The sequence below is a fragment of the Taurulus bubalis genome (assembly GCF_910589615.1).
Source record: "Taurulus bubalis genome assembly, chromosome: 15".
Taxonomy (NCBI): domain Eukaryota; kingdom Metazoa; phylum Chordata; class Actinopteri; order Perciformes; family Cottidae; genus Taurulus; species Taurulus bubalis.
The window spans coordinates 21,913,793-22,057,971 of record NC_136603.1 but is presented as its reverse complement, the minus strand read 5'-3'; the positions used below and the strand labels follow the sequence as shown (position 1 = coordinate 22,057,971).

At 46.1% G+C, this 144,179-nt stretch overlaps 4 protein-coding genes across 4 annotated transcripts; 2 read left to right on the top strand and 2 right to left on the bottom strand.

Annotated features, from left to right (window-relative positions):
* Window positions 1-27,895: 27,895 nt before the first annotated feature.
* lmo7a (LIM domain 7a) lies at window positions 27,896-76,867 on the bottom strand (the record flags this gene model as incomplete). Its single annotated transcript, XM_079230972.1, has 32 exons — window positions 27,896-28,582; window positions 28,665-28,767; window positions 29,247-29,355; window positions 30,153-30,509; window positions 30,757-30,943; window positions 31,583-31,638; window positions 33,755-34,170; window positions 34,577-34,663; window positions 36,423-36,530; window positions 36,903-36,928; window positions 38,007-38,063; window positions 38,341-38,404; window positions 38,847-39,013; window positions 40,045-40,206; window positions 41,073-41,187; window positions 41,543-41,890; window positions 42,294-42,978; window positions 43,407-43,540; window positions 44,385-44,499; window positions 45,239-45,268; window positions 46,715-47,485; window positions 47,910-48,056; window positions 48,405-48,695; window positions 49,148-49,441; window positions 49,674-49,923; window positions 50,594-50,819; window positions 51,683-51,796; window positions 53,035-53,065; window positions 61,253-61,359; window positions 66,935-67,004; window positions 71,945-72,015; window positions 76,799-76,867. The coding sequence occupies 32 exons, from the start codon at window positions 76,865-76,867 to the stop codon at window positions 28,560-28,562; spliced, it is 5,790 nt and encodes a 1,929-aa protein (XP_079087098.1). The 3' UTR covers window positions 27,896-28,559.
* Window positions 76,868-78,191: 1,324 nt separating this feature from the next.
* Window positions 78,192-82,200, bottom strand: uchl3 (ubiquitin carboxyl-terminal esterase L3 (ubiquitin thiolesterase)). Its single transcript, XM_079230892.1, has 8 exons — window positions 82,193-82,200; window positions 81,438-81,566; window positions 81,108-81,264; window positions 80,301-80,386; window positions 79,205-79,252; window positions 79,024-79,099; window positions 78,865-78,923; window positions 78,192-78,773 (listed from the first exon to the last, which is right to left on the bottom strand). Exons 2-8 carry the CDS (start codon window positions 81,546-81,548, stop codon window positions 78,684-78,686), a joined length of 627 nt encoding a protein of 208 aa, XP_079087018.1. The 5' UTR covers window positions 81,549-81,566; window positions 82,193-82,200; the 3' UTR covers window positions 78,192-78,683.
* Window positions 82,201-84,437: 2,237 nt separating this feature from the next.
* commd6 (COMM domain containing 6) lies at window positions 84,438-87,739 on the top strand. The gene is made up of 7 exons (XM_079230893.1): window positions 84,438-84,557; window positions 86,140-86,198; window positions 86,578-86,643; window positions 86,750-86,826; window positions 87,129-87,297; window positions 87,392-87,544; window positions 87,641-87,739. The coding sequence occupies exons 1-7, from the start codon at window positions 84,533-84,535 to the stop codon at window positions 87,689-87,691; spliced, it is 600 nt and encodes a 199-aa protein (XP_079087019.1). The 5' UTR covers window positions 84,438-84,532; the 3' UTR covers window positions 87,692-87,739.
* A 2,447-nt stretch (window positions 87,740-90,186) lies between these two features.
* On the top strand, window positions 90,187-116,284 carry tbc1d4 (TBC1 domain family, member 4; the record flags this gene model as incomplete). Its single annotated transcript, XM_079230887.1, has 23 exons — window positions 90,187-90,585; window positions 96,580-96,708; window positions 96,798-97,023; window positions 98,086-98,330; window positions 99,442-99,531; window positions 99,988-100,092; window positions 100,181-100,313; window positions 100,447-100,538; window positions 100,727-100,837; window positions 101,710-101,832; window positions 103,017-103,076; window positions 104,954-105,186; window positions 105,598-105,750; window positions 107,805-107,962; window positions 108,275-108,478; window positions 110,015-110,176; window positions 111,008-111,166; window positions 111,250-111,350; window positions 111,441-111,584; window positions 113,549-113,708; window positions 113,846-114,015; window positions 115,330-115,506; window positions 116,054-116,284. The coding sequence occupies 23 exons, from the start codon at window positions 90,187-90,189 to the stop codon at window positions 116,282-116,284; spliced, it is 3,765 nt and encodes a 1,254-aa protein (XP_079087013.1).
* Between the last annotated feature and the right edge of the window lie 27,895 nt (window positions 116,285-144,179).

Sequence of the window (144,179 nt, the reverse complement as noted above, 5' to 3'; positions counted from 1 at the left end):
ATATGTTCCAAAAAACTAACAAATCCCATTTTGGATTCATTTAGTTTGCATGGTCCAATTCTCTCCAGAAGTTGATACTATTAAAATTAGGAAAGTAGGCCCAAAAGCTTATAAAAGTTTCATTTAAAAAAACTAAACAGGATTAATTTGCTCTGGACCAAATGCAGGGAAACACCCTGGAGACCACAGATATCCCAACAAACGACACCCACATGTCCGCACCGGGCAGCAGCGTCTCCCTCTGCACTGGAGGAAGCCACTGGAACATGTGCAGCCGAGGGTGTCATTCTTCGCTGAGCAAAAACATTCAAGCTGTGCAGATGTGGTGCTGCTGTGCACTCCAAGAAATGAGTACATTTCAGCTAGCTTAGAGAGAGCAGGGTTTTCAACATCCCTTCAAATTACAGATAATAAGCGTCACGCGTATTATCTGTAATTTGAATTAAATGATAGGAAGCCACAAATGAGAGACATTTTGGTCTATAATTGTATTTATATGAATCTTTACATCCTGCTTCTTTCAGGCTGGGCTCCTCCAGTTGTCTTTTCCATGTTCAGAAGCAGATATTTATATACCAGTCACGGTATCTGACTGTAATTTGAATGTAATTACTTATTGACTTGCCATTTGTTTTGAGAAGCACTGTGGAAAAAACGGAAAGAAAACCAGGGAACAGAACAACCATTAGGATTCTGGTTGGTATTGATGATAATAACTACACAGCAATCCACAGTAAACACACATGAGTTACTGGCAATTGCCTAAAATTCCCATGATTGTGCTTCCTTTCAGTAAAATGGAAATGCAACAAATGCGTCGTCAGGCTTTTCAGTGCGAGTGATGGAGTGATGATGGGATAACAGAGAACAAAGTGAGTGGAGGACCGGAGGAGAATAGCACTGATGAGAGAAAGAAAAAATACTTTTGAATGTCGCACATTGTTACTGTCCTCATATGCTTATCTCTGTTTGTAATATTTCTCGTCCTCCTGATGTGCGCATGCTGCAGGCTGAGCTCCCCGACATGAACCCTCGGCAGAGCGGGAATGTTTGAGCTCCATGCACGTGTCCAGGATGCGTCTCAGCTTCCAGAGTTATTTTAGATCAAAGTCGCCTTCATTAGCACATCACAACAGTAACTCCGGACCAAAGGCGTCATTATTCTAATGAAATTCTGAGTCAGAAATACATTCTGCTCGGGAGAGGGTCGTTCCCGTTTTCACGCAATTAGAGGATCCATCAAAACATATCTCCTGTCTAATTTTAGTTTGGCCCACAGTCTGCTTTCACAGTAAAATGTACAGCAGCAAGAACACTTGAATCCTTATCGCTCTCTGTACCTTTATGGGGAACATTTTGCACCCAAACGATTCGGCTACATAACCGACGGCATGCAGTGAAGAAAAGGGAACTGACTTCTGACAATATATGACTGAAGATGCAATGTATGCTCATTTTAGTTTACCTTAAAGAAGGCTACAGTAGCCTAAGTGAAAGGGTTTTTTCTATCTTTATTGAGGGAGTTTTTCCTGATCCGATATGAGGTCCCGGGACAGAGATGTCATGTGTACAGATTGTAAAGCCCTCCGAGGCAAACTTGTATTTGTGATGTTGGGCTATATAAAATAAACTGAATTGAATTGAATTAAGTTAAGCAAAAATATGAATAAGATGTAATGGTGGTATATGGCTTCAGCAATGTGTTGGATGTTCAGCGCCATTATTGTGGTGTCATGTAAAGAGGGCGGTAACATTATCTGCAGTCACCTGATCACTGTTTGAGGAAAATGAATGTAGTCTAATGGAAATGATGATAAATAATGTATAAGACTGATGCTCAGCTTGACAGACTTTCTATTTGGACCATATAGCAAAAGTATGGTAAAGTAAAGTATGGTTTACTATATGGTAATATAGTAAAGAACCCAGTGAGAAAGAAGCCATGCTTCAGTTGAACGTACAATATCAGAGAGAGAGGGATCCAGAGAGACGACGAAGACGAACACGGTTCTGACTCAACTCTCTGCAGGAACAATGCCGTGCTTGCTTGTTATAATCACAGCTCGGCACGATTAGGCGCTTTCTCGCTATTCGGAGAATGACATCAGCAATGATAATATCACCAGGAATATTATATCAGTGATAGTAATGATTGGGCTTTTTAAAATGTGGTCCAGAGGACGAAGATCGACTAACTGTGTCCTCTGTGTGTTGTCTGTGTGTGTGTGCGCCTGCATGGAAATGAAAGACCGAAATTACAGAAATCAAAATATTAGACGGGACAAGCAAGAAAACCACTGTGTCCTGCTGAGCCCTCGGTGTGATGGTCCCGCTGATTTTGTTATAACGGCAGTAACTTCAGACTGAGCACATTTTAAATGATGTTGCTGTGAGTGCATTCGACTTCTTCTGAGTTTCTAATGTGCATTATTTGAGACTCCCTGTTATTTCAGACTCATGTCATAATTTGTGATCAGCAGCATCCAGGTAATGTGCATTAATGTGCTCAGATCACCTGAGCTGAGATGCTGCTCCATCCACTCACATGGCCATTAAACCTCCCACCTTTCATGCCCGCTTTTGAAAATTACAGTCATCAAATAGCAAATGTTCTTTCCCAGCTGCATGGTGCACTGAGGCCACTCTTCTCTCATGGAGGCCTTTCATTTGAATGGTCTTTGCAATCCTGTGTTGTTGCAAATCAGATGTCCTTTGAAGCAAGCGACAGATTTGTTATCAGTTTTAATTGCTTTACGTGATTGAAAATACCCTTTATGCCTTTTTAGATTTGATCCCTGCATCTGAAAAACTGAATTTGAGAACTATTTTTGCCTTTGCATAGTTGTGTTTCCAAGTTTGAACAACACAAGTCTTTATTTGCTGCACAACATACTTCGTGTCATAAGAAACAGTGTTTCTGTTTCCTCGCTGACTGGGAGGCTGTTGAGTTGTCTGAGTCACCCGGGGAGAGTCGACTCAGTCCTCAATGACAGGGCTACATCTGCACGGATGTGGTTCCTGTTCGAGCGCTATTCACATCAATTTAGAGGATTTGGGTTTGGTAGCCATCAATGTAGTCTCAGGTTTTCCACATCTGGCTCGGTTTAGAGAATAACCCTGTCTGTGTTTAGGAGACAGAATTACAGGGTGCAGGAGGATGAATAATAAAGGGCAAAGTCTCAATCTGACTTCTGACTGTGGAGACATGTATAAATATTATATATATATATATATATATATATATATATGTATATATATATATATATATATATATATATATATATATATATATATATATATATGTATTACTCTGGACAGATGTGTGAAGCATGATCAGGTGGAGTTCTGGGGGTAACTACATCAACTGCTCTATATGTATACTGGTACTCTACAGTACATGGTGATCTATGTACTAGTACTCTACAGTACATAATGATCAATGTACTGGTACTCTACAGTACATGGTGATCTATGTACTAGTACTCTACAGTACATGGTGATCTATGTACTAGTACTCTACAGTACATGGTGATCTATGTACTAGTACTCTACAGTACATGGTGATCTATGTACTAGTACTCTACAGTACATAATGATCAATGTACTGGTACTCTACAGTACATGGTGATCTATGTACTAGTACTCTACAGTACATAATGATCAATGTACTAGTACTCTACAGTACATGGTGATCTATGTACTAGTACTCTACAGTACATAATGATCAATGTACTAGTACTCTACAGTACATAATGATCAATGTACTGGTACTCTACAGTACATGGTGATCTATGTACTGGTACTCTACAGTACATGGTGATCTATGTACTAGTACTCTACAGTACATAATGATCAATGTACTGGTACTCTACAGTACATAATGATCAATGTACTGGTACTCTACAGTACATGGTGATCAATGTACTAGTACTCTACAGTACATGGTGATCTATGTACTAGTACTCTACTGTACATGGTGATCTATGTACTAGTACTCTCCACTACATGGTGATCTATGTACTAGTACTCTACAGTACATAATGATCAATGTACTAGTACTCTACAGTACATGGTGATCTATGTACTAGTACTCTACAGTACATGGTGATATATGTACTAGTACTCTACAGTACATGGTGATCTATGTACTAGTCCTCTACAGTACATGGTGATCTATGTACTAGTACTCTACAGTACATGGTGATCTATGTACTAGTACTCTACAGTACATAATGATCAATGTACTAGTACTCTACAGTACATGGTGATCTATGTACTAGTACTCTACAGTACATAATGATCAATGTACTGGTACTCTACAGTACATAATGATCAATGTACTAGTACTCTACAGTACATGGTGATCTATGTACTGGTACTCTACAGTACATGGTGATCTATGTACTAGTACTCTACAGTACATGGTGATCTATGTACTAGTACTCTACAGTACATGGTGATCTATGTACTAGTACTCTACAGTACATGGTGATCTATGTACTAGTACTCTACAGTACATGGTGATCTATGTACTAGTACTCTACAGTACATAATGATCAATGTACTGGTACTCTACAGTACATGGTGATCTATGTACTAGTACTCTACAGTACATGGTGATCTATGTACTAGTACTCTACAGTACATGGTGATCTATGTACTAGTACTCTACAGTACATGGTGATCTATGTACTAGTACTCTACAGTACATGGTGATCTATGTACTGGTACTCTACAGTACATGGTGATCTATGTACTAGTACTCTACAGTACATGGTGATCTATGTACTAGTACTCTACAGTACATGGTGATCTATGTACTAGTACTCTACAGTACATGGTGATCAATGTACTAGTACTCTACAGTACATGGTGATCTATGTACTAGTACTCTACTGTACATGGTGATCTATGTACTAGTACTCTCCACTACATGGTGATCTATGTACTAGTACTCTACAGTACATAATGATCAATGTACTAGTACTCTACAGTACATGGTGATCTATGTACTAGTACTCTACAGTACATGGTGATATATGTACTAGTACTCTACAGTACATGGTGATCTATGTACTAGTCCTCTACAGTACATGGTGATCTATGTACTAGTACTCTACAGTACATGGTGATCTATGTACTAGTACTCTACAGTACATAATGATCAATGTACTAGTACTCTACAGTACATGGTGATCTATGTACTAGTACTCTACTGTACATAATGATCAATGTACTAGTACTCTACAGTACATGGTGATCTATGTACTAGTACTCTACAGTACATGGTGATCTATGTACTAGTACTCCACAATACATGGTGATCTATGTACTAGTACTCCACAGTACATGGTGATCTATGTACTAGTACTCTACAGTACATGGTGATCTATGTACTAGTACTCTACAGTACATGGTGATCTATGTACTAGTACTCCACAGTACATGGTGATCTATGTACTAGTACTCCACAGTACATGGTGATCTATGTACTAGTACTCCACAGTACATGGTGATCTATGTACTAGTACTCTACAGTACATGGTGATCTATGTACTAGTACTCTACAGTACATGGTGATCTATGTACTAGTGAAAAGCCCATCAGCTCCTGATGGCTAATCTTTGTCCTTTAGAAAATCTAACCTCTCACGGCCTTTCTCAAATTTCTACAATACTTTGGAGCCCAATTAAAGAATCACAATGGGGCAGCAATAATGTAAATTATAGGCTTGCACATGAATCACCGCAGCTCGTGCTTCCTTTACAGTTCAATTCAATTCAATTCCAGTCTCCTCTTTACTCAATTCAAGTTGACTTGGCAAACAGCATTCACAGTGCACCACGGTCTCACGTACACGTGCGCTCTAAATTAGTGATTTAACTAGTGGGCTATAGAGATGCTGGTAGGGGCTTTTAGTTACCGTTGGACTAAGGTTGTTCCCGTGCCAAATGCCTCAGATACAGCCTGAAACCCTGGATCGGTTATAAGTCTGCGCACCGATCCAATATCATGTTATCATATCATATAGCAGCTCATTTACGCTACACAGGAACGACAACAGCACGGGTCGCTCGGTACCAGACCTGAAGTCTCAACAGAAGTAATAAAGAAGTGAACTAGCTCCCTTTACTTCTGTTGTCGCTGCACATGCACAGTAACGATAGCGCAGGTGCTAGCGCAGAGTAACGTTAGCTAGAGCTAGCAAAATGTCAGCCATATTTTACACCGGAAAATCCCACCAATACCACCAATTTATTAAAGGATTTCTTTTGTTATTTATTCAAAGATTACTTTAGTTTGAAGTTATTGTTTGCACTACTGTGTTAAACTCACTGTATGTCCTATTTTACTAAATTGAGGCTGCACGTTGACATTTTACTGGGAGATCAGTACTCAGATCAGGTGTGTGTGGGAACCTCTCTACTTTGCACAGAGCCAGGAGAGCTGTATTCCTCTCTTTGCTTTTAAACCAACTCATTGGAAGGAATTAGGTTTACTGAAGCTAAATTCGATCCACGTTGAGCTCACACTCTCACACTGCAAAGTCTTTTACAATGACTCGGATCAAAGGATACACAAGGACATTTAGAGGAGATTTTATGCTAGAAGTGTTTCACCCACTGCTGCAATGTTGGGAGATCTCAAACGATTACAAATACTTGTTGTCATGTTATGCTGTCAAAGTCTTACTAATTCCTCCGAATGTCCAACTGACTTTCAAACACTGGTTTGGTTTTCATGCAAAGGGTGCACTCTGAAGCACGCTATCATTAAGTGATGAAGGGCTACCATTTGCCTGATTTTGTTTGAGTTTGCACATTTCTTTCAGGCAAAATGCTGAGGATGGAAATTCCCTAAAAAACCAACGGATTGAAACAGATTATTTGCGGCCTGAGATAAATGCGTATAGTTTAGTCTCACATACCCAGATGACGTTAGTTGTATTTGCACATGTAATGTCCACCCTGTGAAGGAAAGCAGAAAGAGAGTACATGAGGATAAAGTAACATGTGACTGCTGGGATCAGTGACCTCTCCGATAAAAACACTCAAACCACATAGCCGCAAGAGAGTTGTCATTCATGACATTCAAAACAGCATTGTTGAGTCACATCGAAAACCCAGTGAACAATTTGTAACTGTCAGAAAGGGACAATTTGTCTCACTTTTCCCTTTTATGTCTGCCCAGAGCTTTGTGCTCTCCTCTCTTGTTTGCCATTGATTGTCCTCGTGATTCTGGAGGAAAACAAGAACAATATAAAACCCATAGCTGAAGGGGTAGACCAATTAGAACATCTTATCTGTTTCTTATGTCGCTCTAACGTCGTCTAGGATTTGCATTCGTGAAGACTTAAAGACAGAACACATAATGCTTTTGCGTGTTCTGCCAACAATAATAGATAAACATGAGGAAACAGTGAGAGGATATGAGGCTTTCAGCCCTCTCAGAGGCTGATACAAGCACCACAGAGACAGCTGTGGTGTTCAGATAAAAAGGAATACATATCTGTATCTGTCATATCAGATTCAAAGCAAGAACTGGTGGAGAAAAAAATAAAAAACATCTGTACAAAGCATTTCACAGGTGATTTCATCCAGCTTGAGCTTTGCTGCACGGCTCATCTGCACACTGGCTGCCTGACAATCCTCTATTTGTAGCAGGAGAATAAAAAAGAAAAAACACCGGAGGAGTTGATGGAAGCGCCTGCAGATATTATGTAACAGGCGCTGAATCAATACCGGCCGACAGGGACGCCATACAGGTGCATTGTGTCTCTTTTGGATGGATTTTCAGTCCATTAGACGTTCAGTTTTGCGCTTATATGACGAGACAAAGAACAGTTTGCTCTGAGGAGCTACAATCTGACTGTTCGGGAATGAGCACAGTGAAGCGATGATGGAGCTGTGGAGATACTGGCTTAATCACGGGATATCTAACATCTGCTTGATTCCTTTCCGACAGATGTCCGCCTCTTCTGCGGGACATGTTTACAGGTTACAGCTTGATTGGATAACTAGGTCGAATAAACCTCCTTCACCCCAGACAGCTTTTAACTCGTTCACATGGCACACGGGAGTCTCCTTTTGTTTGGACAATTAACATATATGTCACGGCTTACATTGGTAACCAAGGATACGGATGAAGATGTAAAAGCACATCTTGTGCCTATAAATTGTTGTAATAGACACATTCGAGCAGAAATGCAAATCGGTGAACTCATCAGCGCGTGGTTGTCGATGCAGATGCAGAAGAATTTCCCGCCATCGGAGCTGCAACCTTCAGGCAGAGCTCAGGCTGCATGTTCTGGCAAGCGTCAGTGGAGTTATTTTGATGCAAGAAAGGCATCGTACCAGTGGGCAACTCTTTAAAAATTCATTTCAGAGGCATGTAACATGAAACTGCTGCCACAATCCTGCAGAAGGCAGTATCTCGTGTATCTCCACCTCTTGCATTGCGTGTGGTACAGCACAGGGAAAGACATGCGCCCGGGCCTGTGCGAGGTACTGTGACCAGGAACACAATACCTGAAAAGAGATTCCAGGTGGGCTTTATGCGATAATTCCATCTGGGATGCGTACAGCGGAGGAGTCTGATAAAAAAATGCAATCTTCTTGCCACTTCCTTCGAGGACATCACCAGATCAATGAGGAGTCTCACACGGATTTATGTAATGTTTCTATTATTTAAACACAACATTGACTTGGCATGTCAATGCATGTATTTTACCATGGACGAGTGCATCAAAACCTGATTGTGCATATATATGTATATGTACTGTATATTTATTCCTGATACAGCTTTCTTATAGTAGAGAGCTCCATTGCGGTCCAATGGAGCTCTCTGCTATTAAAAACACATCAATGTTGCAAATGTTTGTACTGGGTAGCATTATCTTTCATTATAAGCACTTTTTGGTGTCTGCCCTCTTGCTGCAAATACTCATTAACGCACAACATGTGCACGTGTGTTTATGTGTAAATGTTTGAGAGCATTTGCTTGAAAACTACAGCTGTTTTAGGAAATGACTGAACTATTCAAATTGGCACTTTAGAACTAAATGTTATATTTTGATTTTATGTTAGGTATATTTATATAATATGTATATATACATATACTATATGAGGCTTGGTCTTCTTAGTTACATGTTTTGTTTTTAGTTGGATATTTATTTGATTTGATCTGTCCAGATTGGTTACTATTTATGTTGTCTTGTCTCATTTTTGTTGAAAATATTGATAAAAACAAAACAAAAAATCTTAATAGAATAAAAGTGGACAAATTCTTTTGATTGATTTTAATTAAAGGAATTGTAAATATTTAATTTGAACCTTTCCTGCTTGTACTCTTATAAATTATACTGAATACAAATCTCTCCATTTGGAAAAATAATTAGATGGTCAAGTCATATGAATGAATGAATGAATGAATATATACTTTATGAATCCCCAAGGGGAAATTGTCAGAGTAGCAGCAATTTACAGACTAAAATTAACATATTAAAAACAACAACAGAGATAAGAGATGCATACAAAATAAAAAATAAAAACTTAAACAATAGAGAAGTGCAAAAATGCAAAGTATGTATGTCTATGAAGAGTGTGAAGTCTAGGTAAACATAAACGTGTTTATGTGATACTGTAACAAAGCAGACCCACTTGTGTATTGACTCTGCTTCTTTATTTGTTCCTGTTTACAAAAGTCTCCTGTAGTTTTGTAGTTTATAAAAGCAGCGTGGCCCGGTCAGCTGGTGGAGAGAGACCTCTTCTACGACTAAAGCCTGACTGAAGTCCTCACTAATGCACGGTGGGTTTTACAGCCAAAACTGTAGCGCTACAACTTTAATCTCTGCTAAGATGCTCATTATCATGTGAAGTGGGAGCAGGCAGGAAATCTTCTCTGAGACTGCAAAGAGCAAACGCCTCTGCGGAGAGGCCAGTGGGTTGAGAGGGCGGAGTGAGATGCGGCAGCATCTCCTTCATCATTTCAGCTGGATCAAATTCAAGTGGTGGATTAGATGAAATGGTGGGTTGTGAAAGATTTAAAAGCACTGAGAGTACGTTTGCCAATGTGGATTTCACTCTTTCGTTGAGGGGCTGCTGTGCGGAGAGCCGTGCTAAATGCAGTTATTTATTAATGTGCTTGTTGACTCTTGTTTAGTGCATAATTTTGGTCGCTCAGTGCACTAATTATCTTGAGTCCAGGTTTAATGGCATGAGCGGGAGACGACCCGTGAAGACGTTGCCTAGCTGTAGATATTGGTCTCTCCCGCTGTGGCTGATGACGACAGTGCGACAGGTGGTCTGAGGAGGCGCTCTCAGTGCATTCCTTTTCTTCCGCGAAGCACAGATCACACTGAGACAGGTGACATTTAATCTGACACCGCAGTCGGTCAGGGGCACGCTTCAGGAGATGTAAAGGTCACACCATGCCAGGGTGGCAGCATATACCAACAATATGCCAGCTGCTTGTTTATTCAGGGGGATGGATAGTGATAACCTGACTTGGTGTCTTGATTGTTTGAATTGATTTTGAGTTTAAGTTACTGTGGTTTCACTGTCGAACATCCTACTAATCAAATGTACTGGATATGATCTTTAGACCAGTGATTAAAAAAGGTGGATAGGTCCAACAAACAGAACTCTCAACCGGTGTTCGTCACCACGTTGTGGTTTTATCGAACCCCAGGGGTTCGGTGAGTCACTCCCAGGGGTTCGGCAGGGGTCAAGACACACACAGTATAGCCCGGTTCACACTAGCAATGTCGGGCCGCAACGCACCATTTTTCTTCTTTTCGTCACATTGATTTGCAGTAAATATTCATTGAGTTATGTTTTTGTGTGAAATTCATGTTTTGTTGATTTTGTTCTTTGAACACAGTGATTTTGTGTGCAACTGATGCATGGTTCATTTTGTGCACTAACAAAATATATACCTATGTTTTGAAGAAATCCTATTTTATTTTTCCAATTACGAAGGGTTCAGTGAATGCACTGATGAAGCTTGCAGGGTTCAGTACCTCCAATAAGGTTAGGAACCACTGCTGTACGTATTATCTGAAGCCCAAACACGAGGGGTTTCCCTCTCCTAACTCAGTGGTTTCGTTGTCTAAACTTGACCTTTATTTACTTGTCCCGAAAAAAAAGGATTGTTCCGATCGATACGAAAAAAGGTGTTCCTGTCCACGAAACCAATAGATTGCACTTTGTGACTATTTCACAAACTGCTCTGAATTTTTTTTTTGTTTTTTTTTTGTTGAAAAAATGTATTTCCCCCAGTAAATCCACACTGATACAAGTGTATTTAACACCATAAGTCATATGAAAGTATAATATAAGGTTTGCGACATGAAAAAATTCAAATGTCACAGATGCGCGAAAATATGCGCAAATGTGCCGAAATGCAAATTTTGTTTCCAAAAATTGACTTTGTTCTGCTTCACTTTTTCAAGTGAAAACATTGCAGAGAGACTGTTCACATATTGTGCTATGATTTGGAGAGCCTCAGGGCTTCTTCTTCTTCTTCTTCTTCTTCTTCTTCTTCTTCTTCTTCTTCTTCTTCTTCTTCTTCTTCTTCTTCTTCTTCTTCTTCTTCTTCTTCTTCTTCTTCTTCTTCTTCTTCTTCTTCTTCTTCTTCTTCTTCTTCTTCTTCTTCTTCTTCTTCTTCTTCTTCTTCTTCTTCTTCTTCTTCTTCTTCTTCTTCTTCTTCTTCTTCTTCTTCTTCTTCTTCTTCTTCGTGAAGCATCATTTCAAGGAGATAATCATCCTGAAAGTGCTTTTTTCTATAGGCGGACCTGGAACTTCTATTTGTTCTGTGTTTCAATCTTTATTTACTCTTAGCCAGCAACATATATACTAATATTTACACATCTGACCAAAAGCTCACAAGGGTTGCCTTTATTATAACACCAAAATGATTCAAATAGCCCTTGTGGTTGCAGAGATACACCCTTTTTAGTTTGGGTATGCTATTTCGAGCTAAATCCTAAAAAATGCCTTGGGGCTTAACGGGGCTTATAAGGTTAAATGTGTGCCCAGACCCCAACAATAGCAAAACGAATGAGCTGAAAAATAATACGAGCAAGTAAAAGATAGATTATTTATTTTATCAACTGATTGTGAGGTAAAGTAAAGGAGTACAGCCTTGTGTTTCTTTGGTTATGCTCCCGTTTAACTATTTCATCAACTGTTGTGATAACTTTCTGTTGCCGTTTGTGAGCTTTGATGCAACCTGTGGCCCTTAGGGGCCCTAAGTAGACACGCACATCTTGGATGAATAAGATTGGCATTTCCTGTCCTAGATGTGTCGCCTCTTCAACCTCAACTGCAGGGTTATTCTATTCAAACTCAACGAGGTTCAGTTAGAGAGAATTTCCTCATGGAAAGGTCCGGAACATCACAATAATGTCTAATTTGTGTGATGATTTAGTTCGTAGTTGCTAACAGTTGTATTAAAGTCTGTATGTAGTCAACTACTGTCATTTAAAATGAAGAAAGTTCAATTGAATAATATCTCAATAATATTTGTTGTCAGATTTCATATTAGACTGGATGAATTATAAATAATATATAATCTAATAATACATCAACATTCTTCTCACGTTTCAAAAACAATAAGGGATTAATTTAAGAATAAATTGCAAAACAGAAAGCTTTTGAAATATGTTTATCTTAAATTATAGTACTTCATTAAAGAAAAATGCAATTAACTGACTTAACTGAAGCCCTGCAGCTTGAAATTCATTTTATTCAGGTGGTAGGTGAAAAGCCACGATGTTATAATCTTCTCATCTTCAAATGAGAGAATTGTGTGGCTACGCTGGCTCAAAAGAGTTGTGCTTTGTCTCGTAGCGGCGCTTCACATCGCTGCTTTTAATAATGCCCACGGTCTCTGAACATATGAGGAAGGGAAGAATGAACATTTAGCAGTCTGTCCATCGGTTAAAGGCTCTGGTTAAGATGACCACCTTTCTCTGCCACTTCATTAAAGGCTCAAACCTACTGGACCAGGTTTGTATATTTCTACACCAGTCCAAGACTGTGGGCCTCCCTAAGACACATCTTTCTGTGTGTTCTTTTCTTCATTATTCCACTTATCTGGCCTTGACTCCTGCCTTTGATGTCCTGCACTCCCCCAGGGTGAGATTTCACCTGCGCTCTGATCAGAAGCAGCAGTCAACCTGACGGACAGAGAGGTAAACCCACTGCTCACAGAGAAAAGCATCACGTAGTCCGTTCACTGACACAGGTGCATGTTATTCCTGGTGATGGACAGGCCACTCTGAGGTTAGGGCAGCGTGGGGTGGAGGAGACAGGTGTATGCAAGGTGAGCTATTGTACTGTGAACAGCTGGTCAGCAATTATGAGGCAAATGAGGCAATTAGAGTCGGATTTCCACAATTTGCATTAAAGTCATATTCCTTCTCGCATTCATTACTCATTCAAATCTGAACACACAGACAGGGTACACCATTTGTTTTTGTTTCAGGGTGACTTACACTCTCCAGTGGTGTCATTATCTTACACCCCGTTGTTCATACAGAGGTAAATAAATCATAGAGAAAAAAAAGAAGCTTGTGAATCCAAAAGAATCACCATGTTTCTTTTGACTTTTCTTCAGGACTGAATAGTGTGATAGCAGTCTGTGCATCCATAGATACACTGCAAACAGGAACGGCTTATATCTAATTTGGCCTACTTTTAATGGTGCCAATTTACCATATTTAACAAATACAGGCTACTTCCTGTTTACCCCACTGAAAAACACTGCCCAACTGAGGTTATAAGTGCTAGTTATAGAAAAAGATTAGACAATGTAAAAACAATGTGAGTGACCTGTCAAATTGACTTAAAAACTTGACTAATATTAGCTAGCCTGGCCCTTTATGAGTTAAGAAGAAATTGCCCACCAGACCCTCTAAAGATCACCAGTTATTATATTTAATCCTGTTTAATGCACACAAACCACAGTGTAAAAATTACACCTTATTGGAAAAAAAAACTTTTGGACATTCGGACAAAGCCATGCTAGTTTCCCCCTGCTACAGTCTTTATGCTAAGCTAAGCTAACCTGTCTCCTGGCTGTAGCGCCACAGTTAATGGGAACGCCACCGAACAAGGGGAAAGGTGAACTGATACTTTAAATAATGTTTTCACGTGTGACTCTCCACATGCTTCGAGGTAAACTCCCACCAGTATAGTACCACCAGGTTAGTATTAATATTGTGATGTGACTTTCAGCAACATGTATTGTTTTACATGTATGCCTTTTCATTTTGGTGCATATGTTTATGCGTGTGTGTGCGTGTGTGTGTGTGTGTGTGTGTGTGTGTGTGTGTGTGTGTGTGTGTGTGCCAGCACATGATGCTGAGCGCTCTCTGGTCAACCCTGTGTGTCATTGTGTGTCCGTCTGGCACTGGAATGTGTTGCGGCTCCTGGAGGATGATGCTCTGGCACTGTTTAAATGCTGACAACAGCTTAACCAGAGGAGACAGTCGGTCTTTCAACTTAATTAATATCTACTAACGGACTGACCCATGTGCGACACAGTTCAAACCTCACTGTTCAATTAATTCTTGTATATAATTGGTGAGCAAGTCAATTGAATTGAGATGGACCTAATTACCGGTCTCTGTTTCTGAGTGTTGTTTCATTTCCTCTTTTTCTTTTACAAATTGCTATATTCAGGTCATATTTCAGACCTAAAATATTACTGTTAACAGCCATGTTGTGTTCGCATTGTTGCTATTATTCAAAGTCGGTTTAGCAGTCCTGCATTTGCCTATTTTTCTATAACTCATCTTATGAAACTCAGCAAGTTTCTTATGCAAGAGCTCTTGTATTATGGAAGGGAAAAGCACTTTTCTTCATTTGAACTCCTTTGAACTCAGAGGATATCCTTTGGCTGGTTGCAGGGAATCTTTCAACCGGAGAAAGTCTTGATCCTTCATATTCAGCCATGAAACATTGATTAAAAAACGGCAGTGATAAGTCACAGATATGACTTTGAAATGATGAAGTGATTCATTGTCCCGCTGCAGCCTCATGATTATCAGCCATGGTGCCATGTGCGCCACAGAAACCCCTCTCATTGGATCATGATTTAAATCACAGGTACAATGAGAGCCGACTGGTACTTGGCAGCTCTGCTCCCTCTCCTGTGAGGCTATTAGGGAACAAGAACATGTATATAATAAAGAAATGATGTAATGGTGTAGTGGCAGTGCCATGCAGAAGCAATTGCCACTCTCATCAGAGCTTTAAATATAGTTCGATGGATTTACATATCCTCTTTTGAACATGACCGAAGGACTGATGGACTTCATTGAGGGGGAAAAACCTTTTTGAAGAGGAAGAATTATTTTTTGCTGGTGCAGCAGAATGAAAGAAACCCCACTTGTAGGTAAAAGTGGATCTGTTCAGTCTGCCATTTAATTCCCTCTTTCCCACTCAGGTGTGTCTGTGCACTCAAACCCGGCTCCAAGGGTAGAAGGAGCAACCAACATCACCCAGGGATGATCTTCTGCTTCATCCTGCCCACTTAGCCGGCTAATCTCCCCCTACCTGGGCAGCCATTGACCCAATGCAAGACATTCTGTGTGCAGGATGAGGCCAGCTGGGGAAGCATATAAGTGCTATTGATTAGCTATTGGATTGGAGAGGGTTTGTTGGGAAGACAGCAGGTGGTGTTTCAGAGGAAATGCAGCCTAGAGCAGCAAAGCTGCATGGCCTCCTGTGAATACAAAAAAAACTCAAATCTGCCGCCGTAGCAGAGGTCAACAGCTGCCACTCCTCTGTCAGGAAATCAGGCTGCCTGGGAGAGATTACAGAAGGGCACAGGAGGATTAATGAGCTGAAAAAAGATGTACATACAAACACAACAATGCTACTTGAATGTTCCCTGTGCTGCTTAATTCTTGGCTCATAGTCACTGTAAATACAACGAAACTGTCAAGTATGTGACGTTTACAGCTTTGCATTAATTTTTGTCTCATATTTTTGGGGAAACGACTTCTTGCGGAGAGTTAAATGAAATTGTTTGCTTTCATAAATCCATTCAGATGCTCTACACATAAAGAAGAATGCTGAATTAACCAACTAAGTTCCAATGGATGAAGAAGGAAAAACTTCTATTTTACTATTTAATATAAAACAAAATGGTGCCTATTGCGCAAAAGCTTGTTGACAGTGAAGGATATGCCGCTTGAACAATATGCCCATCAAAAATAAGTTAGAAGACGATGGCATGGCTAATGAAAGAAGAAGGTGATTCAGCTTTTTGGTGATTTAAGGTTAAACTGACTACTTGTCGAATCCGGTCGCACACATCGTCCCTCAACTCCAACTCCAGGCAGCAGCTGGCTAGCTTAGCTTAGCATAAAGACTGGAAACAGGAGGAAACAGTTGGCTTGTTAGCTCTGTTCTAACAAAGTCTGCCTACCAGCCCCTCTAAAGCTCGCTAAAAAAAAAAAGTTAACACCTTTATCTTGTATCAAAGAAAATCAAAGTCGAAAGTGTTTTTTCACACAGGAAGTGGCTTTGCACGACGCAGCGAAAAACTGTCGTGGCGCCGAACAAGCTAATGGTGATGAAGGGTTTCAGAGCACATCGCTGAGTGAAAGGCCCTTAAAAGCAGCAGCTTTGAGATTCACAGGGTGATTATGTTCTTGATTGAGTTCTTGATTGAGTTCTGCCAGACAACCACCGATGAATTCATGACGTCGCTGTACCCAGCCAAGAAGTTGTCTGCGAGCCAAAGCCCTTGGAAATGCGTTGAGAGAAACTCAGAGATGCTCAGTCTGACGTCCTCAAGTGGCTTGCATTTCAATGAGAAGCGGCTGTTTATCAAAAAACTGCCGGCTTAGTGGCGTTGTTAATTAAGAAAAGGGATTATTTTCCAAAATAATTTAAACAGTGGGGTGGGGGTGGGCTCTGTCAATATCTGACAAAAGATAGAAAATCAAAGAGGCTTCCGAGACTGGAACGTTGTATCTATGGTAACCTTGGCAATAGTGTGGGGAAATGAGTTATGTTAATGACCTGTCAGCCAGATCATGCCAGAGGTGTAAAGTGTACTCTTACTTGGCACCCTTTGCTCGGACCTCACCCATCTTCACACTCTGCCTTTATCTGGATCTTACCTCCACACCTGAACACTTTTGTGACGGCTGTGACGCAATTGCGTGGACAGAATCCACCCACAGAAACAAATTAAGAAATAAGGACTAAAATATGTATTCAAAACCTCTTCCTGCTACAGTAGGTGCCTCCAGGTCTGCATTTAGCCACAATGACTCACCACGGGGACTGAAAGCGATGTCTGGTGCTGCTGCCACGGCCGGTAATGAGGAATGTGTCGCCTATGAGGCGAACGTGTGATATGTAACCTAATGTGGTTACGATCAATGCAGAAGGTGAAGAGGTGAATCCAATGCATTCATCTATCTTTAAATGTCAGTATAATGTTTGCAAATTATATGCATTTGTTCCAAAACGCAAGCAGGTATAGAGTCACATGACTGTGTAATAATTACTCTATCCGGGCCTTTATGGGGAGACAAGCTCATGAAATCAACAAACAGTGTAATGAAAAGAGAGTTTACAAATCAATACAAAATTAACATAAAATATGTAGCATGTCACTGAAGTTAATTTCTATTGATCTCCACTTAAACTCCCATTCCTGTAATTGGGCAAGAGAGAGTTAGAGCAGTGCACAGCTCTGCATCTTTTCTAAATATAGCCGGCCGCCTCACTATATTCACTTCAAACTGGCAACGATACAAGTGGAAGGAGTGGAATCTGTCCTAAAACCGGACAGTGACATTTCCATCTAGATCTTTCTCCACGAATTGTTTCCTCCCCCACAACACAGCATAGGCACATGTGCGTGACACATGATGATCCGCTCTGCTCGAACCGCTTCGCATCTTCTCCTCCAGGACATAAACTATCAGCGCAGGAGAGCATGAAATTGAGTTTAAAGACGAAGGGGCGTAAGCGATGTTTTTCATGATAACCTAGAGCAAACACCCAGGCCATTAGCAAGTTAACAAGCCAAACACTCTAATAAGCTCAGCTTTTTCTCTTTGCCTTGTGTAGGTCTCCGTAGCACTCACATGGTTTAATGATGAACTGAGGTAATGGCTGGATTGCAAACAGACAAGGATACGCCAAGGCAGGACTGGTAGTCTGAGTAGATCACTCGCTCTCCCAACGGTGGAATTTGTGTCTATCAACAGGGACGCATACTGAGGGAACCTGGAAGAGGTTTGTACGTTAATCAATGTCTGCAGCAGTGTTTAATCAAGACCACATCATCTCAGGGGCATCACTTGATTAGAGAGTCTTCTTAGAGTATGCACAGGCCACTGAAAAATAAAGAAAGAAGTGGAAGGTCTTATATTTAGCTTTGTGGTCAGTGGTACAATTTATTTAAAAAGAAAATTAAGAGTGTTGGTTTCCTATCTCCACAGAGAGCCTCCGGGACGTGAATCCATATGAATGGTGAGCATTCATCCTCAAACAAACAAATTGTTGAACAGTGATTTAGGCGCGGGGGTCTGGATGGATCCCAGAGGGCCGCCCTGCTCCAGCCTCAGCTCCAGCCCCGCGGACCTGCAGTCAAGTATGAAGAAGATAGCAGCTGGCGTATCGACGTCTCGTACGCCTGGGACTTCAGGGCACAAGCCTTTAGGAAGTTTAACTTAAAATCCTGAGCCTTAAAATCCAAATGAAATTACTGAGAGTCTGACGTTAATGAATCTGAGGAGTAAGTTGTTTCAAATAAAGCAAGGGTTAGCAAGGCTTACCCATGGGTGCCTCACCGTCTGCTCTCCACAATGTCAATTCTTCAACATGTCAGACACTGTCCGGACTATTTCATCCCCGAAGCTCTTATTGATTTCCATTTTCCTTCTTTGTATACATGTGGCACAGGGACAAAAGCGCCTGCAGCGTTGCTGTCATGAAAATGGTTAATATCAATATAGCGACAATAGCTCGGCTCCTCTGTTGTAGCGCGAACAAAACAAGAAGCTTACAGTGCAGGAAATGATGGGTTCTGGAAAAGCTATTCAGCGTACAGTAATTACAGCTCTGCAAGGGAGATAATGATGTTGAATGGACCACAAACAAAAGACTGGACTTACAGCTTCACGTTCTAGCAGTGCTTTTCAGATGAAATATTGCTCGCTTGCTGCAGTGGCGACAACAAAGTCCCATTTCGACTGGCCTGTCTGTTCAGTCCACAGTCTCACGGAGACACAGCCCAGGGCATCGGCTCCCCATTTTCCCTCCACTACGGCCTTTTTTACCGAATTTGCTAAATGTCAATACAACTTGTTTTCATCACAGGACGACAAGGGAGGTTATGCTCAAACTTCAAACTGCACATATTGCAGCAATTCTTCATGTCAAGATCAGAAATCACTGATTCCCATGCTCTGAGACTGTGCAGGCCAGTCACTAATTGGGTGTTTCCTGTTTTTGGTGGTTGGCTCTTCCCACAAGAGAGACAGCCACCATGAGCAAGAAAACACTTTGACCTAGGAGGGAATCAACAGAGGCAGCTTCAAAAAGCCCAAAAATGACACGGCGTGTGACGGGTCATGGGTCAAAAGATGCACTTTAAAACATCGATGTGCGTTTTGAATGTCTGAGACGAAAGGGCAGATGTCTGAACTCTGTGTTGCACTCAAGTGTGGGGGAGAAAAGCTTTCTTTATTCCCGTCTAAAAACGTACACACACACACACACACACACACACACACACACACACACACACACACACACACACACACACACACACACACAGTGACAACAACTGGTCTGTGTCAGGAAGCAGAGACACCGCCAGGCACATAAAGTGGCGCTTTGTGTAAGTGACGTCTACAGCGGTGAAAAAGATGCTGTGACAAAAATGTGCCTCACGCTGATGTATTCGAGGAGTTTGGTCTCTGCACATCATCAAAGGGACGTCTCACACAAACCCGAAGCTTTCAAAAAAATGTAAAAAAAACTTCCTTCCGATTCTGACGTGGGACAACTTGATCCCACGGAGAGAACCGCGTTACTCTGCTGTACGCCAGAGAAAGGAAGAAACACAATCTGATCTATTTGCAGCTTCAGCAGCAAATCCCAAAATATATAAAATAAAGCCCTGTATTTTGATTTATGTCATCCGGTGTACTGCATTATCTTTTACTGAGTGTAGCTGGAGGGATAATCCTAAGAGCAGGTCTTACTGAGCTGTTGAAAAAAGGCATCAGCCTCATGATTTAGGCTTTTCTTTTCTTTTTAGAGTGGGCAGCCACCTGCATTCAACATCTTTTTATTGAGGCAGTAAAAGAAAACAGAGAGGCACATTCAGGAGACTAGGTTGGTTGTGTGACTGAATGGCAACACGTCGAACCCACGATAACAGATTTATCTTGGGCCACTTGGGGTCAGTGGAAACCATCTGTGAACGTAACATTGACGTAGTTGTGTTTCCGGTGACCCACTGAGGCAGTTGTTTATATTAATTCAATTAGAATGACAGTGATGGTTGCGGAGGTGTCTCTTTTGGTCCCTGCTAACTCCTGAGGGGAATATCTGACTCTTTAGTTAAATCAGCTCGTCGCTAACTGTGTCCGTCGGCTTTTTCGGGGGCTGAGTGTACAAAAAGATCAGATTTTAGGAATGATTTTGCACCAAAGAGAAGAACGGATTAACAAATGAACTGTTCAGGAAAGATGTACAACTTGTTTTCTGTGCTGCAGTTAATAAACCTCTTGAGCCCAGAGAAAAAATATATATGTTTGTTCATAAACCGTGATCAACAAGCAACAATCCATACTGAATATGATGTTACCTCAGAATAAACAGTATCAACAACTGACTGTCAAATTAAATAAAGTTAAATTGAATAATATCCAAACAATATGTAATATTAAAGATTTCCAATGGAACTGGATTGATTATGAATAATACATACTCTAATAGTAAATTCATTAAAAGTTCCTGACACAGCAAAATGTTGACCTTCAGGCTGAACCTTCAGGAGCTCTCCCAAAAAAAAGAGAAGGAGTTACTGAAAACACAGAAAAAGGAGAGGGAAGAAAAGGTGAAGAGCGACAACAAGGAACAAAAAAGACAAAAGAAAGAAAGGAAGTTGAGGGAGAAGAGAGGTGAGGCAAGTGAGTAGGAGAGAGAGAACTAATAGTATTTATCGTCCCATCTCCCATCCTCCTTCCTAACAAACACCCTCTCACCCTCCACCCCCAGACTCCTCCTCCTCCAATCAGCCATACATCCACTCTTCCACTCCCTCACCTGCACCCCTCACTCTCAACCCAGAGGCAGCGATGAAAGGATGAAACCAAAATGACGGACGTGATGTCCTGACTCTTTCCTCACATTACCTTCTCCCTGTAAGATTGTGACACATTTTCTGTTTGCATGTTCTCCACCTGTTTGAAGGGTTTTTAATCCGGGTGATCCGGTTATCCCCCAAATTCAAAGACATGCAGGTCCAAATTAAATCAAAATTCTAATTTGAAATCTAATTCCATGATTGAATGTTTAAAAATGATTTCAGCGACGCCCACAATAAAAAGTACTCAAGGGCACAGATTCATCAAGGCTGTAAAATACTCTTGTCATTGTAATAGGTCACAAAAAGTACGTATCAGTATCCTATATCACATTCTAAATGAGCAACACACCATTTATACGCTTCAGTCGATGTCATGACTCATAGTCATTGGAAACAAAGAGTAAATGGTTTTGCTGTCAGAGTGTGAGTGTGTGTGTGTGTGTGTGTGTGTGTGTGTATGTTAATCGGGCTGTTTCGGCCTCAGGTTGGCTTCAGGCTATCCAGAGGATTACTGAGTAGCCCATATGGCTTCTCAGAGAGAGAGAGAAAGAGAGAGAGAGAGAGAGAAAGAGAGAGAGAGAGAGAGAGAGGAGCAAAGCTGTGTCCTGGCATCACTACATCCAGTGGTGAGTGAGCAGCACTCATGCAGTCACAAGCGCTCTCCACAGCTCCCTACGGCACATCGAGTGCAACACAGTCCTGCCAGGGATTTATTTAACAGCTCAAATTCTCTTTTGTCTGCTCCTCTGCATAACCACACACACACACACACACACACACACACACACACACACACACACACACACACACACACACACACACACACACACACACACACAGTTCTCCATGTCTATAAACTAATTGACCAAAAAGTGTAAAAAAACAAAAACAATTTGATAACATATACATCCCTGACTGGATTCCAAGCAGAGAACATTTTGATTGGTCCTTGCTGTTTCTCTTTGTTTACAGCGGCCCTCCACTCTGCAGCAGCATTGTAGTCATTGTTAAAGTATTTAATTCATAATATCCCAAGGTCTCTCCGAGAGCCTCTTTCTCATTTATTCATCAAACCAATTTCCTCTTGCAACTTTTTTGAAGCTTTGAAAGAACAAAAATACAGCGTCTGTTTCCATTTCTCTATTAATTGTGAAGAGGCGGGAAACAATACCTCAGAATTGGCTCAGAACCGAAATTATCAGTGGATCATCTTCCAAATTTGGACACGATGATGTGCAGCTTTACCCACATGTTCATCCACTCATGCTGATTAGACCTCTTCTCAGGACTGTGTGGGCGTGTAAACATGGCATGATTGACAGCTCGCTGGTCAATAGAATTCATGATAGAAAGTTCAAATAGGAGGCAAAAAGATGTCAAGCTCACCCGTTGATGAGCAATGGAGAAATAAAGGAGCAGCATTGTTCTGGTGTTGAAGAGCAGGGCCAGTGAGCCCTTCTATTATATCCACACTGTCCATCCTGAATGAGGCTGTTTCTAACCAAACCTGGGACAGAAACACAACATTGTCGCTAGAATTTAAAGTAAATGCCAGTTTTGGCTTTGGAAGTAGACACTATTTAGCATTAGTGAATAAACACTGCATTCATCATTTATAAAGCATTACTCCAACATGAACACTCATTAGTAACTCATTAGTATGCAATTCATAAACACAGTTATAAATGTTTGATACTTGATAAACAAGCTTTGGTTTTCATACTTTATAAATGATGGATTCCCCATTTGTAAATGGAGTATTTAGGACATAGATGATTAATAGATCATTTGTGAAGTGTTAGTAAATGATGAAAAATGCTGCAATTCATGATTAATTCAGGTAGTTACTACTTGTTAGTTAAGTATGTTCTGTGACCTAATCTAAAGTAAAGACTATTTATGCCTTACAAAGCATTAAAAAAATGTAAGAAATGTAGAAAAATATAGCCCAACATCACAAATACAAGTTTGCCTCGGAGGGCTTTACAATCTGTACACATGACATCCTGTCCCAGGACCTCACATCGGATCAGGAAAAACTCCCCCAAATAAAGATAGTAAAAACCCTTTCACAGGGAGATGTTGTTCTGTGATCTAAAGTGAAGACTATCTAACGAGTAGGAACTACTGAATTAATCATGAATTGCAGCTTTTTTTCATTAATTTACTAAGTCTTTACAAATGATCTCATTAATCATCTATACATCCTTAATACTTCATCTAAAAATGGGGAATCCATCATTTATCAAGTATGAAAACCCAAGCTAATAATCAAGAATCAAACATTTATAACTGTGTTCATGAATTGCATACTAATGAGTTACTAATGAGTGTTCATGTTGGAGTAATGCTTTATAAATGATGAATTCAGCGTTGATTCATGCTAAATAGTGTATACTTATAAAGTGCTACCCAATTATGCGTCATTGAGCATTTGGAAAAGCGCTATATAAATTAAAAGTATTATTATTATTAATTATCATTACTGCTACTATTACTGCTTTTATTATAATTGTATTGCTGCTGTTATTAGTAGTAACCATTTTTATTGTAGTAGTTCAGCTATTGCTGCCACTGCTCATGATATGCATCATTTCTGTCATATGGATTGACAGTCATTTTATTATTATATTGTTCATTCCCCCGTAAAACTTTTTTTGGGGGAAAGTTTTTCCTTTTCTGATTTGAGGGTCTAAAGCAGAGGATGTCATATGCTTTATAGGATGTAAAGCCCCCGAGGCAAATTTGTGATGAATGATATAGGCTGATATAAGGCTAGTGGACATTGGTATTAGTAAGTCGTCAGTGCACCTGTGTGTAAATGTTGTAAAGCCTCTGATCACAACTTTATTAAGTAGCAAAAGTGAGTTAGACGATGCAGACTACAAACAGGACCTGCATCCCACCCTGTCTGTCTGTAATGCGGTTCAAACGGAACCTACTGACTTCAAATGAAGGGCAGATTTGAGAGTGTGTGTGTGTGTGTGTGTGTGTGTGTGTGTGTGTGTGTGTGTGTGTGTGTGTGTGTGTGTGTGTGTGTGTGAGTCTGTCACCTTCTCTTTTAAGTTTCCCTCTGATAACATTCTAATTAACTTCAATCCCATCCCGGGCAAGGCGTGAGGACGCGGGGTTGGGCGCAGAAGAGGGGGGGGCAATGGGGGTAAAAGATGAGGTGAGGACCTTCAAGATGACGTCTCTGTCAGTCGGTGACAGGAGAGCGTTGCGGTTCCCACCTGTGGACTCTGTACACTTTTCGGAGTCGACCAGCGGGCCCGCTGCTGCGAATCCCAGATCTAAGCCTTCTCTGGACTGCAAGTGACATGCATCCAAATGTACGGCATCCGCTTCTGTCACACATCTGTCTCCCTGCCGGGATAAAGTTGGAAACAGATGCTGCAGACTGTGAGGAAGTGCTGCTTTAATGAATTAATGAAAATGGGAGTTTATGATATCTGGCACGTGGATGAATCTGATAGCAGACCGCTGTCCTCCGTTCATCTCCCTCCCTGTTTGGAACACACAGCAGCACCAGATAAAGGGTGGGGAATGCTTAACTGAGCATCAGTATTCCAGCTCATGCCCGGCTATGCAACTGAAGCAGGGTGAATTAATATGAGGACAGAACGCGTGGTCCCATGTCACCCCGGGTATAATGCGGTCTCAAGCATATCAGGGTGCCCCAGCTGTGACCATGTAGTCTTATCATTCCTGAGCCATGTAACACTTTCCACACTCCTTTGCTCTTCCCCGCCGACTGGAAAAGAAACTCCATCTCCATCTCGTTTCCGGTGATACTTTTCCTTTCCTCAGACACTAAGCAGAGGAAGAAAAATAAATCGGAGTGCTCTAAGGTCACGGAGAGGAATCACAGGTTTTCTCCTTCGTGATTGGAACATGAGTCCCTGCACAGGAAGACAGATAAAGAAAAGCTTTTCTTAGTTTCCCTTTTTTTTTTTCCTTTCTTGCATGTGGATGAATTATTCTCTTGGTTGTTGGATTGTTTCCCTGCAGACACAGTTCTCTTGAAAACATGGGGAGGAAAATGTATAACAACTGTAACATTTGTGGAGAAGAAACTCACATCCAGTCCTCAGTCATCCAGTGGATATGGTCTTATTTTAAATTTGAAAACAACATATCTCTAAAAGTTGAATCCCCTCAGCTCTGCCCTTTTGTGAGGAAAGGATTAGCATCAGCATTCATAATGAGGACAAGTAGGGATCTGGCCTCATCATTTCCTCATTGAACAAAGAGTCACGGATCAATATCTTTACAAGTTTGAAAAATAAAAAGATTTCATGTCTGCGCATGAGAGGGTTACCTGTTGATAATCAACAATCAATATCCACCTGTGCCCCAAGTAAAGGTAACCGGCATGCAACCGGTTTGTATTTAAGATATTCACTGCAGGTAGCACCACCAGAAAGAAACAGACGACCCTGATAACCACAGTGCATCCACTGAAATACAAAGGAGTGCAAAATAAACAAGGACCTGAGAGACGCAATATGTTTTAATGGAAAACCTTTTAGGTAGAGGTTCGACCAAATATACAGAATTAAAATAAATGGCTGAACCGTGATTTGAATTACTGCAGAGCAAAAATCTATCCACCTCCTAATAGCACTATACACTAGTGAATACACAATATATTGCATTTACTAGAATACAATTTACTGTACCTTCACAACATATTCAACTTCAATACTTTTGTTATGTTTTCCATTATTTGCAGATTTGCAGAGATTAAATCCAGCTCCGTCCTCATTGAGCCTTGAGAGCTTTAATTGCCAAAGTTCTCACAGCATCACAACAACTGTCTTGTTGAATGTCTGAATCCGCTCCCTGTTCATATTTCCAGTGATTTATTACGTGCTTCAGGTTAAAAGGTTCTCCGCTGACGGACTGTCTCAGTCCGCTGTGTTTCATCCCTGTGGTCGCTTGATCTCTCGGCATCTCTTACACAAACAAACCATGGCAACAGGTCTGGTGAGCCGGCGGCTGCAATCACACCACTAATTATAGCATCAGTTCAAGCTGCAGGTGAATTAGAGCCTGATTGCTTAAGTGTGAAAATGATTCCCTCCTCGTGGTGTGTGTGTGTGTGTGTGTGTGTGTGTGTGTGTGTGTGTGTGTGTGTGTGTGTGTGTTCTTTAAAACAAAAACAACATCTACTTGGTCAAAACTGAGTTAAAATATGTGTTTTCTATTCTAAATAAAGAAAGCAGAGGTTGTACCAATGTGACTACAGAGCTACCGACAATGCTCACACAAACATCTGTGTCATTTATTCATTTCCAGATTAAACCACACAATCTTATGACTCTTTTCCATAAGGCATTATGCCTGTGAGTTACTGTGGCTGCATTCAAAACGGACAAATAGTTGTGCAAACAGCAGCAGTCAACATCCAGCTGCAGCTGAAGGATGCTTTCAGTCTTAAACAATAAATCTTATATCACAGTGCCCCCTTCTGGCGAGTCCAGGCTACAGCTAAGCTTTAAGCCTCCGGTGAGGAAATGGAGCACGATTACTGGACTCACTCTTGTGTGTTGATTGTGGGGCGAAGAATCCTCCACGACTGGAAATCTCCTGTGAAAATCTGTGTGAACTCTTGTGTGAAATTTCGGCAGAAGGGCAATAAAGAAAATAAAGAGTTGTTTGAGTTGGGAATTAGTTTTTGATGGAGAGGGAAGAGCGAGCACATCTGAGCTCTTCCATCTGTGTATCCGTATTCTTCTGAGCATGTGCCTCCCTGTAAGCCTCAGCAATCACACCACTGGGTGCAGGAAAAAGATGGGATACTGGTCCTGAAGGATGTTATATTTCTCATGCATTAGATTCTGCTCTGCACCATTCAGGCCCTGCTTGTTTTCTAAGCACAAGGATTAAAAATATCTCTCTCCACGGAGAGAAGCCAAGAAACATACAAAAAAGAAGAAAGAATTTGAGATGTCTGCCTCCAGGGGCTGTTCTTGCCGTCCTGAAGAACACAGAGGCAATTCATGCTCGGCCCCAACTTATTTCCATACAGCGTACCGCTTCAAGTGAGCTTATTTACATGTGTTGAAATGAGGACAGCTCCGTACCTCGCTGCTGAAATGCATCTCGGGGAAGCCGTGGACTGCGTCCCCTCTCCGCTCGTATGAATATTCAATGTGTTGATGCAGATATGATACCACAAAACAGGCAAAATGTCAGAATACATTGAGAGAATATCAAAGTGTAATCTAATATAATGCATGTGCACCAAATTAAATATGCATGACAAATTGGCTTCAGAGAGCACAGAGCAGGCAGGTCCTCTGAACCCTTTGCACAAAAAGGCTCATTGAAATTCCCTTCATATGACCGTGGCACTACAGAGAGAGACGGAGAATGAGAGGGACGGACGGAGAAAGAGGAGCGTAATGGTTTCTGATTACGGAGGCAGGGAAAAGCCTTGCATCATGGACTGGGATATAATTACAAGGAATTATGCAATTTCATCGCTGGGGGTGAGGAGAAAATAAGTCAACAGAAGCACACCAGATGAGCGTTTAGTCATTTTATTTACAAATGTTACTGTTTGCCTCGATGCCATGTAGTGCGATATATATTCTTCACATGGGAACCCGCTTAGCGTGTACAATTCCTCCGTCCATCAGTGAAAACTCCAGATAAGTGCTATCCAAGCAGACGGTTTTAAATATGCTTTGAAAGGATCCTAATAATCTTATAATAATTCCTAATCCCACCAATGAAAAAGGCACATAGACGCGATGAGAATACATGTTCATACCACAAGACTCAGCGGGGAAAAAAGAAGAAGAAGAGTGAGAAGACACTGAAACCTCCAAATATCTCTCAAGATCTCCAAAAATCTGCCTCAATTATATTATCGACAATTTAAAGCTTTGACTAGTTTTGTGGTTAAAACATTAAAAAAAAACTTGCGGATGCATGCAGAACCCTTACATTTTGTACAGCTGTAATACTTAATACGATACAAACACGTTAAAGCAGATAACTTCTTCGCTTACCCTCTCAATCACACACTGAAAAATAAAAAATTAAATGGAATATAATTCTCAACAGCGAGTCGACCGGGAATTTCTGTCGCCGTAGATGGAAGCGTGCGTCTCCCCCTCGGTGTTTACGTCAACGCTCACGGGTTGTTGTCACAAGTAGTCTCTTCGTCAATCTGCTGCAGCGCAGTCACGTCACATAGTGGTTGGCTGGCCGGCTGGGAGACAACAGACAGCGGCGTTAGACAGCAGGAAACCAGCACGGCGTCATCGTGCTCGCCACGCCGGCCGCGCGCTCACCTTTGAATCGCGTGTAGCAGGTGTTGCAGTAGAGCTGCTTGCTTCGTATTCTGACCTCGGCGCCGGCTGCCGACCCTCCGAGGTCAGACTTGCAGTCGATGCACTGGGGGGGGAAAGGGAAGAGTTAGAGGGCTACTCAACCGGTGGTGAAAAGATGGAGATTACAGTGTCCGGAGGCGGAGGGATGAGGACAGACAAGAGGCCCCTTGATTGTGTGAACGGAGAGACAGAGAGAGAGAAATGGAGGAGGAAAAAAGGACAAACGAGAGTGGAAGATTGGCAGGATGGACCACTGTTCAGATGCAGGAGACCAAGCTCGAGTGAAGACCAGAGTTCCAGGGAAGGATCGACAATGAAGCGTAACAACAACAAAAAGAGACAAAGTGAGGGAGGGGTCGATTAGTTTGTCTTGCAGGGATTTTTGGCACAGGAAATACTACTTTGCTCAAGCTGTGAAAGAGATCAGGACCTCGAGATTCCCCAGGATTCACCGGGTTAGTCGGGAAAGAAAGGCGGCGGCTGGAGGCGGGGCCGAGGCGTGTTGGCGGCGTGCTGCGGGGCGACACGTGGCCCGGCGCTCACCTTAAAGCAGCTCAAATGATAACAGAGCCCGAGGGACTCGATGATCATGGCCGCTCCCTTCCCCAGAGGGGTGTCGCAGAACGTACAGACTTTCCTGCCACTCACTGACCTGGATCACAGAACGCACAGCTGTGATTCAGAGATGTTCACACGGTACACAACTGTTCACCCTCCTACATGTGTACTGATGACAGTCCGCCTGGTCCTTTTTGTCTTATTTATCAATAAATATGTCAAAATTACTTTTCTCCTTTTTTTTCCAGGAGAAATGTATCTTTCAAAATCTGGCAAGTAGTTGTGATTATTATATGTTATACATGCTTAAACTGATAGCCAGCTTGTTTGCTAATGACCAATATTGGCCTTTTTTGTTAAATATTAATTTTGGATGAGGGCCAATCACGGCCTCTGCCAAAATGGAGCAGGAGCATCTCCATGACCACAGCGCCACAACGTTCTGCCAAATATTGAATCGTGTTTTCGCCATTTTTCATTAATTGAATTGTTCAGCCGCCTAGACAAATCACAGGGCAAACAATTATCATTTATACATTTGACCCGAAAAAAAGATAATGTTGAGAAATGTGTTCCTAACTCTGAGAATATCAGTGCCACGAACACATGGACAACGACTAACAATTAAACAAGAAATCTGTAAAAAAAGGAAACAATTAGTGTACAGAATAGTCAGACTTGTCAGCTGTGAAAACAGAGGGTGAACGACACATCAAACAATATCATATACAAATACATAACAACATATTTTCAACAGTGAAATCAGTTGAGTTCAGTTGCCCTTTGCCACCACTCCCCCTGGTTAACACCACCACCTGGAACATGACCCAGTCTACCAGCGAGGGTTAGTAGTTGTGGGTGTTAAGAGAAAGCAGCGCTGTTGATCTTTACCTGCTCCGCAGCTGCGGGGGGCCTCCCTCAGACGTGGGCTCTGGGGAGGTGGTGGGCGACGGAGAGGACGGCGACGGCGACTGCCGGGACCAAGGGGACGAGGGGGTTCCCGCCCCGGCCCACAGGGAGCCCGTGGAGTAGGAGGAGGGCAGGGCCGAGGAGGCGGGCCGCTGGGCCGAGAAGGCGGGCCGCAGGGCGCCCGACGACCCGCCGCCGTAGAGGGCAGCGCTGCCGGAGAGCGCCGAGTTAGGCCGAGCGTAGCTCTGGCCGTAGCTCTGGGCGAGGGAGTTGCTTCTGGGCGTCCACGACGAGCGCCAGGAGTTGTAGGAGGCGTCCAAGTTGTCGAGAGACTCGCCTCTGCAAAAGCCACACCCAAAGCCACACCCACATTAGCCCGGCTAGAGGCATTTAAAGAGTCTGGCTGCTAACTGAACTTGTGTGTTTTCGGGAATATTTGATCCGATCACATGTTCCAAGATAGATTCAGAGTAGCCAGACCAGTAAATGTTTGAATATTTCCGCCGGCAACACAGGATGTTAGTAGGGCAAAAAGCCAGCCGCCACCGCCATCACACAACAGAGATGAGCTCGTTTCACGGCGTACCTGCGCATGGGCGGCACGTCGGCCTCCTTGTTGAGGGCGGAGGTGGTGGCGGCGCGCTGGCGGATCCAGCTTTTGTCCATCAGCAGCGGGGTCTTCTTCTTCATCTCGTTCAGGATCTGCTGGCGCTCCTGCTCCGCATGCGACGCCGACTGCGGACCCTTCTTCTCAGCCGCCACGACGCCCGTCACTGCACCCAGAGAGGAGAGGGCAACGCCGCATTAGGGAGGTGAAAAGAAAACGCTTTCCGGGAGGTCAAGCGGAGAGAATGAGGCTCTGAGGAAGTCTGGTTGGATTACAGTTGCTTGGAAGTGCAATTGAATTACACACAAGAGAAATCGCCCTGCAATCAATGAGTTGATTGTTCTTTTTTCGTTTTTGCTCCATACAATTTTTCCGGTTGGCTGACGTTTGATTGGTCAGCTGTTTGATTGACAGCTGTAGGTTTTAGATTTTTTTTTGCCGATCACCACAAAAAGTGAGCGGATCGGGTCGGCGGGCCGAGCCCACCTCTCTCTGGCTCTCTGTATCTCATGGCGTTGAGGATGTTCCTCCTCTCCATCTCCAGCTCGGACGCCGCCCACTGACGCCGGGCCTCCTTGTCGCGGGCGCTCCTCGCCTGCTCCTCCAGCAGCCGGTGAACCACGCCCCCCGGCTGCACAAACACGCCTACAGCAGTGCATGGCCCACATGCACGTGCAGCGTTTAATGAAACAACCAGCATGAAGGGAAACACACTCGTTGAATGTCCCTGATCTCATCGCTGTTGCATCCACAGGTAAACCACAACAACAAAGAATACCTTCATTTAATAGACCTTAAAACTGACCTTTTCTCTGAGGTTTCTCCTCTTCATCAAGCTGGGGAGATGATTGAGATTTTGTCCTGTCAAATAAAAGAAAATAACTTAATTTAACTTATTTAATTAAAAGAGAAAAAGAAAAGGCTCTATTTATGGAAGCCACAGGTTTTATAACCTTTTTGTTCACGCTATAAAGTACCAGTTCAACTATTTTGACAAAATCATGGGTGACCACGGGAGGAGTTGAAATAATAATAATACATTTTATTTGTATAGCGCTTTAAAAAAGGTACTAAGTTATTAGGGTTCAAAACGTATTTGCCTGCAACTATATTGTCTAACAACTATTTATTCATTATTCGTATACTGTAATAAACCTTCATTGGGGGACATTAAATAAAGTGCTGCCCATTCAACCTATTATCCTAAGACACCATAGTTAAACTGTAATCATTGTGAGGCACTTAAACCATTATACATAGTATTATTACTTATGAAGCAAGATGGTGTTATTGGAGCCAAAAAGCTGATCAGCGTCAGACAGAAAGAAGCATTATCTTGTGACTGCAGCAAACACTGGACTGACCTGTCTGTGAAGGACAGGGACGGCGGGACATTGGCAAAGCCGGTGGCCCTTTAGGTGCAGGGGAGCGTGTGGGGAGAGGAGGTGAGGGGAGGTGGGGAGAGGTGATGATGGGAGGTGGGGAGAGGAGGTGAGGGGAGGTGGGGAGAGGAGGTGAGGAGAGGTGGGGAGAGGAGGTGGGGAGAGGAGGTGAGGGGAGGTGGGGAGAGGAGATGAGGGGAGGTGGGGAGAGGAGGTGAGGGGAGGAGGTGGGGAGAGGAGGTGAGGAGAGGTGGGGAGAGGAGATGAGGGGAGGAGGTGGGGAAAGGAGGTGAGGGGAGGTGGGGAGAGGAGATGAGGGGAGGTGGGGAGAGGAGATGAGGGGAGGTGGGGAGAGGAGATGAGGGGAGGTGGGGAGAGGAGATGAGGGGAGGTGGGGAGAGGAGGTGAGGGGAGGTGGGGAGAGGAGATGAGGGGAGGTGGGGAGAGGAGGTGAGGGGAGGTGGGGAGAGGTGATGAGGGGAGGTGGGGAGAGGAGGTGAGGGGAGGTGGGGAGAGGAGGTGAGGGGAGGAGGTGGGGAGAGGAGGTGAGGAGAGGTGGGGAGAGGAGATGAGGGGAGGAGGTGGGGAAAGGAGGTGAGGGGAGGTGGGGAGAGGAGATGAGGGGAGGTGGGGAGAGGAGATGAGGGGAGGTGGGGAGAGGAGATGAGGGGAGGTGGGGAGAGGAGGTGAGGAGAGGTGGGGAGAGGAGGTGAGGGGAGGTGAGGAGGAGGGGAGAGGAGGGGAGGTGAGGAGGAGAGGTGAGGAGGTGAAGAGAGGTGAGGAGAGGTGGGGAGAGGAGGTGAGAGGAGGTGAGGAGGAGGGGAGAGGAGGGGAGGTGAGGAGGAGAGGTGAGGAGGTGAAGAGAGGTGAGGAGAGGTGGGGAGGGGTGAGGGGAGGAGGAGAGGTGAGGAGGCAGGGAGAGGAGGTGAGGAGAGGTGGGGAGAGGTGGAGGAGGAGAGAAGGCAGGGAGAGGAGTTGAGAGGAGATGGAGAGAGGTGGGGGAGGAGAGGAGGCGGGGAGAGGAGTTGAGGAGAGTTGAGGAGAGGAGGTGAGGGGAGGAGGTGAGGGGAGGAGGTGAGGGGAGGAGGTGAGGAGAGGTGGGGAGATGTGGGGAGAGGTGGGGAAAGGGTAACAGCACAAAGGTGGAGGACAAAGCACATGCAGACACGTTAGTTGCACTGGTGTTAATGCGCTGGTGTTAATGCGCTGGTGTTAATGCGCTGGTGTTAATGCACTGGTGTTAATGCGCTGGTGTTACATTGACGTTATCCATTTGTCTAAGCACTTTATCTTATACTTGATTTAATACCATTGCACTGTTGTTGTCGTTGATTGTTGTTTGTCTCGTCTAACGTCTCATGTCTAATGTTTGCACCTTCCGCCTAGAAAAATTACTCGTTTGTGTAAACATTCCTGGCAAATGAACGGTTTCTGATTCAGATTCTGATTAATGCACTGGTGTTAATGCACTGGTATTAATGCACTAGTGTTAATAGACAGACAATAAAGCAGGTTATGGTAACTGTGTTATTGACCACATGTTGCCGTATGAGGAAGGCAAAGTGAGGAGTAGAAGGAGCAGCGGCTCCACTGACCACTGCTGCTGCTGCTGCTGCTGCTGCTGCTGGGCAGAGGCTCTCTCTCGCTCCCTGCGCTGGAGCTCTGCAGCTTCCTGCCGCCTCCTCTCCTCCTCCCTCCTCTCCTCCTCCTTCCTCCTCTGCCACCTCAGCTCCTCCTCCTCCCTCCTCTTCATCTCCTCCTCCTGCCGCTGCTGCCTGTCTCTCGTCTCCCTCTCCTCCTGGAGCCGCCGCAGCTCGCGCTCCTCCTCCTCCCTCTTCCTCCTCTCCTCCGCCTGCCGTTGGCGCTCCTGCTCCTCCTTCTGTTTCATCTCCTGCTCCTCCTTCCGTTTCCTCTCCTGCTCCTCCTTCCGTTTCCTCTCCTGCTCCTCCTTCCGTTTCCTCTCCTGCTCCTCCCACGGAGGCGTGGAGGGCTGGCCGACGGGAGACAGGCTCTGCAAGAGAGAAGGGAGGACGGGAAAAGAGGAAGCGGTCAGCGCAGGGTGGCATTGGTCTGACCTTTATTGACCTTCAGGAGGAACTCGTGTCATCCCCACAAGAGTTTTGAAATTCCAATCAAAGGGGAGTTTTTATTGCAAAACTAGGAGCCGGAGAGACTTCCATCATTACATAACCACACATGTTGTGTGTCTTGTGTGAATATCCACTTGACAAGTCACATGGTTCTGCTCTCACTTTACCCGTCATTTATGGGAAAAGAACCAGCGTTTAGAAATACCAGCCCCCAGTCACGCAACTGCTGAATAATGAATGCAATTCTCATCAACAAACCCTTGTAATACCCTGGGGGCCGTTTCATGTTTTAAACTTTAATGTATACAAATTAAATCCCTTTGTCACCTCTTGTTGGCCCGCGCTCTTGGCGACCTCCTCCTGATCCTTGAGCCACTCCTCCTGCAACTTCTCCTGGTCACGCTTATATTTCTCCTGGAAGAAGAAGAAAAAGCATGGAGAGACGTCAACGGCCATCCAAATGTTGTATACTGAACATTATAATACGGGTAGATGAAATCAAGCATTCTGATTGGTTGAGAGCGAGTCACGGGGTGTACTTTATTGAGCCATAATGTACTCTACGCCTGTTTACATTTACCAGAGCGTAGATTTTGCGCGACCGTTAGTTGTCATTTCAAACAAACATGTTTCGTGTAAACTTTGATATTTTGGGGGGATGATGAGAATGGCAGCGGTGAATAATGGGGGCGAGGGGAGAGGAGAGCAGATAACGCTCTGAGAGCAGACTCATTATCGGGGAGCGAGTGCGTAAAACCGGAAACAGTTCAAGGGTTTAATAACAACACACTTGAACTGTATATTATTGACGATACAGTACTGCCTCTTGTACCTTATTGCTTATATATCTATATATATATATATATCTATATATATATATCTATATATATATATATATCTATATATATATATATCTATATATATATATATATATCTATATATATATATATCTATATATATATATATCTATATATATATATATATATATATATATATATATATATATATATATATATATATATATATATATATAGAAGCTTGCCCAGGGTGGGAGGTCTCTCTGGCACATCATGAAATCAGGCCGTGTATCCAACAGGGAACAACACTGGAGGAGCAACAAGCCTTCGCTGCTACAGCGGCTCTGCTTGGACACCATTGATCCAGAAATAGACCCACGGAAAGAACATCTTTCCACAGGATTCCACTACATTTAAGGCGGGTTCTCCACAGATGCCTTACTTTGAGCTGCCAGAGCGTTTTCTGTCTTGAGCCCATTAGGAGCAGTCTGCTTTGATTGTTAAAACTTCCTGGTCTGCAGACGGGCCGCACGGACGGATTCCCAGAAGGGAAGAGTATTTTAGATCAAATGGATTGTGAGGCTGGTGTTTTCAGTTGTATTAATGGACAAGGCACACACAGCTGCCCTGCAGTAAATCCCACCTTCGTGAAGGTTATAGTGTTCAGTGATTCAACTTCATGGTCCTTCTGGCGGGGGCAGGTTTGGGCGCTGTTGAATTGTAATGAGTTTTACGGAGAGGTGCCGACCAAATACTAGAATGTTGTGTATTTTTAATTAAAATTAGAATTTGGACTTGTCTTAGAATCAGAAAAAAACTCAAGGTCTCACGCAGCTACACTAAATATATATATTTTTAAAAGCCAACACACACTGCTTTAAAGAAGACTTTCTATTATCAGATTTATATTCTATTCAATTGCCTATCTGTAAGGCTTTATTGCATTTTGTTTTCCTATCTACCTCCCTCGAGTGTCTTTATTTAATGGCGTTGTGATTTCTCTGAATTGTAGCTTTCTCAGTATAACACAATACCATTTAACAGCACCACAAACTACAGTCTCAACGCCTATCTAGTCTGCTTCCAACATAACCTGAACACTGTAACATCGACTGCAGGGCTGATTTATTACCCCTCCGTCAGCTTTAGCTGCGTGTACCTAATAAACTGGCCACTGAGTGCATATTTGCATTCCAACACCCATACTACCAACCATTTAGTATTCCAGAAAAACAAATTCCAAAAAATACCAGGATGTCCTACCACTGCATCCGGTCTCATTTATCCAGCTACAAAGTTCAAGGCCCGTTGCTACGACATAGTAGTAGTATGTTATATGCATAACGTCGCTGCTACTCCAGTGCGCCTTTATGTACCTGTAGGAGGCGCTCCTGCTCCTTCTGCCATTTCTCTTGTCTTTTGCGCTCCTCTTCTGGGTCCCAAGACCAGTGGCTGGAGGACGGGGTGATGGAAGGAACGGGCATCTGCAGACAGAGGAGAAAGGCTAAGTATAAGAATAAATAAAGTATATCTTAGAAGTATAAAGTATGAGACGGCATCACGTCGGCCAACCACTTGCATGACCTCCTCACTGACTTTGTGGTTTTGTCAAGTCATTCAGTCAAGTTGAATTAATACAGCAGGTTTGTACAATCTACAACACATGAAAGCTCCCTGGAGTCATAGTAATTATAAATGAGCCACTTAAGAAGCAGCGAGTGAACTTATTTGAGAATGTAATATTCTTGATAATGGGCCTATGTATTAACGGTGCTTTTCAAGATGTCGTCCTGCTATAATAGCAGAGACAACCAAAGAGACAGAATGGACCTCTGTGCACTGATAAGGCGACTCACATCTGGCATCGCAGACTCTGATCCTCCTTGAAGAGAAAAGAAAAAGCATCCAGTCAGTACTCCTGGCATGTACAGAGCAACAGCAGAGACGTTAACCCCGAGGCAACATACTGTAGCAACACAAAGCGCATTACATTTTCAAGAGGAGTTTCCAAGTCAAACGGCAACTCCTCATTGAAAATGACAAACAATAGTTGATGTTTTCAACAAGCCCCCCCGAGCAACAACGGTTACATTTCCCCCCGCCAGGACTTATTGATTAGATCAGCCTCTGGTTGACATTTACCCAAAAGGTTCTGAATATTGAAATCAATAAACTGATTGCGAGGACAACAAGACCAAAACACACGCGTGAGCAGCATGCGCACTTAAGGATGCAGGCGGTCCGAAAGGCTCCATACATGCAAGGGAGCGAAGTGTGACCGCGTGTTAAACCCGGAGCATTCGCAGAAACACCACAAACACGGCAGGGTTTCAAAAGGTGTGTGTTTGCGGTTGGTACGCTGGCGAAGCGTCTGGCATGCTGTCCGGCCTTCGGAGCCGATTGTGCTGCTGTTATACTGATTTATATGTTCCTTTTCATCTATATCGGGTCTCTTTTCCCCTCAGAAACCGATTCCTTAATTTGACCCCCAACAGCACCGGACTCCCTCGGTTTGAAAAGCATGTCAGAGTCCCAGTTTGTACCAAGCGAAGGTGAGGAGGTCACTGCACACTCAACCCTGTTTACCACAGAGGTAGACCAGCGCACTGACACGGGACCCCGAGACACCTGGAGGAGGGGGAGTAGGGAGGGGGGGAGGAGGGAGGAGGAGAGGAGGGGCCACAGCACAAGACGTTAAGCTCTGGCCACCAAAGAGCCACGGAGGAGTCGATTCAATCCGGATGCTCATAACCAACGGATAAGATGTACTCATCAGTTGATTATGAGGCCGTGACCGATGAGAAACATGCACACGTCCCTTTGGAGGCTGAGAGACAAAAGCACAGAGAACCCAGCCACCAAATCACAAAGAATTCATTATCATAATCATCATTATGAAGAAACACCCCACCCTGATTCGGTCAGTGCTGCTTCTTCTTTTTTTTTTTTTTTTTTTTTACCTTTTTCAAAAAACTCTGACCTCCGTTTTAAGTTTTTCAAAGACATGGGTTCTGACTCTACATGAGATAAAAAAAACAACAACAACAGGATACAGTGAGGCACAGTAGAGGAGATAAACCATCTTATATTACCAAAACTATGAATTACACTCACAGCACTATCACAATCACACGTTTCAGATAATGTCACATCTTTTTTTGTGTTACACAACTCGGTAAATGTCCTTCAATATCACTTTCCAGTGTTTGCAGAGACGTTTCCTAGAAAACCGAGTCAACAGAAGAACCACCGATCAATTCCATAACCTTTCTGATCGTGTGCTCTGCTCTTTACCTTTGTTCCTCAGGGTCACCGGCGGCTCACGGAAACCTCCATTAACTCCGTTTGAAGCCACGTCCTGCAGGGGGGGGGGACCACACCGCTCATTAAAAAAGAGCCACACACACACACACACACAAAATACACAATACCCTCTGGAAAGCATATATAGCACATCGGGAGTGGACAATTATTGGTTCTTCATCCCGTTTAAATTATTTATTTAAATTATTATTTGTACTTTATGCAATCTATTCCTTATTATTATCCTTATTTCCCCTCTTGATTTGATCTTTTCTTGGACTGAGCACCATTAGATGTTTGTTGATCTTTCTGTGTGTTGTACACTGTACCTGAATATCATGTGTACCAACACATAAAAAAAAAATGACAAAGAATGTGACTGTCTGAAAATATATGTTGTTATGTTCTTGAAAACTAAAGAAAAAGTTGGAGAAAATAAGGCCACAATAGAGAAATAAAAACTTGATCAAACCCTGAGAGTTTACCGGGTCACTTACCAAGACTGGGTGGGCGGCGGCCTCTTTGGGCGGCGGCTTTTCCATGGCGGTGAAATCCAGGCTGGAGTTGACGTCGGGGAAACCTACAAGTATCGGATGATCCATACTGGTCAGATTGACGGTCTTATGGCTTTTAAATGGCATGGGAGGTTGATCTCTGTCCCAGTCTGCATGCCGACGATGCAACGGCAAAACAAAAATAAAAATAGGATGTGTGTTTTCGCACATGAAGCCACGTAATTATAATTCTGTGCCTGTATATAAGAATATATGTGTGTGTGTGTTTGTGTGTGTGTGTGTGTGTGTGTGTGTGTGTGTGTGTGTGTGTGTGTGTGTGTGTGTGTGTGTGTGTGTGTGTGTGTGTGTGTGCGCAGTAGTAGTCGTTAGGTATTCGTCTATGTGAAACCCAACATTTGACACAGAATTGTTTATTTACATGAAGAACGCTATGAAGCAGGGGACAAGGTTGCTGTTATGGTGTGTTACAGAGAGCAGCAGGGTGAGACAGAGAAACCTTCCCCAGCCATGCAGCCTATTAAAGCTTTCATAAACCCACACAGTGGCTCTGACAGGCTCACCACCTCCACCAAACCATTTTAACGAGCACTGGCTGTTAGTTCAAGTGAGCTACTGGGTGGTTTTAGTATTATTCTTTGGGAAGGAGACACTGACGTATCGGAACAAGTTACACCAACACTGTGCCAACAGCACACTCAGGGGACCGCGGACCTGAGGTGGGTTAAGTATCCACAAGGACGACACCACGGGGATACTGATGAGACACGAGAGGTGGGGGGAAGAAGGAGGAGGAGAAGGTGATGGAGGAGGAGAAGGAGAAGAAAAAGAACAAGAAGTAGGAATAAAAGGAAAAACAAGAATACACACAGGAAAAAAAAAGAAAAACAAAGTAGAAATAAAACCACTGCGACTAACGCAATATAACAGTCTCCACTCGTCAGATGAGAAAAAAACAAAACATTACAGGTCCTTCCCTGCTTAGCTGTCATGAGATCATTCATGGATGATTTCACAATAGTTTACGGACCAATTTAAGGTGTCAAAACTGTTTAGCAACGCAAGCGGCATAAGCAGCGCTGTCAGTCCAGGAATGCGACCCTTAAAGAGGTTCAATTCAATCTCAAATAAACACACACACACACACACACACACACGCGCACACACAGTTCACATGACTCACTGTTCCTGCCGTGATGCCGTATATCCATGATCAGACTGCCCTCCTGCAGGGCCTCCTCCATGCTGGACTTCCAGTCCGGGTAGCTCATGTCTGCCACCTGGTGGCCGTTCACCGTCAGCACCTCGTCCCCGGCCTGAAGCTGGCACATCTCTGCCGGGCTGCCTGCACGGGACGGACGAGCAGGGATGCAGGGACGTGGTTAGGGACGAGATATTGCTCACAAGAAATTACCACGTTTTTGGACAATGATACCTTTAATTACAGTTGATACATATATATACATATGTTTACATTTCTGCCAACTAGTTCACGAATTAACGAAACGTAAGATCAATACTTCTGGTTGTTCCCATTTGACTGTATGTCTTCACGTTGCTCTGCATGGCTCATGCGTGCATGACGTGTAATAACAGCGTTGCTCGTTGTTTACTGCACGGCTGCATGTGCAGAAGCGTGGATGAGGTCATTATGCATCTTCCTACTCATGCATGCTTTTGATGGCAGTTTTAGCGCTTTGTGTTTGTTTTTCTGTCACTTAATTGGATTTTGAAACATCTCACTAAAGGACTGCAGCTGAAAAACATTTGCCAGCTGGTTACCATTTACAGAAACGGTGATTCATGTGCGTTGTCCTTCCAAAAAGACAAAGAAATTAAACAAAGCGCGATGGCCAGCGGCGAGTGCATTGTCGTCACTAAATGAAATGAGCAGCGAGCGAAGGTGGAGAAAGCTCAGTAGAAAGAGAGGCTCAGACCCAGCAGATCTGACCCAGTTAGATGCTGGCCTACATAGGTCTGGCATCGCCACTGCAATGGACTTGAAAACCTGCTGACAACCATCCAGCAGGGTCCTGGCTGTAATATATATATCAGCGCCTGGGCACTGTTCTCCAATATTACCGCTGTACTGTGTGAGAATGTTGGCATCGACGGCTGCCAGTTTGGCTCACATTATACTGGGAGGAGAATAAAGCTTCCCCCGTACGACTCCAGATCCCGTTTGTTTGAAGGAACGCGCTCTGCTGTTACCTGGCTGGATGGACGCGACGCGAGCGCCTGTCGAGTCCCAGGCCGCCTGGAAGCCAAAGTCTCTGCTGCTGTTGGGCTTCTGGTTCAGGCTGATCCGCAACTCACAGAAGTTCTCCTACGAAAACCAAGAGACAAACTCAAAACACACACAAAAAAAAACAGGCACCAAATAAAGAAATGTGCTCCCATCGCTGCGTGCTGTGTGCGCAGGTGTGCGTTGTGGGCTGTTGATTAAAGGCCAACCTGTTGCTATTCATTCATTTCTGGGTTTCATCATTCTATTATTTTTAAGCAAACTAAATGTAAATGAGATTTTCTGATGCATTTGGGTTCAGTACTTATTTACCACGAAGCTAAAAACACATCCAGTGACTGTTCACATGGTCGGTCTGAAATATAATGTGTTTAACAATCGCCACTCGTCAATGCGCAAGGTGATCGGTTTCATCTACAGCAGGTAACGCGAGTACCTGGCTGGTTTCTTTGGCTGGAGCAGGACTTAGTGGGGCTCCGGTCTTGACCTGAGGAGGGACGGGAGAGACGCTCTGAGGAGAGGAGACGCTCTGAGGAGAGGAGACGCTCTGAGGAGAGGAGACGCTCTGAGGAGAGGAGACGCTCTGAGGAGAGGAGACGCTCTGAGTAGAAGTGACGCTCTTCGGCGTGGTCTCTTCCTCCTCCTCGTCCTCGCTGCTGTGGCCCGAGCTGGACTGAGACTGCAGCTCGTCCTCAGAGGTCATGTGCTGGTGGTAGCGGCTCGGCACCGCCGACTTCTTGAAAGTGTCGCCGTCGCCGTTGACGCGCTTCTGGGGGTCGTCCACCTGTCCGAGGTGAATCGAGATCGTCATAAGATGCACACTTTGAGAATAAGATCATGTGAAATAACCTTGAACAACACGGGGCTGTTGATAAAATGATGATTATAGCTTTCATAATCTCTACCTGGAAGTTACGAACTGATCTGATGAAAGCGACAGTAGTGAATGTGACGGAGGCCTAAAATAGACGCTCTGGCAGTTGAGTTAGCGTTGTAAAAACACCAGCTTCATCTATTATTCACACAGTAATCAGATCGGACTCTTGGGTAACATTGATGCCCACTAAACTAATAAAACTGCAGCAGACCGACAAAGCAAATGATTTCTAACTGCCAAACAAACAGCCTCTAGATGTCCTTCGTATGTCCTGAGATGCACTTTGTATTTAGAAGGATCCAGTACTCACTGTCAAGGCTCGGGAAAGAGAGGTCAGGCGGGACGACTGAGTCCCGAAGGGCCGTGGCGCGACGATCGAGGTCAGACGTGCGCTATCCGGTCTCTGGTAGCTCCTGGGGAGGGAGGCGGAAACCCGAGACACCCCGGGAGGCTTGGGTTCCATTGAGCCGGGCTGCGCTTGTTGTTTGTACAGAGAACCGGAGGAGGGGGCCCCCGCCTCAGTCTGCGCACGCAACAATGGGGGCCTCAGCTCGGGCAACTTTCGCAGGGAGCTTGAAGAGGAGACGGCGGCCGCTGTCTCCGCTGACTTCACTGTGCCGGTGCGTTCTGAGACCGGACTCCGTAAAGGTGCTGCTGGTACCGGAGACTGGGACCTGTGGAAGAAGTTGCGGCTGGTGGGAGTGGGAGTGATAGTGGTGGTGTCCCTGCCTGCAGGACTGTCCAGAGTGTCAACTCCCTGTGAGGTGGGAGGGAAAGCGGCCCTGCCAGTAGCCGGGGCGGCGGCGGGGGGCTCGTCCTCTTTCAGCGGAGGCTCGGGGGACGCAGAGGAATAGTAAGGAGTGTCAATGGTGTAGCTCCTGGTGGGGAGGGGTCGGGTCCGAGGAGTAACGGCGGGTTTGTCGAATACGTCTTCGTCGTCCAGGTAAGACAGAGATCCAAGGCGACCGCCAACGCTGTTCTTTCCTTTATTTTCTCTGAGGATGAGAAGGGGGGGATGGGAGGAGGAGGGGAAAGAAAAGCAGACAGCAGTGGGTGAAATGAAAGACGAGGGAGGCAATTTAGGCAGATGAAGGGGACAAGTGACAGGGAGGGGAGTGTCAGGGAGGGAAATAAAAGAGGTGGGGCAAAGAAGGGGGAGGCAGGTTGCAAGCCATGATTAGATTACGCTTTCACACCGACTGAAGGCACCATTACAGAGTCGCCTCATTCACTCCTGCACAAGCAGTCCTCTTGTCTCTGCAGCGCACAACCTCTCATGCACACCTTTTCTTCTATTACCTCAGCAAAGGAACTCCCTCCGAGGGTTAAAAAATAAAAGGTGTAGAAGAGGAACAAATTCAATGTGTTGGATAATAAAGAGTGAAGCATTATCTCTGCGTGATGGAGGTGTGCTCTCTCTTACCTCTCCTCCTGCATCTCCTTGAAGGTCTTGGACCTCCTGCTGCTCGTGCTCAGCTCTATCTTCTCCCTCTCCTCTTTCTTCTTCACGATATCAGAGTTGACGCTCTTGCGCCGGCTCTTCCATTTGCTCAGGTCCTGTACAGAAAAAAGAAAGCCCATCTAACTGCACGCACCATTTTTAGCAACAGTTACAAACGTGGATCTGGATAAAAGCAGAGTGGCTGACTGTACTGCTGGAAGGGAGGGAAGTTGAGAAAGAGAGAGAAAGAAAAGAAAGCCAGGAAGGGCTTCATTTGAAGGTGTTCTATTTGTGTGTTAGGCTCCTCCCGGCTCACCTCCCCGGTGTATTGGGGACTGTGTGACCCAAATGCTGCTTTAAGACTCCAGTTTATTGCCAATGACACCAATCAGACTGATGACTGCCACAGCAAGTCACACAAACACAGATAACCGTTATTATTACTCCTAAAAATGAGCGCTTGTGATGCATCCGTGGTGTTTAAAATTGGAGCATTGCCACACTTTGTAAAACATATTTTTCCAGGAATAACCTGCACCCTGAAGCCAGCTTTACATGGATTGATGTTGTTTTTCATTCCAGGGTCTCGGCCTTACATCATCTGTCCATATTACATCATGAAAACCATCCCACACGAATGATCATCGTTAGTGTTTTCGGGAAGTGATGCTTCCTGCCACAAACACTGATTTGGAAATGAGGACAGTCCATAGCCAGAGGGCAGCGCTGCACCAATCAGCGTCTGCCTCCGTCTCTGGCTCCTCTGAGCGGCTCTCTTCCCACCCTGCGGGGCCACAGTCTGCACCACAACACCTGCTGTCCCGTTTGCCGCACGGATCCTTCAGATCACGTGCTCACCCCTCACCTCTGTGTTGGGAAACAAAACCCTTTCCCTGCCAGTCAGGCTGTCTTGATTTGTAAAAACAAGGACGGAGGCATATCGGACCAGTAGTTACTCACATCCTGCCACTTATCATCCGTGTCCTTCGTCTGCTCGCGGTACTTCTGCAGCTCCTCGTTGCGAGACTGCCGGTTGATGCTGGGGTCCACCTGGATGTCGCTGGTTGATTTACTCCTGTGGGCAGAAAGAGAGTTTTCAGAAAGTCCCCGGGCATCAGCAGCTCAAGCGGGAGGGGGATGGGACGGTTAGTATCCCGGCAGAAGCTTCACAAGGATGCGCGCATCACCATTGTGTCAAATGAACTGTTAGAAAAACCCACCAAATGTCATACAGTCAAAATAACTTCCACCTTCCACCTCCCGTCCATATGTTTAAAGCTGGAAATAAATCGGATTAGACCGTCAGCCTGAAACCAGGTGTTAGTTACAACAAATGAAGTGTTGCTGGAAGCTCAGTGGGTTAGTGCCATGTATCGCAGCGCTCCCCGTCATGCAGGAAGAGCACTCTTATGCAACTCACCTGTTGAGACGTACGCGTCTCACTCTCTATCGGGGCGGACGGTCATAATAACTCTCACCGGGACACCCTCCAGGTTCGTTGGATGACCCAGCGTATTGCTACTGTGTGCATCTTTTCACTTTGTTGCCTTGTCAATAGAGCTTTGTGGAGCAGCAACACCTCCCTCCCACACACACACACACACACACACACACACACCACAAACACACGCCCCTGAACTTGGCCCCGAGCCAAACAATGCACTGTGTTGTATGTCAGCATTTAGTAGCCGGTGAGTGAGAGCAGCAGCACAAAAGCAGGGGGTAGGGTGGGGGGCCGCTAGCGAGGTGCGACTGCATGGGGGGCCAGGGCCAATGCAAACGGGCCACATTCCTGGGAGCCCGCATCAACTCACCCGCCGATACTCTCTTGCGCTTGCTGCTGTCTAGGGAACCGGAGAGACACAAACAGTCACATTTCTGCAGAGGGAGCCTTCCACAGCGAGAAGTGAGAGGGGCCCGCTGAGCCCAGACCACCTGGTGGGGGCCACTGATGCTGGTGAACCCAGCTCACATGACTCGGCTGGTTTTCACCTCATGAAGAGGTTTAAATAGTTTAAAAAGGGACAGTTCACCACACAATCAAAGCTTCCTGCATTACAGGTGAGAGGAATCCTCTTTGATTCTGGGGTGACCTGTCCCTTTAAAAAGGTGTGTATCGTGGGCTTACAGCCCGGGATCAGCTGTCCCTTCCCTGTTTGTATGAGGAGTCCCTCTCAACAATGCTGCCTTTCTGGAGACTCCAACATGATGTCACTGGAAACACGGCTTCTAACGTATGGAAGTGAAGTAAATCCAGATGGCCTCGACTCAGGCTAAATGGTTGCTTTGTGTGTGTGTGTGTGTGTGTGTGTGTGTGTGTGTGTGTGTGTGTGTGTGTGTGTGTGTGTGTGTGTGTTCATGTGCAAACTGATTTGTGTTCAGGTTACCATGGAGTCCGCGAGTCGCATCTTCTCTCGGAGCCGTGGGGAATTTTCGACTGGCTTTTCAAGTCGGCTCGACAGACGCGAGTGCATTTTTTAATTGCCCCAGCTCGGCGCCGTGAGCGTGTTCGGGACGCTGTGCTGGGACATTACTCAGGCGTGAACCTTTCCACACTGACGTGCTGCTGGACTTTGAGCTTCACATGTCAGTGTGAAAGCTCCCTCTGCTGAGGAAGAGGACAGTGAACTCTGGACAGCTCCGTGTTACTGGAGGTGTGAGGTGAGGTCAACAAATGGCCATGCATTCCACCACGAGATCATGAAGTCTCTTATTTTCTTTATTGAGCTTGTATTTTTTATTAGATTTTTTTCCATTCACAGGCAAACAAAACCAAAGACCAAAAGCAGAACTCGGGTGTGTTGTAACAGTGCTCATGATGTACCAAACAATATTGATAGTGTTGCTTTGTTCCAAAATCACACTTCAAAAAACACAGCAGCGCTAGGTCTCCATGCACATCTCGCCGTCCGCTTGGCGCGTACATAACAGGTCAAATGAACCGGCATCATGCAGGAAAAAACCCAATCAACGGCATCAGGACTTTGACTGCGCTTTCTTGTCGACTGGGAAAAATACTTTTAAAGGAAACAACAAACATTTAAAAACAGGGAAACGTTTGTAGCCGCGCTTGTGTGACTGACCCAGTGACGGCTGAAGGCACCTGCTAGTCTTCATGAAGAAGAACTCAAAGAGATGGCCTTCAGACCAGTCGTTTACAAGTTGGATCGACATGCAGTCTGGACCACTTCACAATCTGACAGAAAATATTCCAAGGCTGAAACGGCACTAATGACTTTAAACAGTCTGCAGAGTCGAGAGAATCTAGCATGCCGACCTGCCTTTACAACCTCAGAGAAGCCAGCCTCTCCACCATGAGCCTCTTCTTATATCTCAGCCGGCTGGCTTCCCTGATCTCCTGCCATCTCTGAAGGTCGCCTTCGCTGCAGGAAGGAGGCGCTGAGGGCGTCATCTGATTGGCCGACGCGTCCCCCTGTGGGCTCGGGTCGGAACAGAGTTTCCGGACGAGCATGTCGTCCGATTTAGGAAGCGCCTCCTTCCCCTCCCGATTCTGTTCGTGTGCGGCCGCCTCCTGGGTCAGAGGACACGGGGGGCACAGGAGTCTGGCCTTGAGATCGGGAGGCAGAGCCCACGGCTCCGGGACGGCCATGGGGGCGTAGTGGTCCGGTGCCCCCGAGAGAGGCCGCCGTTGCTGAGCCTCCTGGGTTTTCTCCTTGCGGTAGACCACGTCGTCCCGCTCGATATCGGGGTAGTTGCTCTCATCGTCGGTGGCGGCGTGCCGCTGGGTGACGATGTTGAGCTGCGGCTCGGACGAGTAGGGGCGGCGGTGGGCCGACAGCCGGGTCTTCATCATGGCCAGGTCCGTGTTGGACTGGAAGGCCAGGGTCCGCCTGGTGAACATGTCGTCGTTCTCCAGGTCGGGGGAAATGCTCTCATAATCGAAGGGGTCCGGGGGCTCGCGGGGGTCCTGGCGCCCCAGGAGGGGCCACCGCTCACATTTGACCAGCCTGGGACCCGAGGCGGGGTCCACTGGGGCAAACGTCAGAGGGGGGCTCACTAACAAGGGGGGTTGTGGGAGAGTGTGTGCTTGCATGTGAGGACTGCAGGGGTGGGCAGAAGGAAACAGAAGGACAGAGAGGAGATGAGTGCATGCATGTGAACTGCATCAAAGAGCAAGAAAAGGAGGAAGAGAAACATCACGCTGCTATCCTGCTCATATTTGATTCAAACAAGCTGTTGATCAAACCAGGATCACGCTGGTAATAAATTAAACTGTGTGTAGCTGCTATCACTGGAATAGACCATAATAATGCTGAGTTACAGCCTATTTTCTACAAAGTCAGTGCAAGCCAACTGCTCTAAAGCGTGTTAGGGCAACCTCCAGTAGCTCAACAGTATATATCATCATTAGTATATTAGAAAGCCTGTTCATCAGCCACAACAGGAGCCAATCATATTCCTCCTAGGAAATCTGGGTGTCTTAAGAACACCCCGTCACCGTCACAGTCGTGCAGCTGTATGGACCTTTTCCCCACGACGAGGGTGGCGTGAGCCGAGGCCTCGTGCGTGCGGGTGTGAGGGGGAGGGGGGCCGGAGGGGGAGCGGGCGGAGGAGAGCCAGGGGCCGACGTCACAGTCGGAGTCGTCCGACGAAGAGCCCGACTTCTTATAGCTATGCAGCCGAGGACGGCGGGGTGGGACGAAGAGAGGAGGGGACAGGAGCAGAGAGAGAGAGGGTGAGAGGGAAGGAAGGCGAGGGGAGAGGAGGCAATGGCAGGAGAGGAGAAAGGAAAAATAAGTGGGAGGAATCTGTACAGAAAATGCAGTGAATGACAGAATCTTAGGATCTAAAAAGGGTAAATTGGCATGCAATAAAAGTGTCTGGCAGAGAAGAAAAAAAATAGATTTTGCAAGAAGAAGGGAATGCATTTTATCCGTATTGCTACTCTGTAAAATAGAATAAAGCATGTATGTATTATACATACATAAATACATGCTTTATTTCAATGCCCTCACACACCTGAAGCCTTGTATCTTCTTGTACCAGGGTCTCCTCTGAGAGCCCAGTTTGATCTTCTGTATGTGTGTGTCTTCTTCGGGCGTCCAGAACTTTGGCAAGAACTTGTCATAGGACACTTTGGCGGGGGGCTGGGGTTTGACGCCCATCTTGCGCGAGTAGAGGTCATCCTGCACGGGGTCGGCGTAGCCCACGTCGTCGTCGTCGTCCTCAGAGTCGTTGTAAATCTCCCTGAACAGGCTGTCCGCGGACACGGGCTGGCGGTGGTCCACCCGCACGGAGCCCCCGCTGCCGCTGCTCGAGAGAGACAGCCAATCACACGCGTCAACAGGACTGTTTTCGGCAGCAGCGCGGCACGCCGGTCACGCAAAGAGTTGCAAAAACAACCTCAAACGGAGATGACGCAAGGATTAGCAAACCAAAACGCAAGCTCAAAGACCAAGCTGTGAAAGAGGCAAAACATTGATTTGAGGAGTTCACGTCGACAAATCACTCCTCCAAGCTCATCAACATCAGGAGGCGCAAAAAAAAAGAGAAAAAAAAAAAGAACGTGCTGCAGCAAAAAGAATTATCGCAAAACAACTCAAACAGAAACCAACTTTCAGCTGTTAGAGGCAGCACACTGCAACCAAAGGCGTTGCTCATGGTTACAATCAACCATGCAAACTGAAGGTAAGAGAAGCGCTCTAGTTCGCTCTCATCAGGCAGGCACATCAAAGGCACGCGGTCGCTTCATGTTCTCTGACCTGAGGCAGGTCACATTCTGCTGAGGGGCAACACTGGGAGTCATAGTGAACTTAGGCCAGGGGCCCCCGCTGCCCGCCGCCGCCGCCGCCGCCAGGGGACTGGCGGGCACGGCGAAGTTGGCGGGAGGAGCCGGGGAGGGGCTGTGGAAGCGTCTGCTGGCGAGGTCATCCAGGACGAGGTCCGGGTCCGGCCGCTCCGCGTCCGAGTCGCTGCCGCTCTCGTACTCGTAGGCCCACTGCAGATGAGCCGCGGGCGAGGCGGCGCCCGCGGCCGAGGAAAGCAGCCTCGTTTCACTGAGGTCGCCGCGCCACAGGAAAATGAAAGACAACCAACGTCCAACCAACGACCATTCAACACAACAAGCAGCACAATCACCGACATGACGGGAGAGGAGACAGGGTCAGCTTTGGAGTGCGAAACACTTTGTGGTACTTTGCTTACAAGAAGAAGAAGAAACAAGAGGACTCAAATGAACACAGCGCCTTCAAACGCAATCAGAAAGCGCCCCGTCGCGTGTCACAGTACCTGGTGAGCGGGGCTTCGTCCTCCGCGTACGTGGGGTTGGCCCAGCTGCGCCGGTTTTCCTCATTGCGCTCGGCCCGTTTCTTCCTCAGCGGAGCGGGCACGTAGGTCGTGGGTTTGTCTTTACTGGGCAGGAACTGGTTGAACTGGGAGGCGGCCTTGGGCGTGAGGGTCACCGACCGGCGGTAACTGAGACCGCTCTTGTTATCGGCCATCCTGAAGATGGAGTCGGCCTCGGTGTCGCTGCAACAACCTGGGCGAGGGACGGAAAAATACAAATAAATAAATAAAGTGGGAGAAGAAATGAAGGAGACGAGGGGAAGGAAAGAAGGAAGGAAGGAGCGAAACAGGCTGAATGAGGTGGGAGTAGAGAAAAGAGTGAGGAGGGGTCGTGTTGTGTGTTCTGGCACGACTCTGAAGGAGGAACAGAGGGGTGCAGGCTGGGGAACGGAGGCCTCTTCTTTTACAAGCCGCTGAGGAATGTCTCACTTCCCTGCCCTCCAGCACAACCCCCCTGACACCACTGACCACGGCTTCCACCGTGCTACACTTTTGTCATAAAACAAGATTGAAGACGGGCTCTTGGCGTCGATATATCATATATCTCCCGCTCACTTCCACGAGCACGCCACTAGATGGCAATAGGTGTTTGTTTTCACTCACGGGAGGCAACTTTCTAGCTCCGGTGCTTTCCAGTTAAATATTTGAAGTTCTGGACAGACCAGAGAGGAAATTTGAGAAAGTCTGAACACTTAAAAGACCAACAGCTAGAATGTAAGGGGGGAATACACACAAAAAACCTGCTCCGACCTCTTAAATGCCAGAAGGTCAGTTTCAGATTTAAAAAAAAGAAAGAAAGAGGCGAAGAACAGAAGATTCTGATTGTGTTTGCGTAGAGATGCAAAAGACATGAGGTCTCTTACCCTCACTGCTGCCTTTAAGAGTGCTGTCAGAGGAGATGCTCTGTGGTCGGGAGCTCAGAGAGTCCAAGCTGTCCAGGGAGTCGTCTCTCCTGTGTCCTCCTCCTCCTCCTCCTCCTCTTCCTCCCTCTCTCAGTTGGAAGAGCTCCTCTCGCTCTGAGCACCAGCTGTCTCCAAAACCGCTGTCTCTGACGTTGCCGCCTTTCTGACCAGACGATTCCTGCAGAGCCTGTCACACACACACACACACACACACACACACACAGACACACACACACACACACACACAGTCAGTTAACGGGCTGACAAATACAATATTGAGCTCAGCAGTGTGTGTGGTGCGTTCGAGGTCTCAACACGGTTCTGTCCATGAGAGACGACACATTCGCTGCCGTCTCTGTCACGTGTGCCGTGGATGACTGTTTTACTGCCTGAGGACATTTCGGATGGCTCTTGAACACAAAAGCCAGCCCCGGAGCAACTTTAACCAGCGCGGCTACGAACAGGCTAAAACCTGCAAAGGGTTTTCCAGATCTGTAATCCACCGAATCCTACCAGACAACATAAATCCACAAACTAAACCCGGCCTAACGCCGCGCCACTGAACTCGGATTATCTTAGCTCAACGTACAAGACAGCGAGGTAACCGTCTGCTATTACTGCAGTCTGTTAAAATTATAGGGGACAAGCGTAGCATCGCCTGTAAATCTACGTGGGAGCAAAGTGCCAAATTCAACACTGGAATGAGCAGCGGGTGGGGGCAGGAAACGGGCTCCATCAAAGAGAAGACGCAGCTATGTTCCACCTGTAAATATGAGCCGGCTGTGCGTCCGTGCTGTAAACAAGATTTGAGATAGCAGAGTCAAGGGATCGGGTCATTTATGAAGCTTTGGTTTTAGAGGCCAGCAATCTGAGGCCCCTCGGCCTTTTCGCCGCCATTCCTCCTCACATAGCGTACATACCGGGGAGGGGATATAGAAATGGACTGGGCAGTGGCTGTAAAAGAGGATTTCCTTTGCGATTTATGTGGTTTCCGCGAGAAAAAGAAGCTTTTGTTTCATGACGACACAGATAAAACCACCAGTGCTTTACCTTATACAGTGCTGTGCCCAGTAAGCCCTCGAACGCCTTCAAATTCAGGAAGGGTCCATCGTAGAAACGGTCACACTGAGCTCTTCTACCAAGCCAGTAAATGGTGATCAGCACCTGGAGGGAAGAAAACAAACAGCTTCTTACACAAAAGGTGGAAGATCCACCACCATTATAACCAGACAGAGCACATGAGATGACCCCCCTGTACCCGCCCAGCCCATGGATGCTGTGCAGGTGATTGTTGTGTTGGTGACACCAGGTGATATCACTGCTCGTTTCCAGGCTCATCCAGAATACTCTGTTGCTGTTTGTGTGCAGGTAAATGTGCTGCACTGAAGCAAACACTCATCGCTGCAGTGCAACGCTTCGCTGGTCCCAGTTTACGTGATGCGCTTCAAACTGCCGCGTCAGCGCTTTGGTTTTGTGCCGCGCGGCCACATATATAATGTGGGTTTGATCAAACGTGATGAAACTGTGATGAGAAATACTATGCTCTCACTTGCACTTAAAAAAGCACAACTACAATAACACCTATGGGGTAAAAACCCACCAAACTCCATCAAAAAGGGAAAATTAAACACTTATATCTTGTAATAATACCCTTTAATACCCTTCATGTTACTTTTCAAACGCACAGAAATATATCTCAACTTTGCCGGATGAAAACCTGTGTCAGTCGCAACGCCATGGTCATTTTTAATACATCTTGCCATGTAGAATAAAGACATTTAAATTTGACACAAACCCTGTGTGCCTTTGATTGATATTTGAATGAGACTTTTTTGAGCCCATAAAAGATTAAAATCTCAAATTAAATTTGGGATCGGTTTAGTGTCTGTCTGTATTTGATTTTTTTTAAATCCCCCATCTCTCGTCTCATTTCCTGTGACAAAGAGCCCTGGAAAGTGAGTGTAAACAATGAAGCAACATTTGGCACAAAATGTTCAAGGGACTATTAGGTATCAAATAAAAACAATACTCATAGTTATAGCATTTAGCTGCTATGGCATCGCCAGACTCACGACTATGATTACCCACAATGCATATCACCTACAGCTGCCAGGCCCAAGTACAGATGAGGAGCGACAGAGATCAGGTAAACTCACTTCTTTCTAACTCCACAACTTAATTTTTTCAAACTTATAGCCGCAACCGACTCCAGTGACATCACTCGAGTCGGTTGCGGCTCAGATTTTGCACAGTTCTCACAGAAGGCTTTCTACAGGCTTTCTAAAAAGAGTTCCCCTTGAAGGGATTAACATATCTTTCATGTTGTATTATTTCTGTATAACAGGTCAATAAAATGTTTTAATTAAAAATACATTATAAAAAGCTTATATTTTTCCACTCACATTTTTCAGCCTCCTGTTGGTCTCTTGATGCCTGTGAGAGAACGGGCAGAAAACAGAGGTGTGTGTGTGTGAGAGTGTGTGAGAGAGAGAGAGAGAAAATGACAATAAAAGAACAGAGGGCATGCTTGTTGGGTCTCTGTGTTGGGCGGTGAAAGGGCTGGAAAGTGAGAGCACAATCCAGACCTACTGCCAGGCCTTGTCAACATAAACAACAACAACAACAACACAGAGGCCGAGAGAGAAACATTCCTGGAGAAAAAATAACCATTGTGAGCCATAAAGTGTTTTACGTGTTCATGTGTGTGTCTTTTTTTACACTAATCACACAATCAAGCGGCTGTAAAAGCACCTAGTTAAAGCTCCGGGGCACAAAGGGGTTTTTGTTCCTGATTTCAAACAAAACGATACAACTAATAACTGACGAGTTCACTTCTGAACACCACCACTGCCGGAGCGCCTCCCGCATGCGACCCGGGTCATGCGGCATTTCACTCGTAATTCTGGGCTTTGACAGTTGACCTGACAAGTGGGTAAATCACTCTGCTCCCGTGAAACCAAACAACACTCAGTGTCAACCCGCACCCCCGATACGTTCCCCTTTTCCTCTCCTCACGCACATCGTGTACCTGTCCCCAAAGGTGACCGCAGAGTCTATTTAGAGGGGTCAATAACCAGCTCACGGCGACGGGGGAACATATACAGCTGCACGCTACACATTCCTGCTATCACGCGGTAACACAATATATGCCTCTCTCTCCCTATGAGCACTTGGATTTCCTCACAAGCCCCTTTACCCAGCATGCAGTGGGACCGATGCACCTGACGACGCCGGAGATGACATGTCAGTCAAACACCAGGTTCATATGTGTGGGCGGAGGAAACAAAGCGAGGACGTGTAATTAAACACATTATTTCAATCAGGGCCGCCAGTCGAATGGCAACTGAACGGAGACATTAGCACTGATTGCCTAACATAGTACTCAGTACAGTACTAAGTACAGGTTTGAGGTACTTGCACATAACGTCCTGTACCTTATCTGACAAGTAAAGTTACTTGTCAGATTGCACATTAACAAACGTTGGATTATATAATAAAATAGAAAACAGACTGGTAAAGATACAAGCACTGGGAAGGGGAGCAGATCAACTCTCTCACCAGTATGCGTCGCGGCCAGGGGTGCTCATGCTAATTTGCCAACGGCAGAGACTGAAATGGACGGTTACCAATTTGGCATACTGCAAATTTATAGGCCCAATAAAAGAGGTGGGAGGGGAGGGAGAAAAAGCCGTCTCTTGTGTGGCTTGGAGCACGGTCACAAAGCCTTAGATTATAGCAGCGCGGGCCAGTTCCAGAGAATAGAAAGAGCTGTACGCCAAAACTACCACCACATTGCTTCTCGTAAGGCTTATTTATGGCTAGTGGTGATAGCTGAACAGAAGAAATATATAAAGGGCTATTTTCAGGCCTCCAGAGGAGCCTCAGGACCGCTGCAGTCAGCTGAGCGCTCAGATGATGGAGCGCAGCGATCGACAGAAAGTCATCCGAGTCTGAAACACATACAGGCAAGGAACGGCCTCAGCACTTTTACTGTCAGCTAAAACAACCACTTTGGGGGTTTTGGGGTCTTTAATGTGCCCAAAGGAGAAGAAATCCAGTTGTGTTTGTCTTGGTCTTATTTTTCACACAGGAAGACAGCCGGAATTCATAGGAAATGTACTATTAATATGCATCAGAACAAACATCTTCTTGTCTTGTGAAGATGTCAGATGTTCTTTATAAATTTGTCGGTTTTGTTCCAGGTTAAAAAAAATGGATGTAACACATCAGAGTTCAAAGACTGCATCGAGTATGAGAAGGAAAAGAGACACAGCATTTGTTCTGATTGGTGTAATGACTTCTGGTGTGGACGCAATACTACATTGCAATTTTTAGATCACATGAAAACTCAAGTCAAGATTCTTGTAAAATATGATTTTTGTTTTACGCCACACATATCTTTGATATCAAACTTGTTATTATGAGTTCCCAAATATTTGATTGTGCTCATTGAAATTTCTGAGCTAGATATGTTTCTCATCGTACTATATTTAGGTAAAATATAAAAGGTATAATATTTCAGTTGCGGGGCAAAAATGGGTTTCAGCTGACTCCTATCAGCATATATATATATATATATATATATATATATATATATATATATATATATATATATATATATATATATATATATATATATATATTTATATATTGAGTACTCAGAGCTCTGACAGGCTACTTGCAGCCCTGAGCCTCACCCTCTGCACACTTACAGACTTTCACTTCAGCGCTCTCGGTCAAAGGGTGACAGACATCCTTCTTCTGACCTCGGGAGGAGGAGCAACGACACAAGGCAGCATTACTTGCGCAGGTTAGACACTCGCCGCATGCTAAACAACCACAGCGACACCAACAATCAACATTAGATGAAGTTTTATTTGCATCAGTAATTAAGAGACTAACCAAAACCACAATTAGACTAGAAAACAGGCGTATAAACTTTATTTATTTATACTTATACTATATATTACACTTCTATCCTGACGTATGGCGACTGAATTGCGTGACTCTGTTGCACCAAAACACACCATTTGATTTGACTTGCAGCGGTCGAGGAGGAGTGTGTTCAGCTTCTACAAACCAACCAGACAGAAAGAAGCACACAACTTCATGACATGAGCCAAAGTAAATGATCTTTCCCCATGAAGTCGGTCACTTCCCGCGTGCAAAGCTGAGGCAAAAAGAACTGAGACTCACGGGACGCGTCTCCGTCCGTGCTCAGCCACCAACAAAGATCAAGACGAAAACATCCGAAACCAAGGTCCCTAAACTAGTGGGTGTGAACATACCTCTGCAATGAAGATCACTTGATCCGCAGCATTCACCGACGCCACATGTCACCTCCTTCACCCACGCTCTTTAATTCTCACGAAATCTTTTTGAAGAGACGCACCCAGCCGCTCTCAGCGGGTCGTCCTGCCGATGCTCACGGGGAGCGCTCCAGCAGAGGACTGCAGGCGGGTGAAGACGGTGTCTGGCTTCATTGTGCCGCGTACTCATCGGGGACAACTGCAGCCTCTGTGAGGCTCTGTGCAGCACACATACAAGCCTTGTGTTGGCCCTTTTCTTTCCTTTCCTTTTTTACAGCCAGGGCCGTGTCCGTGATGTGCAGACTTTATTGGCTTTTCAGCATCCTCGCTTGTTTGCTTTCCCAATCTGCCACAGGAAGTGACGGCAGTGCCACATACTGAACCGCCAGAGCAGAACGTGCGGTGCCAGCTCAGTGGACCACACCCCAAATGCTAACACAGGGCCACTTCTTGCCCCTTTTCTTTTCGCATTGTGCACATAAAAACATCCAGACTTTGTCACCACGGTGGGCGTTGAACTACATCAACAGCAGCGTGCGCTCATGGCACGAGGTGGGGCATTGAGTAAATTCTGATAACAGTCAGTCCAAATTTGTCAGGGAAACGGCACATTCCTTCAGGTACGTCAAACATTTGGTTTGATCCAGTGCCAGAGATGCCATTGCGTAATCTGAATCATGTAATCGCACCACGGAGCCACTCCTCTGTATCCATTGTGGGAAAAGGGTCATTGACATTCCTCAAAGGACTGTTTTGATGTACCCGTCGATCCAGTGCAGTTTCTTTCGTTCTTTTTTCTTCTTCTTCCGGTTTGGAAAGCAGTCAACTCTTGTCAATAATTGGCCTAAAAATCAAACGGCGGCAACGAGTGAGACTTTGGACTCCTCTCAGCGGGGGATCTGTTCTGTCAGCCGGAGGTCACGGAGCGAACGCTGGACTCATAGCTGTGATCCATAACTTCATTCCAAGTGGGACCACTGCAGTGTGAAAGTCCTCCATTACAGGGTAGAGAAGTGGCATCACCTAAAGGTGCTGTAGCCCTTTCAGCCCTCACCCTAACCCCTAACTCTATTTATTGTTTGAGTTGTGTTTAGAGGTTGTACATGGGGATTACATATTATTGTAGCCCTAATTTTTATGGTTAATTTGATACCTAACATGTTTTTTTGGGGGGATTTATCCCATGTTTTTTTTCTTGATTTGAACCTTGTGACCTGATATAAAAGGATCTCCATTAAGAGTTAAACCTGCTTTAAGTTAAACCTGCTTTAAGGGTGAACACAACATCATTTTAAGGCAAACTTGTTTGCAAATCCCTGCTTATTTACATCATTCAGCTGGAGTCGGGTTTCTGGTCACCTGAATCAAGTCCAGTAATCACTCTCTTTTACTTCTCGACCAACTCCTGAGAGAAATACCAGCTGGCCATGAATGTGTCTCTCTGCTGTTTGGTGCTGAGCAGGAAGTGTCAGCCGGGTTTGCACATCTTTTGTCAGTGCTGAAAACCGCTTCCTGCTGCGGACAAAATTGACACTATGTGAGAGGAATGAGAGCGAACCAAAACAGTAAAGTCGTAAAACAATAAGCTGAAAAGTCACTGTGAAGCTCCGTGAAGCCGAGAGGAGATGCAGACTCAGGTGATCATTGTGGGTTCAGCTGGTTTTTGATACATTGTTATCATAAAGCTCATTTTAAGTCTCAAAAGTAGACCTACATACTTCCCTCTTAGATGCTGTGTGGTATCACACAGAGGTAAAAAAGTGCATCTTAATGTACTTAGTCACTTTCCAACACTACTGACAGCTTGTTGTCCGAGGAGTTTCGCAACATCTACGTCGTATGAGATCAGATATGCTGCACTTTATCTTTGACGAGTAGGCGTGAGGGTAACCTGATGCTCATGCAGCTCACACTGAAAGGAACGGCATGAGCGTGAGAGTCCCTGGGCAACAACAACAACCCCGACGCCCTCAGGCTCATTTCCTGGGCAGCTGTCATACGAACGGTCGGAGTTGGTCTGAAGCAGCCGGTGAATCATATGTGATGAATCCGGTTCTGGTCTGAATGACCCCGCTGGGGGTTTTCAGCACCTGGTTATAGTTCACGTGGAAGATGTGAGGGAATCTGCCAGAACAGGTGACCCAGCAGCACACGTATTTTGTTCCCCTATTACTACAGTTTGTCATGTTACATAAATACATGTACGACATATTTTGACTTTAAATGTGTTTGTAGCTGATAAACGTCTTTATCAAACAGCGGGTTGCACAACGCGAGGCAATAGAGCCGCATGCGCTCCAGAGGGCGGCAAGGCCAATACTACAGCAACCGCAAGGCTCAAAGGTCAACAAGGACATCCAATAATCTTTTATGGCGGTCGTGACAAGTATGAATCAAACTGTGTTCTCGGCACACCTCGATTTTCATATTTGTTCAATATCTGACTCAAGCTTCCTGCCAAAAGAAAGATATCGGCCAACGCTAATAACCATGTTTCAAGTGATTAATGTGTGAGACTCACCTGAGTCAATGGGAGGTGAACTAGAGTTGAACATGCACTTATATGCATTCTTTTGTAGCACCTTTCATACAAGTGACTGCAGATTAGTGCTGTAATTCATTATGATTTCCTCAATCAATCAATTACTTGCTTGTTCTTTAAAATGCAATAAAATGTGTAAAAACTAAATGAAATAAAAGAATCATGAAGTGTGTGGTTGAGCAACAGTACAAAGAGAACATTTGAGAAGTCAGAATGTGTTTGGTATTATTCCGAGATAAATTACTATTGAAATGAATGAATTCATAATATAATAATATTCAAACATATTCAGACAGTGAATGTGTCCAAACGTACGTGCCTCTGATCGTGGGCCTTATTTTCAACAACTTTTGTAAACTCTGACTGTTTATTTTTTTTGTGCTGTCGGAAGAGATTTTTGTGTAACTGCCTGCAACTATAACCTTCTCTATAAGACATTCAAAGACACTAAAATGAATACAAGTTCATAACAACAGAAATAAATCTTGCTTCATGTGTCAGTGAAGGGCTTCGTGGGAAAAAGGAAACGTACAGCACCAACAGGATAACAACCTTATTGCTGCTGAAACAGAGAACAGGGACGCTGAGCGAAGCACCTGTCAGACTGGGTTTAAGGGAGCGGAGGTTGGACACACACCAGGCCGAAGACAGCTGATAGAGACAACTCTCTCTCTCTCTCATTTGCCTACAGGCTCTGATAAGCCACAGTGAAATAAAACCATTGGTTGAGCTCGTCCGCAGCCATGTTTGGGATCACCTCCTCATGTTACTCTGTGTGTGCCATCTCTCTAAATACTGCAGTGTGTGTGTGTGTGTGGACCACAACATTGAGCCCACGAATATCTCTACATCTTGGCCCGAAGATAACAACAAAGTGGGAAATATCAGCTGAGGGTTCATCGGAGCACGGGGAACCAGGAACCGTTTGACGTGAGCGACATCAGCAATCAAAGAACGCTATGAATGTCTCCTCTAATAAAGGGACACTCACATTTTCAGACTTGCACTAACTCAGGTGCACTCTTGAGACCCACGTGCAGGGGGAGGGGGATGAATGCACTGGGAAAGGGGCGGGGCAACACACTATTAAAAGCACTTGTCAAAGTGACCCCCGGGTCCTAAAAATAGAAAGTGATCCCCCCCCTTCTTCCCCAAAACCCTGTGCACGCAGGCAGACATGGTTGCGAAAGCGGAGCACGCCCGGTTCCACCAGAGCGGGGGGAACCGTCGACCACTTTGTGAATGATTTTGAAACAAAAGCCATTTAGCTCCTCTTACATGGGAAAAAAGATTACGTGAGAAGGGGACATGACTGATAGCGCAACAGGTCCATAAAAGTATTCCGATAACACTAATAGTGTATTTATGACACAGCTGTGTCTTAGGGCAGAGTGTCATCGGCTGTGGGGATAGAGAGGGCGTGTCCTGAGGGGAAAAAAAAAGAAAAAAGGCAGATTTGTTTATACTGCAGTGTACAGTGCATCTGTGTGTGTGTTTTATGGCTGCCGTGGTTTTGACAGCATTGTCAGCGCTACTAAAGAATGACTGACAAGAGGCTTGGGTGGATCATGGGAAAAATGTTCCAGAGGAACAGCTTCACTGCAGGACATACATTTGCATTATTTTGCCATCTGAAGTGATGTATTGGCCATTGCACGCTTATCTACTTGAAGTTTAACAACCTGCCGTTATGGCCGCTAAAGCACTTTTCCCTTTGCACGCCACACGGAGAGAGGGTGTCTCTGTGGATGGACTCTGCTCTGAGCGCTGCCTTACCTCAATCCCTCCTGGAGGCGCACCTGCGTCAGAAAAACAACAACAACCACTGAACAGGTTGTTCGACATACCGCAGGCATATCCGACCGGCACGCATATTACAGCAGAGCAACTGTCTGAAACCCAAAAAGAAGTATCAACAGAGTCGCTAACTCGCGCTCCGGCTGAGCTTCTTTCTCTTCACTCTGTCAGGACAAAACATTTCCCGATGCCCCTTTACTTCCATGACTGCATAAAAAAAAAAAAAAACACCTCGATCAGAACACCAGACATGCTGGACAGCACACGCTGTGAGGTCTCATCAATCATATTAATCATATCGATGTGTTGTCATTATTAGTTATTATTATATCATATCTACTGCTGCTGTTATTATCAGTAGGTGTACTTTTTCCATCATTATTCTGCTTACTACCCTTATTATATGATTCATTTATGTCATATTCATTGAATGTGTTGTGACATTCTGTACACATGACATCTATTGTACTCCTGTCCATCCTGATAGAGGATCCTCCTCTGTTGCTCTCCCGAAGGTTTCTTCTCTTTTTCTCCCTGTTAAGGTTTTTTTTTTTAGTTGTTTATGATCCGATGTGAGGTCCCGGGACAGAGGATGTCGTGTGTGTACAGATCGTAAAGCCCTTTGAGGCACATTTGTAATTTGTGATTTGGGGCTACACAAAATAAATAGAATGTAATTGAATATTGAATATAGCTGTGCTCACGAACACAAGATTACATGCACACCAAAAATAGCACGGACCTTTCTTTTTTTTTTTTTTTTTTAAAAACCGCAGCTTGAATCATTCCTCACACGAGGAGACACCAATGCCTTTTTATGTGGGAAAGTTACATGTCTGTACTTTCTGTGCACGTACGTTCATGGAAACGCAAATAGAAGCCGGGCCAATCAAGGAAGAGTCAAAACCACGGGTTGGACCTCGGGGATCTAGCAGTGCGGCGCGTTAACAAAGCTCCGAGAGCAGGACTTACTTGACTGTGACTCTGGTGGATAAGTCCTGGAGATCTCCCGGGTGAAAGAGCTGCGCCTCCTTTAGTCCGAGCTTCCTGCAGGCTTTGAGGAAGACGTTGAGGTTGTCCTGGACAGAGAACAAAGCGGGGGTGAGAGTTGTCCTCCTCCAGGAGGCGAAGAATAATCACACAAGAATTCTCTGGCAGGGGACGCAGCCTAAACTCACTGCTTCCAAAGTTCACATCGCCAGAGAGCAGAGACAGGACGGGGAGGAGCATGTGTGTGTGTGTGGCAAATAAGAAGTGACAGAACACACACACACACACACTCACGCACATGCGGGAGGGGAGGGGCTGCGTGACAGCAGCTGACTGACGCAGCAATGCTACCTGTGGGCGGGGTTAGGGTGGGGACACCGCCTCAAACCAGGAAGGACGACATCAGAGCCTTGCATAAGTCCCACCCAACCGGCCGTGCATACATAAAAAATGACACACACACACACACACACACACGCACACGCGCACATGCACACAGCACAATGCCTGCTGCGCTCTCCTTCCCCTCACACCCTGAAACCACGGCCGCCCCTCCCCGCCAAGCCCTTCGCCCGAGAATACCTGCGAAACCCGCGGGGCGGTGGAGTATTTGGGAGACATCGGGTTGCTATGATACAGGAGATAGAAACCGACGGGGAGGACATGGGCGTGTCCCGCACCGTGTCAATCACTTTATATTGCGTACAGTCGTATATACATGTGTGTGCACATGATTTCCATAGATGTGGGAAAGCGATGCACAGTGGCAAAAAGACTAGTTCTATAAATATACATGCGTTTAAAAACTCATCTTCCACCACTAAAAAAGCCGCCACCATTCCTTTCCGGGGTCGTGACTTCTGCAGTTCTGATCCCAAGGGTCTTGTTCGTAAATCGGCACTTCCACCGGGACAGAACTCCTTGAGAGGGTTTCATGTAATGACACATGGCCCCAACATGGGCTGGAATAATTAAGGGGTAGCTAGTTCTATATTTAAATGGCAAACATGCTTATTAGCAAATGCTTAGGCCAGTGTTGACCTCTCTGAGCAGGAATCCCTCACCAACAGCTTTGCTTGTCCCTTAGCGGCACTTTGCCGGGCCCTACGGGGTCACCGTGGGGCCCTAAAGGTCAAGGATCAACACCCCACCTCCCTTTCCCCTCCCTTACTCTGTCAACAGGCACTGAGGTCTATGATGATATGTTCTCTCCCTCTGCTTATAGACACGATACCGGAATATTTCCAGATAGGTGCAGAATGGAGTCGACCGCTAGCGACTTGTCGAGCTTCATCTCACACCTTCATCTCTCCCAATGTGCGTCCCTGCGACATCGTTCGCGTCTTTCAGTCACACCTCATTCATGACCTCATCGCTGGAAACAACAAAGTATACATCGCCTCGGCATGTCGCCAGTGTTAGGAACTCTGCGCGTTAAACAGGACTCAAGCCCGACTCATACTTGGACTTTTAGGCGTTTATAACACTCAATAACAATATGTTTACTTCCCAATACTCTATTCTTTCACATACTCTACACATATACCATGGACAAAGAAATTGTGACCTCAATATTTACTGATTTTTAAAGTACAAGAATCTTGTCAGTGCTCTCTGGTGGACAACCTATGCAACTGCGACACAGAGACATAGAGGCTGCTATTCCTGCACAGACATTTCTTTTCACTTATCGACCGACACGTACGGAGAGACAGTAATAAAACAGTAACAGCGACCGATACATTGGCCAGGATGATTTATTGGTCTGGCTCTGGATACGATTTTTATTTTCTGAAAGAATGCAGATCATAAAGGACCGTTGAGCAGTGAGCCAGGACTCAACATAATCCAAAGTAATCAAGGCCTATGCAAAAGGATCATTAATATCACTGAGGTATGAATGTCATTTCACCTCAAAGAGCATTATGAACACATTTAAAAGCCCCCCTAGTGACCAGCCCCAGAACCTGCAGAGATAATGATGTTGAAGGAATGTTACGCTGACTTGTGCCTGCCCATAATCCTGCTAAATATGCTGCACCCACCCAGCAGCCTCCTAATCCTCTCACGCAGACCCGAGCAACCCCCTGGGTTTTGAGCACTTTCGCACCGAGAGACGGAAAGACTCGACTCTCAAGGTGTCCCATTCGGATCCCGGCCCGTCCCGTCGCGGCCGCTCCGGTTCTTCCACTGCATTCTTTGTCCGAGATGGCCGAGCTCTACAATTACCCTCCGCTGGCCCGCTGGCGGCGCTTCAATCGCCAACAAAAAGCAAAAGCTATGGTTAAAATATCAGGCTACGCATTTCCAAGTCCTGTGACAATAAACCGAGAAGAGATGGAATACTGGAAATGTTGCCGCTCCTGAAACAAACCCAATAGAATACACCCCCCCCCCCCCCCACCAGCAGTTGGATCCAGACATAACACACACCCATGCAACACAAACACAGTGACAACACACGGTTAGATGCCTGTCATTGCTCAGATGATTACACGGACGTTTAGAGGACTAAAGGCCCCCTTGGGGGGGTCATTGGAACGGTGTGTTTATCTCCTCCCACTGCCACCTCGACTCACCAGTCGTTGGTGTGCGCGGGAACATCCAGCAACGTGCCAATTACAGCGCGCCTACGGTGGGGTGAGGCCGCCGGAGTCTGCTTTGACTCAGCCCAGTGGGCCTCGGATCCGGGCCCCCGCTCGCGTTAGCTGGCCGTCCCAACCGCACAACTATCTGCTTCCTGCTTCAGCACCGGTCAAGGCGGGACCGGGATGGGGGAGGCCACGGGCTCCAGGGGGCCGCGGCCCAAAACCCACAGCAACGGGCAGGAGAAGTGTGCTGACATGGGAAACATTCCCGTGGACACAAGCGAAGCCAAGGAATCGGCCCGGGTCTGGAGCCAATGTTGCTAAATATTCCGCAGAGATTTCCATTTTTGTTTTTTTTCCCCTCTCTTTTCCCTCGCTGGGCTTTTTATTCTATCTTTCAGATAGCAAAACAAAATCCACAGTTACGACCATAACGGTGGGACACAAAGGGCCTGGATTCACGTTATACTGCATCGACGTTACAAACGCATTACTCTTGGTCTTTGTCTGTGTTTCTCTTCCTCGTGCCATTTAGAAAGTTGAGCATGCGAGAAAACTCCAGTTTCCTCTTCTGTAACATTCAGTGGCGATGGACGGCGTGCATGAAGACAAACCCTACGCAGTAATCCTCACCATGTGGAGACGATTGGATAAAACATATACAATCAAATGCTTTAAATGATTTCACAATTTCAGAGAGAAAAGCTATAATCCAAGTTTTAAACACTTAGGGCGAGACACTACCGGCAAAAACCTGTTTTGTGGAAAGAAAACATCCAGACTGCACATGTTTGTTTTACTACTTTGTCTATTTGCGTCTGTAGAGGTCTCCCATTCCCCAAACCTTTGAATGAGACATGTACATGTTCAGAAAAACTTGCGGAGCACAAAATCATTGTCCTACTGTAAGTTATCAACTGGGGATGTTTCCTGGTGATGTCATGTTAATTACATTTTATTTTTACTGTATTTATCCGTACTGCCTTGCCTTATTTTTCGTCTGGATGAGACGACCTCAGCAACGCTGAACGCTTTGGGAGAGAAAAGCTTTTCTTACACACAGACAGAGAGAGAGAGAGAGAGAGAGAGAGAGAGAGAGAGAGAGAGAGAGAGAGAGAGAGAGAGAGAGAGAGAGAGAGAGTAATGTTTGTTTTTTGGAGCGCTCTCCTCTTTTCTCCATGTGGTTGGCAGGACCTGGCGGCCGCGGGCCAACCGGGAGCCTTCCCCATTCGCTGGAGAATTTATGATCAGGTGGTTTCGGGTTTTGGTCCAAGACCTCGGAAATACCACACGGCCGCCGCCACCGGAGGAGACGCTGTACCTCATTACCTCAGCAGGTGTTCAGCCAGTCGTGCTACCAGCGGGGCCGAGAATGTGCTTCATGTCACAACGCGGATATGACGACACCGCGTTTGTTACCGCGTTTACTGTTGACGGCCCGCGTCCGTCTCCTCTGCTGCAGACTGGTCGGTGTGTTGCTGAGCCCAGCGCCGTGCACTCAGACTGGCTGGGTGAAGTTTGGGGCTCTCTGTAATTCCTCCAGACAGCTGGACTCAATTACTCCCACAAGAGAGCGCTTTGTGAGGGATGGGTTTAAGGTAGGGTTCTCAACCCTCTACTTCCCGAGCACTTGTGTGCAGACACTCCCAAAACATTTATCCCTCTGTGGTCCGAAAGGCCTCTGCCACGAGCTGATGAAGACATCGGCGGGTGTAGAAAAGGTGAAACGGTTTGGAAGCCCCGCTTCAATAACAGGTTGTTACGTGAGCCGAGCTCTGCTCTCGTCTCACCTCCCGTCACTCAATCAAAGACTTAATTAAGCGCCCCGGCACAAAGACGCTTCTGTCTGGAATGACTTTGATTGAAAGCAGCCTGAAGCATGGCAGACATCATATTTAGGACTCGCTCTGATGCGGTCTGTGGCCTTTCAAGCAGCTCCGCGTTCGCCCCAACTTATTAGTGCGGACGGATATGAGCAGCGACAAGTCACTGAGGCAAACAGCTCTCGCTCGCTGCAGCCGGAGCCTCAGACCTGTCGGCTCAACGGCTGCTTGTGCACGCGTGCAACAGTAGCAACAGGAGGCAAAGCCGTGGCCGGAGGAGACGAGGATGAGCTGTTGAGGATGTGTGGATATATGTGGGTGTGGATGTGTGGATGTGTATATTGTACTTTGCTGCTGTAATCCTGCAATTTCTCCTCTGGGACAAACAAAGGATTCTTATTTTAATATATTTCTAATTTATTTATGTGTGTCCTTTGAGGGGAGACTAACCGGGTACAACCATTGTTGCTTCCATGTGCTGATCAGTTTTGAGATTTTGGGTTCTTTCGCTTCCATAACATGTTTTCTTCCAGAACATTCGAAAAACACAACTATATTTGCTTATTTAAAAAATAAAATCTGAAAACTTGTAATACAAAAAATAATTATTTAAATGTAAGTAATCAATTGGGAAAGTTTAATGGAGATATCTATTAGTACTTTTTTTTTATCCTATTCTCCAAAATGTAAATATTTGAAATATATGGAACAATTTTCAAAGTAAAAGCCCCATCCTCTGAATTTAATGTACATTTATGAAATTTGTATCATGTCCAGACTTTTTTTTAAAGCCTCTTGGAGCCATACCACAAACCCAACAGGAAGTCATAATTTTTTGTTTTTTTGTGCAGCATTGGGGAAATCCAGAAAGCCAGAAATCTCCACTTCAGTAGCACTACACACCAAACTTTCCAGTTTCAATATCTATATATAAAATTGCTTTTTTATGGCTGTTAGCAGTATTTCTTATTTATGGAGTGATACGAAGAGATATCCAAAAATCCTTCTGTAAAATCCTTTAACTCAACAAGGTGAAATAAGAACATGGCTTTATCCAATGTTCACATTTCTGTTCGGGAAATTAATGCAAATTAGCTCATATTTGATAAGATAACGCCTCATTGGCATATTTAAACAGTAGCAATCAGTTGGGGCAGTTTCATGGAGATACAGTATCTATGAGTTAAATATTCTACCTCCCCTTAAATGTAATATACATGCCTCACATCGAAGCTGAATAAAGAGAGACTCACCAGTCCAGCGATAGGTGTGGGCAGCCTGTTGACCCTCCTGATGACACCAGGCGTGATCTTGTTGATCAGACTGCGAGCAGAAGAGAGAGAGGGAGAGCATCAGGGGAAGTGAAAGGCCATCGGCTCGTCTGGTCCAACCAACAAGGAATGAACACAACGTGTTGCAAAGTCTGAGTGTTGTGTGTTTACGACTTTGTTTAATGGCGGCCACCTGGCTTCAGTTTAGTAAATGGCGAGTGCGGCGCCGCGATGTAAACACACTGGCTCCTGGAACAACCCTGACATCACCACGGACCCGCTCAGAAAAAGTGTTATGGTTTTTCATAGACGATGGTGTAATTCAAAGGCTTTGAAAGGGATTCCTAAAGCCAAGAGGTAAAAGAAAATCCCTCAAATGAATGAAGAAAAAGTAAAAAATATGAGTTTCCTTAAGTAAAAGAAGTAATGCCATAATGTACATATTTTACATGCATTTACAAGTTAAATCAAAGAGGAATTAGCAGCAAAATTTACTCCGATTCATCTGCTGATTATTGGCATGATAATCGCCTGATCTATAGATTATAAAACACCAAAGTGCAAAATGCCTGTCATAATTAGAACAAATGTCTTAATCTGTCGAACCATCAGCCGAAACATAAACACATTACATGTTCTATAACACAAGTAGAGAAACGGGAGCAAATTCTCCCATCTGAGAAGATGGAAACCCTCAAAGGTTTTTCAAAAGCAGCTCAAACAAACCGTTGCCAAATGATTGAGTAATCGTTGCAGCTTGAACAGCTTGAATCGTTATTACAGGATTGGTCAATTAATATTAACAACGTATTATTATTAATTAATTATTAATTATTATTATTACTCCTCCAATGAACCTTAACGTGGTGGAGGAGTTTGAGTGGCTCAGTGATCCTGGGAGCTATGTTGTCCGGGGCGTCAGCCCCTGGTAGGGTCTCCCAAGGCAAACAGGTCTCAGGGGAGAGCCCAGACTAAGAGCAGTTCAAAAAACCCTGATGAATAGCAGGCAGGAGACCTGGGCGAGCCGATCGCCGGCAGCATAGACTAGCTCTAGGGACGTGGAACGTCACCTCGCTAGCGGGGAAAGAGCCGGAGCTGGTGCAGGAGGTGGTGCGGTACCAGCTAGATTTAGTTGGGCTCACCTTCATGCACAGCATGGGCTCTGGAACCAAGCTCCTGGAGAAGGGTTGGACTTTGTCCTTTTCTGGAGTTGCCCAGGGTGAGAGGCGCCGGGCGGGAGTGGGGATACTCACGAGCCCCCGGCTGAGCGCCGCTATGTTGGAGTTTTCCCCGGAGAACGAGAGGGTCGCCTCCCTGCGCCTACGGGTTGCGGGGAGTAAAGCTCTGACTGTTGTTTGTGCTTATGCACCGAACAGCAGTTCAGAGTATCCGGCCTTCTTGGAGTCGGTGGGAGGGGTCCTGGAAAGGGCGCTGCCTGCCGACTCCAGTTCTCCTGGGAGACTTCAACGCTCACGTGGGCAATGACAGAGAAACCTGGCGGGGCGTGATTGGGAGGAACGGCTTGCCCGATCTGAACCCAAATGGTGTTTTGTTGTTGGACTTCTGTGCTAGCCACAGCTTGTCCATAACGAACACCATGTTCGAGCATAAGGTGGCTCATAAGTGTACCTGGTACCAGAACACCTTAGGCCGGAGATCAATGATCGACTTTGTAGTCGTATCATCTGATCTGCGGCCGTATGTCTTGGACACTCGGGTGAAGAGAGGAGCAGAGCTGTCAACTGATCACCACCTGGTGGTGAGTTGGATCAGATGGCGGGGGAGTCGGCTAGAGAGACCTGGCAAGCCCAAACGTGTAGTGAGGGTGAACTGGGAACGTCTGGCGGAGGATCCTGTCCGGGAGGTCTTCAACTCCCACCTCCGGAAGAACTTCTCACAAATCCCGAGGGAGGCCGGGGACATGGAACCCGAGTGGACCATGTTCAAAGCCTCTATTGTGGACGCGGCTGCTCGGAGCTGTGGCCGGAAGGTCATCGGTGCCTGTCGTGGCGGCAACCCGAGAACCCGGTGGTGGACACCGGGGGTGAGGGAAGCCGTCAAACTGAAGAAGGAGGCCTTTCGGGCCTGGCTGGCCCAGGGGTCTCCTGAAGCAGCTGACGGGTACCGGCAGGCCAGAAGGGCTGCAGCTGCGATGGTCGCGGATGCTAAAACTCGGGCATGGGAGGAGTTCGGGGAGGCCATGGAGAAGGACTTTCGGTTGGCCTCAAGGAAGTTCTGGCAAACCATCCGACAGCTCAGGAAGGGAAAGCAGGGGCTACCCCAGGCTGTTCTCAGCAGGGGGGGGGAACTGCTGACCCGGACTGGGGACATCGTCGGGCGGTGGAAAGAGCACTTTGAGGAACTCCTAAACCCGGCCAACATGTCCCCCGGAGAGGGGGCAGCGCCGGAAGACTTTGGGGTGGTTTCTCCCATATCCCTGGCAGAGGTCGCTAAGGTAGTCAAAAAGCTCCTTGGTGGCAAGGCGCCAGGGGTGGACGAGATCCGCCCTGAGATGCTGAAAGCGCTGGACATTGTTGGGCTGTCTTGGTTGACACGCCTTTTCAGTGTCGCATGGGGGTCGGGAACAGTGCCCATGGACTGGCAGACCGGGGTGGTGGTTCCCATCTTCAAGAAGGGAGACCGGAGAGTGTGCTCAAACTATCGTGGCATCACACTGCTCAGCCTCCCGGGAAAAGCTTATGCCAGGGTGCTGGAAGGGAGGCTCCGACCGCTTGTCGAACCTCAGATTCAAGACGAGCAGTGCGGATTCCGTCCCGGTCGTGGAACAGTGGACCAGCTCTTTACCCTTGCAAGACTACTGGAGGGGTCCTGGGAGTTTGCCCAACCAGTCTACATGTGCTTTGTGGACTTGGAGAAGGTTTTCGACCGGGTCCCTCGGGGGTTTTTGTGGGGGGTGCTGCGGGAGTATGGGGTGCCGGACCCGTTGGCACGGGCTATCCGGTCTCTGTACACCTGCAGTAGGAGCTGTGTCAGGGTAAGGAGGGTAAGGAGCTCGGACATCAGGGGGGAGCTTGGAGTCGAGTCGCTGCTCCTTCATGTCGAAAGGAGTCAGCTATGGTGGTTCGGGCATCTAGTCAGGATGCCTCCTGGACGCCTCCCATTAGAGGTTTTCCAGGCACGCCCAACTGGTAGGAGACCCCGGGGAAGACCGAGGACACGCTGGAGGGATTATATCTCCCGGCTGGCCTTGGAACGCCTCGGGATCCCCCAGAATGAGCTGGAAAGTGTTGCGGGTGAGAGGGAAGCCTGGGTCGGCCTGCTGAACCTGCTGCCACCGCGACCCGACCCCCGGATAAGCGGTTGATAATGGATGGATGGATGGAACGTATTATTAGTTATTGTATTCTGTTGGGGTTTTTTATCAGTGCAACATATTTGGCCATTAGCTTTCTTTGTAACGTCTTAATCTGCAAATTAGAAAGTGAAAATATCTTTCTGTTGTTGTTATTAAAGAAAACACATGTTCAAGTGTTTCTTCAGCTCTCAGCGCAGGCGGGATGTATTGTGTGTGGCTTCACAATAGATGCAGAGAAAGAATGCAGCAGGACTGTGATTTTAAGTTAGCCGTTTAGCGGTGAAACAATAGAAAGCGGTGATGTGTGATCAGATAACACACACTGTAAGCCAAGAGGGATGTAATCATGTGTGCGACCCGCACTAAGCGTTCCTCTCAGAGCAGCTGTGAAAACCGCTACACAATGGGACCGGGGGCCGAGCATCTAGGTGAAGGCGATGTTAATCTCGACCCGCCTCTTCCTCGCGCTGAGGGAACGCGAACAGCCCCCCTGAGCCACAGCGTCTCCGCGCAGCAATCAGCGGAGTCAGGGCCGGCTCAGCAGAACGAGGGGCTGTCTCCTACGAAACGACGCTGATCGAGGTCGAGAAAGATTCTGCACGGGCCGCTGGTAATTACAGCTTCCTGCTGATGCGTGCAAATCCCATCGCTGTGTCCGGCCCACACACACGCTTATGTATAAGAAAGGGACATGATGCTAACCTATGACACACACACACACACACACACACACACACACACACACACACACACACACACACACACACACACACACACACACACACACACACACACACACACACACACACACACACACCACAAGTCTTTAAAGAGCAGTCAGTAAATCGATGCAAAAGCCAATGCTGGTTTCAGTGTCTTAAACTTGCATTCTTTCTCATGGCCATCAGGGGGCGACTCCTCTGGTTGTATAGAAGTCTATATAAATGACTCTACTTCTCTTGATGTATTCCCTCAGTAACATTGTAAACATGAGTTTATGTCTCAATCTCTAGTTTCAAGTATTCTTCAATACAGCATGATGTTCATTTAGTAAATTATGGTCATTTAGAGTCAAACAGACCATAAAGCAGGGGATGCTTTAGGGCGGGCTTACTGTGATTGACAGGTCTACCAGCGCCGTACACGCCATCTCTCCATCATCCGAATAGGTTCACTTCCGTTCACTGGTTGCAAAAGTCCAAAATGGTGACGGCCAAAACGCAGAACTCGAGGCTTCAAAGCATCTTTCCACAAACCAACGGGTGTCTAAACGTCCACTTGTGGCAGAGATATGTCTACACCTCTGACTCTCACTACACGGCTCCTCGTTAAAGTGAAGGATGGCACTCAACAGATCTGGAACATCTGTCAAACAAAGTCCTCGTGAAACAGATCACGCTGCGCATCCTCGAGCAACTCCCCAGAGGGCAGGTCCGACACCGGAGACATCCAATGACGGCACAATACCGGCCCCATTGTGCCGTCTGGGAACACTGTGAGGCTGACAAACAAACAGCGACCCGGCAGATGGGGGCGGTTGCTCTGCCTGGGAAAGATCAGCAACACTTACGGCGGAGTGCAGAACCTGGAGGAGAGCAGGAGGGCTTCCACGGGAATGAATGGCTCCAGAGAGAGAGAGAGAGAGAGAGAGAGAGGCGCCTGGGGAAAGTACTTACTCGCACAGCAGAACTCCATTCTCCAGCGCTGATCGGAAGTCCTTGCTCCCGAATTTTTTATTGGTTACTGCCTGGAAAGAAAGGAGAGAAAAAGGGATACAAAAACAATGAGCGAAATAGCGAGAGGGGTTGGGTGAGGAGAGGAGAGGAGGCGGGAGTTAGTGTGTGAGTGTGTGTGTGAGAGAGTGTTTGTGTGTGAATGGGGTGGGGACGTTGGAGAAGAAAGCTAGGATGTTGAGAACAGTAGCAGAGGAAGTGAGAGGTATTTCCTTTGAGCTCCGCCAGTGTCTCTGGGACAGAGTTGAGCCTTCAGGTATTCCTCGGGAGGCTCGCCACCCTGGACTTGGTGTCGCTAAACCTGCGCCGGAGCCAGGCCGTCCCGAAGGACCGCGAAAGACCACGGGAGCATCTGGAGCGCTGCAGGAACACGCCGCTGTGCCTTTCCCCTGATCTCAAAACACACACACACACACACACACACACACACACACACACACACAGTAGAAGGGCAAGCATTCTGGATCGTAAACGCAACACTAAAGTCTCTGTGTTGTGTTCAACATCTGCAAAGTGGAGCCTTTCCTTCATGCAATGTGCATTTCCTTTAAAAAGGCAATAATGACATTGTTTTCATGTGCAACTGCAGCTTTTCTTAATGGGATGTCAAATTCACGCTGATGGCTCCTCCCCTACTCAAACTTCCTGTTGGAACGTTTCCACCATCAACGCCTTGATCAATCAGCACCTGCGCTGCTAAATCACACACACACACAACACACAATTAGAGTGTCAGCTTCTACCAATTCTGCACAATCCTCAATATTTTATCCTTTCAGAAAATATTCATAGGTTAAAAAAAAATCTGGATGTGCATGAAAACAAGCAAAAAACTGAGACAGTTATGCATGGATGCATGCAATTTTTGCATTGTAAATGCTTTGCAACGTGTGGAAAACCTTTGTGAGATCGGGATCCGACCCAAACACTAATCACTTGGCCCACGGCCTGGCTTTCCAACACATTACACTGAAACCAGTTTCTGAGATATTATGCTAAATGATCCCAGTCATACAAACCAGCCGAACAACTACTGATGAACTATGAAAAACACTTCGCTGCCCTTATTCACAGCGCCAAGCGTTTGACTGAGTCTTTAATTTACATTACCGACAGTTGGCATTAACCAAAGCGCGCACACACACACGCACACACACACACACACACACACACACACATGGCAAAACAAGTCCAACGGGTCTCACAAACCAGTTGGTTGGATGATCCTTTTCCCTTTGAAGGGAAAGGGACAAAAGCCGGGACGACTAAATACAGGCTGTCATTTTGTGGCAGCGAGGAGAAACCGGAGCGCTACAGACTGACTGGAGGACACTATTACTACGATACTACATATTCTTCTGCTACACCTCGGACCACACCCTGGATAACCTGAGTTGGCCTTGAATGCCCATCATTCCAGTGGAATTAGACCATACACTAATAGACCAGAGACTATTAAAGTTCTGTTACATTGTCTGCGGTCGCTCATGTATTTGCAGAATGCGATCAAGCCATTGTTACCTGCTCCTCTCCTTTGTTGACAAAAATACAAAACATAAGCAGACGCTGAAAAGAGGGAGTGCAGACAGACGAGCGAAGCTGCAAACACACACACACACACACACACACACACACACACACACAATACAGTTGCCATATGGAATCCTGACCCCTGCTGTTCTGTGCATGCAGTTGGGATTCATGTACGCAAACAAGCATGCAGGGAGTTACAAACATCTACCTTCCCCTCTTCCACTGGAGTTCGCTCAAGGTGTTTGATTGGAAAAGAAACCGAGTGAATGTGGTAATCAAGATATTATCTCAGTCCTCGTGTGGAAGGCGGGACCCCCGACCCCCTCCACTGAAGCTCGCGCTGAGCCGGCTGTAACAGAGCAGTTTTCTTCCCTTCTATCGTCATCATTAGTATTAACTGCCCTTACATCCAGCCTGAAGGCAAAGGGGGCAGAGATTTATTTTACTTTTTCAACCCAGCTTGCCTTCCTGTAAACCCCGTCTTCGCTCCCCTCAAGAATGTGGGCCTTCAGAATTCCTTTGGGGCTCTTCAGGTGCTCCGATGCGTGCGTGAAATGAATTATTGTCACTATTATTGCAACGAACCCGAGAGTAACGTCTCAGTAGAACACACAATCAGAGGAATCGAGGGTTTTCTCTGCGTCCGTGACCACAACTATTGTTTATTCATGCAGGGCACCGAGGCAAATCAGTACTCAAGGGTTAGTGCGGATGCACCCCCATCCACTAATTGTTCCAGAATTTTTTTCTGCAGAGGACAGGCGCGTGGGGTCGCCGGAGGGCAACTGGGACGCCGTCCCAATATTTCGGGGCACCCGAACTCGTCCACCAGTGCAGGAGCCGTCGGGGACGTCACCGGGAGGTTCAGCTTCACGTGAGAACAGCGGAGAGCACGTGTCATAGTGTCTGACCGCTGCCTTTGTCAGAACGGGCAGAAAATAACCACCACACACCCCGCATTTGTGTTTCCTGACATTTTACGAACTAGAAGAATCACCATTTTGGAGAAAATATTCAGAAGATTGATTGACTAATATCCCAGAATCAAATCATGTGTACAAAGTCAACGACAACGACCTCCCACACCGTGTCCGTGCCGCATGACAGCATCAGGATGAGGAACACGACGTCCACAGCATCCTGGTACCTCTGATTGGCTGCTTTGTGCCAGAGGATGTGAGGAACTCAATCCGGCCCTTTTCGAAGCAGCAAAACAAAAAAAAAAGTTCTCAGATTATATGCTGCTGGTTATTACAGGGCCTTAAACCAGATCTGTAGTGAAGCCCAATCTAAAATAAGAATGAAAACTGCTTAAAAAGAGCCAGTCGAACTATTTGGCGTGACACCTTACTGGGTGGCTCTGAGGATAAAGAAGAAGAAAAGCTGGCATGATGTGCCTGACTCTATAGCAGCGGGACATGTGTATTAATACATCACAACAGCTAATAGAGCAGCACTAATTAGATGGCTGACTTGAGCTGGTTTGTGCTGCCGCTTGTTCCTCGCTGGTCAACACTTACACACTTTCCCCTGTTCAATTAACAAGGCCCTCCATTCTTCCACATGCATGCAGGGCCCTGCGGTCGAGGGACGCGACGCCCTGCGCCGGCTCCGTTCACAGCCATGGCAGCGGCTAATGCAGGAATGTGTCCATGTGACAGGCTCCAGACCATTTAGTCTACTGGTTTTTTTTTTATATATAACAATACCACCAACCTCGCCGCGCACACATGCCTCTGTTTAAAGTGCTGTGAAGCCAGAGCAGTTTGTTAATCATTCAGTGGCAGAATCCAAGAGCCACAAACCTTCGTCTCAGAGGGTCAACCGTGCCAGAATGCGGTCTCTGTGTTTCCATTACTCTCAAACCGGCGCTGTTAATACACTCGGCCTGCACCTTTTACCTTTTCAACTCGCTTCCTGCTCGGCCCCCTAATCCTCCTGCCTGAGATCATGCCCCCCCTCCGTGGCGCACGAGGTAAGCCGCCACAATGGGCCAGTGTGCGAGCGCGAGAGACACACTGATGTCACATCGGAAGAATTCAGATCCCCCCTTCGTGAAATGAGAACAATATTTGTTTAGTTGCAGCCCCTCCAGCGGCTCCGCGCCACCCTGCTGGGAAGGGAATTTGCGAGATGAGGAAACATAATTTCACTCGCTAGTAGAAAAAAAGAAGGAAAGAAGGAAAGAATGAGAGTCTGGCGGGCGGTTGAGTGGAAACTTTAAATGATTTGACATTTCTTAAATGAAATGGGACTTGTTTTTAAAAAGGGGGCTGTTTTGCATTTTGATTTCACGCACGAGGAAATAGGAAACTTTATGACCATAAAAAACATTTTTATACTGAAAGGGAATAACTTTCCTAAACCTCTACTCTATGTGCATGGCACGTTTAACTGAATTTATCATATATAGCACACGGGCCATAAAGTGTGTCTACTTTTTTTTTCTTCCTTTCTGATTCATTACTGACATGGAGCAGCAATGCAAGTGTTCCGTCTGTATAAGATATATACAATATGATCATATATCATGACCCAGAGCATTCCATAGCATGTGTCATAAAGGAGGCGCATGGGAACACCAAACCCAGCATGCATCACTCTGTATACAGAAGGCGTGTGTGGTGAGACCATATGAGGATCACTCATAGATGGCTTTTCTTTAATTGCTCTGCGGATTTTCTCCCATGCTTGAAACCGTAGCCTCAAAGAGGAAACATTAAAGAAACTGATGAGCCGGTTTGAGGCAAGATTTGACTAAGCAAGCATGCAAACAATGATGATGATGATGATGATGATGATGATGCTGATGATGAATGGGCTCAAATCCCCCTGTAATCCACTCTGTACTCAGGTGAGATAGAGGACATGGCTAAGGCTTGGAGTGGTTGAAAGCTACACGGTTTCAAGTGGCTGAAATGATACACTCTTACTCTAGAGGTCAAAGGTGACGCATGACTCCATGAAGCTGTTGTTCCAGCACTTTTATCTGGACTCTTTAGTGGTTCAAGCAGCTGAGCTTTGAACTCCAAGCCGGGCTTTAAATCAGGGAAGTAGACCTCAGCTCTCCATAGTGTCAGAAGAAGCCACAGCCTCTTAAAAACTTCTTTAAACTGAAGAAATCCACAGAAAAACACCTGTTTCCCTGGATTGATACGGTGACCACAGCACTTCGCCAATTCAATCACACCCCGGCTGTGGGTTTCCAGTCAGTAAGTGTAAAGAAAGGTGTTTAGAGAGTTTAAAAAAAAGGTTCTTCCTCACCTCAATCCACCTCTGCGCCTCCACGTAGGCTTCGTCGCAGCTGACGGCGGACCGCTCGCGCCACTCCATCGCGGTAACGTATTATCCGAGCTGCACACGGCGGGACCGAATGGGTTCCTACATATAAAGTAGTCCGGGGACATCAAATGTGGGGGCGGTCCAAACCAGCAGACACAAGAACATACGCACGCACTTCAGAAAGAAAAGAGCTCGTCACGCCATCTAGAGCACCGCCGGTCAAACGTGTAATCACACTACTCATTCATGAAAAATGCCTCCTATTGTTCGTTTGCACCCAGCCCGCCGCTCGCCTGAGCGCAAGGTGGAACGGACGGTGCGTAGCTCCCTCCGCCGCGGTGTGGCGGCTCCTTTCACCCGGCACACCTGTGGCGCGCGGCGCTTTGTTTTCCGACACTCCGACCAAACAAACTCTTCACAGCCAGACTGCGGGTCACACCTCGTCCCTGACAGGAGAGTTTCACTTCTGGTTTAAGTTTCAGCTGTAGCAGGGGGTTTCAAAGTGGGGTCCGAGGACCACCCACGGGTCCTTTTGAGCGGCTTCCAGGTGCGCACGCTTGAGTTGGCCCGTTATTTCCCTCTCTGGGGGATTATTTTGATCCGGTTTTTTCGTCTTTGATTTAGTTTCCACTGCTGACCGTGTACAGTCCGCAGCACAGCGCAGTGATCGTCATAACCAAGACACTCACACTCACACTCTCACACTCTCACACACACACACACACACACACTAAGTCTCACATTACAGTCACTCGGGTCAACAATGTACCAACTTTGGAAATCTGTGGGCCCGATGAGTATGAAAAGATTCATAACATGTTAAAACAAATAAAGTTAAAGTGAAGTCCTTGGGTAAACTCTTCAACTTGGAGGAGTTCGGCTCATTCTCCTAAGAAGAAACGTTCTCCTGCAGCGCCACCCAGCTGCGGCTCGGGTGCAATGCAAGGCCTAGAAACAGAACTGTTGCTGCAACTTTAAACTCAAAGCAACAGTACCTGACTGCACTTTATATTTATACTCTACTACATTTCAGAAGGGAATGCTTTTCATAGAGAGTATATATATATATATATATATATATATATATATATATATATATATATATATATATATATATATATATATATATATATATATATATATATATCTCAAATCGTTGAATCCTCAGTACACACAGGAGTCTTCGCATTTCAAATATCTCCTCCATCCAGCCAGCGACTCAAAGTAGGAGGGTCCTCTTTGCACCATTGCCTTCAGGTCATCTCACTGAACACATTTCCATCATCAGATCGCCAAGATACAACCACAATATAGAACAAAAGGTTAACAGATGGATAAATAACTACAATGTTTGTGTGACAAAGATCAACAAAAGTAGCGTTTCAGAAATTTGCTTTTTATTTGACAGATTTTGTAAATCATATAAGAAAAATGTAGGCACCTTCCACGTGGATGTACAGTTTGCATTTTTCAGCTGGCCTCACTTACAGGAGCCATCAGCTGGCTTTGACCATGTGGGTGGTCAAATGATCAAAAAGAAAAATCACTACATGCAGCATGTATCATTGAACCCGGAGTAAAAAAAGAAGAAAGAAGTTGAGCTGAGGAATCTTTTGTCTATTTCTTTCTTGATTGATATCTGTTTTACAGTTAGAGGGTTCAGCTGGAAGATTTTGATCTCAACAGGAAATACTTTTAGCAGCACTCAGATTCATAATTTGTTTTAACATTACTTCAGAATGATACCCCTGATATTTTAGATTTTTTTTTTTCCCTGCAAGTATTTTGGGGGAGAAAAAAAAATGTCCAATGAAGTCAGCACTTTGAGAATGTTTGGCAGTAATGTTTTTCTTACAAGGGAGCTTCCTCAGTAGGAATCTTTGGAGAGGGCAATGATGGTGAAGCGCAGCTCCTGAGGGTCGCGAGCCATGAAGACCTTACAAACCTTTGCAGCGTCCTGCGGGGAAATCAAACACACGGTGACTTGCAACTCAACCAGAGACAATGTGTGTTATTTTATTTGTCTGTTGTATTCTGTGCCGTCTTACTTCCAGGAAACTATCTTCTGAGGTTTTTCCGTGGACGATAGGGAAAGGCTTCCGGCCATCTAGATTAAAAAAAATAAAATAAAATAAAAAGCGGATTTTACTAATCATCAACGAGACAAATGCTGCTCAATATTTTGGATGGGCCAAGGGTCAACTCACCCAGTTCATATAACTGTCCTCCGACATTCACAAAAGCTATAAAATGCAGGTTCACTTTCTCGTCTATACTTGGGGCCTAGAACAGACAAAGTGATTCCAAGTTAAACACATTCCCAATCAACAAAAAAAAGGTGTTCTTGCCGTCTGAGGCATCCTTCTTCTAATAAAAGTCAAAACAAACCTCGGTCTGTCCCTCCTGTGCACTGGATTCATGTGTAACGCGTATACTCTGAAACAGACGGGAGGGAGAAGAGACAATGAGCGTACGTGGTGGGTGTTATGTCATTTTACTTCATGGTGTAATGTCACACACACACACACACACACACACACACACACACACACACACACACACACACACACACACACACACACGTTATTAATACGTTAACGTAGCAATCCATTAACGCAGACAAAGATTTTATCATGCGTTAACAGCATGTTTTTTTAGCATTGGGATGGGCTTAACACTGCAGCACACAGGTACTGCACTTTTAAATAGTCATTTTCATTTTAAATATCTCCCAGACGACGTAGTTGATAAAAGCAAAGCTAATTATAACTACTGCAAACTGGAATTGTCTTATCACCGGAGCACTACGAGCCTGAAGTAACACTTAAAGGCGCTACACAGCATCGGTGCAGCCAGCCAGCGTCCTTAGAATCTGCTGCGTGACATCTGACGTTCAAACACGTCCCCGCGCCGTGCACGCTCTCCAGCGCTCGGTCAGTGTCTCTGCAGAACAGTGCGTTTGACAATGTCCTGGCACAGTCCAGCAAAGTGCTGCTGAATTAAACGGCAACAAACTGAACATGGACAAAAGAAGGAGTCGCTTGTCCCTCTAACAGAGCGTTAGAGGGACAAGCGACTCCTTCTTTAGTCCAAGTTCTTACTACTGAACAGACTGTTCCTGCTGTTCCCTGATAAAAGACAAATGTTTCTTCTGATACTGTTCAGAAAAAAAAAAAAGAAAACTGATTTATAAACTGCATGTTAACTTGCTGTTGCTCCGAGAGTGCCTGTATATTGTTCTGATAACATTACTTTAAAAAATAAGCGCGCAATACACTAGTTTTTAAATTCATTATTGAATTTTGCGCATAATGCGATTAATCATAGAAAAATCATGTGATTAATTGATACAATTTTTTCATATTTGCCCAGAACTAATATATATATATTTTAAGTGAAAACTTGACCAAGAAAACCCCTGAAGCGTCACTTTGCTTCATCACCGCATCCTGAAGGGAAAAGTGTCATTTCAGTTATTCCTTACTTCGTCTTTTTCCAGGAAGGCTGCCTTTTCTTCTGAGCTCATTTTAGAAGTTTGTTCAATGAACTTCTTCAGTGAAGAATCGGGCTCTGCGACAAAAGGACAACATGCAGTAAGATCTATAGAAAACTGTTTCCCAAGGAGAATTGTGTTTGCATTTACAGCAGAGTGAGTCGTCGGTGTAACCGAAGACGTCTACGCTGAAAAAGCATCGACAATAATATTAATAAATGTTAGAAATTGATGGATGGTTTTATCTGTAATCTTTTGGACTTGGAGCTGCTAAAATACTCATGAAACCATAAAGTAATCTGCCTGCTCCCTTAGAAACCCATTCAATAAGTGTTTGCATGGCATCTTAAAGTTTTGTGCTGAATTATACAACGACGTTGCCCTTCAGTTTCACCCAAAATGAAATCAACTTAAATGGAATGTGCAATTAGATTCTTGAAGGGAAACTGATTGTTTATTTTTTTCACTGCTTTTCTTTTTCTGAAAGCAGTGCTCCACGACATAAAAACTAAAAAAATGTAATCTAATGTCAACAAATGATATTGTAATGGGAGAGTATGTATTGTAAGGCAGATAAATAAAATCTGTTCCTGGTATTTACGAAGTGATACAAAACGGTGAGCTGATACAAATTAAATCATTGTTTTGCTTTCAGACACTTTTCTCAAAATGTATGAAAATCCAAATGTAATGGCTGTCGTGTTACATTATCTATTTACGGTCATTTCAACTCACACGACACGATCAAACCGATCGTACAGAAAAATCAAACAGGACATAAACAGAATAAATACTCACCGAAATCCAGGCGGGCCTGGTTGTTCGCCACTGCGTGAATTAATCCTATCGTTCCACAGGCGTTTCCGATAGTTTGCTTGATGAAGTACACGTCAGGGGAGACCTCCTGTTGCTCTCCCTTGAGTTTCTCCTCCTCTTCCTGCTTGAAAGCCTCATACTGGACAGGAGGAGAGAAGAGAAAGCTGTTGAACATGGAGTCTTATTGCATGGACATGATCCTGTACTACACGTGTAGAAGCTGTGAAGCCACAACATGCATGCATAATGTGGATTATGGCTGATATGACCATGCTGTTAATACATTTTACGCCAAAGATGCGTATGAAGTACCTTATCTGTCAATGGGAAGAGAAGCAGCACTGCACACGCTGGTCTTGGCACCATGCCGAGAAGCTCTGGATCCAATCCGTAGACATCTCCAAATTGCCAGGTTGGTCTCATTCCCAAACAGTTGACGAACTACAAAAAAAAGCTGAGAGTTCATTTGTACGCATACAGAGGCGTAAAGCTAACCTGACGATATCTCAGCAAGGTAGACAAGTTGAACTCAAAGAGGTTGTATGTAATATAACGTATTCCTGTCCTGTCTGGAACATAATACAATAAAAATGTAAATTAAAGTAATTACACTCAAAGGAATATTCGCTGCATGACGGCATACTAAAGTTCTGTTAGATTTAGTTCTCTATAAATAATGCATTTCTGGCACCAAGTATAGAGAAAATGTCTAGGTGTGTGTAGTGCAATTGTTTTTATTGCTGATCCTAACATGTTACTTTATGTTAAATTAACCCATTCTTTGACCTCAGACGTAAAGCAGCAGTTCGGTGGTGACTGCTGTGGAGGTGCAGCGGCCATCAGATGCTATGCCTTATGCAAGACAGGGAAGCACTCACGTCCCTTGAATTATAGTTTTGGAAACTTAATTGCCATATGCAGAATTGAAAGTGTGGCTGAAGAACCATTTCCCATGTACAGCTGCTGCGTGTCCACTGGTTACACTGGCAATGAATAAAGTGGAAATGTACCAAGTTAACAAAGTCTCCCCTCATAATGAGTACCAAACGGCATCTGTCCTCGTTAACCTGTGCAGTATGAGCTTGACCACGTGACCCTGATGAACTGGCACAAACTGGGACGTCCAGCCTCTTCCCATTGTTAAACGTGGAGAGCACAGAGTGTGATTAATCCCGGGGAGGTAACGTCCACAACTTTACTCAAGATGGTTTTGAAATCTCTCCCGCAGGCCAGAGGCTACATGTTCTGGTAGATGTTACTCAACATGTCCCGGACAGCCGCATGGAAGTCCACCAACTTAGCTTGACTGTTTACTGGTCTCGTTACGTTGGGTGTAGCATCGTTGCTGGGTAGGCCTTGTCCCTCTAATGTCGCCCATTATTGAGACCCATCTGGCGTTACATTTTAATCTGAAGGAGATTCTCACCTTGGTCATGACCTGAAATGGAACCACACAAATACAAATGGTTAAATACAAATGATTAAGCGGATTTCTTTTTGGATTTGGCAAAGCAGCCGCACCGGCATTCAGCTTTTGTTCTAGCTGTTAACTGCTAGCATTAGCCAAACAAGTTAGCTAGCCGTCACATGCTTGTGAATGAATGGCTTCGCTAAAAACAATAAAGTTTGAGGAGGTATCAAGGACACATACTTCTGGATTTGACTCCAGGGGCAACCAGCGTGGACTGTCCATCCTAAAGTAACGTCGACTGTTACTGTCCTATCTGCCGAGAGCTGAAAGTGATTTGCCAGAATCTGTTTGACAGCTCAAATTCGCTTCCGCGTCAGGAGAGTTCACCCTGGCATTTATATAATATGCGGGGGTACTTGTTTCTTCGTAAACCATAAATAAATGCCCACTCAACACTTAAACCACACAAATACAAGTTACATATATGTTAAAGCTACTTATGTTATTTTATTTTACCGTGGATGATTGTGTCATAGTTCTTTGTCTGCAATAAAACATTATTTTTGATTGCGCTCCCCGCACCGCCCAGCAGTGGATCGTTCCAGTTCAGAAATACTTCCCAGTGGTTGTGGTTGCCCACTCGCGTTCTGCTTGACAAACACCATTTCGTCCGCTTTAACGATGGCCGTGTCATCATCGTGTTTACTGATAATTTTGCAATAAAAATTAATTTTCAAAAATCGCCCAAATGAGGGTACAGATTTGATTCAAAGTGTGTAGCTGTACATATCGCCGTCGCCTCTTGGGGGCGCTGTTATGCCGCATTATCTTGGTCCCCCATTACGCTCCTCTAAACATCCTTCAGATGATTCCCTGCATATTCTTCATTCAAACTGTCTCCAACATAGAAACTTCAAGTCTAATATATGGCTTTTGTGATTCGATTTCTTAGGGATTGTCATTCTTATTATTCAAAAGGAGACTTTCATTTGTCAGCGTTGCTGTTCAGTGTATGTTCAGTGTATGAACAGCAACATGCATGCACACAACGGCTATGTTTCACCAATAACTCTTGTTAGTGTCCCATAAACCCTCAGCAGTGGTTGTTCATTAACAGTCATGTGGTTGAGTCACATTTAAAACCATATTTAAAACAATATATTTATTGTTAAGCTTGTTTTCCTTGTTTTTCTCGCTCTTTGTTTCTCCATCTTGTCCTTCTGAAGACTTTTTACCAAAGTACCCTTCAAAATATAACTTATATTACCTTTAAAGCACAGACTGTATTTATTGGCTAAATTAAAAGCGGATTCTCATCCACAACTGTTTGTAAAATGTATTAAAAAAAGACCCAAATATTGCCTGGAGACAATAATATGTCTGATCCACATTAATTTCAGAGACAAAACATATTTCCTAAACACTAATATGCAGTACCACAAACATGAACACAAAGCCCCCCTCATCTTCATATCTTACAGCAACCCAAATAAGGTTTCCAGACCAGAGGAGAGTTTCTGTTTCAGGAGACAGAGATGCAGTCAGTGCATGCAGTGTGAGCGGTGTGTCTAGTTGGTGCAGGTTGAGACAGGGGCAGATATGGCTTTTGTCTTACTTTCCATTCTCCCTCTTCCTATACTAGTTACTCTCGCTATCTACCTGGTCGCCAGCAGGTCTCCTCAGTGAAACATAAAGCTGCTGTCAGTGTAGAAACCCCAAACCTCAAAGTAGCGATGGCCCTCCAGTCCTGTAGGTGGCGGTATGCAGCCTTTACCATCGTTGCGAAACGCCGAGGAAGAGAAAGAAGAGAAGTGTTGCCGATTCTCCTGAATGAGAGGACCTTTTCTCTGCACAAAAAGTAGCGCTTTTTTAAGGATAATTTATCACTCAAGCAGTCGCTGAATTGGCAAGAAGAAGAATAAATTGACAACACTGCACGGCGGTCACACGTGAAGCTCGTCAGAGAGAGAGAGAGAGAGAGAGAGAGGAAGGAAGGATGCCAGCAGCAGAGGACTCGTATGGTGAGTTTCCATTTCCATCATGTTACTTTTTCAGTAGAGTGCAGTTTGACTAGAGAGACGAATCAGCGTCTCCACCCATGGGTTTATTAGCGAGAGGAAACAGAAGCTAGTGGCTAGTCTCTGTAACATTAGCGTTAGCTGAACCACACTGTACCCAGCTCCACCCTCACGGTACAACGTGACCAATGCCACGCATAACTATGACACTTGCCGCTGGTCTGACTTTAGTTAACCCCGTACATAGAATATATATTCTGTAAAAAAATAGAGCGGTTTTAATCCGTTTTCCAAGTCGCGGCTCGATATCCCATCCAGGTATTCGGCGGGCAGCCATCTTTGTTTTGATGTTGAGAGTCGCAGCTTGACAAACTTGGATGGGATATTATTATTTTAATTGTTTTTTTTTACATCCAGATGGTTAGTTAGAAGACTGTGTGGTGATTCTGAAAATACTTTGAGAAAAACGGATACGTTGAAATAGCTAACTTTATGCTACAACTGGGCACGTTGTCGGACGCCTGAGGACCCAACCTGGTCCAAACCATGGAGGTATGAAGAGAACCGGTCCAAACCATGGATGTATGAAGAGGACCGGTCCAAACCATGGAGGTATGAAGAGAACCGGTCCAAACCATGGAGGTATGAAGAGAACCGGTCCAAACCATGGAGGTATGAAGAGGACCGGTCCAAACCATGGAGGTATGAAGAGAACCGGACCAAACCATGGAGGTATGAAGAGAACCGGTCCAAACCATGGAGGTATGAAGAGAACCGGTCCAAACCATGGAGGTATGAAGAGAACCGGTCCAAACTATGGAGGTATGAAGAGGACCGGTCCAAACTATGGAGGTATGAAGAGAACCGGTCCAAACTATGGAGGTATGAAGAGAACCGGTCCAAACCATGGAGGTATGAAGAGAACCGGTCCAAACCATGGAGGTATGAAGAGGACCGGTCCAAACCATGGAGGTATGAAGAGAACCGGTCCAAACCATGGATGTATGAAGAGAACCAGACCGGTCCAAACCATGGATGTATGAAGAGAACCAGACCGGTCCAAAACACCCATTTTCCAATAAAGGCTCTCTGCTGTCTGTTCATCAGGGTGATCACCAGTAGACCCTTTAGTTTATAGGGACGGATTCTGCACATAACTGAGCAATACTTCATAGTCGGAGGCTTAACATTAACGTTAGCTTTTTATTATTCATAAACTACTTGTCTTTATTATTCTTGTCCTGCGTTGGCCCTGATAATCCTTGGGCGCCGTCTCTTCATTCCTGTCCTGAATATGCGTTATATTTGTCTGTTTACCAAATACAGTTCTGAGTAAGAAACATTGATTTCTGCGTCAGCTAAATGAAATGTACTTAGATTTTCTTGGTCAAAGAAGACCGTTAACATCCCACTGACATATTTGCAACAGTTGCATCATGGGTGATAAATGTGCTAGTGATTGCTAATGTGATTTTGCAGTTGAATTTGCTTGTTTGACCTTTTTAAAAAAAAAAAATGTTGCAGAGGTTACATGATTACCACAGACTCTAATGGCACCATGACTTGTTTCCCTTCTGTTCCTCAGGGGTCAATAAGGTTGTGGACAACATCTGTCAGCTTTCTCCAGATCTGTTGACTGAAGCAGTGAGTATATTTGATCTCTTTGTGCACGTTCCCATGCAGGCGGGAAACTGGTGAATTAAATGGAAGATAATAAGAACTAGGCATACAGCATAGTCCCTGAATAACATTTAAGTGAGCGATGTATAGAAGAGCTGAGAAGAGGAACACATCGTGTTGTTGTTGTTGGTCATGCCACCGAATAAATATCTGATGTGACAAAAACATTTAAACCAACATATCTCCCTTCACACTTCATCTCATGAGATTTTCCACAGCGGCCTCTCAGTGTCAACAATTGGATGTTGGATGCAATGTAATGGTGTCCATTGTCGGGCTCTTAGCAGCCGTCGCCATGGAGGTTATGCTGCAGTTCTGGAAACTAATCTTCTAATCTCCACAGTGTCAGCACATTCTGACTTATCTTCAAGGCCAAACGAGAGGAGTTGAATCAGCCGAAATTTCTGACGTGAGTCAATATTTCCAAAGAATATTATGTTAACTTCTAGTAACCCAGCTTCCCAAGTTCCTCTTTCATGACTTGTTTTGTTCTTTTTTTCTGCTTTTCTGCACAGAGATTTCAGAGATCTGGAGTCAGACTTGACCATGAAGCTCTGCAGAATATGATCAGATTTCTGTTGTTAACATTCAGGTACCTGGAGTCCTTTTCTTCTCTTTTTTTCTTCCCACCTCTGAATGTGGTTTGTTAAAATGTGATAGCTGGTGAATTTGTCAGTCCACGTTTATTCCTTACGTTATTGATGTTTGTCCAGTTTGCTGCAATTGCATGTTGACTCCACCTCCCCGTCATGAGAACGTGCCTGTAGCATCGGCTCCAATTGTGTGACCCAGCTTTAAACAGCTTTTACTCGGGCTTATGAGCCTGGCAAAAGGGCTAAATGTTTGCATAAAGGTGTACTTTATAGCAGTGTACATTGACATTTGTATCATCAGGTCCGCTGGGAAGAGCAGCCTCTCTGGGGATGACCTCGTGTCGCGGTTGGAAGAAGGCAACCACAAGTGGCCAAAGGCTTCCCTTCAGGTGTTGCACAGGCTGTGGAGTGAACACGGTGTATCCGTCCACGCTCAGCAGGAGGTCCAGGCCGCGCTCAGCATCGGCCAGGTATGCCCAAATCTCATTTTTAGAATATGTCTTGATGCCCTGCACATGGGGCTCGTCTCTATTCGAGGCTGATGAGACTTTGTTTGCTTCCTAGTTGGTGGACATGCAGTGGAAGCTCGGCATGGCGGTGAGCTCCGACACCTGCCGATCGCTCAACTCCCCGTATGTGTCTCTGATGCTGAAGATCGTCGAGCCCTCTGGGCAGATTCGTCACCGGTCTTTTGAGATGACCGTTCCCCAGTTCCAGGTCTGTGTTTGTTGATGTGAATGTAATGTTCTTGCTGCAATTTTATCACAGGGTGGATTTTTGTGACGTTTTCCTTTTTCTTTCTGTCCCTTGCAGAACTTTCACAAGCAGTTCAAGGAGATGGCAGCTGTGATGGAGACTGTGTGATTGGTACAAGCGAACCCAAATGCTTGTGGAAATTCCACCACTGTTTACATGTAACCAACAGAAGAACAGCCCGACACACGTGTGTGTGTCTGTCTGTCTGTGTGTTGCAGAATGTAGAAACAAATTACTGCACGTCAGTTGTCTGCTTTGCACTTCTGTTTTTTCCAGAGATTGCGTCAGCGTCTAAATAATTTACTTTTTTAGGACCAACAGCTGTTCCAGTAGTTGAAATGAATGCCAAGATTAAGTGCACTTCCTTCTGTGTACTTATCCATGGAAACTAATGCAGTCTAATAATCAAGAAATCCCACCTTAAAGTTACTACAAGATAATTAGATTTTAGGAGCCTCTGTGGACAACAGTAGTAGTGTTCCCAAGCACTAGACTCCTTCTAAAAAAACAACACATTTGACTTCATTAGAGGTCTGGCAGTCCGATACATGCAGTCCTGATGTGTTAGTGAGAACAGAAACAAAACGTTATGTTCTGTTAGTTTCACCTGTTCCGAGGCACAAATACAACACTCCCACTCCTCAAACACAAGCCTGCGGGAAGGTACCGCGTTTCCTGATTTGGCAACGAATGCAGCCAGGGGCCCTGTGTGCACCTGGGACCGCAGACACTCTGCACACAGCAGGGGGGTATTAATTGGGGGCCGCTTTGATTATCTGACAGAGCTAAAAGGGGACTTGTGCCTCGGCATCAGATGGCGAGCAGCGTGGAAAACGCCGGTATTTCACCACCGGAACATGCTGCGCACCCTCTGAGCTGTTATTGGCCTCCGAACACAGCAAGACAAGCAGGAAAGAGAAAATCATAAGTGATGATTTAAAAAAAAAAAAACTTTTAAACCTGCTCTAAAAGGTGCTGTTGAACGGCATCATATTATACAGGGGTGGACAGAATAATAGAAACACCTGTCAGTATAACGCAATACAAGCACCACGACACACAGCCTCCAAAAGTCCATTAAGATGAATCAACACCTCTTTACAACGGTTCAAAAATGCCATGAAGGACTGTCATATCAGACTGCATTAGTTTTGCCTACAATGGCAGCTTTCATAGTGCAGTGAGATGGTCCATGGGATCTTTTGACACTTTGTGACCAAGTTATGAAAACCTTCTCTTATCGCTTGTTCCCTCGCGGTGCTGAAGCGGCCACTGTGTGGCTCTGGAGGCCTTCGCCCTGTTTCTTTGCTCCGTCCTCGCTTTGATGCCGTCCCGACAATGATGCAATAAACTATGATTAAAAGTAACCCTTGCAGTGGTGCGTGGTCATTTCATCCCAACGTCACAGCTCAGAGCGAAGTAAAAAACTACAACCATGTTATTTGATAAAATGGGTGTCTGGGGCCAGCTGATAATATAAGTCTCACCAGTAGAGTGAGTTTAGTGCAGAGCTCCTGTGCCTCAGTGATGAGGTTAAACATGACACAGATACTATGTGGGGGTTAGGAGGTGTGCTCGGAATTAGACGGGAACCTCTCTAGTGCACCAAGGGCCTCAGATGTGATTACAACTTCCCAAGACTCTGAATCAGCGGCCTGCTTGTAAACACTTAATTGTGAACTCATGCATGCGGTGAAGCCAAGTATTAGACCGAGTCTGGTCTCCTTAAACCGGGGGGTGTCGGGCGGTGGAAGAGGTGTATGTGCCCGGAGAACCAGAACCATGAAGGGGGGCCCGCAGACCCAAATCCACGCCGCCGTGGACGAGGCGTGTTGTTGGAGGAGAAAGGTGGAGCCTCTCGCTTGTCACGTTTCACGCAGCGGCTCTGCTCCTGCCCACTCCCCGCAGCACATGGGATGGCTGGGCGGGTCGTCAACGCGCACACAGCCGCTGCGTGTGGAAGAAAGGATCACAGCCTGGAGGCGATGCGATGCATGCATGTATTGAAGAAGAAGACGAAAACTAAATAAATAAATAAAAAGCGACCACGCCTTCTGAGCGTGTCGGTGTAATAGGATCCCCGGGGTTGGGTCTGTAATGCGCCGCGTGCCCGTCCGTCCGTCGCGCGCACAGGAGCAGCGTCAAAGAAACCAGATTTGTCTGAGAGACTTGTGTTGACACAGGAGCCGTCCGGAGCCACGTCGGAAGAGGGGCCAGCTCGGCCGGGACGGTGCGGGGCTGTTTTTAGCGCTTTGGGGTCGCTGCCAAACAGCGGAGGACCGGAGCAGAGAGAGACAGAGAGAGAGGGGGAGGGAGGGAGAGAGGCAGCCTGCAACAACAAAACACGCGACCATATCATTGAGTTTACGTGAAAACCAGCGCAGTGATACTTGGATGACATGCAGCTGAGAGACGGGGCGAGCACGTGCGCGTGTTGCAGATCGCTCGTGCAACTTTCCCCCCTCGGACGCGGACATGGAAACTGTTGCAAACTAACTACGCCCGGTCTCGACTGCAGGGGATGGTAAGCCTGGGTACTTTTTTTTGTTGTATTATTGTTTTTAAAGTAGTATTTTAGTCCCCGCGTCGCTGTCAACGTCGACATGGAGAGCCCGGATGAGAGGGCGACCAGTCCCCCGAAGTCGGACCGCAGCTTCGCCCTCACCTACGTCGGCTGGTCCTCGCTGGACAGGCGGACCACGCTGCCCATGCTGCCGTGGCTGGTGGCGGAGATCCGCCGGAGGGGCGAGAGGGGCGACCTCGGCCCCGCGGTGCAGCCGAGGGAGGTCCAGCTGGTGCTCAACCCGCCCTTCGTGCGCTGCGTCCCGGCCAACAGCAGCAGCTCCTCGGTGTTCATATTCGAGCACAAGGCGCAGCTCGTCTCGCGCTTCATCCACAACAGCAACGACCTCTCCTACTTCGCTTATCTCATGCGGGGCCAGACCGACAACCCCGAGTCCGAGATGTCCTGTCACGTCTTCAGGGCCTGCGACCCCAACCAGGTAGGGGCCAACTCCCAAAACCACCGAGAGTTCCACACACTTATATACAGGTGACACAACGGCAGCTATAGCAGGAAGAGAGAGAGGCGTTGTGGAGGTGAGAACACTAGACTGAGAAAGTAGTGCAATGATAATGAGGGGATCAGTATGTAATGTCTGGATTATTGCACTTACGAATGGAGTTGTTTCTTTTGTGACATCATACTGCTATAGCAATATCTCATTTTAATGTTTTCCTGATATTCCAAAAAGTTATCTGTAAATCTGATGTCAGGATTTTCAGTGAGGCCCACCTGTTTGTTTACAGAGATGAATCTAGACTAGACTAAAGCCCATGTGCTGAAGGGCCTGACCAGAAATCTGCGTTTAGGTGACAGCTATGTCATTTAATCTCAAACACAGAGTAGATTAGTCACTAGTCCAAACACGTTTGCTTTGGTATTAAGTATTTAGGCCACCGGTCAGTCGGTGGGAATGATAAACGGAGCAACCCTGGATTTTGTTGTTGTTGTTGTTGTTGGCTAAATGAATCCATCTCTGTGCTTTTTCCCCTTTTGAGGGGATCAGACATCCTTCTGGTGGCTGTAGTGACAACAACTATCGGCACAGTATCGAGTCAGCACATTTACACACTGATCAGCATGCCACTCTTGAGTAATGAACCAAATGTGGTAAGCAGCCCCAAAAAAACAAAATCAGGAACTTGGGAGTAAGATATATATATATATATATATATATATATATATATATATATATATATATATATATATATATATATAAATAAGTGTGCAGTCATGTTTTTGTTGTCTGTTATTGTTTGTATGTCTTTGCTGAAATACAGTTTGGGGCGCAGTGTTTCAGGCGCTAACCTCTACAGTTGACAGCAGTGGCACTGTGTGAGTTTGCACTCGTGAATTAGAATTAGAGTATGAATATTTCTTTATATGAATACTTTCTGTCTTATTCATGAAATGTGCTGTACCTCTGTTACGTTATTCAGTCTGGTCACATGACATCTATTGCTTCTGTCCATCTGGGGAGAGGGATCCTCCTCTGTTGCTCTCCCTCAGGTTTTTTTCCCTGTGAAAGGGTTTTTACTATCTTTATTGGGGAGTTTTTCCTGATCCGATGTGAGGTCCCGGGACAGGGATGTCATGTGTACAGATTGTAAAGCCCTCCGAGGCAAACTTGTATTTGTGATGTTGGGCTATATAAAATAAACTGAATTGAACTGAACTCATAGGGGTCTGGGGTTTGTGCCACCTTTTGTATTCACCTGCTGAAAGATGAGCTGGAGTCTTACAACCCCGTCCACGTTATTCCTGTCTCCCCGAACAAAGACGGCGTCCCCTCACTGACATCCAGGGATGCTCACGTTCTGCATCGATCTCCAATCCGCCCCGCGCTGTGTCATGTTTCCTGTGGTATGTGCAGGCCCTTGGCTTCTCCTGCTGAAAGCCGAGAGCTGAAGGGGACACGCGTTCCAAGGCAGTGACTCTCCGCTGCCATCCAAATGCTTGCAGCAGTCATGGGGAGAGGCGTCTTGAACATACCTCAGTCGGCTTTATTACGCAACAACAAAAAAACTGGTTTGGCAGCCGGCGAGCGAACAAATGTGCAAGGTGGATCATGTGGAATGCACCGCCACGTGCAACACCCTGTTGCAGTCATTGTTAATGATTTGATTATTTCCCATGGCGCTATTATCTTTCATAGTACATGTAATAGTTCTCATTGGGCGTCGGTGGATTTTCTGTGTGTCCCAAATGAGTTTGAAGACATTCTTACTCTTTGCCTTGTTTCGGAGAGACAGGCATGTTTTTTTTAATATCTATTCTAGCATGCGGCCTGAGGAAAGACCTCTGGCACCTATCAATATGGTGTGAAAGGTTAAAAGTGAAGCTCTGTAGATCTTGTACAAGTGGGAGAAAGAAATTAAGTTTTAACAAGAACAATTGCGGACAAAGCACAGTCTCTATAGACATGCCATGTGTCTCTATGGATACACATGGAATCTCATTGCGTGCTTTCCTTTGTTTGAAAACTTCCTCGGCTTGAAATACAACTTGGGTTCTCGTCTGTTGTAAATGCGCCTCGTCCCGTCGTTAGCGGTTAAGCATGAGGTGCAGCCATTCTTTGCCATGACAACAGGCTCCACGTAACCTTTTTGCATTCAGAGTTTGACTGCAGCGTTTTACTCGGCTCAGCCTCTACGTCCCGAGTTAGACCATCATGACAGCGTGTGCACCAATTTCACTCTCAACTCCTCTCCGTTGTGCCGTTATCGAGGCAGCAACAGGGAGAGCCTGCTCAGTGTCAACCACAGTGTGGGTTACACCTCTGCTCCCACTTGGACCCAAACCACAGTGGAATCTCTCACTGTGGTCTCGTGGGTGCCGGTCATCATTCAGTGACATGTTGGGACACGAGGGATTTACAGGACTGCCCTATAGAAGTCTCAATCAGCGTTTAGTAAACTTTCCCTCTGCGTTCCCACATTCTTTGCTATTGAGAGGCGTTGATGAACTTTGTTGAGTCACAACTGTGCTCTCTTTGGTTAGCCAGGTCAGGTTGCCGTGATCATGGTCACGTTTCTTACACAACGAGGAACTATATTCTTATTCGCTGGTCATGATTTGATGAGAACGTGTTTAACCTGCAGTGCATCAGGAGCACATTGACTTTATTCATATGTTGACAAGTGTTCCATCCAAGTGAGGATTCCTGCCTTTCCCTCCGTATGCTTCAAGAGGCAGCTGACTTCATTTTATTTTGAGCTGAAATGCACGGTTTGCAAGTCACATGATGCAACTGTTTGTGAGAGTAAACTTAGCGGAGAGCCGACAGCTAATTTAATAACCAAAATATAATTTGCCTGGTTCTGAGTCGTACTGTTATAACATAGTAAAGACGCACACGCGGATCTTCCAGAGAAAAGGCGAGCGCGTCAGGACGATGTAAAGTACAGTTAATTTCTCTACTGTGTTGAAACATTTGAGATATTAAAGTATGACGTGAGCTTCTCGGCCATATCAAGGTGGCATAAGGGCCTTTGTGTTGAGTTGGGACATGAACTTTGTTACACCACAGTGCCCAGTTTGTGTTCAGGCAGATGGAAAAGCACTGGGAGGACGTCGTGGCTGTGGGGAAAACAGTAAGGAGCCTTTTGCAACCAATCCAGAGCTACAGCCACACAAAGACCGCTATGTTTAAAGCAACAGTATTTATACAGGTTATATACAAGCAACAGTAGGTGCCTATATTTCTTTTTGGCTTGTTGAGTTGAGCAGTTGAAAGTTGACATTTGGAGTTTGGACAAATAGCTGTAAATGTATTTTTGAATAACTTTGCAAAAACGTACAATTATTACTTTTAACGTAAAGAAAAGACAATGTCATCTTTGACTTGCTTCATTTCTGATATGAGGAATTACCTCCCAGGTCTTCCATCCGTATCTTAAACTCAATGATAACCTGTGTGTCTCTAAAGGAAGTCTCTGTAGACATGGTGTGTGCGAGTGTGTCGGGGTCACCAGCGGGGTTTGGTTTAATGGTGTCGGCGAGGGCAACAGAACTATGTGGCCAGCTTCTGTTTGACCAGATATTATTAAGGCCGATTGTTGGTTTGACACGCCGAGGTGTCGCCGTGCAGTGAGAGTAGCCTCTCCTCGAGGACTCCACCCGTTCTGAGGGGCTTTCCTCGTGTTGGTTCTCTCCTAAGCTCTAAAGCTGCTGCTGTTTGTAGACCGGCTTTAGATCACAGATCATGTTTGATAAAGCCGGGCAATGATGGGTGAAGGTTGGATGTAAAAAACAGTTTAAAGAAGCGTCGGAGTGGGAGGCTATGTTTGAATAGATTTCCTGTGGGGGGTGACCAGCTCCTCTCCTGCCTGGGCCTGTTTCCACCCAAGGATTAAGCACCTTTTACTGGCTCTGTATTAGGTTGACTCCAAATAATTAATCAGATCAAATGGTGCTGTGGCGTCATCTTACTCATGTATAATCCAGCATGGCCCTTAAAAGTTAAGATGGCGCTGTTAGTTTATTTTCCTGCAACTGTGATTCTCGGCGACCAAGGCCTCTGCATTACCAAGGCCTCTGCATTACCAAGGCCTCTGCATTACCAAGGCCTCTGCATTACCAAGGCCTCTGCATTACCAAGGCCTCTGCATTACCAAGGCCTCTGCATTACCAAGGCCTCGTAGTGTCGGTGTCGGATGTGTTTTTGGAGATCAGACTTCAGAGCAGCGTCTTTCAAATTCATCTTTCACCCTTTAATACAGGGGTGCCCAATAGGTCGATCGCGATCGACCGGTCGCATTGCCATTTAAAAAATCGATCGACAAAACCTACCCCTCAATGTGCAAATGAATGTTCGGTCGCTTGAATGTTTTCCCCGACTTCCTTAATTACCGCTGCATAATACACCATCAAGCATTCTGCGCTCCAATGCTAAACATGAAAGAGATCATGGATGTGGCAACGAAGATCGCCTATTTGAGCGAGAGCTCTTCAAAGACGGCTGTTTCCTTGATCTTGTAGCCAAAACTGGGCACCCGAAATATTTAGCGGTTTGCTGCAGCAGAATGTGAGATTAGCCGCGGACAGACACACACACTCACTCACTCACAGGTGCTTCTTACGGACGCTTGTACACACACACACACACACACACACGACCATAGGATCCTCCTGGCGGGTATGATGACAATTACACGGGTCAGTTTTGTTGGAGCGGACAGATGGCGGCGTGTGTATGAACAACCACCCACCACCTGCCCTGCTTCCTCATCTCAATGCAGCCCTCTGTCACAGCTCTTCCCCGGGGGAAGGCAGGCACTTGGAAAAACGGGACTTTTAAAATAGCTCGTGCAGCAGTACGGCATATTTAATCCCTCTAGTGTCCCATAAATAAACTGGCCTCTGTTAAAAAGTAGGATGTTTGTATTTTATTTACAATCAGTCCTTTCCTGTTCTGCCTGCCCTCCCGCTTCTATGCTGTTGTTCTGGTCACACCTCTGAAGTCACACCAATATTGTTACATAACTTCCCTCCTCGGTCCACAAAATGAATATATTTGCTCAACAGTCAGTTGGCAACTCTTATCAAATAGCCGCTGTTTGTTTTAGCGCTCATTGTTGTCATAACCAGGGTATTTGACCGACCTTGACCGGGGCCCTTGTTCTCGCTTTTTAGCGAGCCGGACCTCAGGGGCCGTCAGTCCCATTGTTTCTGAGAAAGTGAAGGTTGACTGTGAAAGTTGAAAGAGCCTCTTGACTGAATGATGGACTGCCTTTTTAAATTCCCAAGTATTGCTTCAGAGTGCGCTTTGAAAGGCGTACCTTTTCTGTCGTGACTTGTTTGGCCGTTTTTTTTCCCCTGACTGCAAATTACCGAAAAACAGACACGGTGGAAGTGACACACACACACACACACACACACACACACACACACACACACACACACACACACACACACACTGAAACAGAAACGGGCTCAGTGACCTTCAGGGCTCTGAGGCCTTCCAGCCCTTTGTTGTGTCCTCTGTCCCATAGAGTGCAGGCGTTTCCTGTCTCCTAACCCACTTCTGTTACCGATGTAGTGTTTGGTCTGTTGACTAGTGTTAGTTCAAATATTGTGCCTTTTTTTTCTTTCTTCTAGCCTTGAGTTATTTAAAGTCACAACATGACGTCGGGTCATGGTATTTGTTAATCAAAACAAGTTCTCGTGTGAACTGCTCCTGACATCCAAGCATAGTTTCCCTTGTTCTATTTTGACAGTGAAAAGGGTTTTTGCAAATGATGTTATTGTATCCGTCTCAGTAGTGTTGAGTTAGGTTATTCTCCTCTGTGGAGTCGTGTAGGAAGCGCTGCAGAGAAAAAGCTCCTCTGGCGTTTGGTTCCAGTTCGCTTCCCTTTCCTCCTTCGTTACGCTTCTCCTCGTTAATGTCTTCCTCTTTGTCATATCTCACTCTGTCCCCTCTCTTTTCCTCCAGGTCCCGGAGGTGATCAGCAGCATTCGCCAGGTGTCCAAATCGGCCTTAAAGGGAGACGCCAAGCCCAAACAGGAAGCCGACGAGGCCTTCTACAACTCCCAGAAGTTTGAAGTGCTTTACTGTGGCAAGGTAGACGTGAAAGTGCTCCTTACGCAATGAAGTGTTTTTTCATTTGATTTCGGCGACTTGTATTAATGCTGCTGAATAAAAACATCCAGGTGACAGTTCTGCTCAAAAAGGCCCCAGCCACCCTCGTCGATGACTGCATCGACAAGTTCCGCCTGCATGAGGTCGAGCGCAAGCGCCTGCGGCTGCTCAGCGGCCAGCGGGGGTCCACAGAGGGCGCCCCCGTGGACTTCCTCATTGGGGGAGAAGGAGACCCCCTCTCCTCGGCTCTGAACGAGAGCGTAGAAGACACGGAAGAAGTGGAGGGCGTGATTGGAGGTGAGAGGATTTTATCTGCAACACAACAATCGGTCAAAGTAGCGGCGCTTGTCATGTCTAATGTCAACTGACCACCAGGGGGCGACTCCTCTGGTTGTAAAATGACCACTTCTTGATTTATTCCCGTAGTAATTAAACATGAGTTTATGTCTCAATCTCTAGTTTCAAGTCTTCTTCAAAACAGCATGACGTTCATTTAGTAACTCATGGCCCATTGAGAGTGAAACCAGAAAGCAGAGTATGCTTTTTGGGGCAGGGCTACCTTGTGATTGACAGGTAGCTACCGCTACCAGAGCCGTATACGATGTCTCTACGTCACTCCAATTGTGGTCACTTTCGTTCATTGTTTGCAAAAAGTCTAGACTTCCATATTCCAAGATGGCGACATGCGAAACGCCAAACTCAAGGATTCAAGACATCAATCCACAAACACAGGGCTGACGTCACGACAACTACGTCCACTTCTTCTACACAGTCTGTGGTTCTTCATTCTACAGCAGAATCACCACACGGCAAGCTAGCTGAAAGGGCTAAAAGCCTTTCAAAAAGTCAAGTTTGAATTCAAACAAACATGTAATTTGTTTAATTTTCCTTTGAACACAACCCATGAAGCGTAACGCGTGAGTCTGAGATACAAGGAGCTGTGACGTCACATGAAGTGCGTGGCCAGAGATGTCAGAGTGTCTTACCCTTCAGTGCAGTTTTTAAGTCGACAAACGCTTTAATTATGTCAACGACGATAGAGAACCAAAAGTACGTCCTCAGATGTTTCTGTGTTTTCATCATCCAATCAGAACGTCTGTCCTCCTGCATGTTCTTCTCTTAGCTTAGCTTAGCTGATCAATATGGCCCAGGTCCAGCTGACTGTGAATTTAAGGAACATCCTCTGCTGGACCACAAGGAAAACCAGTCCGTTGCGCTTATAAACTGTGAATTTTGAATTCCGGCATGTAACTCATTACAATTTGAATACATAATTTGTTCCCAAGTTCAAATAGATATTAGATAAGAAGCGACCTCATTAACGAGGTGGGTGAAAACACGGCCTCTGTGTGTTTCCAGGTAAAAACCTGTCCAACAGCACCAGTCAGAGCAGCCTGCGAGGAGCGTTCCCCGAGTGCATCCTGGAGGACTCCGGCTTCGAGGAGCCCCAGGAGTTCCGCTCGCGCTGCAGCAGCCTGGCCGGCAGCCTGCAGAGGAAGCCGGGGGACGGCGTCCTGCTGGTCCCCGCACGCCGCCGACACTCGAGCGCCCCGAACCACGTCCAGCCGTCGGACTCGGACAAGAACCGCACCATGCTCTTCCAGGTAGAGGACATTTAAGGAGAAGTAATGATGAGCGTGGTTTCAGAGTGGGCCCCTGGGGGTGGGGGGTTCTTATCTCTGAGTCCAGATAGCCGGGGCTGAGGAGCTTTATCCTAACGGCAATGTACTCGCATTATAAGAGAGCAGCTTTGTTATTGAGTGCTTAGTTTGCACCCGAGTGCCTTGCCAGGACCCGGGGGTCTATTATATTTAAATTACCGTACAGATGGACATTTGTACTGAGCTGTAGTGATATGTCATACTCTTTGGATTTACTCCAAAATTGCAGTGGAGGTTAGGTTTATTGGACACTAAATATAATCCCTTTGTCAATGAGATAGATGGAGGTTTTCTATGCCTCTGTGCCATGAATATAAATAATAATGTTTCCCACTCTCCTGAACGGGACGTCTCAGGGACACTTTGAGCCAATTTGATCAAATTTGGCACAAAAACATCTACTTGGACTCCCAAGTTGAACTGATTCTGGAGGTCAAAGATCACCGTGACCTCACAAAAGACACGTTTTTGTCCACAATTCATATGCTAATTATGACAATTTCACACAACTGCACACTAGTTTCCTAGTTTCTTAATTCATATGTTGTCTAAATGTTCTTTTTTACTTTATGTTATTATTATCTGTATCACTTTATGTTATTATTATCTGTATCACTTTATTTTGGACGGGAGGGAAACGTACTTTCAAATCTTCTCTATGTTTGCACAAATGGAAGAATTGACATTAAATCTGACTTTGATAATAAGCTGGTGAATGCATGGCTTTTTGGACAGACGGCAACTTGGTCGGACGCGAGGCCGCCACTCTGTGAGGGGCCAGCTGCTCACCAAGCTATTTTTTATAAACTAGAGCACAGCGCTCAATATGATACTCCACATAGCAGTCAATTGTGGGGAAAATCGTTGGTGCAGATTTAGTGACCTGGATTTTGAGAGCGCGCTTTTATCCATGTCATTGAACGGGTCTCGGGAATAGTGACAGTGAGATCGCCTTTGCCTTTAAGTAAACAGTGTGGCGACGTTCTGGTTTTGTGTGTCTGTATGTGGGCTCGCATGAATCTGTCTGACCCTGATGTACGTTTGTGTTTCGCAGGTCGGACGTTTTGAGGTGAATCTCATAAGTCCGGACAGTAAAACAGTGGTGCTGGAGAAGAACTTCAAAGATATCTCCTCGTGCTGTCAGGTTGGTTTATTTTTACACTCAAAGCTTCTCTTCTTCTGTCTCTGCTGCCGTCTGAGCAGTAAGATAAGCTCGGGCTGATCTTATGCATTTCTTTCCCTCTGCACATCTAATGCATCACTGCCTGCCTTTACAGCACAGCACGCCTTCTATTTTCATTTCATTCTGGCGTCTTTATCAGGGATGTAAAAAAATTATTTTTTACTGCACAACGTAATCTCATTTCTTTAAATAGACATCCAGCATAAAGATGATGTTTCGCTTGAGCAAAGTGGTATTTCCACTAACTTAATGGAGAACGGAAGTGGAGGCTGCAAAGAGCCATTATGGTGTCAGTGACACTCAGTTTTTTCATTGAGTTGCAGCTCAGTGATTCGCATCGCCGGACTGAATGCAGAGATCCAACAGTATGGTCTCAACAGCTGTGATTCATGCTAGCTTTCCCGCTTTGTGACGCAGGGTGTCAAGCAGTCCGACCACTTTGGGTTCATCTGCCGCGACCAATCCGAGGCCGGCCCCGGTCAGTACGTGTGCTACGTTTTCCAGTGTGCCAGCGAGTCGCTGGTGAGTCACGCAGACCGTTACTCCACCCTCCCTTTCCGAAACCCGACACTCGTGGTTTTAAATCCGTGCCGCCTGGTCTCGTCATCAGGTGGATGAGGTGATGCTGACCCTGAAGCAGGCCTTCACCACAGCGGCAGCCTTGCAGAGCAACAAGACCCAGATCCAGCTATGCGAAGCCTGCCCCATGCACGACCTGCACAAGCTCTGCGAGCGGATCGAAGGTGAGCCCCCGGGAGCTCGGGCGCTCCCGCCGGCCTGACTCATGGCGGTGTCGGGATGCGTGGTGGCTTTATCTTCTCCGAGTCCACGCCACATGAAAGGGAGTCTGATTCTCAGTTCCTCTTCTGTTTCCAGGTCTCTACCCACCCAGAGCAAAGCTGGCGATCCAAAAATATCTCTCCCAGCTGACTGACAATGAGCAGGCCGAGATTTTTGAGCGAGTTCAGGTAAGGTTAGCTCTGCCTGCTTTATTATCTGAAGACTGTGTGATGTATTGACAGTGTTTTTGTGATTAATTTCTAGAGACAGGGTTTTCTTATTTATTATTTCTTTTGCATCTGCTTCAAAGCGGTGCTTTTTTTTTCTCCTTCTTCTCCATCTTGTGTTTTAAGAGTTTGTGTATCCATGTCTGCAGAGACTGAAGCCCGGGTCGGACCAGGAGGAGAACGAGCTGGTGGTTCTCCACCTGAGGCAGCTCTGTGGAAGCAAGCAGAAGTCCCACCTGCACATCGGAGAGGCCCCGCAGGTAGAGGCCTAACCTGCAGACGCTGAGAGAACATCTCAGTCAGTTAGAGATTTTATTTCTTTAACTTTGCTAGAGAACCGAAGATGCAACATTTTCACGATAATCAAAATCAAATGTAGTCGTGCGAATGCCTGAAACACTTCAAAGGGGCTTTAAACAGCCTTGAAATTTGAGAAAAGTTTGTTTAGAAAAAGTGATTTAGTTTTATTTGCAGAAAAGCGAAGAATTTCATGTCTCTCAAGGCCCTCTGAACCTCTGTGTACAAGTAGTTATTCTTTTTTTGTGGCTGCAGTTTTTAAACAGACAAGGCCACAGAAAAGATCAGGTTAAAAAAAAAAGAAGCAAAGAAAATCGACATGATTGTACAAAACAAGAAAGTTTGAGTCCTTGAATTCTAACACGGGAGTCAAACAGGGTTTTTCTATCTGAGTGATTTGTAAGGTTGCATAGAAAGTGTTCGGATACTTCCGATGGCTGCTTTTGATGCCAAAGGCTCAGCTTTTCAGCTCTTTGCTTCCACCTTAAACGTTAAGGTCACCACAGTATAATGTGCCTCCAAAGAACTAAGCTGCTTATCAATTGACTGGCGGTTACATTCAGTGAGTTTCTGCGGGGAAAGCATTGCCATTGGAGTATGAAAGGGTAGTGGAGTATTACTTTAGCATGATGGAGCCTGAGGGCCTGTGTGTTTTAATGGGACCATTCAAATGGCAGAACACCAACAATAGATCCAGTGTTGTGGTTTTGCTACACAGTCTGTGTGCTGCAGGCTCACACACTGACAGTCCCATGTTTTTATTTGTTTAATTCTCTGATTCTTTCCTCTGCCCATTATTATTATTATTATTATTATTATTATCATCGCCTCACAGAATGCAGCCAACAGCTCGTCGGCAGGAGACGGCACGGCCACAAGCAGTCGCTTCAAACTCGACATCCTCAAGAACAAGGCTCGCACCTCGCTCACCAGCTCCCTGGAGAACATCTTCGCGAGGGTGGGTCACAGGAAAAGGGTCTTTCATTTTCTCTCCCTTGTAATTCAGTGTCCTGCTGTTATTTTATCTACCACGGGCGATAGCCAATGTGTCTTGAACTTGCATTCTCTCTAATGGCCAGTAGGGTGCTACTCCTCTGATTGTATAGAAGTCTATGAGAAAATGTCTCTACTTCTCTCTGGATTTATTCCCTCAGTAAACATTGTAAATGTATGTCTCCATCTCTAGTTTCAAGTCTTCTTCAATACAGCATGATGTTCATTTAGTAAGTTATGGTCATTTAGAGTCAAACAGACCATAAAGCAGGGGATGCTTTAGGGCGGGGCTACAGGGTGATTGACAGGTCGCTACCGGAGCCTTACAACGTCTCTACGTCACTCTTCCTCAGTTCAAATATGGTAACTTCTGATAATTGCAAAAAGCCAAGATGTCGACTGCCAAATGGCCGACCTCAAGGCTTCATAACATCAGTCCACATCATGACGACTACGTCCACTCCTTACATACACTCCTTGGTCCTGTTCTTGGGAACGCGACATCTCAGGTACACCTGGATGGAATTTCCTCTAGTTTGGCGAGAAAAAACTTCTGATCAGATCTGATCTGATCAGAATGTGATGCTCAAAGGTCACTGTGACTTCACAAAACACACTTAGGCAGATGATGTTTTGGACAGACTGCAACCGGACTGGTTGGCGGAAACAACCGCGGGCCGGGAATCTAGTCCTCTCTGTCTCTAAATGTAATCTCTGAATCTTAATCCCGAACGTAGCCACTGTACTGTCTACCTTATTTATTTATTTATTTATTTATTTATTTATTTATTTATGTCTGTCTGTGTGTACTAGTTGCTGTTGCTATTTCTGTGTCATTGTCATCCAGGGGATTTGGATTGACCCATATCTGCCAGTGAGACAGCCGAATAATTCCGTAGTCGACGGATCCAGACAATCTGAGACCTCTGCGGCCATCTGTTATTGTCTCAGAGGCTGTTAATGTTATTAAGTCTGGAAATGTTAGTTCTCTATGATTTTTGAGTCACCGTTTTTCTGCCTTCTGCCCGTTCTGTCACGAGCGATCGGTACACTATTGAAAAAGGATTGAACACATGTAAACATGTTGAACGTGATAAACATGTTTTTATTCATCCGGTTTAATTGTGTGTAACCATCCTCTGTCCCCAGGGTGCCAGCCGGATGCGGGGCCGTCTGGGAAGCATGGGAAGCATCAGCAGCTTTGAAAGGGTAAGTGTCCTCAAGGGGTTAACGCGAGAATTCCCAGAACTTCACTCGAGGGGCTCTGGGAATTCTCACTTTTGACCCTGTGGCTTTTACGTTATATTCCATCTCTGTCCTGCACGACAGGCCTTCACTTTAATCAGTGTCAGTAGCAGGAGGCGGCCGACGTTGCTTTTCTCACGTGGAGAACATGGTTCTGCAAAAAGACGGAACTGTGTCGGTGGACCGTTTGGGGCAGTCGGCTCCACCGCTGTGCAGAATGTAGTGGAGCGAGTGTGAGATGTCGTCCCTCTGACTCCCCATCGGTCATAACGGGTTACTCCACCGATGTGGGCGTCGCACACCTGGAACGCAGAATAAGAGACAAAGGATCCGTCCGGCCCATTCTCCTGAAGGCGATACCTCAGGAACGAGTGTAGGGAAAAGACAGCCCTCAAGGATGGACTGATGAGAATTTGGAGGTCAAAGGTCAAGGTCACTGTGATCGCACGAAAACACATTTCTGGGCCATATAACTCATGAATTCATATGCAAGTTATGACAATTACCCACACACATCTAATATGATATGATTACGAAGTCATGGGTTTGCGGAGGCGTACAACCGCAAGTCGGCGATTCCAAGCGGCCATCTCTCCGTTTCTGAAGAGTGAACCCAAAAACCTCCATTCTCTCTACTGACCAGCAGGGGGCGACTCCTCTGGTTGCAAAAATAAGTCTCATTCTATAGAAGTCTATGAGAAAAACTTCTCTTGATTTATTCCTACAGTAAACATGACTTCATGTCTCAATCTCTAGTTTCAAGTCTTCAATACAACATGATGTTCATTTAGTAAATAAACCATAAAGCGGAGTGTGCTTCAGGGCGGGGTTATTCCACACAATTTGGTAGTTAATTCTCAAACTAGAGAGATTCTATTAAGCCGCTCTTACTGCCACCGAATCCACCAATACCGGCTGTTCAATCGGTTATACTCCCAACGACACAGACGGCCCTGTCAAGTGACGAGTTGTAGGTTGTTGTTTGCAAAATGGCGAGCATATCCTGCATGTGCAAGGAGGAACTGGCGTCTCCCCTTTGGCCCTCTGTGTGACAGAAGAGTGGTTTCCCCTGCGATTCGGGGATTGTGTTGGGATTCCGACGTCGAGCAGGAAACTGGAGTCAGGAAGTCCAGCTGAGCCCCGCCTTCTTCAGCCTGAACTGCTGAGTCACTTCATCTTGTCTTCCAGTCAGCTGACATGATGTGCACGGCGTCAACAGGCCGGAGGACCTTTTCCAACCAGAGACCTTGGAGAGAGGGACAGTAGCTCTATCCGCCCTGCAGTTAGCATTGTGTGTGTGTATTGAAAGCAGCAGCACACATGTTGCTTAATATGAAGGGGAGGTCCATACGAGCAGGGAGGGAGATTGGAGGGTTTTTAATGTGGCGTTTGAGCCCCTCAGGTCCTCCCCACCAATCAGCGTGTGCCGCCGTGAGTCACAGGACGCTGCACATTAGCATACAATAGATATGGGAGTTGTGCTGCCAGTGAGGCAACTCCATGAGAGTTAAACCTGGAACGCTGTCTGGCTCTCGGTAAGTGTCTGTAACTTGAGTAATCTAGGAGGTGTTTTATATGGAGAAGGGTTACCAGCCGTGTGTGGTTTGACTTCCAAAAGGTATTTAATGGGATTATTGTTGCTGCTTCAGCCGAGGTTATTGAGCTGCGTAGCTCTGCAGAATATCTGAGAGGGATTTGTTTTCATGCACCATCGTGTCACTGTTTGACTCTGTCATCCAGCCGTGCAGCCGGACGCGTCAGGATAGAAAGTCTCACAGTGTACATGGCTGTGAGAGGTTTTCAGCTATGCACTGACATCTTGCATTCTGTCCCCCTTTCAGCAGGATGAGGAGTCGCCCGGTCACTCCCCTCCCGGCTCCCCTCCCGCTTTCCCCGAAGACGGCAACGGCGGCGGCGACCCGGAAGCCGGCCTGCAGTTCCGCCGGCGTGCCCACACCTTCAGCCATCCACCTGTGAAGAAGCGCATCTCCTTCGAGGGCCAGCCGGCCGGCCAGAGCAGACAGGCGCCGCTGCGCAGACAGCAGTCCGTCAACCCCGAGCTGCTGCAGAGCAGGTAACGGCAGAGAGAAGCCATCCGTGGACGATGTGCATCTCTTAGTGATGTTGCAGGAGTGGAAGTGAATTCTACAAAAAAAGAGGTTCTACGTTTTGTTTGACGATGTATCTAATGCTAACTTTCCCCCACACAAATCTGAACCCGTTGCTTTTCTTTGAATCGGTTCAAAGCCAACTAAATATTGAGTTAACCTTGTGATGTACGCACAGACAATGTAATCTATTTGCAGCGCTCTTTCCCCACCTCCCGCTCCACTGTACCCGAACAATGGCGTCGCGGGTTTCCTGCCACTGTTTTGACCCCCACATGTGTTCCCCCAGCGTGTCTCTGTGCTCCCACCAGAGCCCCATTCTCTTTGTGTAACGCTTGTTCTGTTTCTGTATTTGTGGACACGTTCGGCTCGCCCAGGCCCGCGGCGGTCTCGAGAACGCGCAGCGTCTCGGAGAGCGAGTCCACCTTCGGCCTCCCCTCCTCCTTCTCCGCCCCCACTTTCCTGAAAAGCATTTACCAGGGCTCGCTGGGCTCCCTGAGCTCCCTGGCAGACAGTGGGAGCCTCAAGAGGTGAGAGAGGGGGTGCAGCCAGACCCCCCCTACTTTGACCCACACGGCCGAGGGTCTTTGCTGGGACGGACGGGGGTAGCCGTTTAAATGTTGGCTGTCACAAACCCTTTTAACACGCCGCTTTTTTCTGTCGCTGTATCTTGGTTCTTTTTTTATCCACAACAACCTTTTTTTTTTATGGTGAAAAAATACTTTCCAGCCGTTTCTTTTTATTCCCACCATGGTCTCTGCTGCTGGACCCGCCCTCTTCCGGTTTCTCTCAGAAAGACGAGGGGATGCTGATACACCTCTTGTTGTATTTGCATGTGGTATTGCAGGCTTTTTAAAAAATATTTTTGCACGGCAAAACTGTATTTAACCTGGATTTACGGCCTTTTATTAACCTCTTCCTCATCACATCACCTCTTCCTGACCGGCGCTACCCACGATGCCTCGGGAACTCCGAAGCATCGCGCCCGACTCCTCAGTTCAGCGGCGTGTTTACTTTGAAAGGTTGCTGTTAATGTTCAGCTGCACTAATCTGTATGTTCGAGACACGCGCTGACACACTCTACCAGGTGTCTGCATGGCAGAATGTAAAGGTCAACATTTGCATTATGAATGAGATTCAGTGGAGCAGGGATTGTAAAATGCCATTCCCGCAGGATGTTTTTCCTCAGACAGCCATCCAACCCTGCTTTTGTTAATAATGCAGTAAAATGCAATTGAATATATATATATATATATATATATATATATATATATATATATATATATATATATATATATATATATATATATATATATATATATATTTAAAGAGCAGGTTAAAAAGAGTATTTCGATGTGAATAAGCCGACATAGTCACAGGTTGCTGTCTTTTTCACTTCATGGCTTTTAAACGTAATAAGAGGGAACGTGTCAAGTGAGGGATTATAATCCCGTATGTTCAGAGCCGCTGTGAGAGTAAACAACATGGTCTCGGTGACATTTGCCCCAACAAAGAGCGCTTCCTGTTTTTCCGCTGTGCACACGATGAGACGGGCGCCCGCCGTGCTGACCAAGCGGATTATCTGCTGGAGCCGCGGAGCCTGGTTCTGTAACGGAGGAGACATGCCATTTGACCTTGTCACTTCAGTTTATTTCAGTTTTTTCACGTTCAACAGCCTCGGTGTGTAAATATACCACCTTCACTCGTAAAAAAACCCACACACACAAAGAAGAAAAAGTTGGTGCCAGGATGTCTCAATGTTTTCTTAATAAATGTGTAACATGTCATTTCACTGGTTGCTCAGCAACTGCAACGCATTATGCGCTGCAATATTTATTTATTTCACATAAATGTCACATTTATTGTATTTATTCCTACTAATTTGTTGTATTAGTAGCAGTTGAAAGCAGTAAAACAACCCAACATGCCAAAGAATGCAGACACTTTCTTTCTTTCTGCTGCTGGACTAAACATGCCGTGTGGGTAATTGCATCGTGCATCATGCTGCTGCCTACCTTTTCATTCCATGCTCGAAAGTGAACTTTCCACATACGAGTACGCACTTCGTTGCGCAATAACGTCGTTAAAATGGGACCATTTTATTTTATTTTTTAACCTGCCAAGTTCCCTCTGCAGACAAAGTCTTCTTTTGTCTGGTTGTTGGCAGGCGGAAATTTATGTCTCGGATAAATGTGAAACATAAATAACTTGAAACGGCCAACGTGAAGCTGCTCAGTAACCAGCTGTTCTCCACTAACAAAAGACTTTTTCCAGAAAAACCCGACGGGGAACGCATGTGCCTCAGCTGTGGCCGTCTGTGTGGCTGATGTCATGATGTCATTGCACCTAACAACTCTCCCTTCTGCCCCAATAACATGGACTCAGTCGATGCCCCGTGCATGTTTCCATCACTATGTTTTGACCAGTTCCCATCAGCTCAGAGTTTGCTGATGGGAACCGTGTGCGTGTGTGTGTGTGTGTGTGTGTGTGTGAAAAGTTGCTGATAGAGTGTTAGCGCAAGGCGACACCTGACTCTTTCACCGGGCGTCCGTGACGCTCTCTCCTCTCCTCTCCTCTCTCGTAGCAATGGGGAAGGCAAGAGGAGGACCCTGTCCGCCTGCAGCGGCGACTCGGTGAGCGGGGGCCTCCCTGCGACCCCACGCAGGGTCTCCTGGAGACAGAAGATCTTCCTGAGGGTCGCCTCGCCCATGAACAGGCCGACCGCCTCGATGCAGCACCCAGGTCCGGTAACGCAATCCCTCCACGCACTCTGAGTAATCCACACGCGCATAGAAAATGAGGACATTTGATTCTTGTGGAAAGATTCGGACACGGGGGAAAGCGGTAAGGGCCGAGAGGAAAGAGGCATTTTCCCACTGATAACGGAGCTTGTGGGCCTCGTACCTGTTCTCATGGCTGAGCTGAAACGCGTAGCCAGCCGATTATCCCCAGATCCACATCTTAGCCCCACAAGCTCACTTTAGATTCACATCTAAATATTGCGACATTAAGAGAGGTATATTTTCTTCACGTGCGTTCTGTTTGATGTTTCAGACCACCATGACGGCAGGGAGCTGTTGCCCCTCTCTCCTCGATCCGTCCTGGACCCTCTGGGGCGTCTGCTGCACCCGGCGGGCGACCCCCTTTCCGGGGAGAGGCCTAAGAGGACGGGGGCCGACTACCGGGTCCTCTGGAAGACCGCCATCCACCAGCAGATCCTGCTGCTGCGCATGGAGAAGGAGAACCAGAGACTGGAGGGTGAGTTGAGTTGTACTGCTGTGCACATGAAGGACGATGACAGGATGAATCCTCCCTTTGGTCACATAAGGGACAAATATCTCCCCAATATGGAGAACATATGAGGACTCTTCAGCGCATTGGTTTCTCTGGAGACACTGGTGGTATTTAAGAATTGTCACGGGGCTGTCCATGCTGAAACCTCACACTGGGCCTTATTGTTAGGATATTTATTACAGTGGGTAACTTCTACTCCTCCCCTCCCCCTATCATGAAAGTTTTACACCCGCGGCCTCGTTGTTCCCCGCTGCAGCTTTACGAGCGCCGGCTCCTCCTCGCGCCGGCGTCTGTTTATTTTGAGAGGTCGAATGTTGCCATCTCGGTCGGAGGTTGTGGAGCGGAGGCTATATTTAGTGTCGGTGTTGCGTATGCACGCAGTTATGAACACACGCAGAAATGCAAACGCACGCAAGCGCTCAGTGGGTTTAAGGGCACGTATGAGGACAAAACAACTGTGATGGACGAAAAAACATTTGTCAATATTGCCCTCTAATGGCCCAAGTTATTAAGGGTGTTTCCCAGAATGAATTTTAGCACTCTGTTTCTTTTTTTTTCTTTTTTTTCTCCTACCCTCACAAGCACTCGTCTATAAACAGGAAGTTAGTGTGCAAGAGGAGGAATGGAGAGGAAGTAGAGGCCATTCGGGACACTTCATTAGCTACTGTATTATCAAAACATGCATCTTCACAGTGAAGTAAATAAACCACACGTTGTAAATGTGGTATAGAGTCTCAGACCATGACGTCAGATTTATGCAATAAAGCCTTGCTCTCAGAGAAGTACATGGCCTTTATATTATATTAAATTATACTACTGTTACATATGTATAATATACTATTTTATATTACTATACTATGTTATGTTATATTCCTACACTATTTTATTCTATATTCCTATACTATTTTATATATATTACTATAATGCACTATATTAGAATATATTCTATTCGATACCAACACATCTCTTTCCCTTTGTTTGTTATCATGACACAATGCTGGTCTGAGGACCTAACTGAGAATAAGCCTTTTCAATAGAAGGTAAGCGATATAAAAGCAGCCCCTGGGATCCCGGCAGACGGATGTTTTGCATGGTTTCGGGTGTTGGTTTATTATATTCCTTCAATTCCAGCTTCCTTTGTTTGCATGTTCAGGGCCGATGGTGCGTTCATGGTGTTTTTGTTGTACCTCTATCCCACTGCCTTGATGTAGCCGCCAGCATAATAGAGATGGATCTTTACTGTTCATGTGGGTAGTGTGGCTTTTGTGTTTACACCGCAGGCTTTCCATGGCAACTGGTGACAAACGGTGCGAGGCACTGTCTCCACACTCATATCTGCCCGTGGTACAAAAGTTCCCTAAGCACAGCTCCTCCTTTTGGTACCCTTTGGTTCTTGATCTTCTGGTGCGATCAATAGACTCTTAATTGACAAAAATCATGTTGAATATGTTCTTTTGTCTCTCTCTTTTTCTTTCCTTTGTCCCGGTGATTGTGTTGCAGCGAGCAGGGATGAGCTGCACATCCGCAAGATGAAGCTGAACTACCAGGAAGTGGGCCAGTGCTCCAAAGAGGCGCATGCATTGTGGGAGAGAAAGCTGACGGCCCCGGGCAGAACGACGGTCCCGCAGGACAAGGAGGAGGTGTGTCGCGCTCTCCGCCAGGGTGAGAGACGGGCGCTTGTTTTAAAGACAGGGTTCTTAAGTTAATGAAACCCTGTGAATATAACTCTTTGAACATAAATTTGTGTCATATATCTGTATGTTGGATTGAATTTATGGTTGACACGATTAACTGACGATGCTTTTGAAGTGTTGCATGGCTGTTTGATTGCTTTGTTTTCTTATTTTTACTTATTTACCTGATTACATTTTTTATTTGTTTTCTTCCTTATGGCCCACTTGGCCAGATGCATGGTTAATTCCTTACATTCCTTCTTACTTTTGAAGGTTGTTTGTTTGTTAAACTGTAAAAATGCCTAAATAAAATATCAAGTATAATTTTTTTTTTTTTTTTTAAAAGACCGGTTTCTTACGGTCATGGAGAACCTGGAAAAGTCATGGAATTTTAAAATAGTTATTTCCAGGCCTGGAAATTAAATTAAATCCCAAAAGTGTTGTAAAGTCATGTAAATGTGTTATATTCATGTGTTCATGCCGTTCATTTACACTGAGTTTGAAATAATTAATATGCTTTTAAAAGAAAGACTCTCCAAATATAAGCAGGCATACAAACAGGCATCTATAAATGTTTATTCTTTTAATCAAACTATTGTCTCATTCATTTGTGTCATTTAAGGTTTACTGCATGCTTTGTATTCTCATTGTTAATTTAAATACTACAGTTACTCACTTTTACATGTTTACACCCAGATTTCACTAAATGTTTGGTCATGGAAATGTGGTTTAAAGTCATGGAAACCCAGAGAATGTGTCTGAACCAACGCGCTCGTGCATTTGGTGCGTCTGTGGATATTGACTGAGTGTTTGTGTGCAGGCGTTCCCAAGAGCCGGCGCGGTGAGGTCTGGCTCCTCCTGTCCCACCAGCACCGGCTGCGTCACCGGCTGCCCCAGCGCCAGCAAGCCCCGGACACGCCCTACCAAGACCTGCTGAAGCAGCTCACCGCGCAGCAGCATTCCATCCTGGTGGATCTAGGTGGGCACACGGCTGAGGCCCTCCTTCCTCTGTTTGTTTGTAAATGTTCAGATGTAAATGTTCTCTCTGTCCTCCCCGCTCAGGCCGGACCTTCCCCACCCACCAGTACTTCTCGGCCCAGCTGGGCGCAGGGCAGCTCTCCCTCTACAACCTCCTGAAAGCCTATTCTCTCATGGATACAGAGGTACACACTGTAACCTTGTTTCCTTTCCCTGCCGTAGTGTGGTGAATATTCTGACAGTGAGAGTACATTCTCTGTGTGTGCACCACTCAGGTCGGCTACTGCCAGGGCATCAGCTTCCTGGCCGGAGTGCTGCTGCTGCACCTGAGCGAGGACCAGGCCTTCGACATGCTGAAGTTCCTCATGTACGACCTCGGCATCCGGCAGCAGTTCAGACCCGACATGGTCTCTCTGCAGGTGGGTACCCGGATGGACTGTGACACTACGAGGGATCATTTGCAGCTGCGGAGTCGTCTGCGATAATATTTAGGGATCGCATCAGACGTCGTTACTCCTTGCACCAATATTCAAATTACTAACTTCACCCACCAGATAGTTTGGTACACAGGCCCATCTGAGGAGGAGTCGATGGAATCTATTTGGAAAAGGACAGGCACTTTTAAAAAAGTCCATTGCAGCTGATTGGATGAACCATCCGCCAATCAAACTTTGGGAAAAGAGAGAAGAACATATTTTTTCATCGGAAAAAAATCCTTCAGTGTCGTTCTTTGCGCTTCTTTAATTGAAGAAATACTCTCCAGTTCTGATAGAAGTGATGCTACTGCAGCATCTACGCTATCTTGTGTTGTTTAGAACAAACAGCCCAGACACATTTCAATATGCATTCTCATAACTAACGCATTACCTGACGCCTGACCAGATGGATGGTCATTTAATATGTGATCCCATGATTCTCTCTTGATCTCATGACATCGTGAGACTCCAGCTCCTGTGCTGTGTAAATCAATCAGAGCTTCAACCGGACAGTCGAATAATAAAGAAGTGTCCACTAGACCAGCGGTCCACAACCTTTTTTGCGCCACGGATCTGTTTTGTATCAGACAATATTTTCACGGTGTTGGCGATTAAATATGACGTAAAAAAATGATACGACCGGCATAAAAACTATTATGAAGTGCTTAAAAATACAACTCACCATTACGCCGAATTAGTGGGAGCCCTGAGCTTGTTTCTCTGCAAGGAGCCGGGTCGGAGTGATGGGAGACTCACAAAGACAGGATGTTGGAAATGGAGGCAGGTTTTTAGAGCTTTTTTGGCGATCTCAGGATATTCTGCCTTGATTTTTAGACCAGAACACCGGCAGAGTTGAAACAGCCTTTTCAGTTTCGTTTTTGGGGTAACGTATCACGTAATCTCATGACATGTGTCAAGAGGCTCAGACGCACAGACGGATGTATGCGGTCATTTTTCAAAAGAAAACATCTTCCAACTTCTTTTTTTAATTATAATTTTTTCTTCACATTCATTCTTTCTGTGCGGCCCGGTACCAAGGGACCCACGGCCCGGTACCGGTGGTCGGGGGCCGCTGCACTAGACCATTCGGTACAGAGGAAAGTGACATCCTCCAAACATTATAGCCACTGTGACTAGAAGGGCGAAGACTGCTTTAGTTTACCAAGTTAAAATATGTTCTCAATAAAATATACAGAATAATATGAGCATTTTGTTTTGGTAATAATAAAAGAGCTCTAATCACATAAAAACTCCACACAGTGGCTTTAACTTTAATGTGTTAAATGTTATAATGCATGGGAGTGACAACCCCACTGGACTCTACTGTTGACGTTGTGGCTGTCATCTGCCGGCTGTAAAAGGCAGTTAGTTAGCAACAGAGGTCTCCACCTCTTATGCAAACCACCCCTTTGTGCACGCTCTGTTGGCTTCTGTTAAACATCAGCTGACCTCGACCGAGGGCGTGGTAATGTGTAATCTCTCAGGTAAGCGTTTAGCCGAGCGGCTCTGCTCTCCTGAGGACTAATTCCAGAGGTTTGCCCAAAGCGAGGGGCAACCCGTTAGCTCAGCGCGAGGAGGTAAAAGTGTGACTCGTCTTCCTTGTAACAGTCAGGAAATTGTAAGACTGATAACCGTCTAATTTTAACTTCTGCTTCTCTCATTCTGTGGCGTTGTGGCACGCAGGAGCACTGTAGCACATTGTTGTCTGAGCAGGCCCTGAATGCAACAATGCTGAAGCAGCTTCCTGCCAGGGTGAACGATCCTCTGCCAGCTAATAATTATCAGACTGCTCTGTTCCCTTCAGATCCAGATATTCCAGTTGTGTGTGTGTGTGTGTGTGTGTGTGTGTGTGTGCGTGTGCGTGCGTGTTTATACCCGGGCTCACTTGCCTCTGTGTCTCCTCCCAGGTTCAGATGTACCAGCTCTCCAGACTGCTGCACGACTACCACCGCGACCTGTACAACCACTTGGAGGAGCACGAGATCGGCCCGAGCCTCTACGCGGCGCCGTGGTTCCTCACCCTCTTCGCCTCACAGTTCCCGCTCAACTTCGTGTCCCGCGTCTTCGGTACGTTCCCGGGAATAACGGCTCCCTGGGTTATCGCTCGCACGCAAATGCCTCGTCCGGCCCTGTGAGAAGTGGCAGCTCGGAGGAAAAAAAAGTGTGTTTAAACGTTTGGTGTTTTTATTTGCGTGTGTTTTCAGATTTCGTATTTGTCCAAGGGACCGGGGTGATCTTCAAAGTGGCTCTCTGTCTGCTGAGCAGCCATGAGGGGGAGATAGTGGAGTGTGACAGCTTCGAGAGCATCGTGGACTATCTGAAAACTACACTTCCCGCCCTCACTCAGGCCCAGATGGAGCAGACCATTGCCAAGGTACAGAGTGGGACGTTGAAATGGTTTGATAACTGGCACAATGACGCACGTGATCGTGATGCTACTTCTGCACGAGTGGCCACATCACCCCCCGTCTTCACTGCAGTGGTACAGTGCACCGAGATGCACCATGCAAGGCACGGTCTCAAGGAGGATTCTTATTGAGACATAGTATCGGATGACAAATAAAAAATAGCATTTTGATTCCATGTGTTTTTATAAGTGGTGACACCGAGTATTCAATGATCCGATGGAATCCGGTGGACTCAACACGCATATAGAAACATGTATTTTAGTTTAAATTAGATTAGGGTTAGGTTTGATCTGCTCTGTGTCAGTGCTACGGACCAAACCACACACACACACACACACACACACACACACACACACACAGGCGGTCCATTTGTCTCAGACAACAGCTAAACAAGAGTAACAAGTAACTCTGCCAAAACTTTTTTTTACAGTTTTTCTATAGATGCATATCTTAAAGCGGCAGTACACCCCATATGCCCCAAAATACATAACCATCCTCTTACCTGTAGTGCTATTTATCAATCTGGATTGTTTTGATGTGACCCAGTGTTGGAGGTATCGACCGTAGAGACGTCTGCCTTCTCTCCAACATAATGGGGCAAACAAATATATCAATTCAACAGCAAACTATTGATCATGAGCCACAGACTTATTTTCTTTCAACCGTAAATCCTCCATGAAACTGCTCACGAGGTCTGTGGATCATCTGGAGTTCATGGTCATGATGTCTGGACAGAGACATTGTTGTTGAGTTTTTCAAACGAGCGATAACTTCCCCACAACAATCTAGATTGATAAATGGCACTACAGGTACGAGGAGAAGTATGTGTTTCTGATTTTGGGGTGAACTGTCCCTTTTTAAATAGAAGGGAATCATTGACCAATCAGATACGACTATGTCGATTAGTCAAGGGTACACGTCGCATACCTCCTGGCTGCTGGATGCATGTTTTTCAATCCAATTTCAACCCCTCGAGTATCAACACAATAGTTTACTTTTTGAAAAACTTCAACTCACTGAGTAAACTGGGCCTTTATTGTCCTGCAGAGTAACGGTAGAGGTTGCCAGTGTTGTATATTTATATTTTGTCATTGAATCCCAGTACTTCCCCAGACAGTGTGTGGCTCTCAACCCCAAATCCATGTGTTCTTACTGAAGATGTAAAGCTTTCAAGTCACAGACTCACCCTTTTTAAACTCTCTACACAGACTCCTGTAGCCTCCTTCCGGTTTCCTCTTGTTAACCGAGCCTGATGACTGTTGTACCCCGGTGTTTGCCAGGTGATGGAGATGGACATCTCCAAGCAGCTGCACGCGTACGAGGTGGAGTACCACGTCCTGCAGGATGAGATGCTGGAGGCCGGGCCGCTGCCTGACGACTCCGACCGGCTCGACAAACTGGAAAAGACCAGCGTGCAGCTGAAGAAACAGAACATGGACCTGCTGGAGAAACTTCAGGTAGGGAAGGGAGGAATCGCACTCGGCAGTTATTACTAATTAGTTATTATTAGGATTTGTTTTGGGGGAAACAGCAGCAAATGTAATAGGGTATTGTTAAGTTTAATGACAGATCGTTGAGGGAGCCACGCTGATGCCGCTGGTAATGCCTCAGACTGCCCGTAGATGGCACTAAAATACAAGTTAAAAACCATGAAAATGATGGGAAGACAAAGAGCTCGAACACTTTAGGGTTCTCCGAATCCTCCTGACATTTTCTACGAGTTGTTTGTGAATCTGCGCAGCGGGACTGGTGAGGTCACACCAGGTGTTCCTCACATCAAAGAGGGTCAAAGAGGTATTGAGCTGCTCCCGTATCTGCTGTGACGAAGAAGAAATAGTGGACTCTTGCTGCAACATCTTACAAGTGAATTATGCTGTCAGGCTGGATTCCACGTGAACTACATGCCGACTTCTAGCGGAAGTTCTCCGAATCCGTAGCTTCTGTGCTTGTTGTTTGTTTACCCCCGCCTGTACTCACTGAGGCACGACCTCTCTGTTCCTCCAGGCTGCGCGGCAGAAGATCCAGACGCTGGAGACGAGCGTGGAGAGCTTCCTGTCTCGGGAGAGCAAAATGAAGCACATGATTCGCACTCTGGAGCAGGAGAGGGCAGCTCACCAGAAGACCATCGAACGCATGCGCTCGTGCCTTCCCCCGGACGCCCTGACAGATGTGGAGATGACCCAGATCAAGACGGGGCCCAACGGGAAAGCCAAAACTGCAGCAAAGAAGCCCTGATGGCGACCAGGGTGGGGGTGGGTGGGGTGAACAAACAGAGACTGCGTCAGCTGCCGAGCTCCAAGGCTATGTTGTTGTACAGCTGCACTAAAGTGGCAGGCTCTTGTAAGCGTGTGACGTGTGGACTCTGTACGGGAAAGTCTCTGCGGCGTCCGTCAGCATGCGATGGAGCAGTGGGAGGACGGTTTCGTACCTTAGCAGAACAGACTGTTCAAACCGGGGTGCGTCAAGCGCCGCCTCTCCGCCTCGTCCGTTTCACTGCCAGATTGAAAGGTGAGATCAAGCTGCGCAACATCCTCCCTGTTCAGATCTTTTTTAGTAATCACAGGGGGATTTTCTAGTTTGACAGAAGTGAGAAACGTGTCTGCCTCTGCGAACCTTTGTGAGCGCCGCCTTCATGTACCGGTCTCTGTAGCAGCACACAAGCAGTTAACAGAATGCCTGTTGGCAAACAATCCTTTGGACCTCAGGTTCAGCCTATAGCCATTACCTGTGTGCGTGTGCTTGTGTGTGTGTGTGGGTGTGTGTCAGCCATTGTTTTTGAACTTGTGTCTGTAATGGAAACCCTGCCTCAGAGTGCTTTGTTGTCATTTCCTTGTGAGTGTAATTTCCCTCCAAAGATCTCAAGTTAGTTCTGTTGTTGTTGTATTTGTTGTTGTTTTCTTCTCCCCACAACAGACACCTGAGTGCACACTTTTCGCCATATTAGGCGTTTCACCATCCGACACACCTGCGTGTATCTGGTCGCTCAGTGCCGCACCACTGCCTTCGCACGAGAGATCTTATTAATACGTGCACTTTGCGAGGAGGAGAACGTTTTTGTTCCAAATCTCAAGGGCAGGATGTGAGGTTGTCTGCCTTCTCGGTTTCCTGTGTGAGTGACCGCGGTGTCGCCTCGTTTTAGGCCGGAGGCTCACGCTCCCCCAGTGGAGTGATCTGAATGAACATCACACACTCGTTTTTTATTTTTTAATCTTCTAAGTCTAAATGACTGTTTTTGTATTCGTCAGCCACGGAGTCTGATAAAACTGGCCACGCCCTCTCTTCCTGTAGTTCTTGAAGGTGGGGCTGCTATTGCAGTTGCTTTTCGCGTTTGTCATCACACGGACGATTTTGATGTTTGCAGCGAAACTCAAGTGTCTTGAGTAGAGAGACCGCAAAGGAAACAAGAGGAACTTCACTTCCCCTTTTTGAATGTGGTCGAGTCTCTCTTGATGCTGGGTAATGTATACAGTACATACACAAAACACACACACACACACACACACACACACACACACACACACACACACTCTCACTCTTGCACGCAAACAGGCTGCGTGTTGAACTGTCTGACTGCATGGGCAGATGAGTTCAAAGTCCGTCCTTGGCTCCTGCCTCAGTTTAGTTTTCATCCCACCTCCGTGTCTGACTCACCATCGCCGGTTCTGATTGAAAGCAAAACAGGCCTGGGCTTCACTCCGCTTTCATAAACAAAAACAATAATTACACCCTTACTTTAACAACCAAGGTAATGTCATATCACGGGTGGGAAAGCACTCACCAACGGTGTCCATCAGTCCTCCTGCCCTGGGTGGCATGTCGTGGTGATGCATTTAGTGTCCGTGGAAAGTTTTTATTGTCAAACTTTAGCCCAAGCAAGACGCAGCCTTTGGCATCCAGTGCGATGCGTTTGGTGTTGAGCAATCCTGTGCGTGCGCGTGCACCCAGAGCAGCCCATACGTCTGATGGCGAGTTACAGGAGCTGCAGTGACTCACATGAAAAGCTTGACGTGGTGATAGATTCCCTCCTGACGTTCTCCGTCACGGTGAAATGTTTCTTGTGGAGATCGAGGTGACGCAGTTGAGATCCGCACCAATAAATAATAGAGAAACGGTCACCTCTGAACGGTCAAACAACTCATTTTGAAATCTGTGGGCGGATACGTATGACTGCTATCCTTCACCCACAGTATTTGTTTCAGAATATAAATTGACCTTTGAACCAACGATTTGGTTGCTTTAAAAAAAGGAATGATTTCATCCTAAATTCTTTTTTTTTATGTATATTTCAAATCTTTTTCTTTTTTTGTCACTAAACCTTTTCAGCTTTCTTCTGGTATGTATTAAAACAAAAGCTTGGAAAAATACCAAATATTAGAAGTAAAAACGTAAAATACAAAAAGACTGTTGGCCGACTTGTTTACTCACTGTATTCCTTTGTGCCAAAAATAATTGATGGCCTGTAATCTCCATTAATCGGAGATATGAGACCATTTTGTCAATATCCAATGTGGTCAGCGAAGGGTGTGTTTATTTGACATCAGGTGCTCCGAGTCCTGACTACTAAGTAGCGCTTGTATCGCCGTGTTGTGAGGAAAGACTCTTAATAATAAATGGATTGTATTTTTTTTTCTGTCGACACGAGGGCTATGCAAAAAACAAAGACACTGTCATGAATTCTTCAATAAAATTCACCTTGCCTTGTTTTCTGTCTACTCATGTCTGAATGTCTTCCCTCCTCAGAAAAAGCTCTCATAAAGAAATCATGTTCCTTTCCAGCTCTACAAGGTAGCACTTCAAGTGTAGGACGTAGCCTCCAGCTGAAATGGTACCATGTGTAGACTTAGTATTGCATATTTAACAAAAAAGGCCAAGGTGGGCTTCGATAGTTTTAGAGAGTCTATATAAAAACCTTTTTCAGGAGTTTTACTTTTGTCAACGCCTTAAGTGAAGAGAACTACAGGTCTCCACTGGAAGAATTATTTAAAAATCCTCTGAAATTGTACCTCTTTACAGAGCGTCTGAAACATTCAACTGACTACAGTTCTGAATTAGCCACATTGTGGTGAATGAAATGAATACTCCTCAGTTCACTGAACTAAAGGAATATGTTTGTCGTGGTTCCCAACCATTGGTGCTTTATCTTGGATTGCCATTGAGTATGTTGTGAAAATGAGCTAGCGAGGGAGTTAGCTAGTTGAAACCGTTAGCTAAATGAATTGATAAATGGTTGACGACAGTAGTTAACAGTATATGGATGAAATCGTAGCAACTGTTGAAACAGGTAAGCAATTGTAATAGGGGAATTCTTAAAATGTATAAAAGTAATGGATAAACGGTCAAACCGCTAGCTAACGTTAAAAGTGTCCCTTTTCTCTTGGGCAGTGGTTCAACTGGTCTGGGGCAGTGGTTCAACTGGTCTGGGGCAGTGGTTCAACTGGTCTGGGGCAGTGGTTCTGAACTGGTCTGGGGCAGTGGTTCAACTGGTCTGGGGCAGTGGTTCTGAACTGGTCTGGGGCAGTGGTTCAACTGGTCTGGGGCAGTGGTTCAACTGGTCTGGGGCAGTGGTTCAACTGGTCTGGGGCAGTGGTTCTGAACTGGTCTGGGGCAGTGGTTCAACTGGTCTGGGGCAGTGGTTCAACTGGTCTGGGGCAGTGGTTCAACTGGTCTGGCTGCAGGACCCACCTTGACCCCTTCATGACAAGCTGAGATCCAATGTGAGGAACATTTTCAACTTAACAAATTGATTTAATGATATGGTGCAGTTTGAACCTGAGAACGTGCACAATATCACAGTATGCCAACACAAATTTTTTTTTTTTTAAAAGTTTGAAATATCATGATGCCACTTAACTGTCAACAATGAATATGGCATTGAACTGAATGCTTTAGCATTTACATTTTAGTGAGACACTTGTGCTTCACTGAGGATCTTTGTCAGTCTTGGTGGCAGCGAGGCCACTGCTGTGATCAAGCTCTTCTCCAGACACAGCCTGTTTCTTTGCTTTGTTTTGATCACAGTCATTGCAGAGAAGGAGGCCTCACATAAACATGTGGAGGCAAAGGGTAGTAGCTGCTCCAAAGCTTTCCGTCCCAGGTCAGGGTGCTCCTGCTTCACACACACCCAAAACTGTGAGTGTGGATGTGGCAAACTTCATCTGGAGGCCACGGTCGGATGACACTTCCAGGAGTTTTTCCTGATAAGTGACAGGCAGCTTGCTTCCGTTTGCTTCAGACAAGAGAAATGGGTTCCTCACCCAATCCAGCTGTGCAGATTTATCCTCCATGTCAGGAAAGTAGGAATGAAAATGTTGAATCAAGTTGGTCAAATGTCCCACTATGACTGGAGCTCTGTCCACATCCTCACTAGAGAGAAAATCCTCCACCAGAGGACCTTCTCCACAGCTCCGCTTTCTTCAGGAAGCCACCCACCTTGTCATACAGGTGTAAAATGCTGGTCTCTTTGCCCTGCAGAGACACATTCAGTTCGTTCAGTTTGCTGAATATATCTGCCAGATAGCACAGATTTGCAAGCCAGTCTGTGTCCTGGAACAAGGTGGCTTGGGGAGACCTGTGCTCGACCAGAAAGGTGTGGACTTCAAAGCGTAATTCCAACAGCCGGTTGAGTATTCTCCGGATGTCGTGGAAGCTTTATGCATTGTGTCTTGAGTTGACCGGAATTCAGAAAGTTTCCTTTTAAAAAACTCAGGTGGCTTACCAGCGTAATTTGCATGTTTGGTCTTGAGATGCCGCTCAAGATGCGCTGGCTTCATGCTGCTGTTGGCTAACCTCTCTCCACAGAAGAAACACAAGGGCTTGGGTGGGTTGCAACTCGTGGACGTAAATCTCATTAAAACATAGTCGTCTGAAAACTGCTGCTACGTTTCAACCACGATTCCATTGTTTGAGTTTAAAGGTGGCAGTGATAGACAGGTAGTGACAGGTGACGTGTGCCAGGTTGGGTCAAACCATCCTGATATCGGGGAGACTCTGGGTTTTTAGGATAATTAAATTAAATAACCTACTTAATCTAAAATTCAGTTTATGAACTTACACTTATGTTTTTTTGAATATTTATTAAATAACATGTTTTAAAGTATTTTTTAATGGATGCTAATTTTAAATAGATTTTTTTTTAAATCTCACGTACCCCCTGGAGTGCCTTCACGTACCCCCAGGGGTCCGCGTACCCCCATTTGAGAACCACTGGTTTAGATCACTGCAAAATGAAACTTAATCAGTTTTATCTCTAGGTTATTGGTTACAGATCAGCATAAACCCTCTATTTATTACCTCAGTAAACATGAGTTGGTCTCAATCTCTAGTTTCAAATCTTCTTCAATACAGCATGATGTTCATTTAGTCAATTTTGGAGTCAAATAGACCATAAAGTAGAGTATGCTTTAGGGCCTGTGACTGACAGGTCGCTGCTAGAGCCATATACAGTTCTCTGCTTCCAAATATGGTCACTTCTGTTCAATGGTTGCAAAAAGTAAAGATGGCCACGGCTTTTTATGATGTGCTTTTATTTACAATACAGATACAATGGGTTACCCTATAAATATTAACACTGATTCTGACTTCTTGCATTACATTTCATAATATATTCTGGTCCTTTTTAGGGAAAATATGTATCAAGTGTATTATAACTTAATGGTCTCTTATATCCAAAGATGACTTGTGTATTTCAAGTAGTCAGTTATGAAGGGAAGTGTACAAATGTCTATTCTATGGGATAAATAGTGAAAAGGTTTACAGTACTCTAATGGCTAAATGGTTGAAATGGATGAGTTGGCTAATTGAAACTACTGGATAAATGGTGAAAAAGCTAGAACTGTCAAACAGTTGAAATAGTAACATTAGAAGTATAGACTAATGGAAAGCTGTCAAAAAAACGTAATGAAGAAATGCTTAAAATAACGAGCTTCATCTGACGGGGCTTTAGGGCTGCATGGTTGGAAACCACTGATACATCCTGAGCCCTTTGTCTAACCTGTAGTCTGAATATGAACCGCGAGAGCCCAGCAACAGCTCCGCCAGCCAAGGAGGGGCTTTGAAAGATAGCAGCCGTAAGACCAGTCATTGTTTTTCCTAAGGAGGGCCTTGCCCAGAAAGGTCTGTTGAGTGTTGCTCTCCGATCAGCCTCTGCCAGGCCTGGAGCTCGTCACGCATACAGTAAAGACGCACACAAGCGGCCGCCAACCAGGAGCCTATCGCGCACTAAACAAAAGGGGCCACATTCCTTGTGTATTCCCACACGAGGACACATCCTGCAGCAAAGGGGGGAGGAAGAGTGGGATACATGGGAGTCCACTGGGGATTGGCTGAGAACGACACTTCCTCCGCCGAAGGTCTTATCAGCTCTGTTTGTGTTTTTCTTTCTCTCTCCGTCTCTCTCTCTTCGTCTTCACCGTCTCCGTCTTTCAATCCATCCCAACCTCCCACTCTGCTCCCCGCTCTCCTCATCCCTCCCATTGGAATTGTGAGGCTTGATCTGAGGCTTAGCTGTGATATTTCCTGTATTGTGTAGCGTACGGAAGAAAATGTAGCAACGAAAGAAGACGGGTATGAATGACAGACTTGAGAACACAAAACGACAAATATCAGCACTCAAACTGATAGAACCGCCGGTGTTTGACACAGGACTGTTGCTGTCAGGCAGCCCTGTGTTAGATATTACATATGTATGTGTGTGTGTCTTAAGGGCATCAGCGCACGGTGTTAGCAGAAAGGGAAGAGTGAGGGTGAGTAGCTGTAGTGAAGGGGTAGAGGAGGAGGAGGAGGAGGAGGAGGAGGAGGAGGTTAGAAAGGGTCCTCCTGCCTTATATGGGAATTCATGCTGCTGTGGCGCAGTCTATAAGCTGGAGTTGCTTCAGCGGAGAACACTGGGCTTCAGCCATCAGTACAAAGTATCACAGGTCACAGAATATCCACACACAACTGCTCCGCTTTCACTCTGCAGCGCGGCTATCAGGTTCAAATGGAACGTGCGGTTCGGAGGAGAAAAGAACAACAGCTACATAAAAGGCAAGATGTTTACACGAGCACACAGCAGTGTGCAGTGAGCGGAGCCCCATCTGAGCGGCACGGGGGGTTCGTGGGTTTGCAGGCAGAGATTTGTGAGTTACTGAATTTGGAGGATGGAGATAAGGGTGATGGGAGGGCGGGGTGTTTGGAGATGGATAGGGGAAGCAGCTGGAGGGATGGGGCGGAGAGACTCAGGTGGGCTCGGGCTCGTCCAGAGAGAGGAGCTGGCTCCCCAGAGGCCAGGAACACACACACATGCACACACACACACACATTTCACTACATCTCATAGTTCAGCCCCACCCCCACACACACACTTCGCTGACACACCGACTGTTCCAGCTCTTTCAGAAGATCCTTCCTCAAGTCTCTTCCTTCTCCAAAGCTATGAAATAAACTCTTAACTCTTCGCTCCGGCTGCAGCCTTGGAATCCAATCAGCTATCCAAACTACACACACACACACACACACACACACACACACACACACACACACACACACAGCACTGCCACACTGACATGTTTTAGTTAGCACGGTGACAGATTTGCTTCCTACAGAGTGCTTTTCTCTCTCTGTACCTGTCATGGATGGAGCTGCCAAAGGGGCTCATGGTAAATGGCCAGAGCAGGAAGGCTGAAGGAATAGGGGATTTTGCAGTAATGAATCCGCGGGAAGAAACACAGAACTAAACACACACACACACACACACACACACACTCTCTTCCTGTTCTCGTCCAGTCCGGTCCTTTGGTTTCCCCCTCCATCGAGAGCAGGTATCCACGAACACCGCCTGGAGGATCTTGTGATTAATGACACGCTTGTCATGTCTGAACCCTCTTCATCTTTTTTTTTCCTGACGAGAGCCACACTTCCTCTCCTCACCTCACACCACCGATACACTTCCCAGCGGTCTGGCAGACATACCGCTCCAAAAAAAAAGATCCTCCCCCGGGGGCCATGCTGCTGCAGCACATGTTGGGTAGCATCGCCCGGCTTACCTGATCCGACGCTTCATTCATCTGTGTGGCCTCTGGAGGCCTGGGAAAATACACACAGCATCCTTAGACGCACACATGTGGGGATTACTAATGTATATATGTGTCACACACACACACACACACACACACACACACACACACAGACAAATGCCCTTTAAACCACCACGGCCCCAAACCCTCTATTCCCCCTGGCCTCTAATGCTCCGTGAGCGTTGCTCACAGTCATCTCGTGGCGGGCCGCTGCACACACTCTGACGCTTTAAAATAAAAACAAGAGAGGTGAGGCCCAAACAACCGTAAGTAACAAGAAGATCTCATCGAGGCTTTTTCCCCCTCTTCTCCAACTTGGAGATCCCCGGCGAAGTGGTGACAGAAGTCCCCCGGGGGGGACTTGGGACGATCTGAGTGGAGACTTTGTACCCGGGACCCCTTCTAATCACATTATCGCTGGCCTCCGCCCGGCCCACGACGCCTCAGCAATGATTCAAAGACAAACACAGGCGAGAAGAGAAGGAGGAGAAAGAGACGGCGAGAGACACAAGGAGGGCTGGCAGGCTGGAAGGAGGGGGTGGTCAGACAGACGAGGAGTGAGTCAGACGGGCAGATATCCTCCTACATGGAGGCCCGTCCAATAAAAGTGCAAATGATATGTCTTTGAGCTGACTTTATCTGTTCGTGTGCTCGGGGTTAAGCCCCTTTAAGCCTGGGTGCATGATGTCAGCGATAAGGGACTCTGGGTGTGAGGTGAGGTTGGAGAAGTACTTCTGACATCATGCAGTGTGTGTGTGTGTGTGCGTGTGTGTGTACACACGCACATCCTTTTTCCACAAGGCCACCAAGGGGCACAAAGACGAGGTGGTGGGCAGAGCCTGTGTGTGTGTGTGTGTGTGTGTGTGTGTGTGTGTGTGTGTGTGTGTGTGTGTGTGTGACTCAGGCGCGCTCTGGACGCAGTCTGACGTCAGCCTCTGGAAACATAGATGAAAGCTGAAGGGATTTGTCCGAGCCGACGGTTCAAGTGCCCGCTGCCCTCTCCGGCTCCTCTTCTGAACCGCCAGTCTCCCCCGGGTCGTGCCGGAGAAACCCTCCGAGCTTGACGGGCACGAGATGACGATTTGGCGATGCGCAGTCCTCTTATACTTTGTTTTTCTTTCCACCCAGAGCCACCCAGCTGTTCCTGTGAGCGCGGGCCGACACACTGGGTTTGACTGTGTTTGACTGTGGGGAGGGGGAGGGGAGGGGGGGAGACAGCTGTACTCGCGCGGCCCAGGGCGCACCCGTCATTAGTGCCAGCCTCACTCCACTCTTCCTCCATCCCCTCACTCGTTCCAGATCTCTCTCACTCTCTCCCTCCCTCCCTCCTCCACACATTGTTTCCCAAACAGCACCGCACCCTTCTGCGATATCCTCTGACCCGTCTCATGCCCAGTCTCCCCTACACACACACACACACACACACACATCTCAACCAGACACTGCACATCTTCACCTCCCCGCGCTATATATGCCACCAAGGTGACACACTCACACAAAAATAACACAATACAAAAACAGCATTCACTGAGCTCATGAAAGGCTGAGTGCTGTGCGCTCGCCCTCTCAAGATTTTTCTTGAATAGATCATTTCCAAATTGATTCATGCCGGGCTCGCGCCTAATGGCCTGTGTGGGCTCTGATGCGAACAGGAGATGATAAAACACCCGTGGTGCTTCTGAGCTCTGTTTGTCAATCACTTTGTGTTTGCAGGACTTTGTTTTCATTCCCTGCACCTCTTCATTGCATCTCCATCATCTGCATCCTTTTTTTTCAAGAAGACCCGCCTTCTATTCTCTCCCACCCCCTCTATACACCTCTCCATCCCATTCCTTGATACCCAGAGGTTGATTTCCCACTGTGCGTCATTAATCTTTCTCTCTCTCTCTCTCTCTCTCTCTCTCTCTCTCTCTCTCTCTCTCTCTCGGGGAGCATGCTGCCTTCACTCAAGTGGGATGTGGGGTCTCACCAGCCATCGTATAGCTGCATCCTTATTAGCCACCGACTGTATCCTGTAAAATGCACTCCTCTCTCTTTTCCTACACCAATATATCCTTCTCCTTTGTTACATAATTCCTCTCAAACCTCCTTGAGGTGTCAAAGGTGTCACACCATACCTGATTACAATCTCCCCTCCCTTGTCTCTTCATGTGACATAACACCCGTGCAAGACATGAATGCACATGCCATATATCCGCCACCGTGGATGCAGTCGTGACCCTCGTGAGGGAGGGGAGCAAGGAAAAAAAAAAGGTAATCTTTGTGCATGGAATAAAGAGTCTGTCGACTTTGCTTTGAAAGTGTGTCTCATCACAATGAGTGAGGTGTAATTAATGCTTCGGCTGTGTGTGTGTGTGTGTGTCCAGGACCGTGTGTGAGAGGATGTAGTGTGTGCGGTCTCTCTCTAACAAGCTCCCACTCACCCCGGTGGAGGCAGGCGAAGGGAAGGCTGGAGTGACTGCGAGGCTGTTAGAGCAAGTGGGTTTGCGTTGGACGTGTCTGTGTGGTGAGCGCGGGTGTGCTTGTCCAGTGAGTGTGTGTTGGGGTGTGTGTGTGTGTGAGAAGAAAAAAAAAAGTGTGCGCGTGTGTCCTTTTGTGTGTGCTGTACTGGGATGTGGAAATTGAATGGAGCCTTTCAGTTCTACTGCTCGTCTCCCCGGGGGTGAGAGACTGGTTGCCATGGTTATCCTGGAATCCTGCCGCTAATGGGTGGGAGTTTGTGTAGCTCTGGCAACCTGGCCTGTCTAGGGCGGAATACGTGTGTGTGTGTGTGTGTGTGTGTGTGTGTGTGTGTGTGAGTGTGTGTGTGTGGGTGTGTGGGTGGGTGCACCAGGGGGGTGTGGCTGGGTGGAGGCAACATTCTAGGACACAGGAGGTCACATATTGTGAGAACACAAGCGTCCATTCCTGTACGCTACATGCGCGCGTGCACGACAAATAACACGCAGACTCTTGCCGCGTGCACGTGCACTTCACAATGGATGCTCTGCAAGCAGAAAACATCAGATGAAGCCTCCGTGTCCACCGAGCACATCTCCGCCAGGCTCTAAATCAATAGCGCAGCGCTGCTTGATGTCATAGTTGCAGGCTGAATTCACTGTACGTCCCAATCCACCGTCGCACCCCTTTTACTCACCCTGCAAAGTCAAAATTACAAGCACAGTAGAAATCACAATTGGTGATGAAATAATCTGGTACTTTTACTGCATTATTGCAAGTGCCGAAACATAATGCAGGGAATTGGTTACGCCCCGCTCCCCCACCCCCTGTCATCCCCATTACCACCCTTCCACCCTGGGGCTGGTGGGACTCTTAACTGGGCACAGAGAACCCCACTGAACAGGAACACAGTGGAGAGTTGATAATGAAAAAAGAAGAAGAGAAAAACCCTTCCACACACAGTAGATTAGTGTAGGGGGAGAGATACACCCTCACTGAGTGTTTCTCTCTCTGCTACACAATTCCCAGATATGATTATAAATGCTTGTCCACCTCCCAAATATGTGCACACATTTAGCAGTACATGCTAGCTGGGATGTGTTATTCCAAATACATTTGACACGGAGCACTTAATGGGGTGGGGGAGTGAGGAGGGGCATGTGCTATTGTGCAGAGAATATATGCCCGTGATATGCAATGTGACCAGATAATCCTCGGTTTCCCCATTCCCAGTGTTCTGGAAGAGAGAGGAGGGGGGGGTCAGTCCCCGCTAGTCACACAGATGTCTTGGCTCCTGTTCCCCTCCCAAGACTGAGCCATATATACGTTGGGTGAACCCCTTGTGGATTTAAAAGAACCTCGGCTTGGGAATTCGCTCTCCTCCGTTCCACTCGGTAGCGTGTGGCCAAGTCACTGTGGCCTGGAAACATTAAGGCAAATGTTTCTCTTGTACGGCGGCCAGCGTGCACAAAAATAGAGAAATAAAAGCGATGCTGTGATGATTACAATCATGCATGATGCGTGCAGTGTGCGCTCTTGGATGAGGGACCGGGGGCCCAGGGAGATGAAATCATCTGTGAGGAAAACGAGCTGCTGACAAGTTTGATGTGGTTTGATCCTGGGTTTTTTGTTGTTGTGATTGTTGTGCTGAGCCCCCTTTCAGAGCCCGGCCCCCGTGAAAAGTGCACAGAACCCCTCCAAACGCAGCCCGCGGAGGCTGAAGAATGTGGGCCGGACTTGTGGTCAAAGCCCCAGCTAGTCGTGATGGGGGGTATCGAGGGACCTTGTGGATCCACCCCTTGCTCCTTAGCCCAGATTTATGCCAAGCAGTTATATAATTCAATAAACACTTCCAAGCCAGCGGCTGAAGTCCAGCCACAAGCCACCTCAGACGACATGATCAGCATTTTAAGTTGTTTTTACTACCAACTAATCATTGAACAATTGGTTAAAAAAAGAAGCAATTATTACATGTCGGGTGATGGATGACATGTCTTTGCATGGCAGCTGGATAACATAACAGAAGGTATATATTTATTCATAAAACACAAACAAATACATTTCGGCATCTCGTGTTTCCTTTTAGCCCTGAACATGCTAACCTCTGTTTGTCCTGTTGAGCCAATACGTTAGCATCTTATGTAATGCATTCCTTCCCCAGCGTGTTGCTGTACAAGCAGGCGAAGGAGCAGTGACAGTACATTTAGTGGATTTGCAGAATACACCCACATCCATTTCCGAGCTCACCATAAACCTCAGAAAACCTTCGAACCAGGTCACTGTGAGAGTTCCCTCTAATCCTTTACTTTGCATGTTCCCCCTCCCCAAACCCTGAGCCTTTTTTTTTTATTTTGTTGAGATTTCCACTCACTAGCCCAGACAGCCTTAGCCTTGACTCTGGGCCACCTCATGCTCTCACTGTCCAACTATTTAACTAACCGCAGTGAAACAGCTTTAATTTCAGCTTACTGCTCAGCCTGGCCGAATGCGGCGTCGCTTGGGGGTCTTTCTGGAGAGCCGTGGTATGGGGCCCGACAGCAGGCCGGCAGGCGGGGGGGAGAACGGCCCCCGTGCAGTTAGATCTCAGCGGCCCCAAAGACACATACGTCAGTCAGGGGGGCCTCCCTCAGGAGCCGTTCGGGTAGTTAGGGCTCTTTTAAATGCTGCCCTGAGAGAGTTATTGGGAAGCCAAGAGTCAACATCTGGATGAAAAAGTATGAAAGACTCTTTTTTTTCCTTTGGAGTCTATTGAGTGTATTACCTGCCATATATATATATATATATATATATATATATATATATATATATATATATATATATATATATATATATATATATTTGTCATACGACAATTTTTGGTCGCCCTGTTCTGCTGTATTGCAGTTAAAAATGACTTAGTTAATGTACCTAAAAGGAACACTCTCTTCCTCTTCCTGTTTTAACTACGGCCATCATTCCAATCGTCTACATTTTACCCACCACATTGTATTGCATGGACATGGAAATCTTCTTTTTTAACCAAGTCGAATCAAAAAGGAAAGTGACTGCACAGAAGACATCTGTCGTAATCAAATGCGGCATTGCAAGTAAGTTGTAGTTGCACTTCTTGAAAATACACTGTAAGGTCAAAGATAAATCAGGAAGTAGCTTTGCAAGTTTAAAGATACTTTAAGGAACTTGTCACTTATGTAATAGTCCCAGTGTAAAGCAGATGCCTCTATGTGCCCCACATAAGTAAAGACCATCAGAGAGAAGAGTGGCTCTTTATATAGTTATTGTAAATGCTTGTCGCTGGTGCCACCTGGGTCGGATTCCGTGCAAAAATTGGAAACCAAACCCCTCCAGAGAAGACTCTAGCGGAGGCTTCGCCAGTGACCGGCGGACAGACCCAGATCTGGCTTTCCTACCGCCTCAAACCTGCAGTCAGAAGCTCCGGCGGGAGGTGGAGATCTCCATGCCCAACAGCTTCTCCTCCTCCAGCCAGGAGTAGAGCTTTTCATGACTGCTCTGCAGGTCCCCACTGGGAGCCGACACCGGCACCACGCTGCTGGAGGCCCAGGCCACATTGTTGGGCCAGCTGGAGGGAAGGGAGGCGCGGGAGAACCAGAACCAGCACTGTGAGTGGTAGACTGTCACGCGCCTGCTGCAGTAAAATGAGAGGTTTTCTAAAGGGATTCTGGGGCTCAGAAACACTACTGCCTTTGTCCTAAGCGGGCGCCAAAATCAACACAAAATTAAAGTAATAATGAAGTGACATTCAGTGTTGTTCACTTACAGCATTAAAGAGTAACTTAAAATAATCAACATTCTGTGAAATATGCTTATTTGTTTCCACGCAGAAAGCACATCACTTTGCAACTGGAGCCAGTAGCTGTTTACAGCAGCTTAGCTTAGCATGAAGAATAGAAACAGTGGGAAACTGCTAGTCTGGCCCTGTTCTGGCTCTGTTCAAAGGTCAAAAAACTAATCTGCCCGAGTTGTGCTTTTTACACTAATCTAGAGAGATATAATGTATTTGTGAGCTCAATAGATGCTGCTCAGTCTACCTGGTCTCAGTCTCAACGCGGAAGTTAGCTAAGCTAACTGGCTGCTGGCTCCAGCTACATAGTTATCATACAGACACATCGTGGTTTCACTATGAGCCAGGCTAGCTATTGCCCACTGTTTACATTCGTTATGCTAAGCTAAGCTACTGTAAACAGCCCCTGTCTCTGGTTGCATATGTATTGTAAAGACATGAGAGTGGTCCCGCTACCTTCGGTGGTTGTCGGGGAACTAGCGAGAGCTAGTGAGAGCTAGCGTGGAACTAGCAGCAGCGCTACAGCGGGGAACTAGCGGGGACACCCACCGAACATAGTAGCGGCTTGTAACCCGACTTTTACGGTTACTTTCTGCATGGAAACAACTAAGCATATTCCCCCAAATGTTGAACTATTCCTTTGAGTTAATCTTTAATGCTGTAAGTGAATAATAATTTTCTTAATTTTGAATAAACCATGTCCGATGCCTCCGTGATCAATCTGTGGGCTGTAGCCCGGTGCTGGACCCTGGGTGGGACTACGGGGGCCGACTGCAGACCCATTGTTGGACTGACATGCTTCAAGTGACACACCACGCACACAAGGTACTAAAACACATTGACAACGGACCTGTCTATGAAAAAACGAATGTCGGAATAGTCAAATATTCAAGTCAAGCCCCGAGAAGTCAGAGGTTGACTCTGTGACACTTTAAACCAAAGACCAGCCAACATTGATGTCACAGTGCACTGACATAACCTGGAGTACATCTCTACATCAAAAGCCAAAAAAAAATCAAGCTGTGTGATACGTGTTTTGGACAATATGGTGTGTCTGATATGCTTATTTAGTTGCTCTGCAAAAGTTTGGCAGATTAAAATAGTTCCAGAGTACAATGTTACTGTTTTGGATAAATGAAAAAATAAGAACCAGGCTGGTGGAAAAATATTTTCTTGTCCTATATTTCAAGTTATGACCAAAAAGGTAAAAACAAAAAGTGAGGAGTCCAACAAAGGTGGGTGTGTGTGTGTGTGTGTGTGTGTGTGTGTGTGTGTGTGTGTGTGTGTGTGAGTGTGTGTGTGTGTATATATTTTTGCTGACACAGTAGGCTGTGGATTTGTCTGGATGAAGGGGAATACATTTATGGTTTTTGAGGAGTGAAGGCCCACACCAGCCACCCTAGGGTCTTGTTATCCTTCTCCTAGGCCTGTGCTCTTGGGGGCGACTTTAATGAACACTCCTGTTCCAGCTCTCTTCCGGCTCCAGTCAGGCTATCTACAGGGCTGCCCTCATCCTCCCTGTCTGCGCCCGGCCTGTACGGCAGAGCAGGTCCCTCTACAGCGAGAAGGAAGACTGAGACGGAGACAAGCGAGGCGGCTGGGTGATCGAACTGAATAATTGATGTGCAGGGTTCACTCGGGAACACCTCAAGAGTTTGTCTGAACACACTGACTGACCACCGCATATGTGCACTACAGATTTTTGGAGAGAAATACCACGATGGGGTACGAGTTAAGAAAATGTTTGAGTACCATGGGCATTTAAAGCCAGATTTACTGCCCCTTACATGAACAGTGAAACAGAAGTTGGCTTGTTATAAAATGTCACTGGTTAATAAATTGCCACGGGCATCAGATTAGAGTATACAGTCAATTAATGTAAACAGGAAATTAGGGAGTGAAATCATTACGCTGCACAGACTGAGAAGAGACACAGAGTGTCTCACATGGGCTCTGCTAATGGGGCCGCAACAAGTTGCTGGGGGCAACTCCCATTACCTCACGGGTAATGGGAGTTGACAGCGTACGACAGCCAAGAAACATGAGGCAGCAACATGAAGCGGAAAAAAAGCTTCAACACAGTCTCTCCCCCTTTTTTATGGTAGTCAAAAGCCATCTCACAAATGTTCTCAATAAAAGTGCTGCAGTTGAGGAAACATGCTTCATCTACGAAGTCAAGAGAGAGGTGAAGCAACAGCTGTCTGCAAACGTGATGTCAAAGAACACGTGAACGCTCACTTTTTTGGGGGGGTTTCAATAGTTTGCGGGCTATAAAAGATCACGGACACTGTGATAGTAGATCCCCATTTGACAAAATGGATACGCCTGACCCCCCAAAAAGCAAGAAACACATGCTGTTATTGATTGACACCACACAGCCGGAAAGTGCATGATTCCTGTCTGCTACCCGCTTAAAAGCACATGTGAGGTCATTATTTCTTCTTCTTCTTCTTCTTCTTCTTATCTTGAGGGCAAGGTTCACAGCCCGGTGCAGTGTGTCTGCATGCATGGTACATGTGTGTGTACATGTGTGTCTCCTAATGGGCGGAAAAGGCTCAAGCGGACTAACGCTCCTGGAATGCCCCCTGCAGAGCGAGGACTTCGATGTGTGTTCATGGGAGCGTTCTTGGCAGGAAGAGGGAAGGACCCGGTCCAGAATAACGGCACAGGAGTGGAATGTGGTGCAGCGGGGAATATCCTGAGTCAAACACAAGGCAGTCCTGGGGTCTGAGGAGGAGCAGGTTTTTTCATTTTTCATAAACAGACCCTTTTTTTTTCTCCTAAATGTATTTTAAGACAGATGACACCCCGGCACACCAACCCTTTGTGCGGCTTGACAGCGCCACATGGATGCCCCGCAATCGGGTTTTCATTGGACTCTTTTCCTTTCACACCACAACTAAATTAGAAGACCATGTCCCGTGGAATATCTTTCAAACCTGTGACTCATTCGAAGAAGAAAAAAAAATCTCTATCCAAAATGTGAGAGCCTCAACTGTGGCAGTGTCGAAGTCACAGTGAATGTGAAGTGTTAGTATTTCTCTCCAGGCTGTGCATTAGGCCGGATGCCACGCACCTTCGCCCACATGCCTCCCACGACCCAGCGCCCGTATACACAGGGCAGAAATCGGAGCCCAAGCTGCAAGCAGGCAGATAAAGACAATCTCATTGATGTAGGAGCAGCTCACTGGTTAAAAAAGAGACATCTCTGACACAACCCTGCTTGCGTTACCCTTGCTACAGAATCAGATTAACCACCGCAAAAGAAAATATTGTGCTGAGGCTCGAAGGCGTAGAGTCAGCTCCTTCCATACATATCAAGCAGTTATGGTGGATCTGTGCTTGCGGATGTGTGTATCTGTGTGTGTGTGTGTGTGTGTGAGCACGGCCATAAACCTGGTGTTTGTAGGGAAAGACCTTTAAGTGAAACAGTGACAAGCGGCTCAATGCATCAATTCCTTCAGGAACCATGTCTGCGCTTGTAATGCCATAAATACACGCCATGAAGCCAGTGAATGACACGATCCACCCACCATGCAGTCTACAGACTGCGCGTTTTCATACTTTATGGGGTGTCTTTTCTTACGGGAAGACATGAGGATTCACAAAGGAAGCTGATATACCAACCTGAACATGTCTTTTTTGGGGAACTCGAGGGGAATTTTCTTCTTCCTGTTTAGCTGTGCCCTGTTTTCTTTTTTCTTCTTCTGCCGTCTGTGTAATCCACACAGTGAGCCTATCAACTCCACAGTACCACCCACAGTCCACCAAAGGACATTTGACAAACACCACCAGCATGTCTTGTATTTCTCGCGCTCTCCAAAGTATCCCACCTGCTTTGTCTGTTTTTTTTCTTCATTTTTGTTATCATTATGTACAAGATTTGAGCATGATGTGCAACAGTTTAGTCTGAGCTAAGACTGGGCTGGCTCACTCAACTCCTGTGCTCTACTCTCTTTCTTCTCCCCCTCTCACTCCCCGTCTGTTTCGTCTCACTCTCTTTGTCTTTGCCGTTTTTCTCTTGCTCCGTCTCTGCCAGACCTCTACTTTACACTCCCCCTCCTCCCTCGCCTCCTCCTTGAAACCAATTCCTTGGCAACCAGTTGCAGCGTCTCCCAGAAAGGTAGACAGCCTCTCTGCGGTGCCACAGCAACCCAATGCAACATCAGACGGCGAGGCATGCTACATTATTAACCAAGAGGGGCTGTCGAGGACGGCGTTGTGTGGACACGGGGGAGGGACGGAGAGAGGAGGACAATGTGGGGGTTACTGGTCCCGAACTGCTGCTTGTTGCGTTATGAACCCCCAGAGGGGGAAACATGACCGTGCATATAAGCACAGAGCAACGCATGTATGCAGAGAGAGAGATGGAGAGAGAGAGAGACGGAGAGGGAGAAAGAGAGAGAGAGAGAGCGGTTACATTCAGCCAAATCCACAGGGGGATCAATAAGGAACATCTGGGTCTGGGGTGGACAGGGTGTGTGTTTTTGTGTTGTTGTTGCAGTCAGTACATTGGGCTGACACCTCACCCAGATTCTCTCCGGGTTTATACATGAGGGGAGGGAGAGGGAGGAGAAATTGCTTTGGGAGTGCGATCGTTGGGTAAAGGTGTTTGCTTTTCTGCAGGCAAGGGTATGTATTGCAGAGAGTGCTCGGGCTGTAGTATTTGGAAGAAAATGGGTTCTATTTTTAGAGAGTAATCTACATTATCTTTGTCCACGGCCCTCTTAGCAGCTCCTGTGTTTAGGCACCGCGGTGCTTTGAGCTACACGCTAGCGGCAGCGCGATGGCATGCTCACAGTGACGATGCTAACGCGCTGATGTTTAGCTGGAATCCTGTTTTCCCCGTTCACAATCTTTGTTTACAGCGTTAGCATTTGATGACTAGCTCTAAACGCAAAGTACAAAGTATTGTCGTGTGTTGTTCCATGCTCAGCTGTCGGGACGTTCCCTTCAAATATGTAAGCCAACATCACCAAAGTCAAAGGCAAACTTCTGAAACGTCATAAAGGGAGGCCAAACATGCATTCTCTCTAATGTCCATCAGGTGGGGACTCCTCCCATTGCAAATTATAGTCAGGTTGTATAGAAGTCTCTGAGAAAATGACTCTACTTCTCTCTTGATTTATTCCCTCAGTAAACATTGTAAACATGAGTTTATGTCTCAATCTCTAGTTTCAAGTCTTCTTCAATACAGCATGATGTTCATTTAGTAAATGATGGTCATTTAGAGTAATATAGACCATAAAGCAGGATATGCTTTAGGGCGGGGCTACAAGGTGATTGACAGGTCACTACCGATGGGAGTTGTCCATGTTTTAGTCTCACAACTTTAACCCTTTCACAGTGTGTTGTCATAGTATCATTGTAACGTCTTGGTCGTCTAATATCTAATCCAGCATTCGAGTGAACTTGGCTCCGACCTTTCGGGTCACTTCTGGTTGCAAAAATCAAGATGGCGACGACGAAGATGCCAAACTCGAGGATTCACGACTAACATCTGTCCGCTTCTTATGTACAGTACAATCACTGGTCATGGAGGCATCATCTGGGGAGCGAGGCTGTACAAAACAGTTGAGATATGTGGTGGACCTCAGTCTGACCATAATGCTTATGTGGCTAAAATAATATGAATACAGAAAGTGTAAGGTTGGGTAGCGGAGGGAACAACGATGGCCCTGGTGGAACCGACCAGGGGTGGATTAACCTGCAAGGGGGCTCCAGGGCAAGAGTGAGCTGAGACCCCCTATTGGCTCCCAACTTCTCCATAGTTTCTGTGCATCCATGTGCGTGTCGTTGCCTTTAAAAAAGAAAAAAAAACTTTCTTTTGCAAAACAGTCACACAATTCAATGACCCACCGTTGTGTGATTGGACTCCTGGCAGTGATGACAGAAAATGACGATCATGCGGAGTGTAAAAAAACGGCAATAATATCAGTTGATAGGTTTTTCTTAGTGTTTACTAGCAAACAAATTGGTCAAATAAGTTGAATATGATTGTCAGACTCGAGGAAGCACTCGAGGAAGTCTGAGTCCCCAGAACAGTTGTCTGCATTTATAATCCACCCTGAGAACAGACAACAAGAAGAATACCAACTATACAGTATATTTAAAGGCACAAATCAAAATATAAAAAAATATTCTGTAGTTAGATAACACAGGGGGAAAAAAACTCTTTAATTCCGTATGCTGAAGCGCAGCTTCCAGGAAAAGGAGTGAACATGATTAAAAGGAGACACTGAAAGGACTTCTCTACTGTATTAGCTGAACATTTCACTTCCAACGTGCCGAGCTACAGAGCCCCGCAGACGTCAGAGTCACGGCGACAAAAGGAAAACATCATCTATTCTTCATCAGGTAGTTGAGTCTCTGGCAGCCCACTTCATGTGCCTGGAGATGAATGCGACTCTGCTCAGTCTGCTGCACACTTTAAACACGAGGGGGAGAAAGAGAAGGAGAATAAAACACAACACACACACACACACACACACTGCAAAAAAGGAATTTCAAGAAAGTAAAAAAAGCCTTGTATCAAGAAAATAAGTCATATTTGCCCAAAAAAAGAATATTAATCTTGTCAAGCATGTTTTGATTAGAAAAAATGTCTAATTTTAGGAAAGTATGCCTTACTTTTTCTTGATTTTTGGCTTATTTTAAGAAATCTTGTCAAGCAAAAAAATCTGCCAATGGGGTAAGTTTTTTTTGCTTTGAAATTGGATGATTTGATTGAATATAAGAATGTTTTGCTTCTTTCTAGAAGGGCTGTTTTTGCAGTGCACACACACATGTTGAACCGGAGAGACAGACACACAGAGCACAAATAAAGGCTAGGGAGGACTGAAATGGAAAAAAAAAGTGGAGGAGATGAGAGAGGCTGAAGTGGATAGAGAGCGGGGAAAACTAAAGAAGAGTTGGAGGGTGGTTTTACTCAGCGAGAGAGAGAGAGGGAGCGAGAGGAGGAGAGAGGAGAGGTAATGAGGCCAGTGACTGGCTTTACACCTCGTCTCTGTGGAAACTAATTGGGAGAGAGCTGGAGGGCACTAATTTGAGCACTCTGCTGGGTAAATGTAGTGCAACGAACTATGAAGGGTAAATCAATGTACTACCTCTCCCTACACCTCGCCTTCTCTCTCCTTTTTCTCCACCTCGCGCCCCCTCCTCCCATTATTGTTTCCTAATAAAAATTCCATTGACTTCAACTATGGTTGTGGGCATAAAGGTATCGACCTGGGTAGGTTTCAGGCGTGCTGATGAGGTGCTGCAGCTCACCGGGAGAGGACTTGGGCTGCTTAAGCCGTGCAAACAAAACAACTTTTCTACGTATACTGTGAGGTTGCAGCGCTGCGAATCGGCCGACGCGTTGTCCATCCGTCTGGAGACGCGGAGAGATACATGTGCATGTGTGTGTTCCCTCCCAGGGCGGCTGTGCCGTCTGATGGGAGAAAAGGAAAACAGAATGTATAGTTACCCCCCGTAGTGAGCCCAAGGGTGGCTGAACAGGGAGCCAGATTGTGTGTGTGTGTGTGTGTGTGTGTGTGTGAGAGTGTGTGGGGGGGAAGTCTTAAGGGGAATTATCCTCGCCCTCAGGCCCGGGGATGCAGCAGGCTTTTCAGCCTCACATAAGAAAGGGGCTCTCGTCGACACACACACACAGATACACACAGATTCGACAATTCTGGAAAAAAAAAAGGGAAACAAAGACTGAGCTATGTGTTTTAATAGAAGGAGAAGTTTGGTAATGTGTTGGTTTATTTCTCAATTGTTGGGAATGTGTTATGAAAAGGACAACAAAAAGTTGACGCCCGTGAGGGAGAATATACTGAGTGTTTATGCGTGTTTGTCTAACTCCACCTTTCATTGTGGTGCTCTAAAGGATGCTGATCTGCTCTGTTAGCCCACCCCGCCCTTTCCTCTCTCTCTCACTCTCTCTCTCGCTCTCTCCGCGACTGTGCCTTGCAGCTCGGCCCCCTGGGAAATAGCTGTGGCTAAGTTATTCAATTAGAGGGGCATTATTGGCCCCGCTCTCTCAGAGGACAGAGCTGATGATGCTGTGATTATACCGCTCTGCATTCCTTTATGGCTCGGCACCCTCTGTCTGCGTGCACGATCATGTGTGTGTGTGTATGTGTGTGTGTGTGTTTGCACTTCCACACGTGCACACTCCTGCAGTGCGCGAGTTTGTGCAAGTCGATAAACAGTGTTTGTAGGGTGAATGGATGCGGCGGAGGTTAGAAATAAGGCTCCATGAGAGATGCTGACCACGCATGGTCTCGGAGAGGACGGAGACGCACAAACTATAAGTTCTCCTCGGTGTCCGATGGAGAGTCTCGACTACTCCCACTGGCCTTCAGTGGATTCGGTGGATTCACACCGGGGTCCGGTGGTTTCTTTTGTCTGCAGAATACCGGTCGGGACAGTAAACAGCAGGGCTCGAGACAAAGAAAAGGAAGGAGGGACATCTCGGCGGGGCCAACACAGAGGTCCCGCATGCGCCCAAATCCAGGCAGGTTCTCTATCTCTCTCTCGCCCTCTCTCTCTCTGCGGACCACTGAGGTGGTCTTTAAAGCGGTGCCATGATGGGTCTGCCCTATCTGCCCGGCGCAGACCCACAGATGCCCTCCCGAGGGGGACGGGCTTGAGGGGAGCAAGGGCAGCGGGCCTGGAGCCTCATCTGCTCTGCCCAGAATACAAATAGGTCAGTGTGTGGTGAGAGAGGAGGAGCACGGGGAAGGACACACACACACACACACACACACACACACGCACGTGGACACACTGACCATGAACAAGAAGGGGTCCTGCCAGCTGAATTCCTCCATTGGCCGTGATGGGAAGGGCCATCTGCTATCAATGTGGGGAAGTCAAGCAAGCTTGTGAGAGAGCACACACATTCACACACAAACACACACGCACACACACACACACAACCGACATGATTTAGTGTCTCTCAGAGATTCGGGGCAGCACCTGAACACGGTGTCACGGCCCTCACACATTCAGAGCGTCCCAGTAGTGAGGCACCGTGTCACCGTTCAACTCGGATGCGCTGAGCACACCATGTAAGAAGGTTCTCTGTTCTCTGAAAGGATATCACAAAGGGGCCAAACTAGACTGCATTTCAAGCCAGTTCATTATAAAAGGCAATGACGTATGAATCAGATTATTATTACAAAGCTTCTGGGACAGAAAGCTGGAGCTCGTTAACTTTACACGGACTCCTAACCCCCGTAGATCACAATTCCAAACAACCCTAGACGACCTTTTTAATCCCGTGCCTTGACCCTGCTTCTATTACTGCAGTTTAATTCCACTTTTCTTTTCTTTTTTTTCCGCAGCCCTGGGCTCAATCGCTCAGATTTCTCCTGTTTTGGAAATTCCTGGAAGTAAGAAAAACTTCAGCCGGGGTTAAAAATAGACGTTGTTTGGCCGTGATGTAATCCCTTTGGCTGTATTTTAAAGTTGTCTTTCTGCTGCCGGTGCAGGCTTCAACATATTTCTGCAAAAAAAAGGGAAACTGATTTACTTTGGCTCACTATCAAAAAAAAGACGGCCTGATGAGGGAAGGCTTGCGCGGGGTAAATCAAGTAGAAAATAAGCGGGGTTGAATTATTTTCAAAAGCCAGCGGGCCTTGTGGCAACACGGCTCACGGAAAGAAAACACTTCTGCTTTTTCCATCTCACAGTCCCCCGGTCTCAATATCAGACACACAAACCATCGGGAGCACACCGAGAGCTCTGCATCGGCTTGCTGCAGAAGTTTGGGGAACATGTGCGCCATGAGAAGTGTTCTGTACAGTCGCTCAGCCGGCGGCGAAGAGTTGGAAAAGGTCTGGAGGAGCACGACTGTTCGTGCACGGTATGTGTTCAGACGCTCAGCGACAAGACGCAGAGGTGGACCTTCAGCCCGGAAACAAAGCATCGATCCGCCTCCCAGACGTTGGCCTCCTCGTGGCCATGGAAATGATTCTGAGCCTCCCCTCCGAGCGCTCAGATAAGTTGTCGTGCAGCGAATACATCTCAAGCATCCTCGTCTCCACCCACCACAGCCGTATGTCTGGAAGAAGAAATCATTTGTTGTGCTGCAATGTGAGTCTTTATTTTTTTGATGAACACCCCCGTTCCTCTTCCTCGCCGCGCCCCCGCCTCACCTCTCTTTCTTCCTCCCTCTCCCTCGGCGCGCACATCCATCTCTGTGATTATTTAAACGGGTGCCAGGAAAACACTGTGACCCGTCTAATTTGGACTGTGTGAGAGTGCGGAGAGGAGAAGAGAGGGGCCCTGCGATTTTCCACACTCCCTTTTTTTTTTTACCGAGCGGGGAAGTGGCGGGTGAGAGAGAAGCTGTTGCCATGGCTACCTGCTGGCAGCTTCTGTCCTTGTGTTTGGAGAGCACTGGCTGTTCCCTCTCTACCCAGCGCCTGGGAGGGAGGGAGGTGGAGGGGAGAAAGGAGGTGATGGGAGAGGCTGGGAGGGGTCGAGCTGCCAAGGGAGGTGGAGGGGGGCGGAGATGGGGGGGGGGAACACGAGGTCTCGTCGCGAGGAAACCAAAAGGGGCCGCCGGCTTGGAAAAGAGCAACAAAAGAGCAACACTGTGGGCTCTGGTGGCTGATCAGCCTCTGCTCTACACACACACACACACACACACACACACACACACACACACACGCACACACACACCAGTGTGTAGATGACAGCCGTGACAGCAGTGGGAGGAGGGGGGATGGCGGAGGAGTGGCAGTGGATAATTGCTCCAGTACATTTCAGGTGTCTCCACTGTGTGTGTGTGTGGAGGCTTATCTCTCGTCCACTGCTCGCTGCGTCTCCCTGTAGAAACTCAGAGCACAGCGGAAGATTGATATTCTCATCATCTCAGGTTTTGCTTCAAGTTGCCACCTTTGCACGTGTCAAGGTGTTGCATAATTTTCTTTTCTTTCTTCTCGCACTAATATTTTCATTTGCAACCTTTTTCTTTTTCTTCTTTTTTTCCACCGTATTCCCTGCTGCGCTTCTCGCCTGCGTACACATGAGCGACTCGGGTATTTTCTCCACCCTGGCCTCGCCGCCCGGGTAAGCAGACCCCGGTCATGGATAGCTAGGGAGTGGACATATACGGAGCTAGCAGTTGAAACAAACACACAGGTCTCCTTGTTACTTTCCGAGCTAGCCATTCATCCTCTTAAGCCCGGGAGCTGAAGTTTCTTTGTCAGCTAATCCAAACTATTTCCACCTCTGATTTTTTTTAGTTTTTAGTTTGTCTTTTCTTCTTTGCAGAATAAAAGCCTGCTTCATGCATCAGTGCCTGCTAGTTTGCGACTTATTACGTGTCTCCGTATCGGTGTTAAAGTTCATTCTGGGAGTTTGCGAGCGCTTGTGTGTGTTGTGCGTGCAAGACACAGCGTGCTGCTCCGGCCCCGGTGGTCATGCTGAAGCGTCGCCCGCCCCCGCCCCCGCTCCGCCCCCCTCCGTCCTCCTCCGCCCCTGGCAGGAGGCTGACCTTGGCAGGGCCTGACAGAGAGCTGGCCTGGAGGGGGATCCACGGAGCTCCACGCCAGCCCACTGAGCCAACCCACTCAGTCTGTGCAGGTGTACCGACGCCTGGACAAACACAGGCGCGCACACACACACACACACACACGCACACAGATGCACGCATACACTAGACCAGGGGAGGTCCCTTGAGCGAGCAGATGTCCTAACGCTCCATTTCTCTCTATACGTTTCTTCTGGATTTCTCAAGATCGCTCCGTTTCGATGTCCGTTTGAATGCTTTACTCACGGCTGGCTCTCCTTCCTCCTTCTTTCTCCTTTTCGTTTGTCTCTATTGTTTCAGTAGGATTCCCCTCGCAGCCCCGTCTTCACTCACTGCAGTGGCACAAGGTGGGAAATCGAAGGCAATAGAAACGTGGCTCAATCACACTTTTACTGGTGTGTTTTTATTGTTATGCATGAGATCATTTCAGCTATTTCTGTTTGTCGTTTCTGTCAGTTTAACGACGCAGCCAATGTCACAGATTACACAGCGCTTGGAATCCAGTTGATGGCAGATGCACATGAATAAATAGATGTATAAATATACGTATGAATCAGTAGTTGACTTCACCAGTGTTCATTTTCATAGCATCCGTTGTGAATACTGCGTGACTTAAAAGAGGCCAATACATATGGGAAGGTGGATGCATCTGACGTGGAGGTCCCAGTGGAGGTATGCACTTAAGATGAGCCACACATTGATGTGGCACAGGAGAGTTATACTGCATGCGCTGCATCCACTGCCACATCCAAAACCCTCACTCGCTGGGAAAAGTTTACAATCTCTTGGAAAAGAAGTCGTCAAGATTGCTTAGAGGAGAGGTTCAACAGACATGAAACAAGAAGAAAAGGAAGAAGGCAACTGAATAAAACCCAGACATGTTTGGATTGTGCGACTTCATCAGTAAATAAAAGGACATCATTCTCAATCATATAAAGCATGCTGCATACACAGTTCACTTCCTGTTAATGACGCTTTGAAGACACATTATGAATTGATATAAGGTCATGGCAGTCACGTGTCAGACAAGAATAATATAAAATGCGTTTTCTCCCTCTTACTTGTCGTGCTATTTATCAATCTAGATTGTTTTGGTGAGACTAGTGCAGGAGATGTCTGCCTTGTCTCCAACGTAATGGAGCTGAGGTCTGTGGATTATCTTGAGAAACAGGTTCATTCATTGCTGTGGAGGTTTTCATATCTACACTGTCAATTCCCCAGTGTAAAATACGCATTGCCAAAGTACATTTACTATTTCAGAGTTAATAAAATAACAGCAAGAGTAAAACGCCCCAACAGTGTTGATGTACTTGTTCACTGCTACTAGAGGTAGTGTACTCTGGAAAGTACTCTGGGAACCGCCGCCCACCTCCTTCTCCTCTAACGACCATGAGATTCCTCACGCCATCTTGCACTTCTCCAAAGACTGTGGTAAGTTTCTCTAAATCACTTATGAAACCAAATGTTGGCGATTAATAGGAATACCTTTATACTGTTGTAAAACATACACTGCAGTTGTACCTGTCTTGAAATACTGACTAGCAGAGGGCTAACTGAGTTGAAGGTTAGCTTAAATGTGCTTCACAGTTCAGCCAAAACAAGGCTAACTAGCTAACATCAAACTCAACAACGTGGGCAAGAGAGGTCAGTGTGGAGGATTGACAGTGTTGTATTGTGTTTTATGTGCATAGAGGAAAGTATAACAAATACTTAAAATGCTCCTTTGACTGCATGGGGTTAACTTAAAAGCTCATTAGTTTCATATCAGTTACTGCATACAATCGTTTCTTTTTTGTCCAGAATTATCAATTTTCAACTAACGTGAGCGTTATATTGCTGTCTACTGGCATTCGGTCCTTTCTCATGTGAGTTTATAGCTGCAGTGCTGCACCTCTCAGGCTGCTGAGGAGACGTCAAGCCTTCCAGAAGAAGGCAGAGGGAGCATCAAGAGGCCAAAAAGGTAAATTGATGTGTAAAATGTTTGTTGTGAGCTTCCTTTGGGATTTGCCTCATTTAAAAAAACAATGTCAATATTTGTATGTACTGGTCTTTCCAGGTGAACCCTACCTTCACCCAATGTCAGCTGGGATCAATGTCACCTGACACACACACACACACACACACATTAAAACTGCACACGCTGATGCTTTGCGCTCTAGTTGTTACAGGGAAGGGTTACGCTAAATCCTAAACACTGGTAATGGTGACAGGTTAACTCCACAAAGTCTTCTCACATGCTTTCAGCACCTACTTGCTAACACGTGTAATGTCTTTAGAAACCAATCTCAGATTTCACTCTACCCTTGACTT

Coding starts and splice junctions, on each gene's coding strand:
- uchl3 (XM_079230892.1), bottom strand. CDS start 81,548: ATGAGACCAACCTGGCAATTTGGAGATGTCTACGGATTGGATCCAGAG. Junction 79,100..79,204: donor CACAGGAGGGACAGACCGAG/GTTTGTTTTGAC, acceptor TGTCTGTTCTAG/GCCCCAAGTATAGACGAGAA. Junction 78,924..79,023: donor AGGACAGTTATATGAACTGG/GTGAGTTGACCC, acceptor TTTTTAATCTAG/ATGGCCGGAAGCCTTTCCCT.
- commd6 (XM_079230893.1), top strand. CDS start 84,533: ATGCCAGCAGCAGAGGACTCGTATG. Junction 86,827..87,128: donor TTTCTGTTGTTAACATTCAG/GTACCTGGAGTC, acceptor TTGTATCATCAG/GTCCGCTGGGAAGAGCAGCC. Junction 87,298..87,391: donor CCGCGCTCAGCATCGGCCAG/GTATGCCCAAAT, acceptor TTTGCTTCCTAG/TTGGTGGACATGCAGTGGAA.